This window comes from Psittacula echo (assembly GCF_963264785.1).
Source record: "Psittacula echo genome assembly, chromosome: 4".
NCBI lineage: Eukaryota > Metazoa > Chordata > Aves > Psittaciformes > Psittacidae > Psittacula > Psittacula echo.
The window spans coordinates 108,307,242-108,445,974 of NC_137738.1; the positions used below are offsets into that span (position 1 = coordinate 108,307,242).

At 52.8% G+C, this 138,733-nt stretch overlaps 7 protein-coding genes across 10 annotated transcripts; 5 read left to right on the top strand and 2 right to left on the bottom strand.

The window, feature by feature from the left end:
- The first annotated feature begins 6,413 nt into the window (after positions 1-6,413).
- On the top strand, positions 6,414-15,876 carry EPHX2 (epoxide hydrolase 2). 2 transcript variants are annotated; one of them, XM_080616000.1, is made up of 19 exons: positions 6,414-6,546; positions 7,756-7,840; positions 7,974-8,133; positions 8,881-9,071; positions 9,181-9,303; positions 9,654-9,728; positions 10,048-10,143; positions 10,286-10,364; positions 10,563-10,597; positions 10,680-10,706; positions 12,607-12,692; positions 12,872-12,983; positions 13,320-13,394; positions 14,285-14,330; positions 14,402-14,504; positions 14,733-14,802; positions 14,880-14,960; positions 15,244-15,302; positions 15,403-15,876. In XM_080616000.1, exons 1-19 carry the CDS (start codon positions 6,446-6,448, stop codon positions 15,485-15,487), a joined length of 1,689 nt encoding a protein of 562 aa, XP_080472126.1. In that variant the 5' UTR covers positions 6,414-6,445; the 3' UTR covers positions 15,488-15,876. The 2 variants fall into 2 exon arrangements, with proteins under 2 accessions (XP_080472126.1, XP_080472125.1); XM_080615999.1 differs by having other exon boundaries at positions 15,244-15,494.
- Positions 15,877-23,008: 7,132 nt separating this feature from the next.
- On the top strand, positions 23,009-37,420 carry LOC308220166 (L-gulonolactone oxidase-like; the record flags this gene model as incomplete). Its single annotated transcript, XM_080615960.1, has 12 exons — positions 23,009-23,095; positions 23,310-23,411; positions 24,020-24,145; positions 25,546-25,640; positions 26,979-27,069; positions 27,691-27,876; positions 34,535-34,642; positions 35,028-35,104; positions 35,693-35,842; positions 36,282-36,446; positions 36,898-36,988; positions 37,292-37,420. 12 exons carry the CDS (start codon positions 23,009-23,011, stop codon positions 37,418-37,420), a joined length of 1,407 nt encoding a protein of 468 aa, XP_080472086.1.
- Positions 37,421-47,299: 9,879 nt separating this feature from the next.
- Positions 47,300-81,576, top strand: SCARA5 (scavenger receptor class A member 5; the record flags this gene model as incomplete). 2 transcript variants are annotated; one of them, XM_080616238.1, is made up of 8 exons in its annotated part: positions 47,300-47,411; positions 52,658-52,786; positions 59,705-60,379; positions 65,761-65,841; positions 68,331-68,429; positions 74,486-74,533; positions 79,285-79,482; positions 81,440-81,576. In XM_080616238.1, 8 exons carry the CDS (start codon positions 47,300-47,302, stop codon positions 81,574-81,576), a joined length of 1,479 nt encoding a protein of 492 aa, XP_080472364.1. The 2 variants fall into 2 exon arrangements, with proteins under 2 accessions (XP_080472364.1, XP_080472365.1); XM_080616239.1 differs by having other exon boundaries at positions 79,288-79,482.
- Positions 81,577-83,148: 1,572 nt separating this feature from the next.
- PBK (PDZ binding kinase) lies at positions 83,149-93,242 on the top strand (the record flags this gene model as incomplete). Its single annotated transcript, XM_080615294.1, has 7 exons — positions 83,149-83,197; positions 83,488-83,578; positions 84,595-84,737; positions 87,610-87,779; positions 88,637-88,766; positions 90,444-90,620; positions 93,043-93,242. The coding sequence occupies 7 exons, from the start codon at positions 83,149-83,151 to the stop codon at positions 93,240-93,242; spliced, it is 960 nt and encodes a 319-aa protein (XP_080471420.1).
- A 912-nt stretch (positions 93,243-94,154) lies between these two features.
- On the bottom strand, positions 94,155-115,708 carry ESCO2 (establishment of sister chromatid cohesion N-acetyltransferase 2). Its single transcript, XM_080614773.1, has 11 exons — positions 115,683-115,708; positions 113,543-113,611; positions 110,877-111,882; positions 108,072-108,159; positions 104,236-104,296; positions 100,333-100,462; positions 98,028-98,159; positions 97,642-97,731; positions 96,872-97,015; positions 95,540-95,724; positions 94,155-94,361 (listed from the first exon to the last, which is right to left on the bottom strand). Exons 2-11 carry the CDS (start codon positions 113,593-113,595, stop codon positions 94,223-94,225), a joined length of 2,028 nt encoding a protein of 675 aa, XP_080470899.1. The 5' UTR covers positions 113,596-113,611; positions 115,683-115,708; the 3' UTR covers positions 94,155-94,222.
- An 819-nt stretch (positions 115,709-116,527) lies between these two features.
- CCDC25 (coiled-coil domain containing 25) lies at positions 116,528-127,869 on the top strand. 2 transcript variants are annotated; one of them, XM_080615356.1, is made up of 9 exons: positions 116,528-116,655; positions 118,971-119,018; positions 119,789-119,828; positions 122,175-122,226; positions 122,882-122,957; positions 123,483-123,586; positions 124,678-124,880; positions 125,836-125,881; positions 127,250-127,869. In XM_080615356.1, exons 1-9 carry the CDS (start codon positions 116,631-116,633, stop codon positions 127,277-127,279), a joined length of 624 nt encoding a protein of 207 aa, XP_080471482.1. In that variant the 5' UTR covers positions 116,528-116,630; the 3' UTR covers positions 127,280-127,869. The 2 variants fall into 2 exon arrangements, with proteins under 2 accessions (XP_080471482.1, XP_080471481.1); XM_080615355.1 differs by lacking the exon at positions 127,250-127,869 and adding an exon at positions 126,081-126,274.
- Positions 127,870-131,050: 3,181 nt separating this feature from the next.
- On the bottom strand, positions 131,051-134,847 carry SCARA3 (scavenger receptor class A member 3; the record flags this gene model as incomplete). The annotated part of the gene is made up of 5 exons (XM_080615961.1): positions 131,051-131,490; positions 132,437-133,480; positions 133,900-133,998; positions 134,460-134,579; positions 134,649-134,847. The coding sequence occupies 5 exons, from the start codon at positions 134,845-134,847 to the stop codon at positions 131,051-131,053; spliced, it is 1,902 nt and encodes a 633-aa protein (XP_080472087.1).
- Between the last annotated feature and the right edge of the window lie 3,886 nt (positions 134,848-138,733).

Here is a 138,733-nt window from a genome sequence, read left to right on the forward strand (position 1 = left end):
CAGCCCTGAGATGGGAGTTCGGTGCCAGCCAAACCTGCCCACGGGCAGGACAGCTGCAGGCAGTGGCAATATCCCCTGCTCTGGTGAAAACAGCCTGCGAGGACTTGAGGCTGGGGTGCCCCCATGCAGTTCCTGTCTCAGCCTATGCTTGGCCCCACATAACACTGCCAAGGAAACAGTTGCAAAACTGGGATAGCGAAGGCAGGGCAAAATCCAGGATCTGGGAATGGGGCAGGGATGGGGGCAGGGGTACTTTGGGCAGGGGAGCCAGCTCTCCTACTGCAAGAGGATGGGAAACCCAGAGCTCCCCACTGCTTCCTGACCTCCCAGGCGAAGACCCAGCCTTCTCCCCAGACCAGCCTCTCCTTCCTTCCTGCGAGGAAATTTAATGTGCAACATTCCTGCAAATGAAGCCCAGGAATGTAATTTCCAGCCCTGAGGGACCTGCCAACAATTTCCTTCCTTTCCCCTGGGAGATGAACGAAGAGACAGACCTGGGTATGGAGGGCACCTGAATCTGCTGTTCACCTGCTCTGCTGTAGGATCCCCATCAACCAGGCTGTCCTCACCATCCTTAGGATGCTGGATACCAGAAATCCGTGGGGAAGGGGACCACGGAGCAGGTACGCTGCCATCCCACCACCCCAGCAACAGCCAGTGCCAAAGCCAAGTGGATTTTGGGTTGTCCCCTTTCCAGATCTGTGGTCACAAACAGTGTGATGTGAAGCCCTGCCCTGTGCTGTGGTGCAGAGCCCTGAGCCCAGGCCCAAGGCTGACTGTGAGGCTGGAGGGAGGGTGTTCAGTGTTGGATGGATCCCCAAAGCTGGGGTGATGGGGAATGGGGGAAGATGGAGAGATGGATGCCGGAGGGATGGGTTGCAGCTGGGAATTGCAAGGACTGCCCCAGGAGATTGATCCAGGCCCGCCAGAGGAAGGGAATTAGGGAGAAGGATGAGATGGGTACAACTGTAGTAAATTAATCAGGAAAAAAAGATGATCCACATTGATTTTCCTGGGGAGGAAGAAACCAGAGCTGACTGTTGGGATAATGGGTTGAAGGCTGGGGGTAGGAAGCATTGTGGATGCTGCAGGGCCCATCTCCTTCACTGAGCTCCTGACTGGGGCTGTTTTGGAGGCCGAGAAGCAGTTAGCACCACAGACAAACTCACCCATCCTCCCTTCCCTCGGACAGCAGAGGACGGAGAGAAAACAGACGCAGAGATCACGCTGACGCCTGGCAGAGCGCAATGCATCTTTATTTCGCTGCCTGCAGCTCCTGCAGAAGTGCCGCTACCCAGGGGGGGTCTGCTTCTTGCCCATCCTTAGGGTGCACCATAGGGACAGCGGGGGGCCCTGAGCCCAATGCACCAGGGTGGCCCTGGCCATTGCTGCTGGAGGAACCTCTCTGCTTACAAACACAGGATTTGGAGGAAGGATTTTCCACCTCCAGCTGCTTTCCCGCTGCCCAAACCTCCGTGGGTTGGGAGCACTCGAGTTGCCAGCTTTGATTTATTGCCCGGTGCTTCATCTCCAGCCACTCTCACCCTGTCTGCAGCTCCACCATTACCACCCCAGGGGCAAAAAGGCTCTTCCAAGCCTGGACAAGATGCTCTCAAGGGTGAAGGATTAGCCAGGGTTCTGCCCACACCCGTGATACTGCTGGACCATTGGTGAGAGGCCACCAAGCCCCAGAAGAGCTGGGGTTAGTTTGTAAGACCCTCTGGGGAGCCCCAGGAGGTTCAGGCAAGGATCCGAGTGTGATGGTGTAGCTGTTGGTAGGTGTGGCTGCCTGGCTGTGACAAAAGGGACCCTGTGTGGGTAAAGCTCTTCTAGAGGGACAAAGGGGTCCAGAGGTCTGCTGGGGATGGGAAGGAGCTGCCACAGAGGGGTTTTCCCCTAGGCACAGGGCTGGACATATGCTGTGGCACCAGGCTCTGCTATGTGATGGCAGAGCTGCTGCAGGATAAATGCATCCAACATGGTAGATGCACCACAGCCCTGCGTCTAGCTCTTGGGACCAAACATAAGAAGGACATGGAGCAGTTGGAGTGAGTCCCAAGAAGTAACGAAGATGCTCCGAGGGCTGGAGCACCTCTGCTATGAAGACAGGCTGAGAGAGCTGGGCTTGTTCAGCCTGGAGAAGGGAAGGCTCCAGGGAGACCTTAGAGCAGCTTCCAGTGCCTAAAGGGGCTAACAAGAAATCTGGAGAGGGGCTTTTGACAAGGGCCTGTAGGGACAGGACAAGGGGGAATGGCTTTAACCTGACAGAGGGAAGATTGAGATGAGATCTGAGGCAGAAGTAGTTCCCTGTGAGGGTGGTGAGGCCCTGGCACAGGTTGCCCAGAGAAGCTGTGGCTGCCCCATCCCTGGCAGTGTTCGAGGCCAGGCTAAACGGGGCTCGGAGCAACTTGGTCTAGTGGAAGGTGTCCCTGCCCGTGGCAGGGGATTGGAACTGGATGAGCTTTGAAGTCCCTTCCAACCCAAACCATTGGTTCCATGATTCTATGAACACCTGGGAATTGGGTTACAGGCATCATCACGTATGCAGTGGCATTTTATGTGCAATACATCCCGCAGTGGGCAGCAGCATCCCATCCCATCCCAGCGCTGCTGTCTCCAGCACCCAGACCACTCTGCAAACAGTCTGGGCAATGTCTCAGCCCCTGGTGCTGCCAAGAGAGGAGCCAGGACACCCCAGAAGCCATGGGGATGAGCTGGGTTGGGGTCCTACCAGCAAGCAAGGCCATACGCAGGGTGACGGTGGAGCCCGGCCCCGCTGCTCTAGGGCTCAGTGGCGGTGGCAGCCGAGCTCTGCAGGCGCTGGCTGAGCTCAGCATCAAGGCGCTGTGAGGCAGCATCGAGGGTCTGGGCCAGGCGCCCGGTGAGACGCAGCATGTGTGCCACCACACGGACACCTTTCCGCAGCCTAGGGGGAGAAGGGTGCGCTCAGTGTCCCCCCTGTCCCCACCGGCCTCCCCACAGCAGGGTGTGGAAGGGGATGCTGCAGCACTGGGAGTCCGGGAGGGGGTCCCCAGCCTGGGAAAGGAGATTTCCCAACTCCTCCATCCTGGTCAATGCGTTTCTCCATCATCATGTTGTGGCTCAGCTGTGCTGGGTCACTCTTTTAGGGATGACAACCCCCCACTCCTGACATCCCACCCCTCACCCTGCCCTCGGAGGACCCCTTGCCAGCCACACTGCAATGGGCTTAGGGCAGAGACACTCACATGGATGTTAACAGCAGTGGCCTGCCAAGCATCCAAACCCCATGTGTAACCTAAAAGCCACCATGAAGTATATGGGACCCTTGGGGACACCCAGACCCCCCTCCCCCATGTGTCCGCAGCCTTGGACTGGCTCCCACCCATGGAGTTTGGGGTATCAGCTCCATGGAGCATCCCTATCCCCTTCCCGTGGCACTTACTTCTCCTTCTTCTCAGCTGTCTGTGGGTGATCAGCCTCAGCCACATGAGCCTCCAGCTCCCTCCGGACATTATCCAGGCTTTCCTGAAATTCCATGTTGGCCTCATGGATGGCGGGCAGCGCTTCGGTGATGATGTCCTGATAGCGGGTCTGGTTCTCCTCCAGTATGGCTGCCATCTCCACGTCCTTCAGGCTGGCCTTGGTGTCCTGCAAGAGGCTCTTGAGGTGGTCCAGCTCATTGCGAGAGACGAAGGCAGGGGGCCTGCGGGGCCTGCAGGGGCTGGGGGTGTGGAAGGTGATGCCACAGCGCTGGGGGTCCTGGAGGGGGTCCCCATCCTGGGAGATGCGGTACCCCAACTCCTCCAGCCCAACAGTGGGGATCACATCCTCTTCTGGTCCCCGCTGTGTGGTGGCAGGGACGAGGGTGCAGAGCCCCACCAGCAGGCACCAGCCAGGGGCTCCTGAGACCATGGTGTCCTGCAGGAGCAAAGAGAAACAGGGGGATCAAGGCTACAGCTGAGACATCCTCTGAGGCCCTTTTAGGACCTTCCGGGAACCCCCCAGTTTGCACCAGCAAACCCCCCAAGTACCCTTATTTTTCCATGCATGTGCATCTCTGGTTTCCGGGAGTTGGGATTTGGGGGTGCTGTACCCCACTCTCCCCACACCATGGAGGACCGCCCCGGATGGGGAGGGGTAAGAACGACACAGACCCTTCCTACACCCCTGCAACACAGCACATGGATCATAATGATGGGGAAACTGAGGCACGAAGGAATTAAGGTGAGGGCTGGGAGGGTTTGAGGAGAGGCTGATCCTGCTCGTCCCCCCCTAAAGCCCCCCTCCGGAGCCATGGAAAAGCAGGAGGCAGCGGGGGGGGGCCACAGACAATGCGGCTCTTTCAAACCCGGCTTGGCACCGGGGCCAGGGGAGCGGGAGCCAGAGGCTGCAGGCGCGACGAGTGCGGAAGGGGGGGTCCCCACCAGCACCCTTCACCCTCCCAGCCAGTCCTGAGCCCCTCTGCAGAGGGAAGGGGGCTCCCAGGGGCATCCCCAGCTCCCTGCCAGCATCCTAGGGTGCAATGAGCTCCTCAGGTCTCAGGCCAGCACCTGGCAGGGGTGGACTGGTTTCGATTTGGAGCGAAAGACCCCCCCCAAAAAGGGGGGAGCCCGCCGGCAGGACCACAGCAGCACGGCGGCCCAGCCCTGCCACGAGTTGGCTGGGTCTCAGAGGCGTCGCCGTGCTGGCATTTCGTTGGCACGAAGGCTGAGGTTGTTCCTCCCGGCTCTTCCCACCGGAATAGCGACAGACCAGCAACATTCTTCCTTTATCCTCTCGTTTCCCACCCTCCGAAACACGCTCCCACCTTTATGCCAGGGAGAAGCCGGAGCTGGGGGGCTGCGGAGCTCCTGGCGGCCCCGGAGGGTTGTGCCGGAGGTGCCCCCGCCGTGATGGGAGGAGGAAAACCCTTCGCCTGCCGCAGGTCTGAGCCATGCCAGAAATCAGTGAACGGGGCTTCATCCCTCCCCACCCGGCGCTGGACCACCCTACGAGGATGCTGGGGGGTCCTCTCTGGGGTCCCGGGGACAGCAGGAGGTGGGGGATGAGGGCTGGGGAACACCGAGCCCCAGCAGCGGGATGCTGGTGATAAACGCATGGCTTGTCTGGGCTTGACCCCCCTAAAACATCCCTGCCCACTCCTCAATAGTCACCCCAGCACGGAACAGCCCCCCAGCTCCGCTGCGCTCGCAGGGGTGCAGTTCTTCCCCCAACTCCCTCCGAGCCAGCAATCCCACCGCATGCTTTGCAGTGGGGAAACTGAGGCAGGGGCTGGGATTGCCGCTCGCCCCCCGGCCCCGCGGCCCCGCTCACCACCGCTCCTCAACGCAGCCGTCCCGCCACGGCACCGCCAACACCGCCCCGAGACGGGGCCGGGCCGTGCACACGCACACGCGTGGCCACGGCGTGTCTGGCACTGAGCACGCCAGGGCTGGCTTCGGGTGCATGGGGGGGTCTCATGTTCCCCCTTGGGCTGCCTTTACGGGGGGTTCAGGGGTGGTGGTCAGACAGCGATCATGTGTGTGCACGTATGTGCTTGGCACGCTGACATGTGCTGAGCGTGCACATACGTGCTGGGTGCCCACGCAGCTCCCTGGTGGTGCACACGCATGCTTAGCAGTGCATGCATGTGGTATGTGTGCACGCACGTGCCTGGCAGTGCTCACGCAGCCTCAGTGTGCTCGGAGACAGGCACGCATGCTTAACAGCACACACGCATCATGCCTGGTGGTGCGCGTGCATGCTCAGCATGCACATGTGTGTTTCACATAGGCACACGTGTGTGCATGCATGGGCAAGGGTGTGTATGCATGTCTGCATACATGACTGCATGTGTGTGTTTATGTGCATGCTTGTGCGCATGCATTTTTTGTGTGTGCATGTGTACATACATGTGTACATGCATGTGGGTGTGCACACGTGCATGTGTGCATATATGCGTTCCTGCATGTATGCAGGCATGCGTGTGTGCATCTGTGTGCACGTATGCCTGCGTGCACTCCCGCCCCTTCCCACTCTCAGCCCCATTAGGCTGCTCGGGATCTGGGTGCAGGCAGGTTGGGTCAGCGGGTGCTGCTGTACCCTGGGGTGCTGAGGGGGACCCCGGGGCCCCGTTAAGGGATTATGGACAAAACCCGCTTGAGCAGCGACAGAGAGAGGGCGCAGAGGGGAGCACCCACGGCAGCAGCGGGGTTGCCACCGCCAGGTCGGGGGTCCCACAGCCCCACGGGACCGGGAGGATGCTAGTGGGACGGAGAGGGACATCCCCGTGCAGGAGTGTCCTGCGACGGGTCCCGGGCGGCCAGGAGGATGCCCACAGTGGTGGCGGCGCTAGGACCCAGCGCGGCTCCGGCGCAGGGGGCGGGGCGAGGCCTCGGGGGCGGGACCTGCAGAGGGGCCTTCGCGGTGGAGGGGGCGGCGTGTCCCTGAGTTCGAGTCGGGTGCCGGCAGCAGGGAGGAGGCCATGGCGCGGCGAGCCGTGCTGTTCGACCTTGGCGGCGTGCTCTTCGGGCCCGGCCTGCAGCACTTCCTGGGCTCCTGCGAGCAGGACTGCGCCTTGCCCAGGTACGGCCTGGCCCGGCCTGACCCGGCCCGCTGGCACTCGGCCGCCCGCGCTGCGGTGGATCAGCGCTCGGCCGGAGACACGTAGAGACGAGACAATACTGTGTGTGCGGCCGCCGCCCGACTGGGGCCCCAACAGCAGGAGGACAGGGCTGGGTGGGGGGTGCAGGCTGGGGGGACCCCTGTCCTCGACGTCAGATGCAAGCTGGGGTCCCTGTGTATACATAGGGTGCAGGCTGAGGACCTCCTTTCTGGATCTGGGGTGCAGGCTGGGGTGAGGTCCTGTCCTGGATGTGGGGCACAGGTCAGCAGTTAAAACTATCCCCCAGAGAGATGGAATCACCTTAGGGGATGTTAGCAGAAACGATAAGAAGATCAACTAGTAATTAATTAAGCAGGATAACTAATTAATCCCATCCCTGCCTTGGTGCTGAGACCTGACACAACTCAGTGCACGAGCTGGAGCAGACAAACCCCAGCGCAACAGGTCCCAAACAGCCTCTCGAGTCCTAATGAACCCTTTGCTCCCATTAATATGGGCTGTCTGGGAGCTGGTAATCCCAAAAGCTCCCAATCAGTAGCTGATCAGGTTCTATTGCGTGCCCCAACTCGGCAGGGTTTCCTGGCAGCGTGTGGGTGTTCAGACAGAAAAATACAGTATTAAGTAACTAAATGCTGGAGCTGATGGAGCAATAAATTCCCGGATTATCGGCCATCAAACATCTTTTTGCTTCGCTTTATATAAAAAAATGAAAAAGAAAAGTGACAGCAATCCAGCCGGAACAGGTAAAGCTGCTTTATTTTTAACCAGCTGCATTGTGATCGACTCAGGGAGCTTTGTCCTAAAGGCAGTCGATGTAATCTTGTTTTATTGCTGCCAGAGAAGGCCTCTTGTCATCTTGTGATAGGGGCAAATTGTTTTCGTTGAGTTACGGCTTACAAAATACCTTGCTCTTTGCATTATTTGCTATATTTTGTCCCTGACGAAGCTCCCTGCTCGTCTATCTGCAGGGCCAAGTAATTGAGCTGCCAGCAGAAATAAATGGGCAGCAGTCTCCCGGTCCCATAATGAAGTGATGCTCCGGTCCTGGGGGATGATGGAGGATGGAGCTCTGTATCCCCGGCACAGAGCTTCCCTCTCCCCATAGCGCACCACAGCATCCCCCCAGCATTGGGGTTTCTCCCACTGATTTCTTCTCCTTTGCCTGGCAGGAATTTCTTGCGGAAGGTCATGTTTGCTGGTGGCTCTGACAGTCCTTCTGCCAAAATGATGAGGGGACAGATCACCCTGTCCCAGGTGAGCCCTCGGGTACCAGCTGTGCAGTATCACCAGTGGCTCCGATGGGGAAGGAGCCGAGGGGAGCAAGCTTCGGGATGGGCTGTGCTTTATATATTGGGATCTGTTGAATGACACTGGTTATTTTTTCCAGCTCTTTTCCGAGATGGAAGAGGGCTGCAGGCAGCACGCTGCCACCTCGGGCATCACCTTGCCAGACACCTTCTCTGTTGCCCGAGCCTTCGAGGAGATGGCAGCCAAGGGGACGGTCAATGCCCCCCTCCTGCAGGCAGCGAGGGTGCTGCAGAGGAATGGTGGGTGCTGGGGGGCTTTTGGTCTGGACTAAGGGTGCTGCTTCCCTCCCAAGCAACTGCCATGGGAGTCCTTGGTTGGTTCCACCACAGGGTCCTGGGCGGTCCCACCTGGTTGGTCCTTAATCATCATTCCCACACTCTCCTGATGTAGCCCTTCAGCATCCTTTAATTAAATACTAAGAGCCCTGCTACTAAATCCATCAGACGTGTTAGCACCCAGGCAGCAATTAGCAGGGTGCTGTAGCTCTTCACCACGCACTGTGGGGTCCATCAGGGAATCATATAATCACAGGATGGTTTGCGTTGGAAGGGACCTTAAAGCTCATCCAGTTCCAACCCCCTGCCACGAGCAGGGACACCTTCCACTAGACCAGGTTGCTCCAAGCCCCATCCAGCCTGGCCTTGAACACTTCCAGGGATAGGGCAGCCACAGCTTCTCTGGGCAACCTGTGCCAGGGCCTCAGCACCCTCACATCAGCTCTGTCCTTGGCATCTCAGTGTGCCCAAGTTCCAGCTCACATCCCACTTGCACTGGGAGGGTTGAGCTTTGCTTTCCTGGAAGTACAAACTGGGCGTAAGCTCCTGCTGAGCATCCTTTGGTCTCCTGCTGGTGTGTTCTGATCTGGCCAGAGCCTTGCAAACTGGACATCTGGGATGAGGAGGTGGCTGGGGAGGAGAGGTGACATCAAATACTCTCTGGAGAGCCACAGTGGGAAAACCAGCACTCCCCTCTGTGCACCTCCCTAGGATTTAAGACCTGTGTCCTCACCAACAACTGGGTGGACGACAGCGCCGGGCGGCTCTTCACAGCCACGCTGATGAACCTGCTGCACCGGCACTTCGACTTGGTGGTCGAGTCCTGCCGGCTCGGGATGCAGAAGCCAGATCCTGAGATCTACACGTACGCCCTGGATGCACTGCAGGCGAAGCCACAGGAGGTATGACCACCTCGAGAACAGGTCACGGAGGGTCCCTCCAAGCACCCACGGTCCTTGGCCAAGCCCTTCTGCAGGGCGCTGATCCCTGCTCTTGGTGGTGTATCTCCAGGTCATCCTTCTGGACGATATCGAGGAGAACTTGAAGCCAGCCCGGGAGATGGGCATGGCCACTGTCCTCGTCAGGGACACTGAGACCGTTCTGAAGGAGCTGGAGCAGCTCTCAGGTGTCCAGGCATGTAGGGGTGGTCTCTGTTCCCTGCTCTCCTGGGGATCCTCTGGGAGGGATGGGCTTAGGCTTCTTCCTTGTGAGGGTGATGAGGCCCTGGCACAGGTTGCCCAGAGAAGCTGTGGCTGCCCCATCCCTGGCAGTGTTCAAGGCCAGGTTGGACGGGGCTTGGAGCAACCTGGTCTAGTGGAAGGTGTCCCTGCCCATGGCAGGGGTTGGAGCTGGATGAGCTTTAAAGTCCCTTCCAACCCAAACCATTCTGTGTTTCTATGATGTCCCTGCACGCATGTTGTTGGGGATATCCCATGCGGCTCCAGGCCTGCTTAGGAGCTCACCCTGTGCTCCTCACCCCACAGCTTCTCAACCAGCAAGAGCCGCTACCAACAGCGTGTGATCCATCCAGTGTGACCCACGGATATGTGCCCATCCGGGTAGTGTGGAGGGGACTGCCTTGGTGATAACGGCTTGGGGGTGCCAGGCTTCCTGGGAAGGGTGTTGAGCCCCGTGCAAGGATGTGCCAGCCAATGGGTGGTGTGTTGGATTGTCCCTCCTGTGTGGGCTGCTCTCAGCCAGGGATGTTGAGCTGCCGCATCACTCAGGTCTTGTCTGTCCACCACAGAGGCTAAAGCATGGTTGTGTGGCTCTGGGAGGGGGTGACGGGCCCCCACACTTGGTGACCAGCACTGAGTGGAGGGTCGTGGGGTGAAGCCGTGCCACCTGCAGCTGGTGAGGGCTCTCCATCCCTTCCAGCATGGTGTCCAGCTGCACTTCGTGGAAATGGGGCAGGGCCCTGTCATCTGCCTCTGCCATGGCTTCCCTGAGTGCTGGCTCTCATGGCGCTTCCAGGTGATGGAGGAGACAGGGAGGAGGGTGGACCACAGGGGCTGGTGGTGGGATGGTGATGGGGTGCGTGGTCACCACCCCTAGGGTTCCCGAGTGGGAGAGTGGGGTCTCGGCATCCTTTGGAGGCTGCTGTTTTTCCTCCTAGATCCCAGCTTTGGTCGATGCCGGCTTCAGGGTGATTGCTCTGGAGATGAAGGGCTATGGGGAGTCCACAGCCCCACTGGGTGAGTTGGGAGTTGGGGTTATACGGGGCTGGAGCTGCTGACCCCAAGTCCAAGACCCAGGAGGAGAAGGATGGAGGAGCCTTCTCCTGGGAGGTGGAAGCTGGCTCCTCCTGCAGCCCCAGCAGCTCAGAGGGATGCCAAATACATCCCTAGAGATGTGTGGATGTTAAGATGATGGTGATTATGTCTTTTGTGCAGATATAAAAGAGTATTCCCAGGAGCAGATATGCAAGGTGAGATGCAAGCAGGAAGAACGTGGTGTGGAGGGTGGTGATCCCAGACAGGATCTGACTCTTTCCCTCCTTCTTTCCCCAGGACCTGGTGGTTTTCCTGGACAAACTGGTGAGGAGCCCCCCATGATGGGTCCCTCCTTGGCAAGGTTTGGGTGTGTGTTTCCCCAGCTGCCCTTCACTTCTTCCTTCCCATGCAGGGACAGCTGAGATCCCCAGTGACTTTGGTCCAGAGCTCTTGGGGTACCACCAAGACCTGTCTTTTGTGTTCCCTGTGGGTGGGATTTTAGGGATGGGGATGTTCATACAACCCATTGCCGGTGGAGAGAACCCGTCCTTGGAAGGGTCTCTAGCTCTGTGTCACCTTTTCCTGGACCTTGTGTCCTCGCTGATGACGGGAAGATGGGCTGGTGGCATCCGAGGCTTGGCAGAATGTTGGTTAGGCAGTGAGATACTCATGGAGAAGGATGCTGGGCTGCATCCCCTTCATCCTTGACTATAGCAGCTCCCTCATGGCTGGGGTGGCTGGGGGACCATCACTGCCCCTTGGCATGGCTCAACTATGGTGTCATCTCACTTGGGTTTGGGAGCTCCAGGTTTAATTCCCATCCCAGCAAGGGGATGTGGTTGATTTCTGTGCCTTTTAAAAGAGGTGAAGTGTAGAGGTAAAGGAGTAGCCCACAGATGTCAACACCTCCAGGGCTTTTTCCTTGCGGAATGGCTTCCAAGGGAATGAGTCCTTCAAAAACCACAGTGCTAAGAACAAGAAACAAGGAGGAAAAAAGGCCCCTTGAGGGCTCCTTGTTGGGGATAGTGGTGGTGGTTTTGTGCTGGAGCTGGGATGGAATGTGGGAGGGAACCAGGCATCGCAGGGACTGTAGCTGTGGTTTGGTGCTGAGCATGTGAGGATAAATCACATCCCTTTGCTAGAGGATTACCCTTATGTTGGATTAGAAATAAGGAAAATGGATTGGAAGGTGCCCATTATGTGCAGCCTGACAAGAGGATGGGTGCTTGCTTTTCTTCAGGGTGAGCTTGATAGATGGGAGGTGATGGCATCGTGAATGTATGCGACTTGGGGTTTCCCTGCTCCTCCGCTATCATCAGGGCCTATCCTGCTCCTCTACCCCCTGGGATGCTCCTTCCCCCTCCCCTGGTACAACCTAGGGGATAAATGACTTCATGAAGTTCTATGGTGATGCCTGAACCCGTATCTGGGATGCAGAAGGCGCAGAGCGTTCCAGGGGCCAGGACAGTGATGGTGGGATGAAAACCATCAGCATGGGGGGGACCTGCTCATCCCCATATCAGTGGTGGGAGATGCTGGGACCCCCCCAACCCCTCTTCCCCCCTTGTAGGGGGGGTTGCACACTGCATTTTGCGCTGTCAGACGGCAGCGAGCAGAGACGTGTCTGCTGGGAGGGAATTTTAATTACACGTCTAAATAACAGCTAATTATGAACCGGCTGCTCCATTGTCGGGAGCGCAGGTTTAATTGGATTCATTTGTCAGTGCCCAGAGGGGTCAGGAAAATAGAATGGAGGAGGGGGAACACTGAGCTCCAGGCAGGATCCGCACGGGCTAGAGGGATGCTGTGAGCTGCTTCCCAGAAGGGCACGGATTTATTTGTCTATGATTATAAAATGATGTTCCCCATGTGACAGCAGCAGGGGGACACCCATATAGGTGATCCCAAGGGATGAACAGCCTCCATCATGGATAATAATGAATCCCTTGCCTCTGGAGGGCACAGGTGCTTGAAATGTTTGATTAAGTCAGAGTAAATCGTGCCAGGGGATCAGGTAATGCTGCTTCCTTGGGGAAAAAAGAAAGGAAAATAAATGGGGGAAAAAAGAGAAAATATTGCTGTTTTCTGCTCGGTTTGCTGCTTCAGAGGCAGGCAGAACCCCTCTGTTACCTGCTGATGCCTGTTGGGCGCTGCTTTTGGGGAAGATTGGAAGTGCTCCCTGCGTGCTGCTCTGGGGGCACACTCATGGACCCCCTCCCCACAGGGCATCCCGCAGACCGTGCTGGTTGGCCATGACTGGGGTGGTGCCGTGGTCTGGAACATGGCTCTGTTCTACCCTGAGAGGGTGAGGTGGGTCCGTGCCGTGTGCGTGGCTCCTTGAGGTTTGGTCCTACACCTCCTGCCCAGTCCCTAACAGTGCCCTGGGTCCTGCCCTCTCTGTTCCATCCCCAGAGCAAAGCCCTGGCTCATGCTGGGCACCCAGAATCCGGGGGTGATCCTGACTCTGTGTCCTCCCTGTGATGTTCCAGAGCTGTGGCCTCACTGAACACCCCGTACCGACCTGCCAGCCCCCTTGTGGACATCATGGAGAAGATGAAAAGCATCCCCACCTTTGATTACCAGTTCTACTTCCAGGAGCCGGTGAGTGCAGGACCATAGTTTTTATCCTCCACCCTTCTCTTGGGGCTTAACCTCACCCCCAGGATGGAGTCGTGCCCATGTTGGGGTCCCCAGCTCATGGATGGGCATCGCCTGCCCCACAGCCAATGTGCCATGCTGTGGGGCTCTCACTGTCACCCCAGCTGCAAGTGGCTTGTGGTCCCCCTGTCAGACCTTGTTCCCGTGCTGGACCCTGCATAGAAACCATCCCCAGCCTCCACGTGAGCCCACATGGGCAGCAGGATCCAACCCTGGGGTGGTCTGGGTCCCTGGGAGGGGGTGGCATCACCCGCCAAGCTGCTTCCGCTCCATGTGCAGGGTGTTGCGGAAGCGGAGCTGGAGAGGGACATCGGCCGAACACTGAAGGTCCTGATCCGCTCCACACGCCGGGAGGTAGGGATGGGACTGAGGTTGGACCTAGGTTGGGAGCAGTGGGCTTCACAGCCCGATGTCCTCTCCAAGCCCTGCCAGCCTTGTTGGGGCTCTGCCTGTGGCACCCTCTCCCCTTCCACCTCGCCCATGCCAGGAGTCAAAAAGCTTCAGGGATGGCTTTGCAGTGTTCCACAGTGGCCCTCAGGCATGCTCCGCCCTGTGTCTGCCATCCTTTTCCTGCCTGTCCACAGCAAAGTCTGCATTCAGGCAGCCATCAGTAGGGACCAGAGTGAGCGCATCCTTGTAAGCAGCGGTGCAGGACCCATACCTCTGTAGGACTCACAGCTGACCCTGAGTAGGGCTTCAGAGGACCTGGGAGGGGACAGCCCAGCCTGGAGAGCAGCAAATTTGTGGGTGACTGTCCTTGGGCAGCCTGGCAGGGGCTCCTGCTCTCCCTCGAAGCACCACTCGCTTCCTTTACCACTGCAAAAGTCAATGTCTTGCTTCAGGGTGACAACCTCTGTGGTTTAAAATAACAGTGCCCTGGGAGCCTTGCCAGCGGCCTCATTCTGCCATCGCTGCTGGCTGCTCCCAGCTCCATGGCCCAGGGCTGAGTGACTGTTTCCTGCATCCCTTAAGATGCAGTGATGCTCAGTGCTAGCTCCCACAGACTAGGGCTGCACAGCTTATTCCTCCATCCCTTTGGATGCAGTGATGCTTGGTGCTGGCTCCCAGCTCTGCACCCCAGGGCTGTGTGTTTGGTTCCTGCATCCCTCGGGATGCATTGATGCTCAGCACTGGTTCCCAGCAAGGAGCCCCAAGTGTGAGAGCCATGGGGAGCCCCCCCAGGATGGTTTTTCCTCCCTGTGTGCAGTCTCTCCCTGCTTGCCCTCAGTCCCCTCTCTCCACAGGACCGTCTGCCCATCACATTTGACTTCCATCGGGTCCAAGAGCGAGGTAAGGGATGGGATGCTGCAGCAGGGGGATGCTGTAGGGTGAAGGATGCAGTGCTGTGCCTCTTCTTGCAGGGGGGCTGCTGGTGGGCTTCCCAGAAAACCCCCCTGCCAGCCAGATCCTGCATGGCCCTGAGCTGCAGTACTACATCGAGTGCTTCCAGAAGTCCGGCTTCAGGTAGGGGCAGGAGCCTGTGGGGCTGGGGTGATGCCCCTTCTGCAGAATGGGGACACCCAAACCCACCTTGGCCTTGCTTTATAACCCCCAAGAAGGTGCAAGGCTGCTGGGGGAAGGCTGCTTTACCCTTTCAGGCACTCCCTGTACCATGGGCAATGGGACGTTCCCTGTGGTGGTGATTGCAGGAGCTGAGTCTCAGCATCTCCATCCCATTCTCTTCTCTCGCAGTGGCCCCTTGAACTGGTACCGCAACATAGGACCCAACTGGCGCTGGGCCCTCTCTGCCAGGGACAGGAAGGTGGGGACTGATCCTGCCCCACGGGGGCATTTGCAGACCCAGCACCTTCCCCACCTTGGCACCTGTGTCCCCTGTAGATCACGATGCCAGCGCTGATGGTCACAGCTGGGAAGGACGTGGTGCTGCATCCCAGCATGAGCAAGGGCATGGAGGAGTGGGTAAGTCAGAATAGTCCCATCCCACCCCAGCCCTGCCTGTGCCTGTGATCAGCTTCCATAAGATCCCACTGCAGCAGAGCCCTGGGGCAGGTCCATCATGCTGGGATGGGCTGGATTTGGCCCAGGGACATCATTTGATCGAGGCTGATAGGGGAGGGTTAGGGGGGAATTTGCTCTTGCCAAAATAAAGAGCTGGGGATACAGCAACAGCCTTGGGGGGGCTCCTGGTACCCCAATCCTGGCACAAACCAACCCCTCTCCCCTCTCATCCGTCCCTCCCAAGATCCCGCAGCTGCGCCGGGAGCACATTGAGGAGTGCGGGCATTGGACGCAGATGGAAAGGTACCACAGCGGGCAAGCACAGCCCCACTCCATTGGAGCTGGGCCCCCCTGTGTCCCTGGGAATGCTGAATCCTACTGCATCTCTGTGCCATCCCCCTAGGCCGGCAGTGCTGAACAGGATCCTGGTGGAGTGGCTGGAGGGGCTCCCTCCGGATCCCCCGCTTCCCAGTATCTCCAGGCTGTGAGCCCTGCCCTGTGCCTTCTCTCCTCCCTGGGCTGATTTTGCCTTTAGGGTTGGATTTTTACCTTTATGATTGGATTTTTGCCTTTAGGTATTGTTGGGGGGTCAATGGGTGGAAGTGATGGGTGAGCCAGGGCTGGGAGGAGGGTGGCACAAAGCATTGCCCCTAAAAGGAACCCTGTGAGCTCTTATGGTGGTGTTGGGAGATGGTTTGGGGCTGGACCCATCCTTGTGCCATGGTAGGGGCTGTGTTGGGGCTGCCCCATCACCCCAGCCCTGGGGCTTCCCTTGCACAGGGGTTTGAATGGATCATCCCCTTTGTGTCTGGGGTTTTAATGTGGTGGGGAGGTTTTAATGCACTGATAATCATGAATTCTGCCTTAGAAATCACCTTCTGCCTTGTAACATTGACAAATAAAGCACAAAGTGACCAGAGCACCTCAGCTCTCCTCCATGGTCCTTGGGTGCAGGTTCATGCAGCATCTCCCTGCCTCTTCCGCTCCAACCTGGGGCCCATCTCTGTGGTGTCAGGGCCCAGCCACTGCCTGCAGCCACCTTCCCCTGTGCTTGCAGCCCTTCTCCTGGCCTCAACAGCCGTTATAAGCACACATCCAGGACGGCATAAGGATTTGGGCAAACATGCTTGGTATTTCCCTCCCAAAATTCTCCCCAGCCCTCAGCTATTTTCAGCTGGGGCTTTGCGGTTTGCCTGTCTGCATCCCTCCTCCCAGCCCGTCCCTGTTCTGCCAGCAAGCCCACGGGAATGTTTTACAGCTGGATCCATCCCTGAAAAAGGAGCTCTGTGGATTTTAGGGTGGGGGGAGAGGATTAAACCCAGCCCCTGGGTGGGCAGCAAGAGGTTTAAACCCGCTCCCTCCAGTCTGGAGTTATCCCAGACTCTGGCTGTTGTCCTCTCTGGTCTCCTGGCAGGGGAGGCAGTCTCAGAAGCTGGTTTTGGAGCTGCTTTGGGCTCTGCTAATGGTATATGAGATCCAAGAGCATCATCCCTGGGCAGCCGGGAGCTGTGGCCAGGCACCGCCCTGAGCCCTGCCTGGAAAACCAGGCGGGAGCTGCCAGAGCTGCTCTCCCATGGCACCAGCATCTGGGTTAGTGGCTTTAATAGGTGTCTGCAGGCTCCTGCCAGGCCCCTGTGCCCAGCCCCTGGCAGGACCCTCACCTACATGTTTCTACCCTGCTCCTGGGAATGATGTGGGGAGGAGGGCACCTGCAGGTCGCTCCCAAGCCCCTTTCCCTCCTTGCACACCACGCTATCGCTGTACACTGCTCCAGCAGCCCCCTCCCCACATTCCCATGCCAGCTCCATGCCCCTCATCCTGCAGCCTAGACTGACTTTTCCAGTCCCCATCCTGATCCTGGCTGGCTGTGTCCTCAGCCCCACTGCTGTCTGCATCCCCAGCGCCCCATGCATGTGCGGAGGTTCTATGCCCTCTGTCCCGATGGGAGCTTGTGGCCTCACTCCACACCTTCCATCCTGGAATCTACATGGCCTTGGGTGCACACAGCCTCAGCACGTTCAGCAAACTCTGATTGATGCCCATACAGACTGAAGGGATGGAGGTGGCCCAGGGTGACTGGTTGGGCCGCAGACATCCCATCACCTGCAGAGCTAGGACCCAGGAATCACCTGAGCCAAAGCAGACATGGGCTTTGATTCTGGGAAGACAAGGCCAGAGCAACACGAACACCATCGGAAGAGATGCAAAATCCCTCCCCAGTTTCCTCTGGGACCTCACTCCATCTCCTGTAGGGTTTATTCCCAGGAGAAATTCTCCAGCCATAAACTGAGCAGTGGCACCAGCTGCTCACAGCACCCGCGGGGCCAGCCCTGGCACAACGGATGGAGTCTGAGATGAAGAAATAAATCCGTCTCCAGAACAAGCTCCTCCAGGCTGTTTCTTTTCACAGCTTGAAGCTCCTCAGAGTGGTCTCAGGCGCAGCAGAGGGAGATCTCTCTGGGATCAGCATCCCTCGCGATGCTGGGGAGCTCGTACTGGCAAACCCCTGCCCGGGGTGGATGTGGTCTCCAGCTGCAGGATGCGCAGTGGTCCTATCCCAGTGCTTTCACAACTCTTTGATGTGAAAAGAAAGAAGAAAATGTCTGGAAAACCTCAGGGTGAGTTTCAAACCATGGATCCCAGCAGCAGACCCTGGGAAGAAAGGATCTCCCCAAGCCCTGGAGTTAGGGGCAGCTGCTGGAGCTCCCAGGGCTGCTCACAAAAGGCTGGGCTTATTTTTTAAGAGATGCTTGAAGAGAAACAGAAACCCAGCCTGGAGCCATCCTGGCCAGCAGCACCATGGAATGGTTTGGGTTGGAAGGGACCTTAAAGCTCATCCAGTTTCAATCCCCTGCCATGGGCAGGGCCACCTTGCGCTAGACCAGGTTGCTCCAAGCCCCATTCAACCTGGCCTTGAACACTGCCAGGGATGGGGCAGCCACAGCTTCTCTGGCCAACCTGTGCCAGGGCCTCACCACCCTCATAGGGAACAACTTCTGCCTAAGATCTCATCTCAATCTCCCCTCTGTCAGGTTAAAGCCATTCCCCCTTGTCCTGTCCCCACAGGCCCTTGTCAAAAGCCCCTCTCCAGATTTCTTGTTGTCCCCTTCAGGCACTGGAAGCTGCATTAAGGCTCCAGCCTCCAGGTCCATCATCTTCTCCAGCTGTGATGTTCTGGTCCTGACCACCTGGATGACAGCGCCAGCACTTGATGTGTCCAGGACCATCATGAGGCTGGGTGTGCAAAGCTGCTTGCGGGGTGCTCACAAGGTGATGCACAGCTCAACCCCCCAGATCTCCTATTCTGGCGCAGCTATTGCAATGAGCATCCTCCTTCCTCGCTCTGTGCTCAACAGTGTGGCAGCGATGGACATGACAGGGTTCCTTCTGCCCCTCTGCCCCACTGGGGCCTCTGCAATGGCTGCAACGAGTCTCCACTGGGAAATGGCTGCTGGATGGCATGCACAAGGTGAGGGTGCACTTATGGGGTGCAAGGTGCAGGTACAGGCATGCAGGGTGTACATCCAGATTGCAGGGTGAGAGCAGCAGAGTTCAAGGTGTAAAGTGAACAAAGGTGCAGGGCATACACACAGGGTTCATGATGCAGGTGTTGGGGTGCAGCGTTCACACACACAGGGTGCACACAGGGGGTGCAGGGCACAAGCAGAGGTGACCCTGCCCCGTGCTTGCAGTGGATGGGCTGGAAAACCCACACTGCTGGTCTCCCCTGCCCCACAGGGTTTGGGTGCAGGGGGGCAGGATTGCACCCAGCCGTGGGTTGCTGGCACCCACCAAGCTTGATGGCACCCGATTAAACTTCAACCCAGCCCATCCCTGGACTCTGGGACTGCTCCAGCTCTGCCTTGGGAATGCTGGGTTAATATTTCATCCCTGCTGGGACTGGAACCACCGTGTTTGCTGGGTGCTAAGGGCAAAGGTCCCTCTGGGGCCAACAGTCCTTTGCATGGTTCAAGCCAGAGCTCAAACTGCAGCGTCAACAACCACAGGCGACCCAAACCAACCCCAGCAGGAGGGTGGCACAATGTGACCAGCTCCGCTCAGCCCTTGGACCCAAAAACTCCTGGAAATGAGCTGTTTTCCTTCACCCTCAAAGACTGCAAGGCACACACAGGTGCTGGCAGCAGGGATGCCAAGCTGGAGGGAAGACACAGTGGGGTTCTGCGTGTGCTGAGTGGTCAGGATTAAGGGATACTATCTCCTTGCTCCAATACAGGCTCCATCTCCAGTCCTGTCCTCCCCTCCTCCAGAGGTTGTTTCAGAAAGGAAGCAATTTACTTGTAAAAGAGAAAAGAGGAAAAAAGGCCCTTGGAGATTGAGAAATAAAGAATAAAAGCTTCCCATAATTAAATTTCAACTGTTTTATTTTTAAACAGAGAAGAAAGGAGACCAAGAAAAGCCCCACCTGATTTCTGCCTGACCTGAGACAATGCTTGAATAGCTCTCGAGATCAGGCAGTCAAACAGCTTCACTGCTACCTCAGTTTCCCCATTGCTGTAGGGAAGCAGCTCTGGGAGCCCCCAGGTAGAGGTGGCTCTGGGGAGGAGCAACCCCAGAGGGTAGGAGAGAGTGGGGAAGCCAAATGTTTGAGCAAACCCCATCTCCACACTCCTGCGCTGTCTGGGAGGCAGAGCCTCGTGTGTCCACCCCTCCAGCACCCAGGCTGTGTGGTCTGCGGGTGCTCTGCCATTTGGGAATGCACGGCAACTGGTAATGCACTGCAGGCTGGGGGTACATTGGCCATTTCTGGTGCAGATGTGACAGTGCAGGGTAGCAGCAGGAAATCCCATCACGATCCAGCTGCTGGGCCAGCTCAGCCCCAGGAGCTGCAGAGGTGCCAGTGAGGGTACAGAGAGGGACCTCTCCCATCTTCCATCTGCGTTTGGGCTGTGTTGGTGAACCCCAACCAAGCCACAGTCACCTGTAACCCTGCATCACCTTGCCCATGTTGGGGACTTGAACCCTGCCAGCCATGTGCAAACCTCATGCCCTGGCCAAGCAAATCCAGTCAAAGCATTCACTGGCATCATGTTCCCCTGATTTATGACAAAATCACAGAATCACAGAATGGTTTGGGTTGGAAGGGACCTCAAAGCTCATCCAGCTCCAGCCCCCTGCCACAGGCAGGGACACCTTCCACTAGACCAGGCTGCTCCAAGCCCCGTCCAACCTGGCCTTGAACACTGCCAGGGATGGGGCAGCCACAGCTTCTCAGGGCAACCTGTGCCAGGGCCTCACTAGCCCCACAGGGAAGAACTTCTTCCTAAGATCTCATCTCAATCTCCCCTCTGTCAGGTTAAAGCCATTCCCCCTCATCTTGTCCCTACAGGCCCTTGTCAAAAGCCCCTCTCCAGCTTTCTTACGGCTCCTTTAGGCACTGGAAGCTGCTCTAAGGTCTCCCTGGAGCCTTCTCTTCTCCAGGCTGAACAAGCCCAGCTCGCTCAACCTGTCTCTCTAGCAGAGGTGCTCCAGCCCCGCATTTACACCACAGGATTTACACGAGGTGACCACTGGTCTCCTGATCCCCATGATGAACTTGGGGGACTGAATCCATCACCAGTCTGGATGCTACATTTGCTCCCTGGGTCCATCCAGGACAGATCACTCCATCCTTTATCCTACCAAAATTTCACTGATTCACAAATAAATTCACAAACAGCTCCAACACCTGGCAAAACGCCACTGTTTTGTTTTCTTTCATCCTTTGAATTATTCCCTGCTGTTCAGCTGTAATTAGCTGAGCTGTGACATCCCTCCTGGATGCAGCCGGGAGCTGGCGGAGGCCAAGGTTGTGGGAGTGAGTTGTGCTCTCCCCGCTTGCATCCCCTGCACCCCTCACTGTTAATCAATAACCCCTTGAGGGGTGTTTTTTGGAGGTTTTGGTGACCTTTGCACAGCGCTTAGACCAGGAGCTGTTAGCTGGGCAGCCACAGCACTGTCTGACCCCAGTCAGCTGGTCCCCTTGTCGTCTGTCGGGGCTTGAAGGTGTGCTGGGGGATTATTCATTAATGTGCTGCATTGCAGACCCAGAAGGGTTTCAGGATGGTCAGGAGGTCAAGGGGCTTTGAAGCTGGATGGGAACACCCATGGCAAAAGCTGCTGGAGATGCTGGGGAGTCCTTCACAGTCTACATAGCTCCTGCTCTGTAATTAAGAAGCAATTTCCTCTCCTTGCTTTGTGATTGTGCTGCTGAGGTTGGGTCTCCAAGAGCGTCCATGGCCATATGAAGGCAGCCGCCTGCAGCACTGCTTCCCTGCCCAGTACCACTGCCTGATCAGGACCTGTAGCAGTGCTCCCTGAGGTCACCTTGCCTGTGTAGCCAGCTCAGAAAAATCGTTATCATCCCTTCGCTAATGAGGGATGGGGAAGGGTTTGCTTATCACCAAAGCACAGCCACGGAGCGCTGCAGAGCTCCTGCAAAGCGCGGCTCCTTGCCCGTCCTTCAGCTGAGACCCACCACCCGGGTGGATCCTGTCCTCCACTCTGCTCCCAGTGGGACCGCAGAGCAAATCTGGGGTGCAAGGCAGGCGTGCAAGGTGTGGAGCATCCTGCTCCTTGCAAAGCAGGGAGCAAAGACGCCCAGTGCCTGTTTTGCACATGGTGATGCAGTGCAGTGAGACCATTGCATCCCTCACTGCCTGAAGCCCATCCCCTTCCACTTTTGGGTCCCCCCAAACCTTTTCCCTATTCCCCCCTTTGCCCTGCTTGCCCAATGAGAAGGCAGCAAGTTCAGGAGAGCTGCTCTAAGGCCAGGACCCCCAAAGGGGAAGCAGCTTCTCCCCAAACCCCTCAATTCGCAGGACACGAGACCCCAGGTTCAAATCCATGTCCGGATCCCGCTTTGCCAGCCAGCAGCGAAAGGCTCAGCCCCTCTCCTCCCCCAAGGAATCAGGCAAATTCCAAGGTTATTCATTATCCTTCCAGCCTGGAGGGAAGCTCCTTGTTGACCCCCAGGGCAGGACCAAGCTCTGCCAGCCTTGTACCGGCCAGGATCGCTCCTTGTCCCCGGTCCAGGAGCAGCTGGAGACCCACTTGTTCCAGTAGCATCTTGTGGAGAGGCTGACAGGATGGTAAGGAAAAGCCAAGAGGGGATTTTCTCAGGTTTTGGGGTAGGAAGGGTGGTCCAGGCAGTGTGGAGCTATGCATTGTGACCAGGGCGATGTGGATTTGTTACCATCTATGATATGCGTTTAATAACTAATATCTCCATGGCAAGAAATAGGAAAAGGGAGAGGGAAGGAAAGACAATGGATTCCCTGGATAAATCAGGCCCGGTTCCAGCTGGACATGTTTTATCATAGCATGGTTTGGGTTGGAAGGGACCTTAAAGCTCACACAGGTCCAACCACGCTGTGACAGGCAGGGACACCTTCCACTAGACCAGGTTGCTCAAACCCATGGGTTTTTGCCTCCTCAATTTTGTTGTTTCGGGTTTTTATTCCATTTTTCCTGTCTCCAGCTCTGTACTTTGGCCCAGAGACCAGCTCCGGGTTTTAACTTGCACTAGGAATCCTGTGAGCCAGCCCCAGCCCCACATCCCCCTCACTGCCGCTCCCTGCTGCTATCTGGGCTATCTGCAATAGCTTCCTGATGGCCCTGGCCCCGGGCAGTGTCACCTCCCTGGGCTGGGTGATGGGCCATCCACTGTCCCTGCCCTGCCCAGCCCCTAAAATCAGCCTCCGGCTGGGGTTGTGAGGGAAGGTGGTGGCAGGGGGGAAGGATGCTGCAGACACTCCTGAGAGAGCCCCTTCTACATTCCTGGAACAGTTTGGCCAGTTTTAGGTGGTTCTGCCCTTTGGATGGGAGCTGAATCCATCATAGAGATGAGGAGAAGGAAAATGAGCTGGGAGCAGAGGAGGGAGCCTGGGTAGGAAGGTGGGAGGTGGAGGGTTTGCTGATGGACAGGAGGCTGTAGGGAACTGGAAGAAGGATACCACAGGAGATAACAAGGGAATAAATCATCCCCTGCAGCCAAGGTGGGACACGGGGACATGGTGGGGCAGCACATTGGATCCAGGCCTGTCTGGGCAGGGGGATGCACCATCTTCTCTGGGGCTTGGTGGCCACCCCCACACGAGGTGAGCATTCGCCCTTACTGCAAAGGAATCCTGCTCTGACTTGCTCACATGGACACATCTCTGCTCTATAGACTCAAGGGGTTGAGACAAACCTCTGTGTCCACAAATAATCCTTTGGGAAACCTGGATCTTGTACAGTGGTCTTGGCAGACTAAGGATGGGCTGTGGGGGGAGGCACTTGCTTTCTTCTGCTTTAGCTCTTTTTATGGTCCAGGTTCACGGCCAAGGAGGAGTCAAGTTCCAGAACTGGGCCAAGACCTATGGTTCCTCTCCAGAGCTGTACTTCCAGCCCACCTCAGTGGAGGAGATCCGGGAGGTAAGAATCCAGGAGACAACCTATTAGAAATGAAGAGGAGGAAAGGCTGGGAAGGTCTGTGATGCTCCATCGTGTTCGGTCAGAGAGGTCACAGGTGGTGACAGCACGAGTCCTGCTCTTAGCCCCAGGAGATGGCCCACCCTAACAAACTGCACATGTTCAGATGTGTCAAAGACCTAAAAGATGCAGAAAACCAGCGTGCCTGGCCCCAGTTGAACTCTGATCCCTGGGCATCAGCATCTGGCACCCTACTGAGGTCCTCTGCCTGCCCTAGCAGCCATGCTGAGGAGTGGGACTCCTGTGTCACTTTTGTCACCTCTAAGATGCCTCTGTCACCCTGGGCTGGGCGTTGCCTCTTCTGGGATCATCATAGAATGGTTTGGGTTGGAAAGAACCTTTAAAGGTCATCTAGCCCAACCCCAAAAGGATGATCCTGAGGGCTGTCTTAAGAGAGGTCCAGGGGTGGTTTTAGCCGATGATGACAAATTATCCAAGTAAATGGATGTCAACCATGGGTGAGATTTTAGCCTGGGGCATCTCACAGTGCCTCTGGCACTGCCCTTAGCACATGGCAATGAGGGCAATGTTGGATGCTGTTGTCTCTGCAGATCCTGGATATGGCCAGGCAGCGGAACAAGAGGGTGAAGGTGGTGGGGGGCGGTCACTCTCCTTCAGACATCGCCTGCACTGATGACTTCATGATCCAGATGGGGAAGATGAACAGAGTCCTTAAGGTGAGATCGGCTTATTAGAAGTGGTATGGTGGCCCTTAAGTGTGGTGGCACCTCTGTTCCTGCAGCCACCAAGGGCTGGAAGGAATTTCACCGACACTGTCATTCCCAGCATGGGAAGTGAAAGGATGGAGAGGCTTTCCTCTCCTCACAGACAGGAGTTTTTCCAAACCAGACCCTGAAATGCTGGTGCAACACTGGGGAATGCACATTCTCTCAGTGTAAAAGTATTGGAAGCCTATGGAGCAGCTATAAAGAGGAAAAGAACTGATGTCCTCCCTGTATGGGTTCAATAAAAGCTTAATCTTGGCACGTTGTCCCCATCACAGCACAGCCTGATGGATGGGGAGGAGGCGCCTGGCAGGCTCAGCTCTTGGTGCAAGCTTGCGAAGAGGCTTTAGGCAGAGAGAGCAGCCTGGCAAGGACAGGCTGGATGTTCCTTTGTCAGGTGGGGGATTGCTCCTCTTGATGACACTGGGAAGGAAACAGCTCTTCCTGGTTGCTGTTGGATCACATCCTGAACAACTCTGGGAAAATGGGAGCTGCTAAGAGGGAGAGCTCTGCTCGCTTTGCATCCAGACCTCCAGCAAGTAGGGACAGCAATCGTGGAATCATAGAATCCCAGGTTGGAAGGGACCTCAAGAATATTGGGTCCAGCCTTTCTAGGCAAAGCATGACCCAGGCTGGATGGCCCAGCACCCTGTCCAATGCTGGGGAGTCACCACTTCCCTGGGGAAAACACTGGGCTCTTACTGGGGCTGCATGGCTGGCAGGTTATAAAGAGCGTGGGAGCTGACCCTGTACATGCATGTGTACCTGCATGTCGTGTGCATGCACAGGTGTGCGCGTGCATGCCTGTCATGTGTGCATGCATGCACTTGTGCATATACATGCATGTGTGTCTGTGTGCAGCTGAAGATGAAAAAAATCCTGACCCCTAGCAGTGTATTCTGAGAGCTGGATCATTAGCGGTAATTAACAGCAGTAAGTAATTAAGCAACAGCTCCCTCCCTGACAGCTCTGTCTGTCAGGAGTGGAATGGAAAAGCTTCTAGTGATAATAAGATCTTCCACCAGGAGCTGGCTGAAGCTGGCTGGAAAGGGCAGGAAGGCAGAGCAGAAAACAGAGCTTTGCTGGGGGTATCTTCTCCCTTGCAACACCCATAAGTTATGGGAGAGATTACACAGCCCCAGTGCTGGGAAGAGCAAAGGGGAGAGGGGTCTGGGCCAGGTTTGGGTTGAAAGGTCTGAGAGAGGTGGCAGATCAGGATAGGGCAAGTCTCTCGTACGTGGCTCTCCTGTCCAGACGTCATCAAATGCATTGAGAAGAGCAGGGGTGTTTTTCATGGGGTGTTTCTCCACTGAGATTTGTGACTTTCCGCTCTCCCATCCCATCCTTTGCAGGTAGACAAGGAGAAGCAGCAAGTGACAGTGGAAGGTGGGATCTTCCTTTCGGATCTGAATGTGGAGCTGAGCAAGCATGGGCTGGCACTGGCCAAGTGAGTCAGATACGTGCATGAGACCATCCCTGGGCATCCTCCCAGGTGTCCTGTCCCAGATCAACTGTGGGGACGTGGCAAAACAGGGATGTTTGAAGAGCTTTCACTGTATAATAGGGGTGTTAACCTCAGGATCTGGTCTTCCACTAGGGTCTGCAGATTGCAGGTCAAGTCCCTCCATGATGGAGTCACTGATCCTCCCTCAGAGCAGGAGGCTGTACGAGGGGAGTCTTTATCCCCACACCAACACTATTATTCCCACACCAACCCTCCAATAGGGTGTGGAGCTGTTGGAGCAAGGCCAGAGGAGGCCACAAAGATGCTCCAAGGGCTGGAGCACCTCTGCCATGGAGACAGGCTGAGAGAGCTGGGTTTGTTCAGCCTGGAGAAGAGAAGGCTCCAGGGAGACCCTAGAGCAGCTTCCAGTGCCTAAAGGGGCTGACAAGAAAGCTGGAGAGGGGCTTTTGACAAGGGCCTGTAGGGACAGGACAAGGGGGAATGGCTTTAACCTGACAGAGGGGAGACTGAGATGAGATCTTAGGAAGAAGTTCTTCCCTGTGAGGGTGATGAGAAGAAAAACTGTGCATTGTCTCTTAAAGATGAGAACAGCCTTCCTAGGTATGTCTTACATGGGGCAGAGGCTGAGCAGGCAGCTCTGGGCAGAGGAGGCTGATGGCAGACAAAATTAGGCTAGAAATGAGTTTTGATGGCAAAGTGGCAAAACTAGGCTAGAAATGAGTTTTTGATGGTAAAGGGCAACTAGCCACTGGAATATATTATTGGGAGGCATGGGAGATTTTTTGCTCTGCATTGCTTTGGGATGTCTGGTGTCCCCAGAAGAGGAAGTGGAAGTGATCTTCTATCCTTCTACAATCCCCATGTGCCCACTTGGCCGTGTTTGGAGGAATGGACCTTGGTGCGCAGAATTAGCCTCTGGATGCTGCCTCCAGCCCTGCTCCACAGTGATGTTTTGGGGGTAAACCCAGGTTCCTCCGTGCATCCTCTGAATGCATACGGGAGGGATGCCTCCACCCCAGTGAGTCACTCTAGGCTGATGGGGAGAGATGGGGACTTGTGAGATGGAGCACAGCTGAGCCAACCTTGATTACCTGCCTCTTCCTCCCCACGGACTACAGCAGCATTCCGATAGATATGTCCTATGGAGATGTGCGAGCATAGCCAACAAACCCACCCATTGCTGTGGGGTACTCTGAAAGGTGGAAGACCCTGCTTGTTGGGTAGGGTCTGCACATGGTGTAATGCCTGCCATGGTGTGCTGTGCCCCACACTGTGTCCCATGCACTGAGGTCCTCACCCAGCCCCTTCATCTGCTTCCAGCTTAGGAGCTGTTTCGGAGGTGGCAGCAGCTGGTGTTATTGGGACAGGGACACACAACACTGGGATCAAGCATGGCATCCTCCCCACACAGGTGAGACATGAGTCAGGAGCGTGTTGATGGACAGACATCAGCATCCCATCACACGATCTGGGTCTGGTGGGATCCTGTCCCCCATGGGATGGAGCTGTTATGAGGAACCCAAAGTCCTCCATGAACAGTAGAACCTCCTTATCTGTCATCCAAAACATAATCCAGCCCAAAACTCCCCTGTCCCTGTGCTTTATGGTCTTCTAATCTGATGAATAAGCTCTGTACCAAAGGGAAAGCAGTTCTTGTATTGGAGCCTCCCAAAATCAAATCCCTGCAGGGCCCAGGTCTGTTTTCAACTAGACATGTATAAAAATCTTCTACTCATAGCTCTCATATGTCAATTCCATTGCTGGTTATGGAGAAGTGAAGTAATTCAGGGGAGTTCCACTTCTGTATTTGATAGCTTCTCCAGTGTACCCCAGAGAGAGAAGGGTCCTTTAATGTCACTGCACCAATGGGCTGGGGGAGCCAAGCTCAGCAGAAAACACCTTGCAGTGATGGTCATGATATGGGTGTCTTCTTGCTTGGCCCCCAGCCCTAAGCTTTGGGGTGGATGCAGGGTCTCGGCATGGAGATGGGGCACACTGAGCCCTCTCTGAAGCTTCGCTCTCCCCTTGGCAGGTTGCAGCACTCACCCTGCTGACGGCCTCGGGGGAGATCCTGGAGTGTTCAGAGTCCATCAACGCAGACATCTTCCAGGCTGCCCGCCTGCACCTCGGCTGCCTGGGCGTTGTGCTCACGGTCACCTTCCAGTGCGTGCCCCAGTTCCACCTGCACGAGGTGACCTTCCCCTCCACCCTCACCGAGGTATGATGTGGGTGAGGCTTTTAAAGCCTCCTTGGGGATAAGCAAAGCTCTTGGGGAGGGGACATGGTTGGAGGAAGACTGCTCTGGTGCAGAATACAACGTGTATGTGCAGGGTGCACCCCCGGTGTGTGTAGTGACAGGACAATTGCTTTAACCTGACAGAGGGGAGATTGAGATGGGATCTTAGGAAGAAGTTCTTCCCTGTGAGGGTGGTGAGGCCCTGGCACAGGGTGCCCAGAGAAGCTGTGGCTGCCCCATCCCTGGCAGCTGAGCAATGCCAGCATTCCCACCGGAGCAGTGATGGAGGTTTGCCGTCAGCTTTATCTTCCCTGGGCTGCCTCCAAGAAGTGGCAGGGCTGAGCACAGAGGCTCCATCACAAGCGAGTTAGAGATGCTGAAGGGGCCTGCAGGCGTCAGCACTGCCGCCCTCGGCACTCGCTTCTGCCCATGGAGAACATCACCACGAGATGGATCAGCCAACGCCTCTGCTCTGTTTAACCTGGTGTTCACAGGCGCTGGCAGGTCAGCAGAGATCCGGTAACTCCAGGCACGTATGAGTAAGCCTAATGCAGATTTAATGTTCCAGATGGAGAAAATTGCCCTTGCTGGAAATCCTGGTCTGAGGAGCTGATGTGCTGCCTGGACTGAGCACAAACAGGGAGAAAGCTGTGCCTGCGCTGAGCCAGCGTCCCTGGAGGCAGGCAGGGTCCTGGAGGAGAGGAGCAGCGTCCCACAGGGCATGGCTGCTCCCACAGGCCATGTGCTCTCCGAGGAAGTGCCGTCTCCCATTTCATCACCTCCTGCTGCTCGGCTGAGGGACAGCCTTGCTTTTTAGAGCAACAGATGGGCCGCTTAAAATAGTCCATGAGCATCCGTGAGTCCATGAAGATGCCCCGAGGGCTGGAGCACCTCTGCTATGGAGACCGGCAGAGAGACCTGGGCTTGTTCAGCCTGGAGAAGAGAAGGATAAAGGGAGACCTTAGAGCAGCTTCCAGTGCCTAAAGGGGCTGACAAGAGAGAGGCTTTTGACAAGGGCCTGTAGGGACAGGACAAGGGGGAATGGCTTTAACCTGACAGAGGGGAGATTGAGATGAGACCTTAGGCAGAAGTCAGTTGTTGGAACTAAACGTGCTTTAAGGTCTCTTGCAGCCCAAACCATTCTATGATTCTATGGTCTTGTGCCCTTGATAATAACTTGGTCCTTTCTTGTGTGTGAGGTCTGTGTATTTTTTGGGATAGAGCTCTCCATCTCCCAGTGTGGAGCTTGGTTTCATGCTTTGGTTTTGAGTTGAACTTGGGACAAACTGTGCTGGGGATGAAGAGTGTGATGGAGGACATATTTCAAGGGCCAAACTGAACAAATCCTTTATCAGGATCCAACCGCGGAGCTGCATTTCGATCATGTGATGGAAAAACCCTTTTAAACCAATGGTCATTTTGCTGCTGGATTTGTCCGTCTCTGTCTTACCAGAGGTTCAGACCACCCAGACTAAGGTGTATAGCGCTAGTAATTGTAATAAATCTGGGACATCCCCGGAGGTGGCTTTCTGAGGAGGGTTTCTGGCCTGCTCACTGCTGATCATGATCTTGCATGGCTCTGAAGGTTTCACATGTTGTCTCCTTGGCAAGCTCTGCTGTCCCACCATCCGTCCTCTCCTTGTTGACCCCTCTTCATGGCCATGTCTCTCCTGAAGACAGTGTCTTCCATGAAGTCTATGAAAAGGCACTTCATTGACCATGGAAAGCATGAGAAGTGTAGGTCCTTGTTCAGTGTGTGGCTGAGGCACTGGGGACAGTGTCCTGGGATGCTGGTGCAGAGATGCTCAGTGCTGGAGGGTGGTTTTCCAGCTGAGCTTTCCATCCCCAGCAGAACCCATCTGACAGAGGCTGATTTTCCTCGAAGGAGGCACAAAATGCCCCTTTCTGTGGCGGTGTGCCTCCTGGGCTTTATGAGCTTGGGTCTCCACATGGCGCTGTGGCCAGTGGTGGGTGTGATCTGGTTCCCTCAGCAAGCCTTTTGAAGGCCCACTGGGCATTTCTAGACAGCAGTTGGAAGGAATTCTTTCTCCCAGGAGCACATCAAAACCCACTTTCCCTTTCTCTGCCATTATAAAAACTCCTTTCAACTGATGGATGAATTTCCTTGGAGCCCTCCCACTCCGATGGTGCTGGGAAGGCAGATGGAGCGAGCTGGGACAGGATGGGAACTACTGCCTTGAGCTGAGCAACCATCCAGCTTGTCCCCTGTCTCTGGCACTGGATCTTCACCAGAGGCTGCAGCGATGCACAGGGTAAAGCCTACAGAGAAGGGGCCACCCACAAGTTGAAAGATCTGGCAGACTATAAATGTTGTGGGGACTCAACCGCATTCACTGGAAGGAGTTAGATTTCTGAAGAGGGAAACTGAGGCATGAAGCCCTCCAGGAGCAGAAAAATAGTGGTGGTGGAAAGGAACCTCTCCAAGAGCTTGAATCTGCTTCAATCACTGATTGCCTTTGTCCTCCTGTGAGGTCTGACGTCCCCGCTGGTGCATCCTCAGCAGCATCCTCATCTGTTGTCTCATTTGGGTCTCACAGGTCCAGTTCCAGCCTTGGCTAACAACAGCACAAGCCTTTGTAATGTTGGGCTCATGAAAAATATATAGTCCTTGGACAAAACCAGCAAAATTTGTGGCAGGATTGATCAGGGCTGCAGCACCAGTAAAGCTCCGAGAAACACTGTCCTTAATTTTTTAAGGACTGAATTATTCAGTGTTCTGTTGAGGTGGCTTTAACACGACCAGGAATGTGGATCTAATGCACTTGTGAAGTATCTTTTCTATAAGCCCTGATCCAAATCAACCCAGCGATCCCTGTGCTGTGCCTTGGGACAGAGAGGTCCATGTGTGTTACTCAAAGCCATTAGCAGGTCTGCCTGCTTGCTGTCACCCCCCAGGAGCAGCTGCACCAGAGCACTTCAGGGTCTTATTTTACCCGAGGGTGGGAAGGGAAGACATAGGAATAAGGGAAGCACACCAAGATATTTCTCCCTCCCAGCCTGCAGTGAGTTCATTACCGGCGTTCCCAGTTGCAGAGGTGATGAGTTCGTGTTTAATGGGCTCAGGGGTATTTTTTGCCTGTGAATTGCCTGTTTGCTTCCTGAGTTGTGGCTTCCCTGGTGTCCTGCAGCAGGGAGTTCCCTGCTTTAACTGGATTTAAACGTGTTTAAACATGGTGGGAATCTGCTGGCTTCTTAGGAGCTCTTCACCCAACCTGACAGACTGCTCAGACCTTCACTGCACCCTCTAGCACCTTTCCCGAGCCAGATTGCTGTAGTAAATGCTGTTTTACACCTCCTAATCTGCCTTTTAGCTAGGACATTAATCTCACATGCAGGATAACTCCGCTATCCTGAGCAGGGCAGGTAGCGCAGGCTGAGCTTTACCTTGCTCAGCATCATCTGCCCGGGCTATGCTCCCTGCATATCTCTTCCCATCCCTCAGGGCTGTTAGGAGGGTGAAACAAGAATGCACTCTATAAATATTAATGCCATTATCAATTCTCGGTCATCCCTGCTCCTCGCCTGCTTCCAGATCTCCAGCTTTCATGTTGAGCAGCCCATCGAGGCAGAAGGGAATAATGGCAAGGGAGCAGGTTGTTTGAAATATTTAAGCTTGAGTTATCTAAGACATTGCAAATAATATATGTGTCAGAGGAGCCCGGCTCGGATTTGTGGTTATGTAAGATCTGCATGCTTTCTTTTCTGGCCTCGTGATTATCTTTATCACTGGGATGAACTCAGCTGCTCTAGCTGCTGACAATGACCAGGAACAAGGCACGGGACCGACAGGGTTCACTGCACAACTGAGGCCACCAGAGAGACCTGCAGAGCATCCCTGGATGGTGGCAGGGATGGAGTCTGACTCCCCTTGCCCCACATCTGCTGGGAGGCTGAAGAGGATGGGTCAGACTCAGATATGATACTTGTCCCCCTGATCTTTGCAGCTCTGGGGCTTCCTGAGCTGGAGGTGGTTTGTATTATATGTGATAAGGCAATGAGTTTCTCTTCCAGGGAAGCCTGTGATCTGCTTCTGAACCTGTGCACGAATTTAGTCCCCCACAGATGTGCACAGCTTAGTGACCTGGTGGGTTAAGAGGTGCTGCTTTTGATCTGAGCTTCCTAACCCTAACCGTTTGTGGGTGTTCCAGGCACCTGGGATGGATCCCTCAAGCCCAAGTTCCCCAAGACCACTCAGTGCCTAAACCCCCTCTCCACCACTGGGCCTGACCTCATCCCTCTTCTCTAGAATCATTGTTTTTGGCCTCAGTGTGTGGAAAAGACTCTTCCAGCCATGGCTCAGACAGTGTACCCTGACACGGTAGAACCCTGCCAGGCACAGGCAGCACACAGGCAGAGTGGGGAGGAGCTGAGCATCCATCTCCTCTTCCAGAAAGTGACTCCACATGCTCCCTTGCTCCCCTTCACTGCTCCGACAGACCCACAGCACATGTGCTAGTGGCTGCTTGTGCTTCATCCTCCCCAGCATCTTGGCTGCATCTGCCCCTTGTGCCATCCTTGTCCTTTCCCTGAGGACCCTCAGACCTGCATTGCAGCAGGCGCAGTGCCTGATCCTGGTCTCATTGCGCTCTCAAGGGTGTTTGCAAGCAAGCGGCTTTTTTGGCACGGCCTTTATGAAGCAAAGGGATTTGTTTTGAGCTTCTCAGAGGGAAATGAAGATGAGCAAAATCCCCTGGGTCTCTGCATGCCCCAGGGTCATCTCCGTTGCAAGCACGGGCCACATTACAGCAATTCCCACTGCCTGACCCTTGCCTCCAGCCCCGGTGCTCAGCCAGCAGACAGCCTCCCCAAGGACTCCCGAAGCCAGCGTGCCCGCTGTGCTGTAATTATCCTACAAAGTCATGGGCTTATTTCCCTCAGACCAATACCACAAGAATCAAAAGCGCACATTGGAAAAGTCACCCCTGTGAGCAGTTTGCTTCTCTGCTCAGTCGCCGTTGCTGGAAGGCAAACAGGCATCAGCAGGATCGCTTGGGAAAGCTGTATCCTTCTTTTCCCTACTTGTTTTACTACTTGATGCATGTGTTCCTAAACCAAGCCAACAAAAACGTGTGGGTGTAGCTTTTGCCCTGCTTCTACTTGTGCAGTTGCTCATCATTTCCAACAAAAGAACGACTCTGGACAGAAAATTGAGATGAGATCTTAGGCAGAAGCTCTTCCCTGTGAGGGTGCTGAGGCCCTGGCACAGGTTGCCCAGAGAAGCTGTGGCTGCCCCATCCCTGGCAGTGTTCAAGGCCAGGCTGGATGGGGCTTGGAGCAACCTGGTCTAGTGGAAGGTGTCCCTGCCCGTGGCAGGGGTTGGAACTGGGTGAGCTTCAAGGTCCCTTCCAGCCCAACCATTCTGTGATTCTATGAAAATAGACTGTTTTGGGAACATCTTAGAGAGATTGTGTGGCTCTTCGTGAGCTGCAGATGTGAAGATGAAGACACCAACATTAGCATTAATACTCACCAATTACATGAGTATGTTATTCATCTTCCTATCTTCCCTGCTTTAACAGGACCATGGCATTACAGCAGTGCAACCCCATGAAGACCCTCACCTTATGGCAGGGTCACAGCAAGATGCTCAGTGCTAAAGCAGCCCATCCTGGTGATTAATACCTCATTAAGACAAATAACTCCAACAGCCCAACTAGAAAGGAGCAGCTTCACAGCTAAGATTGCCATGACCGTCCTGGGGTTATGTCCATGGGTCATTGCACCTTCTCCTTTGCCAAGCAAACTCCTCGAAGCAAAGATGCTGGGGTTTTAAGCCTTTCTGCAAAGCTATGGGAGACCTCTGCAGGAGAGGAGGTGGCTGGAGAGGCTATTTGCAACAGGGATTGGTGCTGGCCTGGCTGAAATAGCACCATGCAGTGAGTGAGCACAAGGTCCCTCTGTTTCCACACACACAGGCAGGGAAAAAGGGCTAGGGCTGAAGGATCTTCTAATTTCTGTGACCTTCCTAAGACTCATTTTTGTGTCTTTATGAATAATTTGTCAATTTGACATTTGAAGACCTCTCTGGGACAGGGTCATGTAACACATTCCTGCTCCAGCCCCCACTGCATCTCAGCTCCATCCTCTGTGCGTCCTGGCTCCATTCCCTGTTGCCTATAGGCTCCAGTGCTACAGAGGACTGTGCTGCCAGACTGAATACTGGGGAGGGCATCCCTGACACTTGAGCAAGAGGTGGATTTTGGTGGCCCCCCGCATAGAGCCAGCTGTCCCATGGCTGATCTGTGCTGCTTCAGGGCTGGGAATGCCTGAAGGAGCAGTTTCAGAGCAGGAGATGTGTGATTGTGGGAGGATGCAGGGTCTGAGCTCTGATGCAGCACCAGCAGCATCTTCAGGACTGGGAGCTCTGTTACAGCAAGGTAGAGGAGACAATGAGCATGTCCTTTTCCCTTCCCCAGATGATGGGTCCATGGTCTCTATTAGCCCCTTAGTGCATGTCAGGGCTGTACTTACTCCCCTTCAGCCGAGAGAGACTCTGCAGACAGACACCTCAGACCTGCCCTTGCATCCTTGACAGTCCTCTGAGGTGCCTCCATCCGGGGATTCCTGCTCCTGGGGGCAGGACAGTCACCCACCAGCCCCATTTCTCTGGTTATTGCAGGTCCTTGATCACCTTGGGGACCACCTGAAGAGATCCCAATATTTCCGATTCCTGTGGTTCCCTCACAGTGAGAACGTCAGCGTCATCTACCAGGACCCCACCAACAAGGCAGGTCCCTTTGGGCTCCATGCATGAAGGGAGAAGGGCCTGTGCACAGAGCTGGGATGGGCTTGCTGGGGTGGCTGATGAGAGAAATGGTAATTTGGGGCCTGGATGGACTCTGCCTGTGCTCCACAATAAGGAGGGTCCCAGGACACAGATGCAGCTGGGGCTATCCAAGCTCTTAGCATCCTCATGGCAAAGCCTGGTCTCTTTCTGAGGCTGGATGTGTTCCTGATTCAACACAGGAGATTTGTGCAGTCCTCCTCCAAACCCCCACTCCCAGCTTGGTCCTGACCCAAGCGTGTGCTTCCACCTTCATGTCTGCTGGCAAGAAAGCTGCAAACCCTGCTGGTCCCTCACAGCCATCATCTTCCTCTGCTTGGTTTTGCAGCCCCCCATGTCCTCCGCCAGCTGGCTGTGGGATTATGCTGTTGGATATTATCTGCTGGAGTTCTTGCTCTGGATCAGGTAGGAGCGTGCTCTGGGCAGCGGCTGAGGTTGGGTAGGTTTGTCCAGGGCTGGCCTCATCCACATCTCTCCTCTGCATCTGTGCATTGAACCCTGTGCTGCTTTGCTGGGAGTCCCAGGGGAGATGGCAAGGGAGAACTGTGACCCACAGCACTCCATCCCTGGGGAAGGAGGAGATGCTTGCTCTCCTTCAGCAAGCTCCCATGAAGGAGGAGCGGGTCTGGGCTGGGATTAATGTCTGGGGCTGCACTGCCCTCTCGTGTGCACAGACAGCACGCAGGACTGATGGAGCCAGACTCTTCCCAGTGATACCCAGTGACAGGAAGAGGAGCAATGGCCATAAACTAAAACACAAGAAGTTTCACCTCAACATGAGGAAGAACTGCTTCACACTGAGGGTCCAGAGCACTGGACAGGCTGCCCAGGGAGGTTGTGGAGACTTCCTGTCTGGAATGAACCTGCTTTAAGTGGCCCTGCCTTGGCAGGGGGGTTGGACAAGGTGATCTCCAGAGGTCCCTTCCAGTCCCAACAATCTGTGATTCTGTGATCTCTGGGGTCAGGTCTCACCTCCATCTCTCTCCTTTGCAGCACCTTTGTGCCCAGCTTGGTGTGCTGGATCAACCGCTTCTTCTTCTGGCTCCTCTTCAGTTCCCGGGTGGAGAATATTGCCATCAGCTACAAGATCTTCAACTATGAGTGTCGCTTCAAGCAGCACGTTCAAGACTGGGCCATCCCCATGTAAATGGCTCTGCAAACCCTTCCTGTCCATCCCCAGCCAGATTCAGTAACCGAACCACATTCCATTCCCTGCCTGTGCTCTGCCCTAGCCCAGGCTGCCTGGAGCAGGAGCAAAGCCATGGAGAAAGGGACCAGGCTAGGAGACACCATTCCTACCTGCATGCTTAGCATGGGGACCCTTCTGCATCCCTGTCCTGGGCTCCCAGATCCATGCCACACCATGTTTGGGGGCTTTGAGCCCAAAACAAGGGGAGGGATGTACTGGGACATGCCATGGTTTGTCCAGGGCTGTCCTTATCCACATCTGTTCTCTGCATCTTTACATTCCCTGAATTAACATGGGGCCATGGATGGAGCTGTGGGATTGGGGGTTCAAACCCAAAGAGAGCTTGCTGTGCCCATGGTGCCATTAACTGGGGCTGGGTCTTCTCCTGGGCAGTGAGAAGACGAAGGAGGCTCTGCTGGAGCTGAAGGCTGCCTTGGAGAACAACCCCAAGATGGTGGCTCACTACCCCGTGGAGGTGCGCTTCGTCCGGGGGGACGACATCTGGCTGAGTCCCTGCTTCCAGCGAGACAGCTGCTACATGAACATCATCATGTACAGGTGAGCCACGTCCCCATTCCAACCCCCTCACCTTCCTCTTCCTCCCTGGGTCAATATGCTGGTACAGCAGTCACCGTGCCTGGAGTCCCAGCAGCAGCACTTTCACAGCTCAAACACACCGACACCAGCTCTTGGCTGGCACTGGAGAGCTGGACTGAATGAGCTTGTGCACTTTTGCCCACTCACCCCACTCAGTTTGCAGGCACCAAGCCACAGGGGATGGTGTAGCCCTGGAGAACCTTAGAGCCACCCACCCCTGTTTCTTGAGCATCTTGTCCTAGGTGAGGGTCCACCGGCCAAGCGCTGGTGGCATGCTGCTTCCCAGAGGGTTTTATAACCCAGTGCTGGTCAAAGAGCCCATGGTGGGTCCCTGGGTTTGTCCTTCTCCCCTGGGGTTGTGCAAATCCCCCTACAACCCTACTAATGCCTTCCCTACCTGATCCTGCTCCAGGCCCTATGGGAAGAATGTCCCCCGCCTCAACTACTGGCTGACCTATGAGGGCATCATGAAGAAGTATGGTGGGAGACCACACTGGGCAAAGGTACCAATGACCATGCTCCTCTGGGGAGACAGGGTCTACAGAGGGGTGTCCCTACCCCTTTTCCATCATGGCTCCTCATGGAGGGGGGTCTTGCAATTAAGTGAGGGTCAGAAAAGGTCCCCAGCATCAGACTGGTCCCAAGGGAGGTGGATGCCTCGAGGAAATGGCATTCCTGATGATGCTACCCACCCTGGGCTTGTGGATAAGGGGTCTCACCACTTCTGCAGGGGCTTAACACAGCATGTGGTGGGGTGGTCCAGAGCCAGTGACGGGCATCCCTCCCAGACACTGTTCCTCCTGCAGGCCCACAGCTGCACCCGGAAGGACTTTGAGAAGATGTACCCAGCCTTCTCCAAATTCTGCTCTGTTCGGGAGAAGCTGGATCCCACGGGGATCTTCCTGAATGCCTACCTGGAAAAGGTGTTTTATTGATGGAGGGCAATGTTGGGGATGGAGGAAAAACCAGCCATCACCCCCAGTTCCCGGGACATGCCATAGCTCATGGTCCTCCATGGTCCCAAAGTCCCCATCTCTGCCCTTATCTGCACGACAGCAGGCAGCAAGGGCTGGCCCCATGGGCAGGGTTGTGCTCCGATTGTGATGCTGACATGGCTCTGAGGTGCCTGGAAGTCTTCTGGAAACCAGCAGCTTGTGGGGGACCATGTCCCTGTCCCCCAAGACCTGTACAGCCCCAAGTGTCTCCTGCCCAAGAAACATCTCAATAAAGGCCTTTCTTTGAGCAGATCTTACCTGAGCCTGTGCTTTCAGCCTGGGCACATGTTCTATGGAGGTGCAAGGCTCTTGGGACAGGGGATGGGATTTGGTGTCCCTGTGCAGCCCCACTACAGGGGTCAGATCTAGATATAGAGACCAGAGCCCATTGCAGAGCCTGGGGCTGGAGCCATCCGTGTCCTTGAGCTCAGGCCATCTCTCCTCACAGAGGCACCCAGGCAGGTTTTGGGAGGAAGAGGCAGCCTGTCAGGCCCACCCTAGCCTGCCTGGTGCTGGCGTTTGAGAAGCCATGCACGGGCAATGGGCTGTGGCCTCTCCCAGCTGGGGCTGCAGCTGTACCACACTGCCAAAACCTGAAGGAGATGCTCCTGTCCTTCATCTCCTAAAAGATGTCCCTGCTAGGCTGATCCAATGCCTCGCTTGCATCACCAAGGGATAGGGATGGGGACATGGGTTTCTCAAGAGTGGGGCAGGATTCATAGAATCCTAGAGTCCCAGGTTAGAAGGGATCTCAAGGATCATCTGGTCCAACCTTTCCAGGCAAAGCATGACCTAGAGTAGATGGCCCAGCACCCTGTGCAGTTGAACCTGAACAGTGTCCAGTGCTGAGGAGTCATCACTTCCCTCGGTAGATTATTCCAGTGGCTGGTTGTTCTCATTGTGAAAAGCTGTCCTCTTCTGTCCAGTCAGAATCTCCCCAGCAGTAACTTGTGCCCATCACCTCTTTTCCATGTGTTTTCCATGGGACCCCTTGTAAAAAGGGAGTTTCCATCTTCTTTGTAGCCACCCTTTAAATACTGGAACATGGGGATAAGATCTCCCCTGAGCCTTCTTTTCCCCAGGCTGAACAAGCCCATTTCTCTCAGCCTCAACTCACACGGCTGCCCAGTGCTTGGATCACCTTTGTGGTCCTTTTTTGGACCCTCTCCAACCCATCCACATCTCTTTGGTGCAGCAAGGACGTGTAAAGCTGCCTGTCTCCTTACGCATCCTAAGTAATAAGCTCAAGAATTCATTACTGCTCTCTTTTCCCATCAGTAGGTGGCATACTCGGAAAACGAAAAGTTAAAAGCCTGGAATCCAGAAGCCGCTCGTGTTTGCTTTAGGAAGGCCCCTTCATGACTTGATTAGTTAATTCTGAACATGGACTGCTGGGCCAGTTAGCCGAGCCTAAGCAACAGAGAGTCCTGGAGATGGGTCACCTCCAACGCAGCACTGTAAAGCACTGCATTTCCCTTCCCAGACCACCCACTGGCCATCCTCTGCATGGGCATCTTGGGTCTGGGGCTCACTGTGACAGTCGCCACTTTACCAACAGATGCTGCCAGGCAAAGTGGAGTACAAGCCTGTAAGAGGACTCAACCCACCCTTAGTGAGGCTACGAACAGAGAGCTGGAGAGGGGAATGTCTGAAAAAGCTCACGAAAGCACGAGAAAGCACTTCCAGGGCCTAAAGGTTAACCTCCCATTCCTTGGGACCTCTTTACAGCCACAGACAACAACATCCCAAAAACTGAATGTGGTGTAGTAACATGTAATAACATGTAGTAACATGTAGTAACGTGTAGTAACATGAAGGCATCTCTTTGCAAGACGTTGGCATCAGGAGGCTCTCGCGTACACTGAGAGCAACGTCATCATACAAAGATGCTTGGAATGCTGCGGGGAGGGTCTCAGATGATTCAGTTTTATTATTCATGTTCATAGCTTGCTCTCTTCACTCTGTGGGTTCATAGGCAATCGCCTCTGGTGATTTTTCTCTCCCTATAAAGGCGTTTCTGAGGTATTTTGTATGCATTTTATGATACTGCATATGTAAGGGACCTGTGCAGATGAAGTTGCAAAGCCACGATCCATCATATTGGAGAAGTCATAGCAGCCCAGTGAAGTTCCCACTGACTGGAAAAGGGGAAATATAGCCCCCATTTTTTGAAAGGGGAAAAAAAGAGAAGACCTGGGGAATTACAGGCAAGTCAGTCTCACCTTGGTGCCTGGTGGGAGCATGGAGCAAATCCTTCTGGAAACTATGCTAAGGCACATGGACAATAACGGGATGATTGGAGACAGCCATCATGGCTTTGCTAAGGGCAAATCGTGCCTGATAGTGTGGCCTTCTATGATGGAGTGACAGCATTGGTGGGTAAGGGAAGAGAGATTGCGATCATCTACCTGGACTTATGCAAAGCATTTCACATCCTTGGCTTTAAACTAGAGAGGCATGGATTTGGGGATGGACCATCTCCTGGCTGGTTCACATCAAGGGACAAGCCTTCTAACAGCTTTTCGTCCCCAAATCTTGCATATATTTACCATTCCCTAGACTTTTACAGAGTATAAATCATGTCCCCTGCCCTCGGGCATATGTTATTATAGGGTATGAATCATGACCCATCACCCTGGGAAAGCTGCACTGCAGGTTTTCGCAGTTAATGAAGCTGTCCCATGCCAGGACCAGCGGCTGAAGGGGTGAGCAGTGAGCACATTAATCCAGTGCCTGAGTGGTTATGCAAGTGACATCAGTGGGAAAATGCCTTAATTATCTTCTTTTCCCCCCTCAATCAGTTCTTGAAATAAGAGAGGTCTTTGAGATCTTATCATCGCTCCTCTGAGCACAGCCTGGTTGTGGAAAACCAGGGGCAACCTGGGGCTGATGAGGACTTTGGGACAGGGGAATTAAAACTGGGGAATTAAAACTGCAGAGACTCAAGGTGAGAGGCCATCATGAGCTTTGCTTCTGGAAGCATAGGAGGGGACCTTCCCCAGGCTTCTGCTGCCTTCCTCCCTGTCCCCCTCCCCAGCTAATGCCAAGTTATTCTGCCTTCACTCGCAGATTTCTGGAGCATAAAGCTTTCCAGTTTTAGCTATATGCCGGGGCCTGGGAAGTCATAGCATCTTTAAACTGCATTTCCTAACAGAGGAATTGGCTTTTTAGAGTTTCTCCATTTTGCCTGCAGACAAAACATGCAATCACCACAGAAGGAGTGAGGATGGGATGCCTGCATGGAGGTTTATTCACCCAAATATACCACTGATTTTAGGGAGCTGCCCTTGTGGTAGCATGTCCACCACGCTAGCCCTGCTCTGCTCTTCCCTTAAATGTCCAACAAAAACCACAGCAAGGAGGAATTTGCCTGGCTAAGAGGACTTTGGGGCTGATCCAAGGTTTGCTATAGTCTTCCCCCCTTGGGCAAAGGCTGCCCTCAGGGATTTTGGGCATCTGAAGTCAGGTCTGATTAGACAAAGCTGGCTAGGAAAAGACTTTCAAAGTGAAGGGATTCAACATCCATTCATTTTGGGTGTGAAGAGATGTGCTGGCCAACCCCAGCTCCTGGGATGCCCCTTGCAGCTCCAGTGAGAATGGGCAGCAGTTCAGGCAACTGCCCGCCCTGAAGAAGGCATCTACCTCCAGGAAACATGAAGGTAATGAGCTCAGATGTCCGAACCTGGGTGATTTGACTTTCATCCGTATACACATTTAATTCAGGCTTTGGAGATCGATTTCCTCCAACATCGGTGATGAGAGTTTAGGTTATTTACTATGAGGCTTTGTCACCCTATTCACACCTGGTGAGGCTGTGATAATGAGCATGTCCTTTCCTTGTGAAAAAGTGCAGAAGGTGAAAATACAGCAGAAATGCACCAAAAGCGACTGAAAATACTGAGCTGGAACAAGAGGCTCTTAAAAACTGTGCATAAAAGAAGCCTTGAGCGCAGGTAAGCTCCAGGGCAGACCAGTAAGATGACTAAAACATAGCAAGATTTGGATGGGGATCACAGCCCTGCCTGTAGCAGAGAGAAGAGAGGCAAGAAGGCTGCAGCAGCATGCAGCCGTGGCTATTTCTACAGAGAATCCTATACCCATATCCTGATGGAGTACTCTTGGTGCTGAGGGTACCTGAGCATCCCATCCTGGTCCCCCACCTGCAGCAACTCACAGTGATTGCTCCCTGAGAAAAGAGTCCTTTAGCCCTGGGTATCTTCCCCACCTGCATTGAGTAGAAATAACGGGAATCTTTCAAATAATAGAAATCTAACTCAAAGGGCTTGTTTGAGGCTTGTTTCTAGAGAGAAAAATAAAACTGGGAATTACCTACTTGGATCACTCCAGAGGGATGTATAAAGCAGATTTGGCTCTCTGACAGCTTCCAGTGGTAAGGAAAATTAGCTTTCCTTCTTGGCATCCCAGAGAAATATCAGAGGAGGGATTATAACTTGCAGCAAAGTAGAGGGAAGTCCAACAGGGTCTACTGGGAGAAAGGCCAGGAGTGACTGGAGAGCTCTGTGCTGTCTCCTGCAGAGTTCCCTGGGAGCTTCTCCCACTTTGGAATGGTCTGGCCAGGGTTTGAAGCCGGGAAAAGAGGGTAGGGCAAGGATGTTAGAAAGCAGAGCCCATGGTACAGAAATAGCTCTTTTGGGAGGTGTCGGTGATGGAATTACTAAATCTAGCAAGGAGAAACTCCCCCAGTATTTGTATCTGATACAGTGGTCTGCACTCAGTCTGGATGTAAGGAAGGAACCATTTACACTGAGGATGGTGAGGCCATGGCACAGGGTGTCCAGAGAAGCTGTGGCTGCCCCATCCCTGGCAGTGTTCAAGGCCAGGTTGGACGGGGCTTGGAGCAACCTGGTCTAGTGGAAGGTGTCCTTGCCCATGCACCTCTCCTCCAAGTGTGCCTCTACTTCATCTGCATCAGGCTCTTTGGCACCTTTGTGCATTGAGCCCCACAGAGCTCTGGTGGGCAATGCTGAACTTTGGTCTGCTTCATTGGGAACAACCCAATGGAAGAATAGAGAAAGCAACAGCTTTCTCCTTTCTGCTCCAGACAGACACTCTTGCAGGATCAGCCCCTGTGGCAGAATGGGCAGGACAAGCACATGAAAGTCGATTCTCCAGGCTGAACAAGCCCAGCTCTCTCAGCCTGTCTCCATAGCAGAGGTGATGCAGCCCTTGGAGCATCTTCATGGCGTCCTCTGGCCTTGCTCTAACAGCTCCACATCCTTCTTATGCTGGGGCCCCAGAGCTGGACACAGGACTGCATAGCAGAGGAGGAGCTGCTGGTGATGCAGCCCAGGATGCAATTGATTCACATCTAAAGTAGGTGATCAGAGACCTGCCCAGGCTGCTCCATGGTTATGTGCTGGCAGGACTAGCCAGGTCTTGGGAAGGTCATGCCATGGTCCAGAGCCTGATGTCCTCCCACCCAGTAGCAAATCCTTCAGGACTTGCTCTTCAGCAGGACTCCAGGGAAGAGAGCAGGAGTATTGCAATTCAGGACAAGGTCAGAGAGCAGTGGGCCCTTCCTCAGGGAAACGGTGCTGAGCTGTAGGCAAATATGAAAATGGAGACAACCCTGCCTTTCCTCTGTAATCTCTGCTGTGCCTGGGTTTTGTCTGGGATGGATGCTTGGCTTTCTTGCTAAGGCATTGAGGGCCTTGGGCAAGATGTGGGAGACTCATCAGATGAGCTGAGCTGGGGTGGTTTGGGTTTCTCCTACAGACAGTGTAGGGAGAGGCTCTACAGGAGGTGGTTTTAGCCCCACCTCATTAAGGACAGGAGACGTCACCCTGCAGAGATCTTTATTCTATGCTCAGACAGGCTGCTAGTGGCCAAAGGAGGCTGCAAGGAGAGCAAAGCAGAGGGTTTCTATCTGTCCATTTCATACACTGAGACAAGCAAGAATGATCTGGGAATCCAGGAACAGTGGGATGTATGAAAGCACAGAAGAATATAGGGATTTGGTTTGCTTTGTTTTGTTTTCCTGGGCAATTACATAAAAATTGCCACCGGGAATTCTGAAATTCTTTGAGCCTTCACTCATTTTTTAGTAGAAGCGAAGCAACAAGAGCTGGTTCTCTTGCTGAATCCAAATAAACACAAAGAAGCAAAATCTCATAAGCCATGCTTTTGGCTTGGCAGGACAAGATGATCCAACTCTCATCCTCAATAAAACAACTCTAAAGAACTCTCTGTATCCCGGTACATCTTGTCTTTATTCTCTCAGTGATACACGTGTCTGGTGAGATGTTTGCTGATGTCTAACTAACCTTGACTGGTTCCTTCTCAAATATCCCGACAAAACTAATGTTGGAAACTGAGCTGCAGGCAACTGTCTGGGAAGCACTCAGGTCTTTCTTCTTTCCCCCCCAAAACAAAGGCTTTTTCCAGTCACTAAACAAACTAAAGCCATCTCACCATTACTCATTTACTAAGGCAAAGCTTCTGACTGACTTGTCTCAGCAACTTGCTCATCCCTCCCCCAGTTACTTCTGATATTCTTACAGCCAACAGTCCTCAGCCTTCATTTACCTGGACAGCCAGGACGGATGTAGTGCATTAAAAGAGCAATATATAAATCACAGTGGCATTTGCAACTCCATCGTTTTCTGCTCTGTGCTTTACATGGGTTCAGGCAGAGTAAGAATGAAATTTACTATCTTCCTGTCTCATTTTCCCTAAAGAAAAATGAATTCTTCTTGTGTCTTCTGATAAAAGAAACTTGTCTTGATTGGCAGACAATAAAACAGCAATGATAAATGGTCAAAGGATCAGCAAAGAAGATGCTCCAAGGGCTGGAGCACCTCTGCTACGGAAACTGGCTGAGAGAGCTGGGCTTGTTCAGCCTGGAGAAGAGAAGGGTCCAGGGAGACCTTAGAGCAGCTTCCAGTGCCTAAAGGGGCCAACAGGAAACCTGGAGAGGGCTTTGGACAAGGGCCTGTAGGGACAGGACAAGGGGGAATGGCTTTAACCTGACAGAGGGGAGATTGAGATGAGATCTTAGGAAGAAAGAGCTGAGAAAGTTGGGGCTGTTCAGCCTGGAGAAGAGAAGGCTGCGTGGAGACCTCATAGCAGCCTTCCAGTATCTGAAGGGGGGCTATAGGGATGCTGGGGAGGGACTGTTCATCAGGGACTGTAGTGACAGGACAAGGGGTAACGGGTTCAAACTTAAACAGGGGAAGTTTAGATTGGATCTAAGGAAGAAATTCTTTACTGAGAGGGTGGTGAGGCACTGGAATGGGTTGCCCAGGGAAGTTGTGAGTGCTCCATCCTTGGCGGTGTTCAAGGCCAGGTCGGACGAGGTCTTGGGTGACATGGTTTAGTGTGAGGTGTCCCTGCCCATGGCAGGGGGATTGGAACTGGATGATCTTAAGGTCCTTTCCAACCCTAACTATTCTATGATTCTACAAGAAGTTCTTCCCTGCGGGGAGAGCCATTGTGGTTGGCTCTCCCCAGCCCAAGGAAAAAGAGCAAGTCTGCTTCACTAAATTCTGTATCTTGCTGTGTACCTTCCCTTAGATGGGAGATGAGGGATGATGGGTGGAAGGTCTCAGCCCTGGCAAGCTGATGTCTGGTGTCCAGTAGCATGAAGTGGGATTTTCTATGGGAAAACCAAGCCCTCCACCATTAAGGATGACCATGAATATCCACTAGATTATAGCACATACTGGAAGGTCCTGGAGCTTAATGTCTCTGTCACCTGATGTCTGACACTTTCACTCTCTGCAATAGCAAAGATGCTGGAGAAGGACTTTTCCAACATTCTCAGCCTCACCTTCTGTCTGTGGGACCAACCAGATGGGATGCTGCCAGGTATGGTCCGGCTTCTCCTCTCTGGGACAAATGTGGTGTGTGGGAGAGGGCCTGGGGACATATATATGGGGTGCTGTGTGTCTTTTCCCACCATATATTCCTACATAAACAGTTGGGGTCCATGATGGCTGAGCATACGTCAGTGTTCATTCATTTATACTGATTATGTTATCATTTTCTTTCCCAAACGACAAATCCCAAAACAACTAAATCTGCTTCAGTTTCCTCTTCTCCTTGCAGTTTTCCAGATGGAAATCCAGAGATCCAGGCTTTGCTGAAATACCTGTGACAGCTGCAGCTGTGGAGTGCACACTGCAGGAGCCAGCAGTGACCCCACTGTCCCAGTCTGCCCAATGCTTGCTCCAGTGAGGGTTACCCTGATGCGCACTCACCCAAAGGGACAGCAGTGACCCTCCTGATGGTGCCACTGGGACAAGCCATGCCTCAGTTTCGCCCCCACCGTGGATGCAATGGGAGACAAACACCACTCCCCAAGCTTGCCGTGGGCTGAGCTGCTGGGCAATGGGGCAGTGGAGAGAGAGCAAAAGACTGGAGACTCACTGGAGCTGGGACGTGAACCACCCCACGCACCCACCTCCTGCCCCACGGGCAGGACTTACAGGGGGAATCTTTCCCCCACGCCAAGCTGAGCACACCCGGGGGAGGCTCCAGCCCCGAGTTCCCCCTGGGATGCTCCGGCTCCGGTTCCCCGCGGGATGCTCCGGTTCCCTGTGGGATCCTTCAACCCTGGCTCCCTGTGGGATGCTCCGCTCCCAGTTTCCCCGAAGGATGCTCCAGCCCCGGCTCCCAGTGCCCCTGCCCGGGTCCCTGCGGCCGGGGCGGCCCGCGGCCGGCAAATGGGCGGCCCCGGAGGCTGGGGAGGGCTGGTGGGGGGGCGTGGGGAGCCCGTCCCCGCTCCCGTTCCCCGCCTACAAAACCCTCCCGTCCGAGCGGTCCTCGCTCACAGCCTCCCGGCTCCGCAGCCACCCCACCGGGTCCGCGCATCACCCACCCCCGGGGACCCCCCCCACCCATGGGTGGCTGGCGGGGAACGGCGGCCCCTCCGCGCCCGTGGGGAGCTGGCGGTGAGGTCGGGGGCTCCCCTTGCTGTCCTCGCCACCCTGCTCCAGCCACCATGGCGCAGCCCGGGGACTGAGCGAGGAGGAGAGGGAAGAGGCCACAGGAAACTCGCTTCCGAGTGGGTCCGCCCGGCAGGTGAGCGATGCCGCGGTGGGGAGAAAGGGGATAAAGAAAGATCTGGATCCATTCCCCGGGTTACACGGGTGATGTGTCCCCCGTGGGAGTGGTACCAGGAGTCGGGGATGCTGCTGCCCAGCCTGCTCCCACCATGGGTTTAGCTGGGAGGGAGGGATGGTGGTGGCAAGAGCACAGCATCCATGGGCTGACAGCAAAGGGCAGGTGGAGCTGGGGGTGTTTCAGGGGATGAGTTTGGGAGCACTCAGCAGGTCCCACTTTGTGGGTGATTTTAACTCCTTCCACACCAGAGCACCGCTGGGGGCTGGGGGCTGATTTCCCCCCAACTGAGTGCTGTGATAAGACATCGGTGGCAGCAGGGGCACAATCTCCCCAGGTCCCTGGGACCAGCCCAACTCAAGCAGCGAGGCAGCGCCAGCCAGACTGGGTCTATGGCGAGAGCAGGCTCAGAACACAGGCAGGGTGCTGGGGTATCTAGAGGAGTGTGGGTGTAGGGGTATCCAAACTCTAGGGGTGAAAGAGGTCCTGAGAGGCCTGTAGGCAGGCACTGAGCCTTCATCTTCCCATTCCTAGGGAGAGACAGACATCCAGCACATGCCTGGAGGAGACACTGAGACTGGGCATCCATGAGGGGTGTGTTTGAGCATGGGTGAGTGGTAGGAGCTCCTCCTTGGAGCCATGCAGGATTATCCAGGATCAGGCCCCTGCCATGTCAGGATAACATCAAGCCACCAAGCACCATCTCATACGCCTGCTCTTTTCCACCACAGCAGGAAGATGGAGAATAAGGCCATGTACCTTCACACCTTCAGTGAGAGGGAGAACGGCTCCATTTTTGAGGAGCCCTTCGAGGGAAGGAACCTCTCCAAGCTGAACCTCTGTGAGGACGGTGAGTAGGGTTCACACACAGCTTGGTCTGGGATGGGGGCTTTGAACCTGGTGGCAGAAACCTGGAGAGATTCAGGTGGGGACATGGGAGCTTGGATTGCTCAGGAAGAAGCTCAGCAGTTTGGCTCCATGCTGAGTTAGGTGTCCGGCCTGAGTTAGGTGCTTGGTGTAAGTCCCAGCAAACTGAAGCAGAGGAATGTGTGGGTCCCAAATAGAGCAGGAAATGTCTCCCCAGGGCACCATGGGCCTCTCAAGGTGCCCAGGATGTCATTTGGTTCTGCCCCTGACCAGGGTTGTGCTCCATGGAGCTTGCTGAAGGTTGATTTTTGTGGGGTTTTTGGTATTTTTTGTGCCTCCAAAGCCTCTGGCTCTCTGGTGTGAGGTCTTGTCCAGAGACACCCTGCACTGGGGCCAGTAGCATCAAGGACCTGCTTGTATCTCCTTGCACATCTCAGCTGGCCTGTATCTCCCCTGAGGACCTGCTGAGCCCTTCCTTCACTCTTGCCCCGTGAAACACTGCTCGTTTTTCACTGGATCCAGTAAAAAAAGTCTTGAGTGGTCCCCAGGCAAAGAGCCCTGATGAAGTTTTCCCCATCTCTGATGGGTTTCACCAGGGAGGTTTCCTGGCCAGGGCAGCAGAGTTGGGTGCACAGCAAAGACATGAGGTCCTCTTTGCTGACAGCTTTGCTTGGAGAGGCTCACCAAGGTGAGGAGCTCTGGTGCTGTCACGATGGGCGGTGGAGAGCTCCAGTGCGGTGCACCAGGGGTTTCCATATTGTATCTCCACCTGGATGAAAAGGATCTTTGTGCAGGAGTTAGCAGGGCTCATTGGAAGAGCTTTAAACATGAAGGTGGAAGGGATAAAACCTTGTTTTGGAAGGACGATGTGCTAGAGAGCCTTTGGTCTGCTGTTTCAGTGCAGGTAGGAGATGGAGATCTATGAAGCAGCAAAGACACAAGGGGTATGGGTGTGCTGGAAAGCACAGAAGAGCCTGAGAACAATCACGCAGGAATTAGCACTTCTGCCCTAGAAAAGGTGGTGGGATTTGGTTGACAGCCAGCTACATTTGAGCCAGCTTGTGCCCAGGTGGCCAAGAAGGCCAACAGCACCTTGGCTTCTATTAACAATAGTGTGGGCAGCAGGGCCAGGGCAGCAATCGTCCCCCTGTACTGGCACCAGTGAGGCCGCACCTCAAATCCTGTGTTCAGTTCTGGGCCCCTCACTACAGGAGAGACATTGAGGTGATGGAGCAGGTCCAGAGAAGGGCAATGGAGCTGGTGAAGGGTCTGGAGCACAAGTGTGATGGGGAACGGCTGAGGGACCTGGGAGTGTTTAGTCCGGAGAAGAGAAAGCTCAGGGGGACCCTATCGCTCTCTACAGCTGCCTGACAGGAGGCTGTAGTGAGGTGGAGTTGGTCTCTTCTCCCAAGTCACAAGTGATAAGACAAGAGGTAACAGCTTCAAGTTGCACCAGGGGAGGTTTACATGGGATATGAGGAAAAATTTCTTCCCCAAAAGGGCTGTCAGGCACTGGAACAGGCTGCCCAGGGCTGTGGTGGAGTCACCATCCCTGGAGGGGTTTAAAAGATGTCTAGATGTGGTGCCTGGGGACATGGTTTAAGGGTGGGACTGGCAGTGCTGGGTTAACAGCAGGACTTGATGATCTTAAAGGTCTTTTCCAAGCTAAATGATCCTAGGAGACCTGTGGGGCTGCTGGACAAATTGGTCTGGTTCTGAGCAGGCTTCCCAGCACTGCTGTCCCCAGCACAAGCACAGGACTCAGGGTGATGGGGACTCCTCCTCCCAGTTCTAGACAAGTGGGACAAACCCATCTCGGACAAAGTTCTTCTGGATGCTTGCATGGTGCAGGTGGCTTGTGGTAGTTACTGCAAGAGGAGATGTGGCATTGCTCTGTGCTCACCTGCCCTCCAGCCCTTGCAATGGGCACAGCTTTAGAATCATAGAATATTTAGGGTTGGAAAGGACCTTAAGATCATCAAGTTCCAACCCCCCTGCCATGAGCAGGGACACCTCACACTAAACCATGTCACCCAAGGCCTCATCCAACCTGGCCTTGAACACCACCAAGGATGGAGCACTCACAACTTCCCTGGGCAACCCATTCCAGTGCCTCACCACCCTCATAGTAAAGAATTTCTTCCTTATATCCAATCTAAACTTCCCCTGTTTAAGTTTGAACCCATTACCCCTTGTCCTGTCACTACAGTCCCTGATGAAGAGTCCATCCTCAGCATCCTTGTAGGCCCCCCTCAGATACTGGAAGGCTGCTATGAGGTCTCCATGCAGCCTTCTCTTCTCCAGGCTAAACAGCCCCAACTTTCTCAGCCTGTCTCCATACGGGAGGTGCTCCAGTCCCCTGATCATCCTCGTGGCCCTCCTCTGGACTTGTTCCAACAGTTCCATGTCCTTTTCATGTTGAGTCCAGAGGGTGGATTTCCCACCAGGTGGAAACCTGAGACTTGATGCCATTCCTCAAACTTGATGTCACCCTGCAAGGGCCCCCCTGCCCTCAGCTCCTGCGTCTGCTCGCGTTCCTGCAGCAGAAAGAGGCACAAATTCCACCCAGGGGCTCTGTCCCCATGCTCTGCCACACACAAACATAGCAGAGGAGTGGTGGAGCCTGGAGGGACAGATGCTGGAAGAAATAGGAAGGAGAAGCTGGTGTTCTCCACAGCTGAGGCCACCATTCCCAGCAGGGACCTTGCCCTGGCATGGGGCAACGGCAGGGAGGGTTCAAGGTATCTCCCTGGCTTTGGTGCTTTTGTGGCAGTTCTGCTCCTCCATAACTCACCCCAATGCAGAGCTGGGTCTCCAAGGAGCCCAGGGGAGAGGTTGCTGGAGTGAAGCTGTGTCTGGTCTGCAGCTGCACAAGGCAGGGACAAGGTCAACCCTGAGAGCATCACCATGAGATGGGATGAGAGTCCCTCCTGGACTCATGGAAAATGCTCGTTATGGGGCTGCAGACCTGTGCAGCAGTGTGCTGCTTGCTGCAGAATCACAGAATAGTAAGGGTTGGAAAGGACCTTAAGATCATCAAGTTCCAGCCCCCTGCCATGGGCAGGGATTCTGTGACCCTCAGGACAGCATCCCTGGACCGCCCCAGGGCTTGCAGGATGACAAGTCCTGGCTGGTTCCAGCCTTCCACCTCCTGCACCCGCAGTGACTGGGCGGGCCACAGCTCCAGCTCCCCGGGGCATGGGCAGGGGGAAGAAATATTTGCTTTTCCCCTTGGTTACTGGCCGGAGCCCGCCCGTGGGCTCCTCGGAGCTGGGCTGTTGTGAAAACCCTGCTTACGCAGCTGCGGTCCCTCCTGCTCTTCCGAGAGCAGCAAAGAGGAGTGGGTGGTTCGGGGCGCGGGGCCAGCTCCTCCCGGAGTCTCCCAGGACCTGATATAAGTGTTAATGTCAGAAAAATATTGCAGCTTTCCTCATGCTGAAACCCTCGGCTCCATCTGTTTGGCAAATGGGAACCGCGTGCGGGTAATGCATCGCAGATGGAGGGGTCTCAGAGGAGAGGCACCGCCTTTCGCACCTGAGCTGGGGCTCCCCGTGCACCCCACATCCCCACGGGATCCCTGCTGGGTGTCAGCAGCCTGACCTCAGCACTACATCATTTTGGAGCCCCAAAACGGGGCTGAGGGAAGTGATACACCCTGTGTAACCCTTTGCTGGCTGGAGGCTTCTGCAAAGCATCCTCCTACAGCAGGATGGACACATGGACCATCCACTGGGGAAGGGTGCAGTAGGGAAAGGACCCAGCCAGGCTAGGGACACCCCCAACCTGTTGTACCTCCTCTGGCACCCTAAAAGCCAACTTGGTCCTGCAGGAAGCTGAGCTCCTGCCCCATGGATGGGGGTGGGATGAGGTGAGGTCCCAAAGCCCAGCAGGGACAGTCTCAGCCAGAGGTAGGCATCGTTCATGGCCAGGAGTGAGTATGGTCTCCTCCCCAGGAGGCTTGGCTTTAGGGCTGTGGTGCTTCAGCTGTTACGCTGGATGCATGCAGGCTCTGGATCAGCGCCACATTGTGCCTTGGTGCTTAAAGGGCGGGAAGCAATGGGATGTAGGCACCCAAATGTCAAGGGGTGGGAGTTTTGGACTCTTCCTGCACCTTTTGTTGGTGTCTCCCTTTGGCAAGCGGAGATAACCAGGCGGTGCTATGTGACCTGGCATAAAGTTGCTGGTTCTCAGCTGCTCCCAGAAACTTTGTGTTTCTTCAAGGGTCCAACACAGAAATGCAGGTACCCAATGCCCTGCACCTCATCCCAGCCGGGCAGGGACCCCCAGAGAGCCAAGGTGTCAGGATGAAGCATTACTGTAGACCTGAGGCTGGGGACAGTGAGATGCAGGGTCTGTATCCAGATCAGCCTCCAGCTATCATCTGAGACCACAACCTGGCCCAGATTTCAAAACAAGCTCAAGCTCTAAATATGTGCAAAGCACACAATCAGATGATATTTCTCAGCCGCTGGGTTGACAGCACAGGAGCCTTTTCTTGTCTTTTCTTGTATTTTCCTCACAGCTATTTTACTCATAAACCCCCACCTCCTTCACACACAGCTCTTGCTGCTCAGGCCATGTGGCAAAGTTGAAGAGGAGTTAGGCTGCAGCTAGCACAGGTTTGGGCAAGCTGGGTCTTGCAGGGGCGTCAGGGTCTGGGCATCTTGTAACCACAGAATGGTTTGGGTTTAAGGGACCTTCAAAGCTCATCCACTTCCAGCCTCCCATGGGCAGGGACTTCTTCCATTAGATCAGGCTGCTCAAAGCCCCGTCCACCCTTGTGCTCCAGACCCTTCCCCAGCTCCGTTGCCCTTCTCTGGGCACACTCCAGGAACAAAATATCTCTCTTGTAGCTGTCGACCAACACCCCCAGGTCCTTTTCCCCCAGGCAGCTTTCCAGCCACACTTCCCCAAGCCTGTAGCATTGCATGGGGTTGTTATGGCCCAAATGCAGGACACAGCATACACCCTTGCTGAACCCCACACAATTAGCCTTAGCCCATTGACCCAGCCTGGTGTCGCAGCTGCACTTCAGCCTTCACCTGGGAGCTTGGGCTTGTGCCAGCATCAGTGGTCCGGACTCAGGGAAATCCATGCGAACCAACACTGGGGTGTGCAGAGCTGTGCCAGCACCCACAAGCCATTCCCAAAACTATGTGTGCAGTATTTTCTCCCCATGGGAGATGGCTCCCAGCAGAACGGGTGCATGATGCTCTCCCTGTCCCCCAGGGCCCGGTCGGAGGATGAAGGCAGCAGGACGCTGTGGCCGGCTGGGCTCCTTGGCGGCACTGAAGTACGCTGTGGTGGGACTCTACCTCCTCGTCTTCCTCATCCTCGTTGGAGTCTTCATCCTTGCAGGTAAGGGCTTAGCCTGCATCCTATATGGTGCAGCAGTACCCTAGGGTGGTGCTTCTGGGTGCAGGAGCTCAGAGAACCGTGTCTGGTCATGGGCATGGGACCACACTTCTGCTGCCCCTGCAGAGGTGTTGGGGAGGGTTTTCCATGCCATCCAGGGGAGGAAAATATGGGATCCAGCAGACGCAGGGTAAGGAGGCAATGCCTGCTTTGGTTTACAGCCCCTGCTAAAAGCAGGCATGGCCTCCACAACCTGCTTTCAGCTCCTTGGAGACGGCAACATGAGCCCGTACTGGCTCCATGCTGCATATCTGGAGTGGTTTTGGTACAAGCTTTGAAGCTGGAGGGTCTAGGCACCATGAGCTGGGGATGGTGCTGCTCAGGAGAGGCTCAGGAGCCCCATGTTTTGGGGTTCTCTCGCATCACTAGATGCTAAGTTTGCCCAAAACCCCCATTTTGCTTGGAGTAAGGATAAGCCCCATCTCTATTGGTGATAGAGACAGAGGCAGGGCGTTATCTTTGCACAGCACATCACACATGTGCCGGCAAGACTCCTGCCCCCCCTGCCCAGCTTTTGGATGAGCACAGGGATGGGAGAGCTCCTCACAAATGCCTGTAATTGCTCCCAGCCCCAGCACATCCCTGCACACACCCCCCCCCATGTGGTCCTCATAGCCACAGGCTTGTTTTCCCCTTTGTCCTGCTGGAAGCAGTTAGGGAAGATGCCTGATTTAACCCCTGATCCCAGTACCCTCCTTGCACCCGTACCACCCTCATGTGGGCTGGATGGGGGGGTTTGGATGAGAGCTACAGCGGGTTTGGGTGGGAGATGCCAGCTCCTCCCTTCCCACCCACCTCCTTCCCCGCTTTAAGCCCAGCATCCACAGTGGGGGGGATATGGGGATCCCCCTTTCCAGCCCCAAATCACCACTAGCTGCTCTCTAGGGCTGGGCAGGGCTGAGAACTGCCTCCACACTGTTCCTTAGGGATCATTTCTGTGCCTTGCCTGCAGCAGGCAGCTGGGGGATGATGAATCTCATGTTGACCTCCAGCCACTGTAATGCCAGCACTGTGAAGGCAGCCCGTGTCTTGTGCAAAGGGTGGATTTATTTCTTTCCTGGGCTAGGGAAGGGACAGGGAAGGTTTTGCTGGAATTTTGAAGCCTTTCCCACTTATTTCTTGCGTTACATTGTTTTAATGTTGTTGTTGGCCTGTGGAACCCGGAGTGAGGGATGCCATGAATTGTGCAAAGAGCTCGGGATAGGCGCTCTTGTCCTGGGCTGAGCTACAGCTGCTCACCCGAGAGCAGCTCCAGCAATAACAATAACATTATGGCATCAGCTTGCAGCCGGGACAGCTGGAGGGTCATGGGCATCTCCAAAGCTTCCTGGAGCCCTGCGACTGGCAGGATTTCAGCTTTCTTACTGAAAGACCCAGTAAAGCCACCTTACCCCCCGGGCTGTTGGGGTCTTGGAAAAGAAAAGAAAAATGAAGAGAAAAATAGCCTCTTTCATTATGCTTTCTGCATGTCTGGAGCTCAAAGCCAAGGCTCTGGTTTTGGATGGAGCTGACTCACAAGGGCTGGAGCCAGCCATGTTGCCCAGGGCAGTCTTATCACATCAAGGCAAACCAGAGGCACAGACTGGTCTTGTGACAGGGTGAGACCACATCCAGCTCGGAGCCACATGTAGACAACACTGATGGTCCTCAGCTTCAGGTGTCTATGGCTGGAACCTCGACGCTGGAGCTGATGGTCCTCAGAGGAGTGGGACTGGGTGTTCATGGTCAGCCTTAATGGTAGAGAGCTTGTTTTTCCTATGGAAAATCACACTTTGTGTCACTGGAGGCCAGACACCAGCTTGCCAGAGCTGAGACCTTCTGCCCAGCCACCCTCATCTCCCAAAGCAGACTCGCTCTCACCTGCTCCTTAGGCTGGGGTGAGCCAACCACGATGCTGTTAGAGGAACATCATTGTTTTGTAGAATCCCAGACTGGTTTGGGTGGGAAGGGACCTTAAACCTCATCCACTTCCAATCCCCTGACATGGGCAGGAGCACCTTCCACTAGACCAGGTCGATCCAAGCCCTGTCCAACCTGGTCCTGAACAGTCAGGGTTGGGGCTGTCTGGGCAATGGTGATGGGGAAACTGCCCCTGGCCCATGCCCTCCACTGCCAGCATCCCTGCACCCCAGGGCCAGAAACATAGAGCAAGGATGCTCCACCTGCCTTGCTCCACTGCTTCCCATCCTGCCCACACTTGCACACCCCACAGTGCTTCCCAGCATGGCTGGGGCATTGCAAGGGAACATTGCAGAGACAACCTCCCAGCCCACGATGGCAATCCCAGCATGTGAAGCCAGTGGTTTTGGTAATGCAGATGCCCCAGGCATCACATTGAAGCTGGCTTGGGCAGGTGTCCTGCAATGTGCTCTGTGGAAAAGGCCTAGAAAATGAGTAAAGTGCCAGAAATACCGTGAACCACCTTGGAGCTGTGGAAACAGGATGTTTTCAGCAACAGAACCTGGGGTGGTTTCAACACAGGCTGCTTTTAATAGCCTTTCTCGCAAGCCTGGCAGCAGTTTTGTGGCTCTGGGAACACACTCCCTTTCTCTCTGTCCCAGACTCCCTCATCATCCACTAAAAAGGCACCTATCCCAAAGCAAGACTGTATTCTCAGCTTTTTTTGGAAGGTCTGTGTTAAATCCAAGCCACCTGCATGCACAGACCTGCACTTTGGTGTTTAAACCTGGATCCTTGGGAGGCCAAGGCTCATTAGGACACAGATAATGAGCCAAGAGCCTTCATGCAGGTATCAGAACCAGACACACCAATGGGCATCTGACTTGCACCCTACCTCCATGCTTATATTTGCATTGAGAGCCGGCTACACTTCCACACACAGAACCCCTGGCGCCTGGCAGAAGCATCCAAGGAAATAAGCACCCTCCATTTCAAGAGCTGTAGCCCCATAATTCATGCTCTGAGGATGCCAGTGGAGATGGAAGCAACAGAGCCAGCCCCATGGCCAACCATTGCATGAGCTCCTCAGTCAGCTCCATCACAAAGTCCTCCTGCTCCCCACAAGCTGGCTCCAAAGCAGCTCTGTGCCTGCAGCCGGCATCTCCCGAGGGATACAGAACAAACCTGAGCAGCCAAAAAGCTGCTGGCACTGGAAGCCCCGTGGACCTGTGCCTGGGCTAAGAAGAGACTCACGCTGGAGCTGCGCGCTGGCTGCTCCCCACCATCCCCCCTCCCCATCCTGCCCATCCATACCCAAATCTTTCTGCAGCCTCTTTTTGCAGCCCAGGGCTTGGTTTCCACCCCTTCTGAAACACTGGAGGAGATGGTCTTGTGCGGGGCTGGGACCATAGGATGTTGGTCTCATGGTTAGGATGCCCAGACCTGCTCCTGTCATGCATCCAGTCACATGTTGAACCTCATGCTCAACATCTGCCCAACTTCACAGTGCAACCAAACCCCCGTGCCGCATAAGGCTGCAGAAGTCAGATTGCCAAGGGTGGTGAAAACACTCATATTCACTGTGCACACAGCCAGTTTGCAGTATCACCTTGGCTATACGTGAGCCTGAAAGGGGGAAAGAAAGACTTTGGGTACATGCGAGGGTGCGAGTGCCTGTACATGCTCATGATGCAGGGCTGCACTGTGTGCATACAGTGTGCTTGTGTGTGCTCGTACACTCTGCAAGGCTCCTCCAGGACATGAGAAGTATGAGGAGGGGTGTGAGGGCACAGGTCACGTTTGTCATTAACCCCCAGCAAGGCGGCGGTCGTGCAAAGACACGTGTATGAGTGTGAATGTGTGTGTGCACAGCACAGGGTGCATGTGCATGGGTTGCAGTGCAAAGAGGGAAGGTGCACACCAGCACATTTACATCTTTCTGTGTTCATGTAAATATGCCTATATATAAATATATGTGCATTTGGTAACCTCAAGGCATTTCTCTCCTGGTGCTTTTCCAACCTCCCTGCAGCAAGCTGATCCACAGCTTATCTGTATGACCCGCCCCCTCCCCCCCCCCCCCGTCACTCTAGGGCTGTCCTTTGTCACTTTAGTTTGATGCATTTTAGCACCTTTCACACCCGTGTGCATGACTACAGGCACACGTGCTCTGTTCAGCAGCAGCAGAAGGGCCTGGAAAGGATTTTGGAGTAGTGAGGCTCTTGCAACCCTTTCCTTCTTGAAACACTGATGGGGGACAGCAGCCGTAAGATGGCATGTCCCCAAAACAGAGCCATGCACGTGTGTGCATGGGTGCCGTGTGCATTCACATGTGTGCACGCTTGTCTGTGCATGTGCTCTGTGTGTGTGTATGCACGCATGTGCGTTTGCATATGTGTGTTCATGTGTCTGTGCTGTGCACAGGCATGCATGTGCTCATGTGTGGAAGTACCTGTGCTGTGCCCATGCCTGCACATGTGTGTGTGAGTGCACAAGCTGTGGGCATGCATTTATGCGTGTACTCTAGGCTCCTAGCAACTGTAGCACCCCCCAGCTCCTGCTTTCATGCAAAGAAAGAAACCAAGGAGGGCTTTATGGGCTCACAACACCTGCCTTCTATCCTCTGGCTCAGGATTAGTCCTTCCTACCAACCCAGCAAGTGGAAAGAGGGAGGCAGAACACTTCGGAGGCAGGATAGCTGCTGCCACGCACGCACGTGTATGCACAAGCAGCCCAAGGCTGGAGGTTCTAAAAAGCTTCCCAGTGTGGTTTTGGCTGCAGGATGCTTCGTAGAAGCCTTGGTTGCTCTCAGGTTGGTGGCTGCAGTGTCAGGGCTGGGCAAAGGAGATCTGTAGGGATTCCGGCTGGTCACTGGAAGTGATTTACGGGAATGTGAGGAGCTCCTCAGGCTTTGCAAGTAATTGCAGGTGCAAAGGAGAGGAGCTGGCCCATGATTCCCAGCCTTTGGCCATCCCAGGACCTGGGCTTGGGTTATTTCTCCTTGTGCTGCCCACACTGGGCTGCTTTTCCCCTTGGCAAGGAAGCCATGATTGTCTCTGCACCCTGACTTTGGAAAGACTTTATGGAGCAGCTTTGTCACCCATCTCTTCACCAGCCCCATAATGACATTTCCCAAGGTCTTTCCTTGCCAATTGTCCCCTCTCAGGATGGTCTCGAGCACATCGCTTTGTGGCTTTCCCCACTGTGAACCCCCATGGGCAAAGACGATGCCTGGTGTGTGCCTGAGGACAGGCGATAGGCGATGCTGAGATGTTCCCCCTGCAGCGATGCAGGTGACAAGCAGGGACATGCAGAAAGGACCAAAACAATGTCATCATCCCTAAGGAGGAGAGCACACTGCAGCTGAAGGTGGGACAGTCCAGCAGTGAGATTAATTAACAGGGGGCAACGAATAGAGGGAAGATGCCTTCAGTGCCTGGAAGATGCTCAGCTCCATTATGGTCTCTCTGAGCACAGTAGGTCCCTGCTCCCTAGAGCATCCACCCAGCGCCACCACTAGCACTAGGTGGCTGTGAGCCTGGGGTTCTGGAGCCCTTCGCGTGTGCACGTCTGCTTTCACCCTCTCCTTGCTCCAGCAGCTTTAATTCAAACCAAATGAGTCCACTCAGCTTCTCCTCTGTGGAAATGAGGGCTGAGCTGCCAGGCCGGTCCTGCGCCAGCCCGCAGCATCGCTCCAGCTGAAGCCCCACCACAGCTAAGAGAACAATGGGAATTATCTGTTTTCCTTTAGAAAAAAAGGAAAATCTCATTATTTGTGTTGGTTTGGGTTTCAGCCCCCTCTCTGGGCTGAATTGGAGACCCAGCATTAAGGCGAGGCCAAGGGAAGAGAAGATATTCCCCTGCCTGGATCATTTTCCTGGGGTGCACCAAAGTGTATAGCGGGGTGGTGCTGTCTGGGATGGGGCTTTACTGATTCTATTGGGCTTGCTGTGCAGGGATTGCTGGAGCAGTGCTAGGAGCAAACTTCCCCCCAGATTTCCGGGTTCCCTCTCTGAATCCCGTTTTGGGGCTCTGGAATCTGGTGCAAGGCCAGGAGGGGTTTGGGATGGGTGACCAGAAGCTCTCTGCTACCAGGGATGCAGGGGGTGAAGGATGCTCATGAGCCATGGTGGGTTTCCTTCCTTGGGAAGAGCCCTGGCAGCCCTTGGATGCAGGCTGAGGATGCTCCTGAGCCAGAGTGGGTTTCCTCCATTGGGAAGAGCCTTGGCGGCCCTTGGAAGTGGATTCTCCTGAGCCAGGGTGTGTTTCCTCCCTCTGGAAGAGTCCTGGCAGCCCTGGGATGTAGATGCTCCTGAGTGGGGTGGGTTTCCTCCCTTGGGAAGATCCCTGGCAGCAGCGCGATGCGGGACGTGCCGGTTGGAGGCTGACAGCAAACCGCACCCAGCCATGGAGACCTGCCGAGCCAGCCTCATGGTCCTCATTAGAGAGCAAGGGGCTGAGCTCAGGTCCAAGATCAGCGGCCAGGAGGGAAAAACCTTATTGTTAAAATTAAACCTCAGTGGGGGGAGAAGTGGTTTTTAAGGCCTGTTTTTAGCAAAGGGAAGTGGATGCTGTTAGCAGCCAGTCCTCTGACCAAAGGCAAACACAAGCTGGACGAAGCCACGAGGCAGAGCTTCATAGCATCATGACCCATCTGGCAAAGCTCAGAGCCACCCCGAAGCCCTAAGCTGCTGGAGGCTTTTGCTGTCCTTCCTGAGCAAGGTGTCTCCTTCATCCTTTCAGCAACAAACCTCCTTCTCCAAACACGGAGAAAACCATGGGGCCAAAGAGGGGCTGATGGGATGAACCTGTTGGGATTTGAGGTAGGGCTTTCACCTCCAAGCACCAAGGAACAGGGGGACATCCAAGCGCTTCTTGCGAGGGGATGGGGTTGCAGCTCTCAGGAAGGTCCCACCTCCATAGGGTGGTTTCTGATGCCCTGCTCCTCTCCATCCCTTGCAGTATCCAGACCGCAGACTTCCCCTGAGGATCTGAAGGCACTGATGGGGAACGTCAACCGCCTCAACGAGAGCTTTCGGGACATGCAGCTGAAGCTGCTGCAGCTACCTCTGAAGGGGGACATGCTGGATCACATCTGGAGGCTCCAGGACCTCTTGCAGAACCACTCAGACTCCTTGTTCCTCATGACGGGGTCACTGCAGAAACTGGAAGGGCTTCTCTGGAGCCTGCAGACCCAGGCCAGCCAAACCGACAAGGCAGTGTCCAACCTCTGGGACAGCTTGACCCAGCAGAGCGACGCGGCCCAGCAGGAGATGTACAAGCTCTCCGTGGAAGGCAACAGCAGCCGGCTGCTGCTGCAGCACCACGACCACCTCCTGAGCCACCTGGGCAGCAGGGTGGAGAGCCTGAGCGACCAGGTAACGACCATGAGCGGCACCGTGGACACCATGAATAGGACCTTCTCCTACGACGTGAACATCCACCATACCCGCATCAAGGACCTGCAGGTGCTGATCAGCAACGCCACTGAAGACGCGCGGCAGATGCGCCTCATCCACATAGCCATGGAGGAGCAGCTGAAGCATGAGCTGGCCATTCTGAACAACGTGACAGAGGACCTGCGTCTCAAGGACTGGGAGCACTCCATTGCGCTGAACAACATCTCCGTGATACGGGGTAAGCCGAGCACCTCTTGTAAGCAGGTCACTTGCTGGTATGTGAAGGTGTTGTGAGGAAAGGGGTGTCCTCTGTGCTCTGGGTGGTGGTGGAAATGGTCCCTGTGTCATGGGGGTGACCTATGGGGACGTCTCAGGTACTCTTCAGTGTATCAAATGTACCAGTCACCACTGTTCAGGTGTCTGCAGTGTTAAAGTGTTCATCAAGGTGTTCATCACCTTGGACTCTCCAAATGCTTCTCCATCTATGTTAGGAAGAAAGGTTCCAAGGTTCTTCAAAAAATGCCGGGAAAAACTGCTAGGTTCCTCCTTACCACACAGGTGAATAAGACCACGCACAACTGATACAGTGGGTTTTCTGCCTTGCTTCATGCTGCAGTGATCAAGCAGAATGCTGCCCACTGGTACCTTCAGTCATCATCAATCACATAATTTGCTTTACCATACATCTCCTTTACGCCATTTTCCCCTTCCCATCTTCTCCTCCTTTAACATCTCATCTCCACACAAATCATGGAATCATGGAATCATAGAATCACAGAAGTGTTTGGGTTGGCAGGGACCTTAAAGCTCACCCAGTTCCAGCCCCTTGCCACAGGCAGGGACACCTTCCACTAGACCAGGTTGCTCCAAGCCCCGTCCAACCTGGCCTTGAACACTGCCGGGGATGGGGCAGCCACAGCTTCTCTGGGCACCCTGTGCCAGCGCCTCAGCACCCTCACAGGGAGATATTTTTCCCTAATATTTAATCTCCCCTCTTTCAGAAGGGGATCACACACTCCCCACCATCCCACAGCACTATATCTCCTAGGACAGCCCAGCTCCAAGGGGCCCAGCTCAGATAGAGATGCCTGCATTGGAGAAATCCATGTCTGCTGTTGTGGACCCCCTCTGATGTCCTGATGTGACTGGGGAGCAGAAAGAGGAAGGTCCCTCTGTGCTGCAGCAAGGGAGAGGGGGCTTTTGCTTCTAAGATCTTAGAGGCTGGAATAGGAGCAGAAGCAAAAGGAGGTGCAACCCTTGGCAGCAGCTTGGCTTCATGGGATGACAGGAAAGGGAAAGGGAGCAGGACAAACTCACACAGGACACATCCGTGGCTGTTCAATGCCATGACCTGATCAGAGCCCCAGAGAGTGAACTGGCCATGAGACAAATTAAAAACCATGAAGAAAGCCCAGTGCAAGCTCTTGGGGGCAGAGCAAGAGGATGGGTGCAGTTGCTGTCCCACTTTTAGGCTGCTGGTTTGCACCTGCAGAGATGCAATGGGCTGGTGCTTCCAGCTGAAACAGCGGATGGGGAAGGATGGGGCTGACACTAAGGCACTTGCTCCCTCTGGCCGTCTGCTGAGCTGAGAGGGGACAGATGTGGGTTGAATCGCAGCAGCTACACCTCCCTGTCCAGGCCAACCACCACCCTTGGGTACCAGCAGCCCACTGGGGTCACTTTCCTGGTCCTTGGGAGATGTTGGCTCCCTATGCCTGGTTCATGGCTGCTGGGACCACGTTGCACCCACTGCTATGAGGTCTCCACAGCTGCCCAGTCACCCCCATGCCCTCTCTTTCCCCTATAGCCATGGGGAGGATGTCACCCTCTCTTGGATGAAGCCACCAAGGAAGGGGACAGTCACAGAGCCCAACACGCTTGTGCCATGTTAATCCAATTAACATAAGCAGAAAGTGAAACAAATCCCCTCCCAGCTGGCCGGCACCTGATTTATCAGCCACTGCCCTGACACATTCCTGGCATCCCCAGCTTCCCTCTCTCCCCATCCCTCCTTCTTCCTTGCTTTCTGTTGGCAGCGATTGGTCATGGATAATTTTAGGAGCCTTGTACCCAGCTGGCTTTACCCTGGCTCCAAATGCTCTTGGATAAATTCACCATGGTCCCAGCTGGATTTGCACCAGCAGAGCCAGTCCCTGGCAATGCAGGGATGCCTGCTTGGGGTGCATTTTCCTTTCCCCAAGACCTTGGCTACCCCAGGCTCTGGCTTTTGATGCTGTTTGCTGGTGATGACAGCTTGGGGAGGTCCCCAGGCTCATCTCCAGCAGCTGACCATGCCAAGCAGCTTGTGTGTCTCAGAGAGGGCTTGGCCTTGCACTGCAGAGGGGCTCTGGGTCTTAAATAATGTTGTCAGCAGGAGGGAGGATGCCCAGGATCCATCACCCGCTTGTACAGCTCCCTGGGTGGGACGTGCTGGCTCGCAGCAGGTCTGGCAGGACGATTCCAGTGGTCCTGTGTGTCCATCAGGTCTGTGCACATCATTAAAGTCCTCATCCTGATGGGTTTGGAGGGTTTTCCTCCTGGGCTGATGCAGCCCAGCCCTGTGCAGGCAGGAGGGTGAAGCAGGGGTGCATCTGGGCTGCTGTTTTCTTTCCTGAGGGCAAAGCTCCATCAGTGTGGGGTGGGGACCAGCCTGGCACAGTGTCTGCAGTGCTGCTCAGCCTCTCCCAGCCATCCCTCCCAGTGCTCCTTCACCCCAGCTGTTCCCTGTGTCCCATCCCACCAGCTCTCCCTGGGGATGGGACCATCTCTGCTCATGGAGCTGCATGGATGTAGCAAAGAGGTGGTGTTCTGGTGGCTGATGGACCACAGGGCTCACTACTATGAGCCCTGAAGGATAAACGCCAACACTTAGAAGGCAGCAAACAGAATCAAATTGATCTGCCCATCCCAAGCCCCATTTCTAACCCAGGCATTAGGGAAAAGGAACATGGGACGTCTCTTCCCTGCCTGCATTCTTCCAGCCTCCAGCTCTCACAGAGCAGCTGAGGTTGTCAGTTTTCCATGGTCATCCTCCATGAAACTTAGTTCGTTTCTTAGCCTGTCCATCCCTTTGACCTCTCCAGTGTCCCATGGGATGGTTTTCTGAGATGTAGAAGAGGTGAGGATGAGCTGAGCTGAACTAAGCTGAGCAGATGAAGAGAGGAGAGGAGAGGAGAGGAGAGGAGAGGAGAGGAGAGGAGAGGAGAGGAGAGGAGAGGAGAGGAGAAGAAAGAAGAGACGAGACGAGACGAGACGAGACGAGACGAGACGAGACGAGACGAGAAGAGAAGAGAAGAGAAGAGAAGAGAAGAGAAGAGAAGAGATGATGGTGGCAGAGGACTGGGGAGGTTGCACTGTAGCAGCTGATTTTAACAAGAAAGGGCAGCTCCATCCCCAATCCCGCTGAGAGTTGCCCTGAGCAGGCAGCTCCCATGTCCCTCCCAGGGTTAACAGACCCGAGGTGGGGCCCTGGTGTGGGTTATTTCCCAGCGTGCTATAAAACCAGAGCAGATGGAAACCGTCAGAGCTGCCCCTGTACAGGGGACCTCAGCCGAGCCGTGCTGGAGCTGGAGTGGGAGAAGCAAGGCATTCTGTGTGAGCAGTAGCTTTGCTCCAGTGCCATTGGTGTGGAAGCCCTTCCCTTTGGGGAGGATGCTTGGGGCAAAGTCAGGGTGACGAAAAGGGAGCCCTTTCCTCGGTGGCTGCCACTGCAGATGTTTCCAGGGTTGCTTTTAGTTTTGCTCATGGGGGAAAAGCATCTGTTTTGTTTAAGCAAGTGGTTTTCAGCAGCTCAGCCTTTGCTGTGCTGGGGTGCGGGATGCAAGGGAAGAATTTGACCTGAACCCAGGATTCCATCTGGGTCATGCAGAGTTTTCACTGCTCATCCTGGGACACCTGGGGATATGGTGATAGAAAAACCCCTTTGCCTTGACACTCCCTCTGCTATCTATCAAAATCACCATTACCTCTATGAAGCCATGGATCTGTGATGGGCTCTGCTTCTTGTAATGCCCTGTGGGCTGGAATTATTGGTTTTTGCATATATGAATTCTTTCCTTCTCCATGCTCCATTATTTCTTTATTTCAGAAGCGGTTGGGTGATACAGGGCAGCCTAAATATAGCCACATTATCATTCCCCATCCCTACCAGTGTTCAAGGCCAGGTTGGACAGGGCTTGGAGCAACCTGGTCTGGCAGAAGGTGTCCCTGCCTGTGGCAGGGGGTTGGAACTGGATGAACTTTAATGTCTCTTCCAACCCAAAACATCCTGTGATTCTGTGATTTAATGGCTCTTGTGTAATACCCTTCTTTTGATGGTATGGAAATGAAAACTATTTCACCAGCCATCACAGAACCTTCATACAGTACACCCCTCACCTGGTTCCTGTCCCGTGTCCTCTGTGGAGTAGCTCTTGAATGATGCTGGACCTTCGCCATCACGGAGCATCATGTCTCCCCCATCCAGGGTCAGACAGTGTCCCTGGTGCACGTAGTTCCTCTTGTTCTCACCCAAAAATGTCTCCTCATTGTACTCAGCTCTCTGGGGTGTCCATTGTTCTTTGCATCCTTTTGTTTTGCCAACTAAGAAGAGGAGACGTGCCCCCAGGGTTGAGGGTCCATCCCCTTGTTGTAGGGAATCACATAGGGAAGAGAAAACGCAGGGCAAGCTAATGCAGCGTTTTCCCATAGTCCTTTCCCAGCCCCTGACCCTTTCCACTCGGGATGTTTCCTGAGCTTGCTGTGCTTCATCTGCTCAGGAACCCACTAATTCCTGCATAATATTTGCAGATACTGAATACTCATCCATAAGGACTCCTGAACATCCTCCCTCTTCCTCTCCTGATCCTTTTGCGTTGCCACATCGCCTGTAGCCCTGGCTGGTTGCTGGCTTTCTGCGAGGGTGGGAGATTATGGCTTTTGGGGTTTCTTAGGAAAACAGTCTTAACAGTTTTCAATTATCAGCTTGGCTTGGTGGAACAAAGGCCGAATGACCCCTCCCGGCCTCGCTCTGCCCTATTTTCTGTCATCCCAGGAGTCTTCTTTCATTTTATTTTATTCTGTTCAAATTCCTTCTTCCAATTGATTTAGCTCATAATTGTTTTCAGCTTTGTGGACTTGGCCCCTTGCAGGCTGAGGCACGTAACTCTGTTACTGGGTTGGACTTTCGGCTCACTGATGAGAGTTTACACTGCAAAGCAATCACTGATGACTGGTTCCTGATGAGATCAGTGATGCAAATCCTCTCCTAAAGGTTCATCTCAGCATTTCCAAACTGCATTTCTTCTTCTTTCCTATGTTTTTTGACATTATTTCATTGGAGATGTCACAGCTTTTGGTCAAAAGGAAATTCCAGGAGACTGAGTCATGCTCAAGGTGGAACCATAGGAGCAGCAAGGTGAATGGAGTAATGCTTGGCCTTTAAATCCATAGGTCATGGAAGAAAGGCAAGCCCCCTCACTGTCACTCTGCTCATGTTTAGAGAGATCTGTGTTTATTCAAGGTCCCTGGGCCTGACAGACGATAGTGATTGGTGAAGGGTGGGTGGTGCACACACTCGTGCATCTGCTGCATGGTGGTGTCCAATGGCTGCACTCCTATACCTGCGTATTTGTGTTTCAGGGCCACCAGGACCCAAAGGAGACCAAGGCAATGAAGGGATGGAGGGTGAACCTGGTCTTCCTGGCCTGCCTGGGCTGCGAGGTAAGGAACAACGCATCCATAACCCTGCAAACCTTCACTCGGAGTCCATGGAGTCATAGAATCATAGAACCACAGAGTGATTTGGGTTGGAAAGGACCTTAAAGCTCATCCAGTTCTAACCCCCTGCCACGGGCAGGGACACCTTCCACTAGACCAGGTTGCTCCAAGCCCTGTCCAACCTGGCCTTGAACACTGCCAGGGATGAGGCAGCCACAGCTTCTCTGGTCAACCTGTTTCAACAAGAGGACACCTCCTGGTGACTCCCCAGTCTGTCCCCTGGGACTTTGCTGGCTACGCACAAGTCTTGAAGAGCAACAGGATTAACCTGTTGTTGTGCTGCCCCATCTCCTGCCAGTCTTCAGGGGCAAAAGTCTCATCCCTCATCTGGCCCTGGGATAGAGCTGCAAGGGTCCATCACGTGCAGTCTGATGCCCCCTGGATCCTTTGGCACAGGCACTCAGTCCAGGTTTGTGCAGGACCTGGCCGTCACCCCATGCTCTCTCAAACCAAGCACTTACAGGGTACCAGGGCTGGCCTCACTGCCTGCACCCCCCGGCAGCACATGGGGACCCAGTATTGGGATCCCTGGCAGAGAGGACTCAGGCGCTGGCTGCAGCTCTGACGCTTTTCACAGGACACATTTTTCAATGTCAAAAACGCCCTTTCCTGCCCCCCTTCTTAATTCCAACCATTGTTTTTGAGAGAATTCAATTAAAACAAAACCAGCAGAAGACAGCCCCCAACCTGAGAAACAGGCTTGAGCCTGTTTCTAATTTTAAGCCAAACCTAGAAATACTTTGCATTCAAGAGCCAGGGATGGCACAGAGGTGATGGGGGATCGCTTTTGGTCAGAGCTTCCTGTCCCCAAGAGGCTCTTTTCTATTGAGGTGACAGGATCCATCCTGCCTGGAGCATGGACCTCCTTCTCCATCCAAGAGGGCTTCCAGCCCTAGCTTCACCTTGACTGAAGACATGACCCTTGTAGGACTATTGGTGTCAGAGTCAGGCTCAGCACCCCAGCCCTGTGCATCCAAGCTGCTGGTCCTGGGCTGTGCTTAAAACCTCTTATTTTGGCACCCAGTGGGCGGCAGGACCAGCCAAGTTAGGCAGAGCCAGCCTGGAAACCAGACCGCTCTCTGCAAGCCCTCCTCAGCGCTGGCTGCAGTGCTCATTTCACCAACAGCTATATTCTTTTTGTGTTGACAGATTCATGGCTGTTTTTCTTGGGTGTAACAAGCATCAGAAATTCATCGTCTGGCTCCTTTCCTTTTCTTGGTTGGTTATTTTGTTTAAGCAGAAAAACAAAACAACCTCTGGAGGGTTCACCTTTGGGAAGAGTTGCTCAAAGTGCCACTATTTTTAGGACTTTCTCTGTCTCCCTTCTTCTGCTGTCATCACAGCATCAGCCCTTTGAATATGGGAAGGTCAGGTTCAGATGCAGCCACGCGTTGTAAAGCATCCCTGGTGCATCGCCTTTTGCACAGCGAATCTATCACCCTGCCTCAGCACCAGTGACTCTACCTAAGCACAAAGGCAGGTCCTGACTTGCTGCAGCATTCCCCCTGGAAAGGAGGAGGGATGTTGGCTGGATGCAGCTAGGAGAGAATTAAGCCTCAGACCATGTCCACTGGAGCTGGTGCCCAATTTCTGCCTGGCAGCTTTTTCTCCTCTTAAACCAGAGGAAAATATTGACTTAAGTTTGGAAAAGCCCAGCTCAGGAGGGGCAGGAGGAGCAGTGCCAAAGGGATCAAGGGCTCCCTCCACACGGGAAGGGGAGACCAGCAGCACTGTGCCTGGCAGGGGGCTGAGCTTGGTTGGTGGAGGAGCTTCTCCCCAAAGAGCTTTGCATCTGACACAAACTCATGCTCGGGCTGAGTCCCTGCTGGGCTGACCTGGTGGGACCACCCCCAAGTTCCACCAAGAGCCCATCACCAGCACAGGAATCCCTCCGTCCACTTCCCCTTGCTGGCCTGCATGGCTGGGGCTTGGATGTGTCCCCTACAATGGGAGCCCAAGCTCCCAGATTGAAGCCCCCATTTCCCATCTCCTGGGTGCTCAGATAAGGGGTTCCAATCCAAACCCTTCTCTGATAAATAACAAACCCACCTGGTGAGTGTGTATGGATGTGAGGGACTTGCAGCTCATGCTGGGTACATCATGTCTCCCTGGGGTCTCTGCTCCATCCTAGCTCCTTGCTCTCCCTCATTGGTCTCCAGCTTTGGAGCTCAGTTAACTTAATCTGAGCCTTAAGATGCTCAGAGCTGAATTAGCACCAGCCTGTGTCTGGGTTAAACCTGTTCTGTATCCAGGGGAAGGTGCAGAAGGAAACACTCTCAGGTGTCTCCTGATGGCCCCAGAATCCTGGAAAAGAACCAGAGACTGACTGCCATGTCTGCTGGCAGGCAGGACATGTTTGTGTATGTGCACATCTGGTTTGTGCAGGTCTCTACTGCAACAAGGTCATTTTGCATCTTTGTCCCCCTCTCCAGGGCTGCCAGGGGAGAGAGGACCACCAGGACCACGTGGCTTGAAAGGGGACCAAGGAGACCTTGGCCCTCCAGGTCCAGTGGGGATGCGAGGATTCAAAGGTAAGGACCAGCCTCTGTGCAGGCTCGTGGCTGGCTCGTGGGGTCTGGCTGGGTTTATTGGGGTGTAGACTGGCTCTGGAGACTGTTGGCTTGGAGGGATAGGGTCAAAACAGTTGGGTTTGTCATTCTCCTGCCACATAGTGGGGCTTGGCATAGCAATGCTGCTTGCACTGAGCCCTCACCAGAGCCCCGTGAGGACCTGCTGGGCTGCTCTCCCACGCTTGGCTCCAGAATAGCTTTAGGAATAGTCTTGTGTTTGTTTTCTGGTGACCTTTTCTGGCTCACTGTGGTTTTGCAGCACCTCACCACACCCCATCTGAGAGCTGTGGGTGTAGGAAGTGGCCACGCACCTTTTTAGCAGGACAGATCTGCCCCACGAGACCTTCCCAAAGACATTCCATGCTGCAGCCTAGGACAGGATGGATAAACCCAAAACATGCTCTTTCTGCTTTTAAATGCCTTGTGGGCAGGGGGAGGCAGGAAACCCAGCCCAAGGAAAGGACATCACCCTGGGCAGAGCTGCCCTGCCTGCAGCCTGCCCTGCTCTCCAGTAGCCAAAGTGGTGTATTCCCCTCACCCCATGCTTGTGGGTCATGTTGATCCACACTAGCCACCACGACCTGGGGCCATGGCCATCCAGGACTGGGAAATGCCCAGGCCCTGCAGGCAGCACTCCAGGCAAGGAGCGGGTGTTGCTGAAGGTCCTGTGCAAGCACTTGGTTCCACGCAGTGAGTTCCTTGGGTGAATTGCACATGCAAAAGGTGAAGGAAAATGTCCTGCAAGAGCTGGTGTCCAGTTTTCCTGCATGTCCTCACCCTGGTCATTGCCAGGGTCAGGGGTTAGGGAGGGATCCCTGTGTCTTGTCTGGTGGCACATCCTTCACAAGCTTCACAGTGGTGGCCATCTCCTTCCTATACCTTGCATGCCACCAGAAAGCCCCCTGCGGTCTAGGGGCAGGAGCATATCTTCCATCCCTTCTCCGCTTCGTGGTGTCTTTAGGAGAAAGACTTTTCCTAGGACATGATATCCACCTCCCACGGCCAGTGCCTTCCAGTGCAGCCCTGGTCCAGGTAGAAAGGAGATGCAGGAGATAAGATGCTCCCAGTGGCCTCCTTCTGTAGCAAGGAAGCAAAGTGAAGCTGTCAGAACTGCAGTCTCCTGCAGGACTGGCACCCATCTGGTTCTTTTTCCCTTGAGCTGTCACTACTGTGATCACCTGCCCTACTGACAGGATGGCTCTGTTCATCCCACTGCCCTCCCAGGCACGCCAGTCTGGGCACAAGCTGACCTTCTGGAGCCTGTTAGCTGCTGGAGATGGCTCTGCAGGCCCTGTGGCTGGTTAGGTGATGCTTACGCAGTGCTGGGTAGTCTTTAAGAATGCCATTGGGTGCTATTTCTGTTGCCCCATCCCATCTAACTGGAAGTGCAGGGTTTCTGGGCTGATGTGGCTGGGATAAGTCTCCATCCTCCCACCAAGGCAGAGACTGCCAGTGGGAACAGAGCAAAAATAAAGAAACCAGGATTTAGTGCTTGTTTTCCAGCACTATCTCTTGAGTTTTTGGAGGTAACTCTGGCCTGCAGGATTGCAATACAGTGTTGTGGGGGTGCAGGACTTTATCCAAAGTGAAAACGCCTGCTCTGATGCTTCAGGAGCTCAAACTAACCCCTGGATACATCCAGGCACAAGCCTTGCAAAGGCGTGAGTGCTGCAGGGACCAGTGCTAACGCAAGGGAGACATCGGCGCTGAGATGTTCCTGGCAGCACATCAAAGGCTGAGGTTTGCCAACCAAAACCACAACGTGCTTTGGGACCGCAGTTTCCTTCCTTTCCCTGGAGCAGAGGAAAGTGGGCTTTTCTCACCAGCAGTGCCAAGCACTCATTAGACAGGCAAAGTATCCCAAGGAGCCTGGGCCCGTTTATCTGGGCTTCAGCGGAGGACCAAGCCCTGATGCCAGATTTGTTCTGTAAATTGCATCCTTGGGGGATGTGTTCCTTCTGGAGGGAGGAGCTTATTGACCTCCTGCATCCTGTTTCCCTCCCATGAGAGATGTTAATAGCTGATGTGCTGGGTCAGTGCTGAGATATGTTAGCAGACCCCATGGTGGCATCACAGCTCCAGCAAGGAGCTCTCTGGAGACACAGCAATGAGGATGAAGCCTTTCTCCAATGCTTACCAGGTCACGGGGTGGTGGAGACCACCCCAGCACAGCATCTGCCTTCAGGGGACAGCTGTGGCTATGGTGCAGCAGTAAAAGCATCAACCCCTACAAGCTTGGTGACCTTCTGGTGTCTTCAACATAACAAGGACAAGGAGCTGTTGGAACAAGTCCAGAGGAGGGCCACGAGGATGATCAGGGGACTGGAGCACCTCCCGTATGGAGACAGGCTGAGAAAGTTGGGGCTGTTCAGCCTGGAGAAGAGAAGGCTGCGTGGAGACCTCATAGCAGCCTTCCAGTATCTGAAGGCCAGGCTGGATGGGGCTTTGAGCAACCTGATCTAGTATGAGGTGTGCCTGCCTGTGGCAACGGGTTGGAACTACAAGATCCTAAGGTCATTTTCAACCCAAACCATTCTATGATTCTATGATCTCAATCCCCTCTTGCCCAAGGAGATGAAGCACTTCTGCTCTTGGTCTTGGGAGTTGATGGGTCTTTGCCATGTGGTGCTTTGCTTCTGGCTATCATCCTTTCGCTGGTGCAGAGTAATGCTTGCATCTGAGAAGGACTCTTGGCTTGAAGAAGGTTAAGTTGCCTCAAGGCCTTCATGCACCCACTTCATTGCGCATTTCTTGAAAGCCTTGGTTTGGGTATGCCTGCAATGTGGCAAAACCATCAGGCGTTCCTCCTGGGAGTGTGGACCAACTCCAGTTCCCACCAGAGCCCAGCACCAGCAGAGGGTCCCTCCATCCACCTCCCCTTGCTGCAAGGCTGGATGTGACCTCCAGGTCTTGGATGTGACCCCTGTGAAGGGACTCCCTCATCCCACCTCCCAGAGGTCAGGGGTGTTCAGATAAGGGGGTTTCATCCAACCCCTTCTCCAATAAATATCAAACTGCGCTGGCAGCAAGTGCTGAATTTCTATGGTTTATGGGATTCTCTAAAATTTATAGGAAACAGACACAGCCAGGCAATGGTCCAAACCCAGGATTTAAGCAAAGGCCTGTTTTTCTGCAGCACTAGTCTTACACTTCTATAATGACTTTCTTCTGAGCACAGGAGAACTATTGCTTCCCCAGGAAATGCAGCCTATTGTGAGGCATGGGACATTTGGGGCGGATGAGCCTCCTCAGCAAAAGCCCTGGATCAAGGGACAGCTTTTCCTCTCCACAGAGTCCCAGGATTTTCCCTTGTTGTTGGTATTTTCCTGTCCTTGACACATTTTCCCTCAAAATTACCCCAGTGGAGTATTATTTTCCTCATTTCCAAGTGGGGAAAATTATTCTGGAAAGTGAATAGACATCAGTCTTCACTCTTCCATGGAGAACACGTTAGGGAGGAAACAACAGTAAATGAGCCAAGGTAGGCAAGGTAGGGATTGCTAATTTACAGATACAGTCAGGGCAATACGAGAAATCCCCTTCCTAAACACCATGTGCAGGCAAGGAGGAGGAATTGGCCATGTTGCAGAACATGTTCCTACCTGTGAAGACGGGGCTTTGGCAGCTTCTCCCGGTGCTTGCACTGTGTCAGGACATAAATGATCTTAGCATTGCATATGGGGCTGCTCCCACTGTCCCCTCCAGCAGCTCCCATTGCACTGACTCCTTCTCCATTCATAACCCAGCTCTGCTCCTCAAGAGCCCCTGGAGCCATTTTTCACAGCTAACCCTAACCCTAAGCAGAGCCCATCTACTGCTTTTTGGAGACCCGCATGCACTTTGTTGACCCTGCATCAGGGCTTGCTGGTGGGCAGCACCTGGCCTTGAAGATGTGCTGCTGGGCATCTCGCTCTGCCTATGCCAGGAGCCCCTGGTTTTCTCCATGGCATTCCTGGCTGCTGGAGTGGTCTCAGCACTGGTCCTGTTGCCTTCTGCCCGCTGTGCCTCTTCATTGAATCATAGAGTGATTTGGGTTCGGAGGGACCTTAAAGACTATCTAATCCAATCCTCTGCCACGAGCAGAGACACCTTCCCCTAGACCAGGTTGCTCAAAGTCCTGTCCAACCCAACCTTTAATGTTTTCAGGGATGAAGCATCCCTCACCTCTATGGGCAGCCTGTTTCTCTTGCTGCAGTGAAGTAGGTTACATTTGTGCCAATATTTTTTGGCCTTGGTCTTTTTCTTATAGGTCTCTAACCACTTCTGATGGTTGAGGTCTCCCATCCTATCTCTCAGAGTATTTCCTTCCCCTGCAGCATGTCTAACTTGTTGCTGTCACGTCCCTGAGATAAGCAACAATACAGCAGTTGAGTTATTCACTCCAGGAATCTCAGCCCACAGTGTTTCTACCCAGTGCCTGTCCCTCAAGCTCCACCTTTCCACCTTCACCTCTCTCCATCATTCCTATAGGATGCAGCCTGGACCCTGCAGGGAAAGCACTCCTACTCTGGAAAAGCCAGATTTTTGGGAACAAACACATAATAACTGTTGCTTTCCAGCCCCTTTTTTCTCGAGGCTGGGGAAGGAAGGTGCTGAAGAGCATGGGCTGCTCCCATCACGTGCTGGCGAGCAGCATCTTTGGCCTCTCTCCCGCTGCTCGGGGGGGCTGCTGTCATCTGGTTCCCATCAGCGGGACAGGCTGCAGGCAGCTTTCCTCCATCCGACACAGCTGCAGCTGCCCAGGGGAGCAATCTCGCTTTCCCAGAGCCTCCAAGCTAAAGGGCAAGAATTTCCTGCACGCCTTTTTTTTTCCTTCTTAATATTTTATTTTATAAGACATCTCTGAGCGTGTATGTGCGCTATTTGTTGTTCTTACAGAGACAAAAGGAAAGGCTATGTTGAAGTGGGGCCGTGTTTCAGGGCTGGGTCTCACCCAGAGCATCACTGCCTGGAGCAGCCTAGAGCATTCCCTGCTTCCTCTGCAGCCTCAGGGTAAAGCCAGGACCAGCAAAGCCAAACGCACAGCCCCACTCAGGACAGTGTTTTCAGTGGGGCACACCACGGGATAACACAGATGCTGCCTGACAGGAGCAAAGCTGGAGCATGGGGAGGGTTTAAGGGAGGTGGTGGGATGCAGGCAGAAGAAAGCCAAGCCATGACACAGATAATTACTGAGCTCATTATTTTCATATGGAAAGAGGCATGTTGTTGAAGGCAGCCTGTTTACCCAGCTGGTCTGAACCCTCCAGCGTCACTGCTTCTCGATGGATACAGGGTTTGGGTTCAGCAAATCTCCTTGTGAGGAGGTACCAGCTGGGTGCAGGAAGGGTCAATGCTCCATTGAGGCTGTGGGAATCCACGTCCTTGTTAATGAGCCCTGCAAAATGAAGCTTTTTTAGCCCCAGATAGGGATTTTCAGACCCCAAATTCAGTGGTTTTGCTTTCCTTTAGTCCTGCTCTGCTGTCACTCTGCAGCCAGGGCTTGGCTGTTTGGGTGAAGGGGTAGCAGAGTGGGTGGGATGGGAACACCAGCCCTCTGTTCTCCTGCAGGACATGCACCCCAAGAGGATTTGGGGGGGGGCCATCCTCCCATTCTTACCCTATGCACAAAGCAGGGGGTGGGTGTACTGCACAGCCTCATAACCAAACAGGAGGTACCCAGGGCAGGGGTCCCTCACAGATGCAGAGGGAAAGAGCCATATTGGGCACGAAATACAAAGACACCGAGCCCACGGCGGATGAACCCTGTATGAGGCCATATTTTCCCATGGCTGGGTAGGTTTTTCCTTTAAGAAGAAAGATCCCAGAAGAAGCTGGGGCTGTGGAAGATGGGCCCCATTGCCATGCAGCACATCCGAGGGTCAGGAGAGGGGCTGACAAGTCATTTTGCTGCTTTGTGACTCAATTTCCCCAAACTGATAAAGCCCCCCGAGAGCTACAGCATTACCTACGAGCAGGGCATCCGCTTAAAATCTGATTCTAGCAAGATTTATGCCTCATGCTCTTTGTTTTCCCAGGTGACCGAGGCCCAAAGGGAGAAAAGGGGGACCGAGGCAGCAGCATGGGTAAGCTCTTGCTCATGGCCATCTCCCTGGTGCTCCAGGCATGGTTTTGGGGGTGTTTGTGGGGTTAGGAGTCTATCGGGGAGATACCTGCTGCAAAGCAGGCAGGAAGGCAGCAGAAAAGCAGCCAGGATGAGGCTGCTGAGCCCTGTGCTTGGGTTTTCCTGCCTGGGCAAAGAGGAGTCAGAGCCAGCGGGAGGTGGGAGGGATGTCGGCAGTGAGGATGCTCAAGGAAGGCAAGGAGGAAGCACCTTGGTTGCAATGGGCATGCTGAGATCCCAGCCAGGCTGATGGAGTTGGACTGACGATGCCCAAAGCTGGCTGGGAGTTTTCACTCGCAGGCACAAACAGGGTCAAGGTCAGGGCTAAGCTCACTCACCCATACAGACAAAGAGCATCCTCACTATCCTAGGGAGAGCCTAGAGCTGGCAGCGAGAGGAGCAGAGATCCATAAGGACATATCTCTTCCACCACTGCCCCATAGCACTGCCCCCAGAGAGTGTTTTTCCAGAGCTTCAAGATGGAAACACCCATTTGGATGAAGGCACCTGGGCCACACTGTGATGCCGTGTGGCATGAACCACAGCTGGGCTATTGCTTTTGGATTTCCCCTGGGGCCAAGACCTGCACTTGCACACCAATCCCCAGCATTGGTCTTCTGGGTTGGCAAGCCAAGAAATGCCTGGGAATGAGCCAGGGGCTGGATCCTGCCCATCCTCTGCTGCTCTGTGCCTATGCCCTGCAGGAAGCTCATCCCTGAGACCCCTGGGGTTGCTGATGGTTTCCTCCAAGCTTTGGACATCCCTTCTGCCACCCAAAAGCATCCTTCCCACATCAGGCACCCATGCAGGGGCTCTAGGTCCCTGCCACCAGCCACAGCATCACCCAAATGGTGCCAAGCAGAGTAAGGATGCAGCAGGGTTAGAAGAGGAGCAGCAGAAGAGTCAGCTGGGGAGCAGGAAGCACCAAGGTGGGATGCATGATCCTACCAGCAAGGTCCCCAGCAAGGACCAAGGACCCCGGCCCCTTCCAGCCACTGCTTGGTGGGCAAGTGCAGCTGGTTCTCATCAGCAAAGTACAGATGATGGGGTATATTGCTGTTTGATTTCCTGTCGTACCCCACATCTACCCCTTGGAAACTTGATGTTTGCATCCATATTGCCAAACCAAAGGGAGAGGAGCAGGGCAGGGGCAGTGGGAGAGGGTGGTGGAGAGCCCAGGGAATCAGGGGCAGATGGTCTCCATTACCAGGGAGGAGATGATATCTCAGCCCAGCTGCAGAGAATCAGGCCCTTGTTTTCTTGGCCACTGGGACTTATTTCTCCTCTTTAGCTCTTCCTTTCTTGTTTTGCTGGTTTTGGAGGCTGGGCAGGGAGGAGGTCGAGGGGGTTGGAAGTAATTGCTGCAGCAAAACAAATGAACATGCACAAGATGATGCTGTTGGGGATTGTTGGAGAGGGAAGGGGCCAGGGAGCTGCTTTGGGGTGGACAGGGCCAGGCCACTTCACAGGCAGGGGACTGCTGTAGGATGGGATGCTTACATCCTGCCCTGGAGCTGCAGCCTGGGAGGGCCTGATCCTGGACAACCTTCAGCAGCACAACGAGGTGGACAACCCACTCTGGTCCCCGGGCATCTCCCAAGGGTTCTTCCAGCCTGCTGGGGCCAGGAACCAAGCACAGCCGCAAGCAGCAGCTTTTGCAGGGTCCCCCAAGCTCATAAGCATCCAAACAGCCCTGGGCTGGGGATGTCACAGGCAACTGGCACTAGTTTGGGAGGAGACTTCTGGGGCTTATTAGTTTTTATTAGTTAAGTGATGCTTGTTGTGGGCTAAGTGGAAGGGTTGTGGCCAGGACTCGTGGCTGAGCTCTGCGGCTTTATTAGCAGCCCTCACCCTGTTGATTAATGGGAACATCCCAGTCCTGCCTGGATCTGTGCCCTGATTGCACATCTCCTCCCCTCCTCGAGGAAGCAGAAGTCATCTTCCAGCACGCACAGGCTTTGATGAGTATCCAGCAAAGAGCTGGGGTGAGGACAGGCTTGCAGGGGGAGGAATGAAGACTTGGGGATAACCAACTGGCTTGGGCTGGAGATACAGAGCTGGACAGGATGAACAACCAGCTGATGTCGGATATAGGGAGCTGGTCGAGGATCAGCAGTCACCTGCCTGTTCTCCAGGGAACGTGGGCAGAGCAGAGCTGGATGGTTTTACAGAGGGGATTATGTCTGCAGAGGGGCTCCATGCCTTATATAGCTATTGCTTTCCATAGCCATCACAGGCACCCAGTGAAGGATCCCCTGCTCTGGGATGCTCCAAGGTTCAAAGAGAGACAATGGTTCCAAAGCCAAATCATTTCCTGGGGCAGGGAGAGCAGGAAGGCACAGAGACCTCCCATATGCCACAATGCTGGTGGCTGGGGTCACTGAACACATGGAGCCAGGAAGGTGACACTGCCATGGCTCACCACATTGAACCAAGTGGTGGAGGAAAAGTGCTGGGCCCTGGGTCTCCCTGGCCAGGACCTTGGGTTTCCCTGGCTGCATCCTGCCCTTCACTAGCTCACCCGGAGCGGGGAGGTTGGGATGGCTCCCTAGCAGGAGGCACTGGTGTTGGACCCAGCTCAAGCTTGGTTTGGCAGGAGCAGCTCCCCTGGCAGCGTCCAGAGCTGTGGTGCACGTGTTCAACTCAGAAGAGTCACTTCATCCAACCCTCAGATGACACCATCCCTGGGGTCAGCCAAGGCAGCTGCCTCGGTGGCTGGGAGGAGACATCCCATCCCAAATAGCAGGGGCTGGTGGAAGAACACAGTCAGCAGCATCCCAAAAGCCCCTCTGCTGAGATGTGATGTCTATGGCAGGGCTGTGGACCGTATCAGTGAGATGGTTCAGGAACAGCATGAGATGTTTCCTGGCTCCTCGGTGAACCCGATGTTCTGCCCGTATCCAGCAAAACATGCTCAGAGTTTCCAGATCCGTTCTTGAACCTGACCCTGAACGGGTCCTGGAAGTGGGAGATCAGCCAGTGCCGAAGCCACGCAAGGACTGTGCTTTCTGGAGGTCATTGGAAGAGGTGGCCCTGATCCCACTGGGAGCAAGCCAGGGAAAACCCAGAGCCTGAAACATGCAGGTCCCAGCCAACTGGCAATGCCAAAACCCATTGGATCTCTGTGCAGCAGGTCCCAAACCCTGCTCTGGTCTCTAAATGTCCCCTTAACCCTGCACCTCCCATCCCTGAGAGCCTGGGACCCTGTTTCACCTACCTTGGCCAGCCCCCCAGTCACCAGTTTGGTTGGCCAAGGTGCCTGAACAGACCTGAGCCAAGCGTGACTGCCTGCAGCATCTCACCACTGTGGAGTTAAAGCAGAGGCTGGATCAATGTCAGATTTTACCCAGCTCTTTGCAGCTCCCCCTGCAATGGTCACCTCTTGGTGAGGTGGAGACCTTTTGGGTTCATCGCTTGAGAACCTGCCATAGTCCATGTCCTGGCAAAATCACAGATGAGGTTTTGGTGCCTCTTACATTGCTGGGACTTTGGTGGTGGCTGTGGTTGAGGTGGGTTTGTGGCGTTGAAGCCCCTGACACCCTCTCCACAGGGATGAGCAGGGGATGTAGAGGATGGTCATGAAGGAGGAGGCCTCAGTCTGCCTGGAAATGCCTCCAAACCCCATTTACCTTCGCATTTGAGAAGCAATGTCATCGAGCATTGCCAGTGGGAATGTGTGATTTGGTCGGGGAAAAGAAAACAGAGTCCAAGCCCAGGCTTTGGGAAAATGTCTTTAAATATAAATCCCTGAGCATCTGCAGAACAACCTTGCTTGGGGGAGCCCAGCTCCACCCTCAGCTGCTGCCCCAGCCCTTGGTGAGTCACAGAGCAAGCCCAGCTGCCTGACAGCGATTTTCTCCATTAGACCCCTTTCTCATCCCAAATAACAGGGTCTGTCGCATGTTCTTTGCTGGGTTTCTTTGGCTGGGGGTGGAGGAAGAGCCACAGTGGTTTGGTTTTGGTGCTGAGCTCCTCAGCCATTCTCCTGTCAGATGAACCATCTTCCCATCCTTCTCCCTGGCTGAAAGAGGAAGGGATGCTGGTCTCACCTAGCAGGAGGGTGGTGATGAGGGGAGGAAGGCTCAGCAGCCACATGAAGGCAAGTGGGAGCAGAGGGAGCAATGCCATGGTGGGGAGCAGGACAAGCCATGTCCCCCCACTCCAGTGCAGCATTTCATACTGATGTGAACATCCCCTCACCATTCCCTCAAGCATGAAGTCAGGGTCCACCTGGGCAGCGTGGATTTGGGCTGGGGTTCTGTCTCCAGGCTGCAAGAGCTTCCTCATTACTTGCCATTCCCTTTCACAGTCCCTTTGGAAACTCTGTGCCTTGGGTTTGCTGGCATCTCACTCCTCCCATTGGTTACTTAGATGTCTCTTTGCAAGCCTGAGCTGTCTTCAGGTGGTCTCACCTTGATGGCTTCGGGATTGATCCTTGCTCAGTGCCCGCCCTCCCTGCAGCACTTTAAGGCTGCCAACAGGTTTCCCACCTTGGCGTGACCGTTGCAAGGCTCATCCCACTCCAGCAAAACCCCGGGTTTGGTGGGAAACCTTCAGCACCATGCCCAACAGGGGTGCTGTGTCCCCAGGTCTCCTGGAGGTGCATCACCCCAAGCTTTCTGCATCTGCATGCACCATGGAGAGGGCACAGAGATGATTCCAAGGTGGGTGAGATGCCACCATGCTCCCTCTGACCTCCCTCTCTGGTTCTAGCAGCAGCCGCTGAGGAGGGGATGATCCGGCTGGTGAACGGCTCTGGCTCCCACGAGGGGCGGGTGGAAGTCTTCTACGACCGGCGCTGGGGCACGGTGTGCGACGATGGCTGGGACAAGAAGGATGGAGACGTGGTGTGCCGGATGCTGGGCTTCCGAGGCGCCGAGGAGGTGTACCGCATGGCCCGGTTCGGCCAAGGTAAGACCCACCTCTCCCCCCACCTCACCCACCATAGATACCCAGGGCCAGCCCATACATAAACCAGAGACCCTCCCAGAATGACCCTTGAGGCATCCAGCAGGTCCTCTACAAGCAGGACACGGGCTGTGGTGATCCAAATAGCTTCAGCCACGTTTATTCAGTATTGGGTGTCTGCAAATATTATGGCCTTGGCTTGTGGGACTGCGTGTGAGGTCATTGCCCAGAGAAATGGTAAATGCTCCATCCCTGGCAGTGTTCAAGGACGGGGCTTGGAGCAACCTGGTCCAGTGGAAGGTGTCCCTGCCTGTGGCAGGGGGTTGGAACCAGAGGAGCTTTAAGGTCCCTTCTAACCCAAACCATTCTGGGGTTCTGTGATTGCTGGTGCTGGCGCAGGCAGCTCCTGCTAACACTCTGGCTCCTCTGCACACGCTGCCCCATGCTGACTCAGCACTGCAGAACCATCCCTGGGCTGTTGTTTTTGAAAGAAGCTTCAGGCTTTTCAGCCGGATGTGACTGTTATGAGCAGCTTTCTCTTTAGAATAACAACAAAAGAAAAGCTTTTAAAAGCAGAGGGGAAATGCCAGGAATGCTCTGGTGGGTGGAGGGGTGGTCTTTGGCCCCAAACTGTTGGGTTGGGGTGTTTCGCCCAAGTCAGATCCCCTTCCACATATGCCCTTTAATCTCGTGAGTTGCCTTCTTTCCAGCTGCTCGGGGCTGCCAAGGAGATGATGGATCCCAAAAGCAGGTAGCCACCACGGCCATCAACTAGCCAGGACCATGCTGGTTGATCAGATCTGCTCTGAAAGGGCAGCTGGACCCATCCAAGAGTCGGTGTCTTTCACACCAGCCTTGGCAGACCCCAGAGCTTGTTTCACCATGGCCTGCACATGTGCCTCATCACCCTCACAGGGAAGAACTTCCTAACAGCTCATCTCAATCTCCCCTCTGTCAGGTTAAAGCCATTCCCCCTTGTCCTGTCCCTACAGGCCCTTGTCAAAAGCCCCTCTCCATGTTTCTTGTTGGCCCCTTCAGGCACTGGAAGCTGCTCAAAGGTCTCTCCAGAGCCTTCTCTTCTCCAGGCTGAACCAGCCCAGCTCTCTCAGCCTGTCTCCATAGGATTTCTTCTCTGTGAGGGGCGTGAGTGCCCCATCCCAGAGGCAGCGACCCCAGCACAGAGCAGTGGTGATGGTGAATCAGGATGTGTCAGGACATTTCATGCTGACCAAGGAGGAAAACTGGGATGCAAAGAGTAAAATTATAAATCAATATTTATTTCTGCATATGGGGTATCCCAGCTGAATCTGAGCACCCAAAGGTAAATGTAAATGTAAATGGGGTTGTTCTCCCTTTTCAGTGGTCAGGTACAGCATGGCTGGGATAATGGCCTATACACATGTCTCTGATTAGTAATCACAGGAAAACCTTGCAAAGCAGCTCTATTTTTGCAGCATTTTTGATGCTTGTCCATTTATCCACACATCCCCAGAGCTGATCTTGCCTGAGTTCCTGACCTCCAGCACCAGACTACTCTGGGAGGGTCTCCATGCAGCGCTGAGTGAGCTACAGGATGCTGCCATCATCTTGGCTGTCCAGGGATATCTTTTCTTCTCCATGGGCAGCTTGAAGCTTCCAAGTAGCCAGATCCTTATTTCCAGACCTTTTCATTCAAGCATGAAAAATCAAAAATCTCCAGTAAAACTCCACTACTTCTGATGCCACCACATGTAATGATGCCACCATATGTTTGATACACGTTAATATAAAGAAGGATCGGTATCATAGGTGAAGGAGGGAATTTTCCTAAAGGATGAACCCTTTTGTTTAAGAATGGCTTGAATTATGTTTGCTTTAGCCTAATTGTTTAGGTGATGAGGTGACGCACATGGAGGGGGTCCACCACATGCTGATGCCGGTGCTGGTGCCAATGTCACTGACCGGGTCCCTGTCTTTGCAGGCACGGGGAGGATCTGGATGGACGACGTCTCCTGCAAGGGGACTGAGGACAGCCTTCTGCGCTGCAGCTTCTCCAGCTGGGGCAAGACCAACTGCGGCCACGCCGAGGATGCTGGCGTGAAATGCCTGACGCCGTGATGGGGGGGACGGTGACACCCCCAGCCTGGCTGCGGGGGTCCGGAGAGGCTCAGCCCTCCCCACAGCCCCCCCTGTGCTTCCTGAAATGGGTTTATTATTAGAGAAATAAATGCCTTTTATTATTCTCTACCGTGCCGCCGCAGCCGTGCCTGGGGAGGGGGTCACAGGGCGATGGGGGTCCGGGGAGGGATGCATGGGGGAACCATAAATACAGACCCTGAGACTGGCTCAGGAACGGTTCAAGAAGCCCCTGCAGCTGAGTGGGGGTACAGAGCCCTCTCCAACAGAGACACCCTCCCCTCAGGGCTTGCGGGCCCCCAGGAACACCCCTCAAGGACTTGGGGACCTGTAGAGACCCCCCCAAAGAGGGGGACCCCCATAGACAGCCCTCAGCCCCGCCACAGCCTGGGGCTCCAACAGAGACCGTCCCCGTCAAGTTTTGGCAATGCCATAGAGACCCCCTCAATGGCGCGCGGATCCCATTGAGACCCTCCCCTATGGGCTGAGGACCTCACAGAGACCCCACCTAAGGGCTTGGGGACCCCAGAAACCCCCACCCCCCAAGGGCTTGGAACCCCACAGAATCCCCCCCAAGCACCCCGGTGCCCTCTCCGATCACCCCGAAGCCTTGCGGACCCCCAGGAGCCCACCCAAAACACTCGCGGATCTTCGCGCTCCCCCCCGGCCCCTCCTCAAGCACCGGGGCCCCTCTAAGCCCCGCCCCCTCCGCGTTCCTGCGCGCTTTGTCCACCCGCGGCCGCCGTAGCGGGGAGGTGGCCGTTTCGCGCGCGCAGGATTCAAACGGCTGCGGCAGCAGGTAACGGCGGTGGTGTGGGGCTGGTTTGTGGGTTTCGGTGTTACCTCGGGGGGTGCGAGGCTGCCCCGGCCTCTCCTCACCGCGGCGGGCTCCGGCAGACCCGGGCTTGTGCCTCTCCTCTCCCCTGAGGTGGGGACCAGGAGTCGTGTCCCCCCCACCTCCGATCTGGGACCCCCTCACCCCAGTAATGGCACCCATCAGTGTTCTCTTGCCCCCCTCCAACTTGGAGCCCTGCTCACCGTGGAGGTGAGGCCCCCAGTCCCATCCTGTTGGGAGCAGCATGGGAATGCTTCATACGCCCCCAGCTTCCCTCCCTTGGTGCCACATCCCCTGCCGGTTCCCTTAGGACACCCATCCCAGGCTCTTGCCTCGCTTCTGAGCCACCCCAGCCCTGTTACAGGTTTCAGCCCACCTCTGCAGGCCAGCCCCGGGGTGATGAGCCCCGCGGGGAAGCAGCGGTGACAAGGGAGGGAGCCCATGGAGCTGGGCGTGCAGGGAGGCACATCCCTGCCTCAGCTCTCAACCTGCTTGCTGAGAGGAGCCGGGAGGAGCCAAACGAGCTTCCCAAGAGGTGTTATTTGTGTAACTTACGTCCTTTAACGTACCATTGCGGTACCTGTAGTGCCCCTGCCTGGGTTACGGCTAGAGTCCCGACAGCTTGTGCTCCCAGGCCCTTCCATGGGGTTCCTCCTGCGTTCTGGGGGTGGAGATGTGACAAAAGTCTCTCCTGTGCTGTAGGGATCAGGCTTGCAGTGATGGAAGCCTTCAGGTCTCAAAACAACCTGCTCCAGAGGCAGAAACCCGGTGAGTTCTGTTGAGGCATGTGCCTTTTTTCTAGAGGGGCTGGTGTAGAAACAGAGGGTATGGGGGCTCACCAGGGCTGCTGACACTTGCTCTCTTCTTCTCAGTAGGATGGGGGGAGAATCGGGAGGGTAACGATGAGAAAACTGATGAGTTGAGATAAAATAGGTATAATTGGTGAAGAAAAATGAGTAAAGGCAGCTCAGGAAGCCGCTCGCTGCCTCCATCCCAGGAAAGCTGCTCTGATCCGCTGCATGGGGTCATTCATGGGGCTGGGTTTCTTTTCTTCTTAGATGTCGGGCCAGTTTCTGTCACTATTCCAGCCTCCCCTTTCATGCAGAAGCTTGGATACGGCACTGGAGTCAACGTCTACCTCATGAAAAGGTACTTGTGAGAGCACAGCATGAGGTGGTGCTTGGAAATGGGGCTTGGCATCTTTTTCCCTTAGATAAATAGAACCAGAGAACCACAGAATGGTTTGGGTTGGAAGGAACCTTAAAGCTCATTCAGTCCCAACCCCCTGCCATGGGCAGGAACACCTTCCACTAGACCAGGCTGCTCCAAGCCCCGTCCAACCTGGCCTTGAACACTGCCAGGGATGGGGCAGCCACAGCTTCTCTGGGCAACCTGTGCCAGGGCCTCACCACCCTCACAGGGAAGAACTTCTGCCTAAGATCTCATCTCAATCTCCCCTCTCTCAGGTTAAATCCATTCCCCCTTGTCCTGTCCCTACAGGCCCTTGTCAAAAGCCCCTCTCCAGCTTTCTTGTCAGCCCCTTTAGGCGCTGGAAGCTGCTCTAAGGTCTTCCTGAAGCTTTCTCTTCTCCAGGCTGAACAAGCTCAGCTCTCTCATCCTGTCTCCATAGCAGAGGTGCTCCAGCCCTCAGAGCATTGACCTTCCCATACTGCCTGCACCCCTTTAACTGGGCATGTTGTCGAGGAAGGCGGGTGGGATTTACAACTGTCCCATGTGTGCTGGAGGTGTTGGTGCTAGGAAGGAGTCCACTGGGAAGGAGTCCACTGTTTTGGGGTAATCCCTTCAGCCTTTCGCTGGAGTTCATGTGCTGGGTCCATTCCTGGCTCTGCCGTGGCCTGCTGGGCAGCTGCCTGCCTCCCTGAGCCTCTGCTCCTCCACCAGAAAATGAGAGAATCAACACAAATCTCTTTTTTAAGACACCTGGAAGCTCACTGGAGGAGCACTGTGGTTGGGGCAGGCGTTGCACACACCTCTGCAGTGTGCACATTGGCACGCTTTCATTTATTTCAGCATTGTTCTTTATTCATTCCACAAAATAAATGCAGATGCTCTCCAAAAGAGTTCCTCAGTGACCTGTGTGAGCTTCAACCATGGTGCTGCTTACCAGTGTGGTGGTTCTGAGCCGTGCGGGTTTTCCTATGCAGATCTCCCAGAGGTTTATCTCGCTCTCCATGGGCCGTGAAGAAAATCAATTCCAAATGCAACAGCAGCCAGCAAAGCATCTATCAGCAGAGACTGAACGATGAAGCCAAGATCTTGAAGAACCTCCAACACCCCAACATTGTGGGTGAGTTTCCAGCACAGCTTGTGTTGCTTAAATTGCAATTTGAGACATTGGAGCTGATTCAGGAGCTGGTGATGTGACACAAGGTGGCTGCAGGGTTTCTCTGGGCTCCTTTGACACCAAGGGCTGTGGGTTCTGGACCTCCCTGGGCCAGGCCTACCCTGGACCTTCTTAAATTAACTTAGCCTTGCCCTGCATGACAAGAATTGGCAGGGCAGTGTGAACGGTGGCAGAATCATGAATAAGGTAGGTTGGAAAAGACCCTTAAGATCATAGAGTCCAACTGTTAACCCAGCAGTGCCAAGCCCACCACTAACCCATGTCCCTCAGTGCCACATCTACACATGCTTTAAATCCCTTCAGGGATGGTGGCCCCACTGCTGCCCTAGGCAGCCTGTTCCAGTGCTTGACAGCCCTTTAGGGAAGAAATTTTTCCTAATATCCAATCTAAACCTCCCCTGGTGCAACTTGAGGCTGTTTTCTCTTGTCCTATCACTTGTTACCTGGGAGACTGACCCTACTTCTCTACAACCTCCTATCAGGTAGTTGTAGAGTGCAAGGAGGTCTCGTCTGAGCCTCCTTTTCTCCAGACTAGACACCCCCTGGTCCCTCAGCTGCTCTTAGAATCATAGAATCAGAGAATAGTTAGGGTTGGAAAGGACCTTAAGATCATCTAGTTCCAGCCCCCCTGTCATGGTCAGGGACACCATCACACTTCATCACACTTGTGCTCCAGACCCTTCACCAGCTCCAGTGCCCTTATCTGGACCCACTCCAGCACCTCAATGTCTCTTTTCGATGAGAAACTGAACATGACCCAGCAGTGTGCGCTTGCAGCCCGGAAAAGAGCCGTGTCCTGGGCTGCATCACCAGCAGCGTGACCAGCAGGTCCAGAGAAGGGATTCTCCCCCTTGCTCCACTCTGGTGAGACCCCTCTTGGAGCCCTGTGTGCAGTTCTGGTGTCCTCAGCATAACAAGGACATGGAGCTGCTGCAGCAAGTCCAGAGGAGGACACAAGGATGATCAGAGGGATGAAGCACCTCCCGTGTGAAGATAGGCTGAGAAAGTTGGGGCTGTTCAGCCTGGAGAAGAGAAGGCTGCGTGGAGACCTCATAGCAGCCTTCCAGTATCTGAAGGGGGCCTACAGGTGTGCTGGGAAGGGACTCTTCATTAGGGACTGTAGTGATAGGACAAGGGGTAACGGGTTCAAACTTAAACAGGGGAAGTTTAGATTGGATCTAAGGAAGAAATTCTTTACTGTAAGGGTGGTGAGGCACTGGAATGGGTTGCCCAGGGAGGTTGTGAGTGCTCCATCCCTGGCAGTGTTCAAGGCCAGGTTGGAAAGAGCCTTGGGTGACATGGTTTAGTGCGAGGTATCCCTGCCCCATGGCAGGGGGTTGGAATTAGATGATATGAAGGTCCTTCCCAACCCTAACTATTCTATGATTTTTGTAGTGAGGGGCCTAAGACTGAACACAGGATTCAAGATGTGGCTTCACCAGTGGCCAATACAAGGGAACAGTCACTGCCCTCATCCTGCTGGCCACACTTGCCGACAGAAGCCAGAGTGCTCTTGGCATGCACAGGGACCCGAGGCTCCCTCTCTGAGCTAGTGCAGGAGAAAGGCAATGGGGTTTGCCCTAAAATATGACTTGTGGCACACTGTGGTGTTTTGCTGCCTGTTGAGGTTTGCATTGGTCACCGAGAGGTTGGTATCTCACAAGCTGCTGCTGTGTGGAGGCTGCCCCGGAGCTGAGAGGTGTTTTGCTGCCAGCTTTGTGCTGTGGGGCTGCTCCAGCACGGGGAGAGTCCACTTGTAACATGGCAAAGGATGGGCAACCCCTTTATGGTGTCTGGGATGGCTTCTGTGCGTGGAATGAGGCTCTGGGACCCCCCCCAGTGATACTTTTGTGAGGTGGCAGTTGAGGCTCTGTCATGCTCTCAGCTCTTAGTGATAGGAATATTTTGAGGAGCTGCTTTAGTCTGTGTTTAATTTCTGCTCGTATCTAAAATCTCTCGTGCCAGTCAGAAGAGCTTCCTCTGACTTCATCCTTTTATTTGTTCTTTAAACTATCTTGGTACAGTCAGTTGTGCTAGCAATGCTGCGTGCAAGGAACTCTGTATCCCTAAACCAGCACGTCTTGTTTCTGCCAGGAATTCAAGAGCAGAGATAGGCTCAGCCTCTCACACTGCAAACATTTCATTGCTGCTTTTGAAAAAGGTGCCAAATCAGTTATGGAATAACACTTCAGCTTATGCCATTATGCAAGATGTTGCCATTTATAACTCCATGCAGAGTATTGGTTACGGACAGGAGTAAAACACGGAGGAAGAACCTTTACATGACTGTCCATATGCGCAAGCCTTGACCTTGTGAAATGACCCCTGCAAGAGGAGGGCTTGGCTTTCCCAAAGGTCCTCTCCAGCCTTTGTCTTGCTCCTGCAGCTCCTTATCTTTGAAATGGGCATGTTGGTCCGGCTGGTCTGCTGCTGCTCTCCTTTCTCCTGGTTCTCCACCCTGCAAAGTTGAGGGCAAACCTCCCTGCCCTGGGCACAGGGTGCAAAGCTGACCAGGGAAGCAAGAAGAGAGGTGCCTGTGGGCCCTCCTGGGGGAGGGAGCTCCTTTCCCTCAATGAAGTTTGCGGCTCGGGGCTGTGCAGGTCACTATGGATGTTCTTGTGGCTTTGCCTCGCCACATAAAGCTGCGAGCAGCTCCCCTGGGGAGTGAGTTGGCTTGGGATGGGGTGCAGCGTCTGGGAATGCACCAGGAAAGCAGCTGGACAGTAGCCCCAAATGCTTTGGCTCCATCGGGCTGGCAAGCATGCGGAAATACCAGTGCCTGCGTTGGCTCTTAACAGATGATCTTTGTTGGCAGGTTACCGTGCGTTCACCGAGGCCAACGATGGAAGCATGTGCCTGGCCATGGAATACGGAGGAGAAAAGTCACTCTGTGATTTGATTGAAGAAAGAAGTGCAAAACGGTTGGGCCCTTTTCCTGCTGCCACTATCTTCAAAGTCGCTTTGAGCATGGCGAGAGGGCTGAAGGTATGTTTAATGTTAAACTGTAGCTGTTCTGTGTGGAATCGTACACACTGGGGATACTGGAAAAATAACGGGATTTGGTGTGCTGTGCCAGCAGATGGAGAGCAGGTGCTTGGTAGTGTTTCTTTCACCAGGGTGCTGTACAGGGTGAAAACCGAGTTCTGAGGCTTGAGACTGAAGTAATACAACATGAGATGCAACAAGAGGTTTTGTCATGAACGTTCTGCTGCCATCCCTTGGGGCTACCCCCTGTCCCGGCTTGCTAGCCAGGCGAGGAGGTTGGCTGCTGGCTCTTGCATCCTTATTGCCACCCCAGGCAGCTGCAGGGAGCTGGTCTTGGCACAGAAATTGGTTAACTGATGCCCATGGCTGACAGCTGATGCCACTGAGGTTGTGTGTAGGAGGAAAAGGTGGGGAAATGGAGACTAAACCACAGCATGGCTTCTGAGCCTCTCCTGGGCTGTGCCAGTGCTCAGGGTAAAGCACAGGTGGCTGTAACAGTGAGTCCTGTGCTATTCCTGCCGAGGACATGTAGCTCTAAGCTCTCAGGATAACAGACCTGCACTTGGCCATCAGCTTATGCCTGCGCTTTGCACCTGCTCTCAAGGGCTTGTTGCTTGAGGTGCTTCTCACAGCCTTTCACTAAAAGTCAGCAGTAAGCCTCCAAAAGTATGCTGGGTGGAAAAAACTTCCTTGTGCTTTGTAAGTGTTAAGGAAGGTGTTGACCCATCTTTGAGCTTAGTTTAAAGCTAAATACATTAAATATTGAAGAAGCTGGTGCTTTGTTGTCCAAATCCAATGGCGCTTCCTGCCTCTCCACAGATGTAAGCGGATGTTAACAGGTTCTCTCTGCTTCTTAGTATCTGCACAATGATAAGAAGCTGCTCCATGGAGATATCAAGTCTTCCAATGTGGTCATTAAAGGTGACTTTGAAGCCATCAAGATCTGTGATGTGGGAGTGTCCCTGCCCCTGGATGAGAATATGACTGGTAGGTTGTGCCGCCAGGATGGGGATCTGGATGCTTAGTGGCTGCTTGAGGTTGACTCCAGGAGCAGAGGGAATGCACTTGCCCTCTTGTGTCCATGGAGAGAAGGACTGGCAAGGTGTTCGCACCCTGCATTGGGTGAAGGGGATATCTGGAATGTCTAGCTTTAATTCTCCAGACCTGTGACATCCATCTTGTGCCCTCCTGTGCTTGTACATGGACACAGGATGCTGGATCAGGCCCTGCTAGACCCAGCTGAGGAGATGCTCTTGCCAAAGAGCCAAGTAAATGAATATTTCTCGTAGGGCTAGAAGGAAGCACAAGCCAAGTGTGAGTGTTATAAAGACTTCATGTAAATGAGAAGCAGATGTCTAATGGCGTCGTGGCTTGGCTGTGAGCAGCGGGAATGTGTTTGGGTTAATTACAAGAATGCTTTTCTCTGCCGCTTTACACAGCGCTTGGGCCTGCGACAGCCTCGTAATTTATAAAGCTGCTCCATTACATTTTTATTAGTGGCTCGTCCCTTTTATAAGGAGCAAGAGAGCTGGAGGCAGCGCCCAGTGTAATCTGGAGAGGAGAGTGGCTCAAGTATCAGTTTCTGGGCTGGTTGAACAGGAAGAAGTCCTCTCCACCCAGCCCTGATTTTGGCTTTGCCTCCTCATGGTCTTGAGGAGATAACGGGCACCAAACAACAGTGAAAGGGCCAGTCCCTGCCAAGGATTAAAGTGCAATGGCCCATTAAGTGTTGAAGGATTTTGGCATTTGCTTGTTGTTACAGGCAGGGCTTTGACAATTCACCCCATGAGACAAAAGTTTCTTAAACAGCTTGAGTTTGCCAATAGCTTGGGAGAGTGGGGAGAAATGTGGGACCTCCTCTTGGGAGTGGGGTGAAAAGGATTGGGTCAGAGATAGTGCTGCCTCTGTCAGGCTGAGAGCTGATTACTTCAGCTCTCCAGAGGCAAATTAAAATCAAGGAGGCATTAAATTGAACAGTGATGAGAACTGGAGAAAACTGCGCCCAGCTCTGGGGCCCCCAATGTAAAAAAGATGTAGAGCTGTTGGAAGGAGCACAGAGGAGGCCATGAGGAAGCTCTGCGGGCTGGAGCATCTCTGCTATGGAGACAGGCTGAGAGGCTATACAAGGGCCTGTAGGGACAGGACAAGGGGGAATGGCTTTAAACTGACAGAGGGGAGACTGAGATGAGATCTTAGGCAGAAGCTCTTCCCTGTGAGGGTGGTGAGGGGCTTGGAGCAACCTGGTCTCGTGGAATGTGTCTGTGCCCATGGTAGGGGGTTGGAATTGGATGAGCTTTGAGGTCGTTTCCAAGCCAAACCATTCTGTGATCCTATGATAAGATGATGGTTCAGTTCTCTGCATGGCCTCAGACCACATGGAGGTTTCTCTGCAGTTCCCAGCCTGCGTTGCTGGGCCTGCAGTAGAGAGACATGAGCCCCACTGGGTCTGGCACTTCTGCAGAGCAAGATGCAGGTCATGGGGGATTTGAGACTATGCAGGTGTGAAAGAAAAATGGGTTCAGGCTCCCAGAAGATCCTGCCCTGTGGCTTTAGCACACTTGAGCTAACTGACAAGCTAACTCCCTGCTGTGTGTTGAGCTGTGACTGCATCTCACAGTGTTTGTGAGTCCTAGCAGAGACTTGAGCCGTGTCTTTTCCTTTCAGTGAGTGACCCTGACATGTACTACATTGGCACTGAGCCGTGGAAGCCCAAGGAAGCTTTGCAGGACGATGGCATCATCACCGACAAGGCTGACATCTTCCCTTTTGGGCTGACTCTCTGGGAAATGATGACCCTCTCCGTGCCCCACCTCAACCTGGGCGATGAGCCTGATGATGAAGGTTTGTTTCCTTATCTTGCTGGTGAGCAAATTCTGCTTCTAAGAATGCCTTCCTCTCTGAGCAGGACTGATTTTTACAGTGTGTATTAGTATCCCCACAGTGCTAGGTCTCCCTCAGGTGCCATCCGAAGGGCTTTGCAGTCATCTATCTGCGCCGGCTGCATCTCCCAGGCACGCTGGGTAGCTCACTGAGGAGTTTGCTGCAGCACAGAGGTGCTCAGCACTACCCCAAGGCCACTTTCAACTTTGCTTAGGTTTTTAAATCCAAAAGAGAAGTTGATAGATGATGGTAACTAATCATTGCAGACCAGCTGCTAGTCTAACAGCTCACCTTGACCTTCAGCTGCTTGTCAGCACAGAGAGGTAGGCTTCAAAGATGTCCCTGAACTGGAGGGCTGCTCCCCTGAGAGCTGTGTAGTGCTTTCAGCCATGCTCCAGCTCCATCCCACATCCATGCAGCACAGGAGCAATCATCCAGGCTGTAGCTGTGTGGTGGGTGCTGTTGAGATGCCACTAAAATGATATCGCCAAAAAATATCTAAAGTGACATCATGCTTGAAATGGTACACAAGTATATTTGAGCCTTTTGGAAAAGAGAAACTAAACCAAATGTGCTGTGCCATGGCCAGTGTTAGGGTTGCAAATACCCTCTCGGCACTGACAAAGCATCGGGCAAGCAGGAGGAGTTACTTTGGGCACCTCCTGTGTGCCCATGGGGATTGGCCATAGAATTACAGTATCAATCAGATTGGAAAAGACCTTTAAGATCACAGAGTTCAACCATTAACCCAGCAATGCCAGGTCCACCACTAAACCATGTTCTCAAGTTTTACACATCTTTTAAATACTCCCAAGGACAGTGACTCCACCACTGCCCTGGGCAGCCTGTTCCAGCGCTTGAGAACCCTTTTGGGAAGAAATCTTTTGTCATATCCAGTCTAAACCTCCTGTGGTGCAGCTTGAGACAATTTCCTCTTGTTCTATCACTTGTTACTTGGGAGAAGAGACCAGCCTCCATCTTGCTACAACCTTTCAGATAGCTGGAGAGAGTGAGAAAGTGCCCTCTAAACCCCCAATTCCTGAGACCCCCAGTTGCCTCAGCTGCTCCTCATCACACTTGTGCTCCAGACCCTTCACCAGCTTCACTGCTCTTCCCTGGCCCTGCTCCAGCACCTCAATGTGTAGTGAGGTGCCCAGAACTGAACACAGGATTCAAGGTGCAGCCTTATCAGTGCCAGTACAGGGGGATGGTCACTGCCCTGGCCCTCCTTGGCCACACTATTGCTGATACAGGTCAGGATGCTGTTGGCCTTCTTGGTGATCCCCTTGTTCAGAGTTACACGGAGCAGATTGGATGGGCTAATGCTATTGAATGGTACTATTGCTGCTTGCAGGCAGAGTTGCACACTGGAGCACCGCAAAACTAAAGATCGTACAGGCTGTGCTGGGAAAACTCCTCTTGCCAGAGCCTTCACGCTGGCACAGCCCCACAGGCTGCCTTGTGTTTAATAACTGCATCTCCAGGCTGAAGAGCTTTTTCCCAGCCAGTTCTGCACGGGTGACTCAGTTATTCTGTTGGGAGAAAGGGGGTAGATGCAGCTTTAAAATATGTAATTTGAACCAAACAGAAAGTAATGATGTATCCCAGGCAGTAATTATTGCTAACAGAAATAGGAAAGCTGACATGGAGGTCACATCCCACTGCACACCTGCAAGGGCAAGACTTGGGGATACTGGTAGATGGAAAGCTAGACATGACCCAGCAGTGTGCACTTGCAGCCCAGAAACCAACCGTGTCCTGGGCTGCATCATCATCAGCGTGACCAGCAGGTTGAGGGAGGGGATTTTCCCTCTCTGCGATTTTCCTTCTCTAGTGAGATCCCCGCCTGCAGTCCTGTGTCCAGCTCTGGAATCCCCAACATGTTAAAGAAGGACGTGGAGCTGTGCAGCAAATCCAGAGGAGGCAACAAAGATGCTCCAAGGGCTGGAGCACCTCTGCTATGGAGACAGGCTGAGAGAGCTGGGCTTGTTCAGCCTGGAGAAGAGAAGGCTCCAGGCAGACCTTAGAGCAGCTTCCAAGAAAGCTGGAGAGGGGCTTTGGACAAGGGCCTGTAGGGACAGGACAAGGGGGAGTGGCTTTAAATTGACAGAGGAGAGATTGAGATGGGATCTTAGGCAGTTCTTCCCTGTGAGGGTGGTGAGGCCCTGGCACAGGTTGCCCAGAGAAGCTGTGGCTGCCCCATCCCTGGCAGTGTTCAAGGCCAGGTTGGACGGGGCTTGCAGCAACCTGGTCTAGTGGAAGGTGTCCCTGCCTGTGGCAGGGGGTTGGAAGTAGATGAGCTTTAAGGTCCCTTGTAACCCTAACCCTTGTGTGATAGATAAGGGGGAGTAAAGCCCCATGACTTTGCCACCTTCTTGTCCAGATGAATCTTTCAATGAAGACTCCTTTGATGAGGAAGCATACTACAACGCCCTGGGAACACGTCCAGCCCTCAACATAGATGAACTGGATTCATCCTACCAGCACATGATCGATCTCTTCTCTGTCTGCACCAGTGAGGACCCCAAGAAGCGTCCCTCAGCCGCATGCATCGTGGAAGTCCTGGAGGCAAGTCTGGCCTAGGGGTAAAAGCATCTGAGCTCCTGGTGCTCAGGGATTAAGTTAGAAGAAAGAGTAAGTCTACTCCTGCGGTGTTTATCCTTCTAGTATGTGAAAACTGTTCTATGTACTTAAACACAGAGCCTAAACTCTTTAAATGCTAACCCCTGTTTTAAGGATCTTAGGCAACTGGGGCTCACCCTGCTCTTAGGGCAGTCCCCTCCCACATGCAGTCAGGTCCTAAGTAAGCTATATGCTCTGTGCAATAGTTTTCCTTTAATTGTTGTATTACAGGTGTTTTCAAACAGTTCCCCCTCATCTGTGTTGAATTAACCACAGTTGTGTGACTAAGATGTTAATAATAAATGTATTCTAGTTTATCTCAGGGTGAAAGGGGTGTTTTCTCTCTCTTAAGGAGCATGTGTGTGACTCTACCAGGTATGTGCAAGCTTTAGAGGGCTCTTGTGTAATGTATTTGTGCTCCCGCAATGGTTGGGGGCAGCAGCCCACAGATAGCAACGTATTTCCAAGGGAGAGCAGCTGCCTGCTCAAGGAAAAGGTTTTCTGACACAACAGGCTGGAAAAAGAGGGTGTAAGATCAAGACAAAAATACATTTCCTACTCCTCTGTACATAAATTTACTAGCTGCTTGTACTGAGGCTCCTACCCCAGACAAAGCCCTTTACCACACAACATTCAGAATTACATACCCAGAAGGAAAGAGCAATCTTTATATTAATTAAACCTTTCAACAAAATTAAGTTATTTGTAATAGAATTCAGTTTTAAAAGAAACAAACCCACCTGAAATACAAGCAAGGTTGCACTAAAATCTAACACAACTCTGTACACAAAGTGACCCTCTCCCCTTCACAGGGGACAAAGAACCAGCGCTCAGCAGGAAAACAGCATTTGGCCAGGTAACAACATTCAAGTGTTACTTTAAGCCACACAAATTATCTTGAGTGATTTCAACAAACCCCAACTTGAAATCACCAAGTTGAATCAGTTGTTATAAATGAAGTTGTAAACGAGGAAGTTGGGGGTCCGGCAGTATTTTGTGGCGAACAGCTTGCCATCCGGTGTTGGGTCGGAGAAGGCGATTTCCTCAGTGCTCAGGTAGCAACCATACATGAATGTGCTCCTGAAAGAGAGCAGAGCTATCAGCACATGGCAAACACCTGCTGGCTGCTTCATCCAATACCTGAAATACCCACTGGTGTTTTCCCCCCCTTCCCTCTGCTGCAGAGAGCTGTTAGTGCTTCACTTTATTTTCAAACCAGCGATCAGTGCAAGATGCCAGTTTGTTCATGGATTCTGGTGTAATCAGGAGCCAGTTTAAAATAAGGAAAAAGAATAATTTAAGATCACATACAAGCAGAAAACCCACACGTGCGGTTTTATATGAGAACCCAGAGGTTTTGGTTCAGTATCTTGGGGCTGTTCCCAAGTGAAGTTCAGCATGGGAGCACCATGACTCTTGGGGGCACTTGCAGTTAGAATTATTGAATCACAGAATGGCTTGGGTTGGAAGGGACCTTAAAGCTCATCCAGTTCCAACCCCTGCCACAGGCAGAGATGCCTTCCACTAGACCAGGTTGCTCAAAGCCCTGTCCAACCTGGCAGGTCCCATGGGGGTGGGAGGTATCATGTCACAGAGGTTGTATACTAACGACAAGAGAAAGCAAGGGCTGAACATGGGCTGATGAATTTTCAGAATATTGAGCTCTAGATACACTCATATATGATGATATATTAATATATATGTACTCAGAGACTTCATACAGCTGTGTTTTATACACAGATAGGGAGCAGATACAACAGAGAAGATATGTGCTGCTACAGGCTCTTGGACTCCCATGCTCAGCCCCAAGGCAGCCCATAAAAACTTCCCCTCATTAGTAAGTCTTCCTCCCAATTTGGTCCAAGCTTGAAAAGCTCAGAATTTCCTGCCTGAAAAAATGTCAAGTGTTTTGGCCCACAGATTATCCAGTAAAAAAAAGAAATGTATTCCAACCCCCCCCAAAAAAAGCAGTGTCTCTTGGAAAGCCAGTCTGTGTAGCTCTGCATTCCGCTTGTACCCAGCAGTTAATGGCTTAGCCCATGTTTGTGTCAGATATTAAATCACTTAAATATCAGATATATATAGAAATCTGTCCACATGATATCCTTCCACTGCAAAGTGGGCATTCCAGACTTGCTCAGCAATACACATTTCTTCCTTTCCTAAAGTTCTGTCTCAACACTTCTTGCTGGGGTCATTGCTTTTTCCTTCACAGGAATAAAACCCAGCCAGGCCCCTGGCTCCCCACTGCTCCGTACCTGACCACGTCCACCATGCGCCGGGCGATGCCCTTCCCGCGCCTGGGGCCGAACACCCAGATCCTGCTCACGCCGCAGATGGCAGGTTCTGGCTCTGTGGAGCAGCGCCAAGCCCGCTGACTTTGCAGCGCGTCCTGTCCCGGCGATCCCGGCACGGATCCTGGCTCACACAGCACCCGGAAAGCCTGCAGGGATGAGCAGAGGCATCATTCCCAAAGGATGCATGGACCTTCCTGTGCTCCCAGCCTTTCCTCCAGCTCTCCTGTGAGGCAGAACACCACACACAACCTCAACCAAACCAGGGGCAGACACTCACTGCAGCATCAGCCACACAAACCCAGCTAACTGCTGCCAACACCCCCCTGACAGGGTTTTCCTTCAGTTCCTTTTTCTTTTGTTGTTGTTGTTGTTTTATGGGTGACTCTTTTTTTGTATATTTCCTTAGATTTATTTTCCCACCTCCTGTGCTAAGCTGGGATTTCCAATACACAGCCTTATGCCAACAGCCCCTGTTAACAGGCTGCAACTTCATAGAATCACAGAATGGTTTGGGTTGGAAGGGACCTTAAAGCTCATTCAGTGCCAACCCCCTACCACAGGCAGGAACACCTTCCACTAGAGCAGGTTGGTCCAAGCCCTGTCCAACCTGGCCTTGAACACTGCCAGGGATGGGGCAGACACAGCTTCTCCGGGCACCCTGTGCCAAGGCCTCACCACCCTCACAGGGAAGAACTTCTGCCTAAGATCTCATCTCAGTCTCCCCTCTGTCAGGTTAAAGCCATTCCCCCTTGTCCTGTCCCTACAGGCCCTTGTCTAAAGCTCCTCTCCAGCTTTTTTTACTGGTGCCTTTAGGCACTGGAAGCTGCTCTAAGAGCCTTCTCTTCCTTAGGCTGAACAAGCCCAGCTCTCTCAGCCTGTCTCTATAGCAGAGCTGCTCCAGCCCTTGGAGCATCTTTGTGGCCTCCTCTGGACTGACTCCAACAGCTCCACATCTTTCTTATGTTGGGGCACCAGAGCTGGATGCAAGACTGCATGGGGAGGTCTCACTAGGGCAGAGAAGAATCCTCTCCCTCAACCTGCTGGTCACGCTGCTGCTGCTACAGCCCTGGACATGGTAGGTTTCTGGGCTCAAGCAGACACTCCTGGGTCATGTCAAGCTACCCACTGACCAACACCCCAAGTCCTTCTCCTCAGGGCTGCCCTCAATCCAGTCTCCCCTAGCCTGTGTTTGTGCTAGTGATTGTCCCGACCCAAGTGCAGGACCTTGCACTTGGCCTTGTTTACCCTATTATTAGCCTGCAATATCACCCCCATACAATTAATATCATGTACCTGCTTGATGGATTCAGCAACTAAGCACCCAACAACCATCTTCTCATTGGCCACATACAAATATATTTTAGTCTTGGATGGGCAGCTCAAAGAAACCTGTTTAAATCCCAATTCGTTATCAACAATCTCTCGCACATCTTCCGCCTAAGGCAACAAAATCAGAGAGGAACACATTAAGTACTAACAAACACATTCTTTGACTGTGTGTGAAACCTGTCAGAAAAAGGGTCTCATTCCCCCAAATAATCCTGTTTTTTCACAAGGTCAGGCTTCACAATGAAGCTGTGAAATGCTCTGCAGCTCCCCACCATACTGAGGGCTCTCACTGCACATGCAGCTAGTGTGGCATAGATATATAGGCCACACTATGTAAATACACATTTTTCCCCCCCTAAAATAAATAGAAGCACTTTAGAGCAGTTTTTAAACAAAGTGCTTCCCCACTCCACAAGAGTCTTCTAACTGTAGATAATATTCAAGAATGGTCTCTGTGCCATAATCCCTCTACGCCTTCACTCCAAGTTGGAGGGGAAAGCATTGGGTTATGTTGGTCATGTAAGAACAAGAGCTTCAGTGCAGGGAGCAGGGTGAGGGAGGGGTCAGGGTGGGTGTTCCCAGCAACCCAGACTGCTGCCACAACCCCACTTGCCTCTCCTGTTTACCCCGTGCACTGGCAAATGATGCATGATCAAGCACTGAGGCTGTTCCGGGAGCTGAGCCAGCAGAAAGCTGATCTACAACATAAACCCCCAAAATAAACAAACAAGTACCTTCTTGACAGCATATTTTGGGTCATCTGGAAGAATCAATACAACTTTCCCATCCCAGAACTCTGCCACAACCCGTTCTTTCTTCCAACCCTGCCACACAGGGGAAAAAAAAAGCCGAACAACAAGTTAGTGGTCTAGCAAGAGAGAGGAAGTGATTCAGCGAAGGCTCTGGCAGATGAAGCTGTAATCTGACCTGCTGGGGCTTTCAGGAATAAAGTCAAGACACATTCATCAAACTGATGAAGGCAGACAGTCACTGGATCTGCCTAACTTGCACTTTAACCTCCCCTCTGGATGACAAACCCTTTGCCTGTGGCTGTTCCTAGCTATGGCACATCTCCTCCCTATCTTCTTCAGCCAAGCTGCGAGTGCAGCCATTGCCTTACCACATATCGGAGGCCCTCGAGGAATCTCTCGTGGTGCTGGATGTGCTGGGCTTCATCCTCCGGGCTAGCAGCGGTGTAGATCATGCCACACGACTTGCAAACTATGGCCCCAAAATGTTTCTGACCAGCATCCTAGTGACAAAGGGAGCCAGCTAAAATGCCTTGAAGCTGTTCAAAACCATGTTCAGTTTAAAGAATGAGGTCGAGAATTGGTTCTAGTAACAATCATCAAAGATTCAAGTATTTGTTTCATAAATCATAGAATAACAGAATGGTTTGGGTTTGAAGGGACCTTAAAGTCATTATCTAGTTCCTATCTCCCTGCCACTGGCACGGACACCTTCCACTAGAGCAAGTTTCTTGTTTTCACTTGTATTTGTGAAGAGGACAAAAAGCTCTTGCTTATTTGCAGAAAATTTGAACTACCCAGCATGAATTACCCAGGGAACACAGTGAACATGTTATTCCAAACAAGCCTTGAAATAGATCAGCAATATCCTCACTGAGGAAACAATGTAGAAGAGCCCAACAAGAAAACCATAAACTAAAGGAAAACTCCAGATAGTCTTTCCATCAGTTATCTAGAAATAACATCAGTTTTATCTCTTAGCACACAGGGAGGGGAAGAAAAGGAACTGAATGTCAGTTGTGCAAGCAGAGAGCAGAATGCTCTTTGGATGTCTAGTCACATGCGACCAGCAGTTTGAGGATGGAGCTGCTCCAGTCCTGCATCCAGCTCTGGGGCCTCAACTTAAGAAGAACATGGAGCTGTTGGAGTGAGTCCAGAGGAGGCTACAAGGATGCTCCAAGGGGTGGAGCACCTCTGCTATGGAGACAGGGAGAGAGCTGGGCTTGTTCAGTCTGAAGAAGAGAAGGCTCCACAGAGACCTTAGAGCAGTTTCCAGTGCCTAAAAGCACTAACAAAAAATTGCTGGAGAGGGGCTTTTGACAAGGACCTGTAGGGACAGGACAAGGGGGAATGGCTTTAACCTGAGAGAGGGGAGATTGAGATGAGATCTTAGGAAAAAGTTGTTCCCTGTGATGGTGATGAGGCCCTGGCACAGGGTGCCCAGGGAAGCTGTGGCTGCCCCATCCCTGGCAGTGTTCAAGGCCAGGTTGGATGGGGCTTGGAGCAACCTGCTCTAGTGGAAGGTGTCTGTGCCCTTGGCAGGGGTTGGAACTGGATGAGCTTTAAGGTAGTTTCCAACCCAAACCACCTTGTGATCCTGTAATTAGTAAGGTGAATTGAAGGCTGGTTCATTAAGGACTCCCTTCCTGCACTGGCTGCTGCTGCAGCAGCTGCCTTCCCTTCCACACATCCCACATATTGGACATTTGAGGTTCCCTACATGGCACAGCACCCACAGCTTGTCCTCCATCGTCGCAGCCAGGCAGGGCTACAGCTCGTGGCTGGCCATGTGCGGGGTAGCAAGGGATGCTGAGCATACACTGCTGCTTTCCTCTCAGCACAGGCACTCCTCTGGATTTCTTCCTTCCACAGGGACCAGTTTCCAAAACACTGAAAAATTTGTATCTGTGAGGTCTCAAATTTGACAGAAATCATGCAAACAGCTCAAAAGGTGCTAGAAAGGGCAGCTCAGCTGAAAAGAATGATCACATAAGCCCCATTCCCTCAGGAAACAGGCTTGAAAACATCTGCATGTCACCAAGTGAGAACAAATGGTTTACTAAAAAAAATTACTCATCGCTGAGGGCATATGTTCTGGAAACCCACAGATGTGATGGCTGCACAACACAGGAGCCTCAGTAACACTGCTTCCTCCTGCTCCATGAGCAGTGGACCACGCTGCAGGGCAACATCAGGAAGGCAGCCATGGAGTTGCCAAAGAGGGCCGCTCATTGCTGCTCCTGTGCTGCCCTGGCTGATGCTCGCTGCTGTGGTTGCAGTGCTGTGCTGACTCTGCTCAAACGGTGGGCTGGGAAGCCGTGGGAAAGGGAAGTTATCCAGCCAAATTCATTCCTATAGCATCCATACAGGCTTGGCTGAGGTTTCGTTTAGCTTTTTTTTTTTTTTTCCTCTTTAATATCATGTTCCATAAATCTCTTTTGAACTCCAAAATGTAATAAAGCGTTAGTCCCAGTGAAACCATAACAATGTATTTCCTAGCTACTACCCTGTCCTAGTCTAGTGCTAACTATGTTAATCACTGCCCTGTTACGGTCATTGCGGTGTGGTTGATTTGAGGTTTACACATAAGAAAATCTACTTCTCAGTGAGCCTTGAGGCCTATTTCTTATGTCCTCAGCACGGAGAGGACCCAGCGTGCCCCAAGGGGAACCTTACAATGATCATCTGGTCGCTGGAGCGCTTGCAGAGTTCTTTTGCTTTCTTGTTTTTCTGCGAGGTGTGAGATGTTTTTGCAGGTGGGCTGGATCCAAATGGAGGAGTCGCTTCATCCAGTGCAGCCTGTGTCCTGAAAATCGTTTCAGAGAGATGAAAATTAGGTACTGGTTAACATAACACGTTGGATAGTGACTTTTACCACAGAACAACTCAACGTAGGAAAGATACAGCAAAGCTTCTCAACAGCCGTGGTGCCAGCTCTTCTGGAGCAAGGAGAGTAGGAGGGGGCTCTAGGAAGAGGTATAATTACATCAAAAGTTAAATAATTAAGCACCTCTCACACTTCCACAGCCACCCCATCTCCCAGATATTGAAAATTAAGCAGCTCTTTGTACAGCCAAGGAGATATACAACTAACTGAGAAGCAGAGGGCAAGGTCCACAAAGCGTGGAAATTGCAGGTGAAGAAATAGGTGCCCAAGTCACAGAATCACAGGATGGTTTGGGTTAGAAGGGACCTTAAACCTCATCCACTTCCAACCCCCTGCCATGGGCAGGGACACCTTCCACTACACCAGGCTGCTCCAAGCCTCATCCAACCTGGCCCTGAACACTGCCAGGCATGGGGCAGCCACAGCTTCTCTGGGCACCCTGTGCCAGGGCCTCACCACCCTCACAGGGAAGAACTTCTGCCTAAGATCTCATCTCAATCTCCCCTCAGTCACTTTAAAGCCATTCCCTCTTGTCCTGTCCCTACAGGCTCTGTCAAAAGCCCCTCTCCAGCTTTCTTGTTGGCCCCTTTAGGCACTGGACACTGTTCTAAGGTCTCCTTGAAGCTTTCTCTTCTCCAGGCTGAACAAGCCCAGCTCTCTCAGCCTGTCTCCATTGCAGAGGTGCTCCAGCCCTTGGAGCGTCTTCATGGCCTCCTCTGTACTCATTCCAACAGCTCCACATCCTTCTAATGTTGGGGGCCCCAGAAACTTGACACAGGACTGCACCACCATAAGTCCCAGCCCCTCACGCCAACACCCCTTTAGAGCAGGGAATAATCAGAGCATCTTGGGAAAGCCCTTGGTGCTGGGGCTAAGCTCTGCTCTGCCTCCTCACAGCACCAGCCTCCCACAGAGAGGAGCAGATCGAGCCATGGCCAGGAGGAATTGCTCCTATTTAGATGTAGACATGGAGGATTTACATGTATTTTTACAGCATAGGCTTCAGCTACAGAGAAGCATGTTATTAGGGATGATAATAATTGCACAGGTTTTTAACCTACCTTCAGGCTTCTATGCTGAAGGTGGCATTTCTTAAGCCATCTTAAAGCAGGAAATTGTAACTGGTGAGCAGCAAATCTTAACATGGAATTAATTTAGAGCTACACCAAACAATTTTATAGATTTGGATACTAAGGAGAATTTCCAAAGCAGAGACTTCATGGAGAAAAAGCTTGTGCTCATCCGCTTCCCAGGAGACAACTGCAAATCCAAGACTGAGCTTCAGTTAATCACAAACACCAGGATTTCCACACATTCCAGGGCTCCACTTGCACCACGGAAGGTATTTGAAAAGCCACATGAGGAAGCAAAGCAAATATTGCAATCAGATCTCTCTTTCAACACTTCTGTGGCAGAGGACTACAGTAGCACGACAAGTTTTGCAAAGTTTATTTTGGCTCTTTCCAGAGCGACTTTAAGTGGGGATTTTTATGTTCAAAATAAACTCAGAATGCGTTTATTGTTAACAAAGTATATCAAGAAGTTGATTCAATATGGGAGAGGGACGTGCAGCCCTGGTTCTTGCATGGGAAAACAAGTCTTTTTTCCATTAGAGGTCTAGGAGTATGACAGCAAATTAACCGAAGTAATAAGCTGATCAGAAACTCAGACACTAGGTTGTACGGTTACACCTGATGAGTAAAGAGTTCCAGTGCTTGCAAGTAATTTAGCACTACCATGCTTTTTATAGAATCAAAAAACAAACTTCACAGGCTTGCATTTCATTTACATCACACTAAATAGCAAACACCATCTTGCAGGCTTCGAAAACACCATCTCAGGTGAGCATGGGACACTGGAAGAGAAACAGCTGCTTCCATAAATCCTTTTCACCCATTTTTATAGAAACTTCTGTCTTGTCTTTGGTCTGCATCAACACTGCTGAACATGCTGCTACCTAGTGCTGCCATACTCAAGTATCTCAGGTTAAAAAAGTCAGTGCAGAACAGACCATACCTGACCAGAAAGAATCATAGAATCATAGAATAGAATCATAGAATAGTTAGGGTTGGAAAGGACCTTAAAATCATCTAGTTCCAACCCCCCTGCCATGGGCAGGGACACCCCACACTAAACCATGTCACCCAAGGCCTCATCCAACCTGGCCTTGAACACCACCAAGGATGGAGCATTCACAACCTCCCTGGGCAACCCATTCCAGTGCCTCACCACCCTCTCAGTAAAGAATTTCTTCCTTAGATCCAATTTAAACTTCCTCTGTTTAAGTTTGAACCCATTACCCCTTGTCCTGTCACTACAGTCCCTGATGAAGAGTCCATCCCCAGCATCCTTGTAGGCCCCCTTCAGATACTGGAAGGCTGCTATGAGGTCTCCACGCAGCCTTCTCTTCTCCAGGCTGAACAGCCCCAACTTTCTCAGCCTGTCTCCATACGGGAGGTGCTCCAGTCCCCTTATCATCCTTGTGGCCCTCCTCTGGACTTGTTCCAACAGTTCCATGTCCTTTTCATGTTGAGGACACCAGAACTGCACACAAGACTCCAAGTGAGGTCTCACGAGAGCAGAGTAGAGGGGCAGGATCACCTCCTTTGACCTGCTGGTCATGCTCCTCTTGATGCAGCCCAGGATATGGTTGGCTTCCCGGGCTGCAAGCGCACACTGAAGCCGGCTCATGTTCATTTTCTCATCGACCAACACCCCCAAGTCCTTCTCTGCAGGGCTGCTCTGAATCTCTTCTCTGCCCAACCTGTAGCTGTGCCTCGGATTGCTCCGACCCAGGTGTAGGACCTTGCACTTGGCATGATTAAACTTCATAAGGTTGACATCAGCCCACCTCACAAGCGTGTCGAGGTCCCTCTGGATGGCATCCCTTCCCTCCGGCGTATCAACAGAACCACATAGCTTGGTGTCATCGGCAAACTTGCTGAGGGCGCACTCAATCCCACTGTCATGAATACCCATGTTCTTTAAATTCATTGCCAAACCAATTTCTCTATGCCACAAGGTTCATTGCTTTTTATAGAATCACCAACTCCTAGAAAGGCTTGGGTTGGAAAAGACCTTAAATCTCATCTCCTTCCAACCCCTGCCACGGGCAGGGACACCTTTCACTAGACCAGGTCGCTCCTAAGCCCCTGAGGTCCAACCAGGCCTTGAACACTGCCAGGGGTGCGGCAGCCACAGCTTCTCTGGGCAACCTGTGCCAGGGCCTCACCAACCTCACAGGGAAGAACTTCTGCCTAAGATCTCATCTAAACGTCCCCTTTTTCACTTTAAGACCGTTTCCCCTGGTCCTATCACGACAGGCCCTTGTGAGAAGTCCCTCTCCAGCTTTCTTGTCAGCCCCTTTAGGCACTGGAATATGTACAAATTCACAAGCAAAAAGTACTACAGACAGTAAGCAAGCATGTATTTCCTTATTCACAGGCTAGAATTTCCCTAAACCAACACAAAATTAATCTTGCATCTTCTCTTAAAAACAAGCAAACGAAAAAACAAACCAACACACCCCCTCTCCTCAACCAAGGCAAGTCACCCTCAAACTTCCAAACCTTACAAAGACTGGGAGAAAGCTAAATCATCATATTAAGAATTAGTATACTTAAAAAAATAATGATTCTGCAGATATGACGTATCTGATCATTCTTGGAGAGACTTCGCAAAGAGTAGCCTACCTTTTCTTGCTGGTGGGGGATGAGCTGAATATGGGGTAGACAACAGCCTTTGAAGGAGATGCTGGAAAAGACAAGCAAAGTTACAGTGGTTTAGAATTCTTTTTAGTGGCAGAACACATTGATACATGGAAACAAACATTCAAACACCAGTAAGACTGCAAAATCATAGAATAGTTAGGGTTGGTAAGGACCTTAAGATCATCAAGTTCCAACCCCCCTGCCGTGGGCAGGGACACCTCACACTAAACCATGTCACCCAAGGCTTTGTCCAACCTGGCCTTGAACACCGCCAGGGATGGAGCATTCACATCTTCGCTGGGCAACCCATTCCAGTGCCTCACCAACCTTACAGTAAAGAACTTCTTCCTTATATCCAATCTAAACTTCCCCTGTTTAAATTTCAACCCTTCAACTCTTGTCCTATCACTACAGTCCCAAATGATACACAACAGTGGAACTGAACTCCATAGACAAGAGATTCAGAGAGTACTGGGAAGCTGTTGATGCTGCAGGATAGAAAGATGCCCATGAGTGGAATCCAGCCATAATGGAATCACCTTAAATGCATTGGAAGTGATGTTGATCAAGGTGTTCAGTGCTTTCCCCTCTCACATCAGAATCATGAATCAGAAATTTCTGCTGCAGTAGTTTAGTGCTTCCTTGCCTCCTAATTAAGTGTGTTAATCAAGCAGAAGTTTTCCCATTTCCCGTTATTTTGGCTAAGGCACCCTGAGCCTACAGCTTCTTCAGCCTCAAGAAGTTGGGAAGCAGCAGGTTAACCACTAGGTTACAGCACATGAGCTGCAAGTTTTAGGATAACTTTGCAAAGACTTTAGTAAGTAAAGCAAAAAAAAAATTAACCAACCAAACAAAAACCATTAGCTTGGATTTTTTTTTCTTCTCAAGGATAAAAAGTTTAGGTACTAGACTGCTTTACACCACTGTATTTTGACCACATTCACCCATAGCAACCTTCTAGTCCTTAAAAGGGCTGAAAACGATCTGGAAAGGGACTTACAACAAGGGCCTGCAGGGACAGGACAAGGGGGAATGGCTTTAACCTGACAGAGGAGAGACTGAGATGAGATCTTAGGAAGAAGTTCTTCCCTGTGAGGGTGGTGAGGCCCTGGCACAGGCTGCCCAGAGAAGCTGTGACTGCCCCATCCCTGGCAGTGTTCAAGGCCAGGTTGGATGGAGCTTGGAGCAACCAGATCTAGTGGAAGGTGTTCCTGCCTGTGGCAGGGGGCTGGAACTGGATGAGCTTCAATGTCCCTTCCAACCCAAATCATTCTGTGATTCTATGATTCTTAGGAATTACCGAAACTTAGTAACATCTGCAAGCAGAAGAGTGGCTGTAACAGCCTCCAAAAAACATGCCATGAAAATTAACCGATTTCTAGGAAACTGTACATAATAGAAAGCACCTTGTTCATATCAGCAGTGGAAAAGATCATAAGGAGTCAGGAAGACACTAATAAACAATAAAAAGCCTATAGATTCCTAGAAACGCAGGAGCTTAAAGGGCCAAGACGCTTCTTTGGAAAGGTCCCAGCAGGCAAATGCAGGTGATGTCTGGAAACACGATGGCAACAGCTTTAGAAACAGGTGGAAATCACAGCTAGAGGAGCCTTTTACCCAGAGCTAGAGATAGCAGGAAAAGCAGCAGCTGCAGGAGGGAGCACGCCACTCCTTGGGATGAGGAGGAGGCACAGGAAAGTGTTGACCTTCAGTAACAGGCTTCACTACCTTCCAAAAAGCTGATAAATAAGTTCCCATGTGAAGCAAGAGAAAGGGGGGGGTGTGTATGGTGTGTAAAAAAACCAAAAAGCTCAGGAGTGCTGGTAATTTCTTCAAGAAACAGATTAAGACCAGATGTGCCAGAATGAAGTGGAATGAGACACAAACACAGCTAAATTGCAACTTCTTCTCTCACTGGAAATTCAAGGAATCACAAAGGGAACAGAAACCAGGGGAGAGCAGAGCAGCAACACAACAGGCTGAAAGCAGAAATGCCATACTGCAAAACGAGCTGTACCTGGGGAGGCAGTGGCACCCTGCAACAGAAGAAAACCCACGTTTTGCTACAAAAGAGGAGGAAACACTAAAACCAGATAACAATGACAAGAACATGTAGTGCCTTTTCATTTTAGTCATCAATAAAAGAACGAGTTGTGATGTGAGTGTCAGGACAATTAAGACCAAAAGGAGATAAACTCTCACAGCTGGGGAAAGATGTCAAGGGCACACACAGATAAATTAGACCTTTACAGGCTCATAAGGATTGACTCAACCCAGGGCTGCTGGGACTGGAATAGAGAGTGTTGCCTATTTTTAAAAGGGAAAAAAGGAGAAATCAGGAAATTAAGATAAAATAACATGACCTCAGCTTCTGCAAATATACTGGCACATGTTAGTGCATACTTGGAAGATGAGACAGCAGGTAGAGGCCAACACACTATTTTGCTTTAATAAAAAATATTTAAGCAACATATCTTCTTTTTTTATCACTTGTTATTCCCAAGAGGAAAAATAATAATTATTGTTCCTAATTTACTGCTGAAACAAGAAATATAGGGTGGACTTGATTTGGTGACTATCAGGAGTAAAGGATAACATGTGCTTCTATCTTTACAGGTAATACCTAGCACATAGGGGCATTTATGAGTTTAACTTTAAAAGTGTTCTTGCACTGAAAAGGGTCAGAAAAAACAGGCTGAAATAAGGATAAGGGGACTCACTACACTTAGCCACAAGCCAGGGGCAAATAAGGGATATGGATCAACTCCCCAGGCAGCAGCTGCATGTAACACCCATGGGTTACTGTCTGCCTTCAATCAAAGGCAGCTCAGAAGGTTTCCTGTAGAAAAGTAGGTGTTAGTTGTGTGAGAAGTAGATTAGTTACTCCTTTGCTGGTAATTAGTGCTCATAAGGCTTAGAGGGAGGTCTCTTTGGGAGCACCCTGTCAGGAAACATGTGATTTGGTCCGGATAAAACAAGTGACAGTGTCAGATGCCTAAAACTCAAGATTGAAAAAGGAAAGTGGAATGAATCAGGGGAGCAGCCCAGGGATAAAACGGGCATGGAGGGGGAGGGAAAAGAAAAGAGAAGGCTCCAGGGAGACCTCAGAGCAGCTTCCAGTGCCTAAAGGGGCCGACAAGAAAGCTGCAGAGGGACACTGTACAATAGGGGCCTGTAGGGACAGGACAAGGGGGAATGGCTTTAAACTGACAGAGGGGAGATTGAGATGAGATCTTAGGAAGAAGTTTTTCCCTGTGATGGTGGTGAGGCCCTGGCACAGGATGCCCAGAGAAGCTGTGGCTGCCCCATCCCTGGCAGTGTTCAAGGCCAGGTTGGATGGGGCTTGAAGCAACCTGGTCTAGTGGAAGGTGTCCCTGCCCATGGCAGGGGTTGGAAGTGGATGAGCTTTAAGGTCCCTTCCAACCCAAACCATTCTGTGGTTCTATGAAATGTGATCATTGGTTTCAAATACAGGAATTTCCATGAAAAATGTGATCATTGGTTTCAAATACAGGAATTTCCAGAATCTTACTGGGAATGAGCTCTGTCACAAAACCAAGGGGAAAGGCAGGTTAGATCTCAAAAGAAAAACCAGTTCACATACTGCTTAACACTCAGGTTCATCAGGGAGATGGCAGAATCTCCATTGTTACTACCCAGCTTATTTAAACACTGTATTAAAGGACAACATGGGAATTCAGTAGAACTGATCCTGCTGGAGAGAAGTGGGTAACCTAGGGGATTTTTTAGGGTCTGTTCTGCCTCATTTTCCTACAGCACCAAGAGTCACAGACCAAGAGAGGTATAATCTAGCTCACCTTGCTTATTCAACTTCTGCAGAGACTGGCTTGAGGGAATAACGCCATCATCTGACTCGCAGGCTGTAGAACTGATTTCATCAGCATCCTATAAAGGGAGACAAGTTTTTAAAGAAAAAAGAAAACTCTCAGTTGATTAAGTTCTCAGACAGCAGCTACAGAGTCACATATAATTCAAGGGACCTTCACAGTGAGCATTAATTGACATGATGAAGCTTTATAGTTCTATTTTCCAATCACAAAACGTGGTTTTAGCACATTATTAAAGTTACACCTGAATGCTGAATGTTGCATTGAAAATGTTGCACCCTGTACTGAGGAAAAACTTGTTTCATGAAAGTTACTCTCAGCCTTCTGAAGCACCGACATTTCCCATCTACCTGCCTTCAGGTACTGTTGAGACCAAATGCAGCTTGAGATAATGACCACGGATTTTAATTCTTAACACCTATGTGTGCCCTGCTTCTGTTTTATTACAGGATGTAGGGGTTTTATTTGCTTTTTCAACTAAATCTTAAGTGTAGAGGTTTTGTATCATTTCTTCGCTTTACCATTTCTGTGACTCTGCTTCACTCTCTGCCTACACATTTGCACCTTCACAGCTCCTGGAAGCCTCTCACAGATGCTCTATAAAAATCAAAGTTTGCCAAACTGATTTTTGCCTTGAACTCTGCTCTTTTTGTACATGACAGTGTATTATTTCCCACCAGGAACACCAGGCAAAGGACCTGGCAGTAGCAGAATCCAAGACCAGATCAAGGCCATGCTTGATCTGTGCTCAGTTTGCAGTAAGAAAGTTGCCGAGTTCCCTTTTCAAACACTCCATGTTTCTGGTTAACCTCAGAGAACAAGTTTGCCAACACAAAAACTGCCACAACAGCAGAATTAAATGCTATCAGATCATTTCTCTTTTTTTACCATACATGCAAAACTGGACTGTGCAAGCCAACATTTGTGTTTTATTAAAGCTGCATTGTAAAATCATATGACAATCAAGTCAGGAATGCAAAAGAGATACTAAACCAGTGCAGGTGAACAAAGGAGGCCATAAACTGTCTTTTATGGAATGTAGAATGCATCAGCCCTATAAAAACAGCTTCCCATCTTGTTCACTGCTTCCTTTCAATGCCCAGTATAAAATACCATGTAGTATTCCAGCAGCTTTCCCACTTTTCTACATTTTAAGATGCTGGAATGGAACAGCAAAATACAACATTAAGTGTAATGAAATAGTTTGCAAACCTGCTCTGAATCAGTGTTTTACTGCTGTGCTCCTTCCACTATCACCCTCACCCTTCCCACCTCAGCACTTTAGGCAGCAAAAACCATGTCCCATATTTTAAACGATTCTCTGGCAAATCCTGAAATTAAAAGCAAGAGCTGGCACATTACCTGGTCAGCAGCGAGACTCATTACAACATTTAACTATTTCAGCACTGCTAAACATATTTGTACAAGAATTGCATCATCAAATCACAGAACGGTTTGGGTTGGAAGGGACCTTAAAGCTCATCCCCTTCCAACTCCCCCTGCCATGGGCAGGGACACCTTCCACTAGACCAGGCTGCTCCAAGCCCCATCCAACCTGGCCTTGAGCACTGCCAGGGATGGGGCAGCCACAGCTTCTCTGGACAACCTGTGCCAGGGCCTCATCACTCTCACAGGGAAGAACTTCTTCCTAAAATCTCACCTCAATTTCCCCTTTGTCAACTTAAAGCCATTCCCCCTTGTCCTGTCCCTACAGGCCTGGTCAAAAACCCCTCTGTAGCTTTCTTGTCAGCCCTTTTAGGTACTGAAAGCTGCTCTAAGGTTTCCCTGGAGCCTTCTCTTCTCCAGGCTGAACAAGCCCAGCTCTCTCAGCCTGTCTCCATAGCAGAGGTGCTCCAGCCCTCCGAGCATCTCTGTGGCCTTCTCTGGACTCGCTCCAACAATCAAATGTATGTTTTAAAAGACACCCCAAAACAACACTTATCTATCACCAGGAATATTCCCTGTGAAGGGAGCAACAGATAAAAATTGCAATAGGTCTCTTTGGCAATAGAACTCTTGGAGTCCTTCAAAAACAGACCAGCTTGAAAAACTCCTTGGTTTGTTGAAGCATGAGAACCCGTGGCTCAGCCTCGCTTCCTGGGAGGAGGGAGCTGCAGAACCAGCACAGGTAGCTCCTGCTGGGGAAATAATCACGAAAAAGATCACCCAGAGCAGAGCAAAGCCTGCTGTATCAGCAACAATGTCTTGTGACTGAGGAGAAATTGCTAAAAACACACTAGAAACAATAGTGCTTTCTGTGTCTGATCACTGGCTGAGGTGAAAACAACATTGGTTTTGAGGCCATAGAAGCAGAAGTCCTGTGAAGAGCTGCTGTCCTTGAGGACAGCGGGTCATGACCTCCCACAGTACTCAGTGAGGTCAGACTTGGTATTTGTTACATTCATTAAAATGACAAAAAAGAAAAAAGCTTAAAAACTTCTTTTTCAGCTTTGCCCTTTATCACATGGAAAAGAAACAACAAACCCCCAAAAGATACGGATTATCTGTTGAAAAACAGCACACAGAAAGCTTTCCTTTCAGCCATCGTAAAGGGAATATTGCTCTGCAGCCAAGCGCTAGCGACCAACAGGGATGCCAACAGGAACATCCTGAAAGTTCACCACAGCTTTAAGCCTCCATGAGGCAGAAATAAATCTGTGAGCTTTCCTAGGCAAAATCCACTCATATGTCTAAATAAACACCTGACATTGGAATGAGCAGAGCACATGTTCACCTCAGGCTTGTGCAGCAGGCTCTGAGGACACATTTACTTACCACATTCTCTGCATTGCTCTCTCCTCCAGCTGCATATCTGGAAGCACAAGACGGACCAAAAGTGCTTCTGCTTTTCAATGGAGATGCTTTTCCATCACATGCTGCATCTCTCCCTTGATTTACACAGCTTTTAGAGTCCTTCCTGTTTTCATTTTCCTTTTTCTGAGGCAAGGAAATACTTCTCAATACACCAACTGTCTCAACAACTTTGTCTCCATCAGTCGAATTGGACTTTGTAGCTGGTGGTGGTCTGGGCTGGTTGTTTTCTTGCAGAGATTTGAGGAGACCTGGGAGAGACTTGGCATCCAAAACTGGCTTTTTAGAGTGCGATTTCTTCCCAGTATTGAAGAATGCTGCTCCTAGCTGGAGTTTCAGGGCTGGTTTAACTGTCATGCTCAGGACTCTGAAGGGTGACTCCATCTTCTTTTTAACTAGAGAATTCACGTTCTCTTTCTCCACACTGGATTTTTCTGCTGATGTCTCTCGCTTCGCCTTCTTAGGAGCTTTGGGGACAGTTTTGCCATGCTTGGATTTTGTAGTGTGCTTGGTTGGCTTCAAGCTTTTATTCCTGCTCAAGCTCACGTTCATCTTCTCAGTTCGGCTGGCAGCTGGGAGATGTTCATCCCTGTTCCTCTCATCCAAAGTGCGGTGCTCATTCAGCTCTTTTCTCTCATAAGGACTTCGGTAGCACTTTTCCTTGCTATAAAAAGACACCACAGGCACGAAGAACTTGTACGAGGAAGCGGTCTTTGGGGATAATTTCCTTGAGGACTCACTCTGCAGGGCTGTGGGAACACTGGCTGCCTGAAGGGGTGAAATATCCAGCCTCCTTGAGAGCACTGGCCTCACTGGGACAGCCTGGTTTTCTTTCATCTCATCGCTGGAGCTAGAGGACCATTGTATTTGAGAAGCAAACAGATTATTTCTTGGTTTCTTGAGTGGAGACAGACCTTCAGAAAATTCTATCATCTTTTTTTTCACAGGAGTCTCAAAAACTAAGGATGAACTGTAAAAATAATGACAGAGCAAAACATAACATGCACTCTTAAAAGGTTTTCAATTACTGTTTTACTTAAAACACTTAACTGAGACTTAAAACACAGATGAGTTGTCTGTGTTGGTACATGCCATGTAACAAATAGAAATATCAAGTGCAATATCCAAATATCATAGAATGGTTGGGGTTGGAAGGAACCTTAAAGCTCATCCAGTCCCAACCCCCCCTGCCATGGGCAGGGACACCTTCCACTAGACCAGATTGCTCCAAGCCCCGTCCAACCTGGCCTTGAACACTGCCAGGGATGGGGCAGCCACAGCTTCTCTGGGCAACCTGTGCCAGGGTCTCACCACCCTCATAGGGAAGAACTTCTGCCTCAGATCTCATCTCAATCTCCTCTCTGTCAGGTTAAAGCCATTCCCCCTTGTCCTGTCCCTACAGGCCCTTGTCAAAAGCCCCTCTCCAGCTTTCTTGTCACCTCCTTTAGGCACTGGAAGCTGCTCTAAGGTCTCCCTGTAGCCTTCCCTTCTCCAGGCTGAACAAGCCCAGCTCTCTCAGCCTGTCTCCATAGCAGAGGTGCTCCAGCCCTCAGAGCATCTTCATGACTTTTCTCTGGACTCACTCCAACTGCTCTACGTCCTCCTTATGCTGGGGGCAACCATATGTTACAACCTGGAATAGCTTGGACCAGGGGGGTGGAACTAGTGAGCTTTCAGGTCCCTTCCAACCAAAATGGTTCTCTGATTCTATGCTATTTAACAAACAACATAGTTAGGCATTTCCTCAGCAAGTATTTACACCCTACCTCAGGAATTTGTCCCTCCAATTCTGAAATCAAACTCCACTCTTGTTCTACCCGGAAATATTTTGATGAGAAGTACATGACAAGCATGAGAAAAAACTTTTCTGATGGAAGAGTTATGAAAGAATGAAAAACAAGCCACTGCTCTGGATTTAAATCAGCTTTTTCTCCTGGCCAGTGGCTTCTCCTCCACTAGACGTACGGGAAAAAATATAAATCTATAATATTTTTAGGTATACATTAAAAGGCACTGTTTTTCTATTAACACCAGAAGACTATTCAGATACTTTGTGCTATATTTCCATAGCGTCTCTCCAAGTCTTTCCAAATGGGAAAGGCTGAGGCTTCACCCCAAAGAAATGCAAATGTCAGGGGCTTATTTCTTCCGTTTCTGAACAATCAGGTTTTAGATTTCTCCTGCTTATGGGACTTACTTAGGCTAGGTTTGGGTGCAAGTGTCACAAACAAGGGTATGTACCTGACAGAGGTGACTGTCAGAACAAAATACCTTAATTTAATAAAAAAGAAATAAAAAAGAGTTAATGCCCTAATGCATGTACTGACATGGGCCTGCCAAGTACCAGCTCAGTGTAACAGCTTTTTCTCCTTACTAATTTTGTGCTTGAAGATAATTTTTAGCTTTGGTTTCCCTACATATTTGATGAAACTTCTCAAGATGCTCGGTAAAACAAACATGTTCTTAGTCACTGATAAACAAACAGGAGCTGATGCTAAGTGTGTCTCAGAACCATCTTTTTTTCCACTTCACATGAAAAGCATCAAGGATTTTAACAATCTGGTTTATTCTATGTACAGCCATTAAGTGGGTTTTATTAGAAAAACAAGATATGTGAGAAGTTAACATACCTATCGGTGCCAATAGAACTATGGCTCCTCTTCTGTGGGGTACCAGCTGCCATGGCTCCCCTAGAGCACCTATAAGAACATGGTTTTGATAGCTTGAAATAGATTTCCAGTAAAAGCAAATAAACAAAGTTAGTAAAGAAGGAAGAGAAGATGGGACAAAAAAGTGATGGAAGCAGTTTGTGACTGATGGAAACAAGAACACCACGGGGCTGTTTCAGTTGAGCATAAGTTGTAAAACAAATGCACACGGAAGGGATCTTCCAGGTCAAGAATGATTCTGTCACCATGGACCAACGGATCCTAAAGTCCCTTCTCTAAAACAGAGCCAGATATTTCAGAAATGTGTTTTACTTTCCTCTTGCAAGGCTCACTCCAGACCTCACTGATGCAGTTCCTAGAAACCTGCTTGCTCCTGCCTATATCCATGGTCAGTTTATTCCTACAGGGATTTCACATTGGCATTCACCTTCCAGCAGAGACACCTCTTTACCCGACAGACTTTTAAAAATCTCTCTCTTACCTTCCATCTGGCCACATAGCATAAACCACTCATTTTTAGACTTAATTAATCCAGTAGCCATTTAACCCAGTTTAACACTCAACTCTGTTTGCTCCATCTCTTCCAGTTTGAGATAGTATCATACAATATTAACTTTCCCATTACGTGGCGTTTTATAACCAAAAACCCAGAATAAACAAATACTTCGTATCCAGCTGGACTAAATAAACATTCATAAGCTGCTACAACAGCACAAGGAATCATGTATTCAATAATTTACCAGCAGGGGGAAGCGTTCACACATTGCTGATACGTGGGAAGCAATGACAGATGACAGCCCAGGCGAGGCAAGCTGTTATCAGGCCCAGGAACACCAAGAACAACAGTGATGGGAGAGGATGAAGTCAAGAGCTGCAGCACGAGTTGTACAACCTCATCACAGAGCACCGATGGCAGAAGGGACTTGCAAGAGAGGGCAGGCAATGCCCTAGAAGAAGAGGGCAGCAGTAACAAGCCTGCAGGTACCCGGGTAGTAAGATATCAGGTGCAGATCGAAGAGAAAAAGTAAGACAAGGACATGCGGTTGGTGGGAGAGTCAAGAGGTATGTGTCAGGGGTGCAGTCATACAACGGTTTAGGTTGAAGGGGCCTTAAACCTCATCCAGTTTCAACCCCCTGTCACAGGCAGGGACACCTTCCACTAGACCAGGTTGCTCCAAGCCCCGTCCAACCTGGCCTTGAACACTGCCAGGGATGGGGCAGCCACAGCTTCTCTGGACACCCTGTGCCAGGGCCTCACCACCCTCACAGGGAATAACTTCTTCCTAAGAGCTCATCTCAATCTCCCCTCTGTCAGGTTAAAGCCATTCCCCCTTGTCCTGTCCCTACATTCCCTTGTCAAAAGCCCCTCTCCAGCTTTCTTGTCGGCCCCTTCAGGCACTGGAAGCTGCTCTAAGGTCTCCCCAGAGCCTTCTCTTCTCCAGGCTGAACAAGCCCAGCTCTCTCAGCCTGTCTCCATAGCAGAGGTGCTCCAGTCCTCGGAGCATCTTCGTGGCCACCTTTGGCCTCATTCCAACTCCTCCACACCCTTCTTATATTGGGGATAGCCTTGTAACTTGCACATCCCACAAACGAGCAGCTGCCCATGGCTGGCCCTAAAGACATCCGCCCCCTCCCAAAACATTCCCAATCCAGGTCCCAGCCAGCCCCTCAGCCCACTTTTGCATCAGACCACAGATCTTACAGGCACCCTGCACTGCACTGCACTAGGGCACCAGCACCTCATCCCTGCATCCCTCCCCCCCCCCAACTCTCCTACTCACCAAGACCTCACTAAACCGCCTTACAACCCCTGAAAAACCCCTCCCCGCACCAGACCTCCCCACCGGCGCCTGGCCCACGCTGCTACCCCATCATCCCCCAATCCACCAGCACCGGTACGTGGGGCCTGGCGCACCTGAGCCGGCAGCCTGGGGCCTCACAGCCCTCACACCCCCTACCTCCCTCAACGTACACAGGCACCTCAGACCGCACCAGGCCATACCTCCTGCACCCCTAACGCAAACTCCCCACACCTCAACACGGCACCAAATCCGTCAAACACACCCACAATCCCTTCAAGGCCCCAGCCGCGCTCCCTCACCTCAGCGCCACCTCCGTTATTACCACTCCCGCGCCTTCGAACGCGCGCAGTCTCCCGCCTGCCCGCCCTCCTCTTTCCATTTGCCTAACGGCACGTCATTCAAAATGAACTTCAGCACCATTGGCCCAAATGAGGCGCGCCGCTTTGCACCCGCCCCCCACGCTTTCCAGCCAATCAGATAGCAAAAGTGCGCACAGCCACCTCCCCAGAAAGACTCCAGCTCCCAGCATGCCCCGCGAGAAAACGCTGACTCGCTATGGGGCGCGCGCGGGAACTGATGGGAGTTGTAGTCCGTGCATTGCGCAGCGGGAGGCGCATGGTCGAGATTCTGTCATAACAAATCCGGAGGCACTTGCAAACGTTAAGGGGACAGTTACGGGGGTGCCCAGCTGTGCTTTTGCTTTTAAATGGGCCATCAGGGCCCTGTTGTGAAGAGCTTCATTCACAAAGCCAAGGGAGGGTTCTTCTTCCACTGGGTGGCACCCCCTTTCTCTCTCTTCGCCGAGCGGCACCACTTCCCCAGGCACGCTTCGAGAGCCATTTACACGCATCCAGAAAAAAAAATAATATAACGTATAATTATATCAACCAAATGAAACAGCGCCTAAAGCCACACACCCCCCACCACAATCCGCAACACACTGAGGGAGGAGCTCTGCGCATGCGCACATGGCGGAGTCCCCGCACTGGATAGCGTGCCACCACTCTCACTGCAGCCACCTCTCGGGAGTTTTGCGCAGGCGCAATTCTTCTTCTGGCTTCACTGCCATTAGGATCTCGTGCATGCGCATAGGGCGGTAAACAGACTTCTCTCCCTATTGCGCATGCGGGGTCACTCTGTGCGCATGCGCCGTTCCCACTGCCGGTCCCTGAGGGCTGCTGGAGCGGGACAGTGAGTGTCTTGTGAGCACCGCTCCGGGCCGGCCGGGCGGAGGAGCTACTATCGCCATGGTGTTCTACTTCACCTCCAGCGGTGAGTCCGTGAGGGGACAGCGCTTTCAGCGCCCGTGTGGGGAGGAGAGAGCGGCTTCTTGGGGTAGCGGGTGCCGCTGTGAGGGCAGCGCCGGGCCGCGCCGCTCCTCTGGTCGGTTCCTTAGCTCCTGCTGAGCTCTCCTGTTAGGCCTAAGGGAGCCCTTCTGCGAGCCCACGGGCTGGGCTGAGGGAAAGGGACCACGTTTGGGTCGAAATTGGCTACAGCTTAAAGTGGTTTTAGGAGCTGGGAGGCTCCTCGCGCTGAGGGACGGCCCGGTGGTGCTTGTTAACAGCCCTGAGCGAATGGAAGTGCAGTGAGTGACTGCTGGAAAGCATGCTCAGGTGTGCTGCTGGCAGCAGTGTGAGGGAAGATGTAATGTGTAAGTTATCTCATTACTTTTCCTTTGACACAGACAGATCTGTTTGGGGTTTTTTTTCCCATACATAAAGTTTTGCTGATTCTGAAGCATCACAAATCTCTGGTTCGATGCAGCAGGGGCTGATGATACAGGGGATTGTGCAGGAATATTTCTTTTTGCTTTGCCCCCCCGTCATTTCATAGAGTCACAGAATGGTTTGGGTTGGAAGGGACCTTAATGCTCATCCAGTTCCAACCCCCCCTGCCACAGGCAGGGACACCTTCCACTAGACCAGATTGTTCCAAGCTCCGTGCAACCTGGCCTTGAACGCTGCCAGGGATGGGGCAGCCACAGCTTCTCTGGGCAACCTGTGCCAGGGCCTCACCACCCTCAAAGAGAAGAATGTCTTCCTCATATATAAGCTGAACTTCTGTTTAAGTCTGAACCCATAACCTCTTGTGCTGTCACTATAGTCCCTAATGAAGAGTCCCTCTCCAGCTTCCTTGTAGGCCCCCTTCAGATGCTGGACGGCTGCTATGAGGTCTCCATGCAGCCTCCTCTTCTCCAGGCTGAACAGTCCCAACTTTCTCAGCCTGTCTTCATACAGGAGGTGCTCCAGCCCCCTGACCATCATCGTGGCCTCCTCTGGACTTGCTCCAACAGTTCCATGTCCTTGTTATGTTGAGGACACCAGAACTGCACACAATGCTCCAAGTGAGGTCTCATGAGAGCAGAGTAGAGGGGCAGGATCACCTCCCTCAACCTGCTGGTCACGCTCCTTTTGATGCAGCCCAGGATACGGTTGGCTTTCTGGGCTGCGACCGCACACTGAAGCTGGCTCATGTTAAGTTTCTCATCACCAACACCCCCAAGTCCTTCTCCACAAGGCTGCTCTGAATCAATTCTCTGCCCAACCTATAGGTACAGAAAGGACCGGGTCGGTGAGCAGTTTGAGATCCAGGTCATTTTACTGCCAGAGTTGTAGAACGGAACTGAAGCATGTCCTCTATTTTAGTGACTTTGAAAATAGGAGGCGAGACACCGTGTTTTCCTGAGATCCTTTCTGAAGGCACATTTGATCACCTGCAGTTCATTTGTTTGCTCTGGGGAGACCTTAGAGCAGTTTCCAGTGCCTGACGGAGCTGACAAGAAAGCTGGACAGGGGCTTTTGCCTTCTCTTCCCCAGGCCAAACGAGCCCAGCTCTCTCAGCCTGTTTCCATAGCAGAGGTGCTCCAGCCCTCGAAGCATCTCTGTGACCTCTGGAGTCACTCCAACAACTCCATGTCCTTTTTATACTTGGGGCCCCAGAGCTGGATGTAGGACTGCAGGGTGGGTCTCACCGGAGTGGAGCAGAGGGAGAGAATCCCCTCCCTCAACCTGCTGGTCATGCTCCTGTGTCCCATAATGGCACAAATGAAACAAAAGAATTTATGGAACTTCAGTATTTCTGTTGTCTTGTGAATTTTAATCTTCTCAGGCTACTTGGGGGAGGTGCCCATTGGGGAGCTTTGTACAAAGTACTTTGGGAAAACGAGGGCCAGCCAGGTGAGCTGGCTCCCGCAAGGCTTCATAGGTTGTTGATCGCAACCGTAAATATGCTCTCAGCCTTTCTGGCTCACAGACATGTGCTTAATTGAACAGATCATACAGTTACACAGCTGTGATTGGAACTGCCTGGATGCTGAGGGTGTTTTGCCCAGAAAGCTGCTCCTTGCTGGATAATCTTCTATGGAAATTGGTTTTTTGGAAAATGGGAAACACCCATTTCCAACATGCTTGAAGCATGCGGGTTAAAATATGAAGGAAATGCAAAACAATCTTCCTTTGGCTCCCAGAAGGGAAGGGGTGTGGATGGATGAAGCAGTTTCTAGTCTAGTGACCAAGACCAGTATTTATCCTTCTTTGCACAGTTTATCCAACCGCCTTTTGATTTGTTTTCCTCTTTCTGTCCCACAGTGGTTCCTTCTGTTTACACCATTTACATGGGAAAAGACAAGTATGAAAGTAAGTGCATTAGCGTAATGATGCCAAATGGCGTTGATTTATATTTGTGGGGATTTAAGGTCATTTTGAAAGGATGTCTTTGAATGTGTTAATTTGATATATTGCTTGAGTACTTGCAAGTGACTTACCCTACTGAAACCTACTGTGTTATTTTAGTTAGGATAAATAAATGTTGTAAGTCCTGTAGGCAGAGTAACTTTTTTCAAATACAAGTGAAAACTAAATTAGCTGGAACAAAAATACCCATCTAGAGAAAAATACTGTCTCCTCAGGTTGTGTTTGATAACTTTTTGCAAACCAGCCTTCCATTTCCCTGCTCAGTCTGTATTTTTCACCCCTCCAGTGAACATTTGTACTCCATAGGTTTCCCATGCCCTTCTTTCTCTCACGGGGCAGGTTACAGTTCTGCTATGCTGCCTGGTTCCACATCGATAGTTGATGTGAAGCTGGGCGTCTCGCTCCAAGGGGGAAGTGTTAGTGTGGCTGTTTTGACAACTTGCCCTGAAATTCTCTCCTTTCCATGGGTGGATGTTTGAGAAAACATCTTTTACCTTTAAGAACTCCCAGATGATGAGGATGATGGAGGTGTTCCTGACATACCTGTTCTGGCCACACCTCTAGCAGGCAGGTGCAGGTTAAAGCCCTGTTCTCCCTCTGTTCAGTCGTTGTACAGTGGCTGACTGACAGCAGAGGATTCCTCCTCTGCAGGTAGTTGGGTTTGTTGTTGGTTACGTACTGCACTTTGCTCACTGATACTTTTATTCCTGCAGATGAAGACCTAATAAAGTATGGCTGGCCTGAAGATATCTGGTAGGTACTAAAACTCGCTGAAAATAATTGCCTTTCGTTAACCAACCAAGTGGAATAACCACCTTCTGGCTTTCTCAGGCAGCATGGAGTCTCTTTTTTCCAAGGCCATTCAGCAGTTTAAATGCAATCACAGGGAGGAGGTGGATTGCAGCAGACCTGCGTGCAGCTGTTGGGACCCTGTGGATTCTGAATTCATTCCGCTGCATCTCCCCCTTGCCCCCCACTTTGTTCATCAGAAGAGCTGATCCCTTTGTGAGGCTTTTTGGGGTTTATCTGTGCATGGAACTGCTGAAGAAGCAGTAGCCTGAGTAACTCCATACACAGATATTTGTGTTTCAGAATATAAGTTCTAGATGCTGTCACTCTTACTGTGTTTGGGAAATGGGCAGAGCTAAATGAGAAGGTGTTTGTAAGAAAACCTCCTGAGTCACACAAGAGTGGCAGCTCCTGAGTATCTCTGCACAGACAAGTGAAAAAAGCAAAAACAAAAGGCCAGGGAGAGTGGAGGCAGAAATCAGGGAGCCCTCAGATGGGGCCTGGGACCGGGGCTGGAAGGTTTTTGAGCAACAGTAAATGCTGTGCCTAGAGAAAACTGTGCATTGCCTCCCGATGCCTTTATCTCTGTTGTAGTTTGTGTCTCCCCTGTGTGCACTGCAGATAAGTGCTGTCCTGGGCTGTAAAACAGCCCCTCTTGGGAGCTGGAATTGTGAGCAGGAGCAGAGGAGTTTGATATTTTGATTCCTGATGGTTGAAAACTGTGTTTGCTCCTAAGCAGAGCCATGGCCAGGCAGGCACAGGGAAGTGCTCTGACATGTGAGTTGGTTTTGTCTCCTAAGATGTCATCAGAGGAGAAATCCAAGAGAAGGGGAAATCTGATTCTGTTAACAGTAGTTGGTGGTATTTTTGCTGGCTGGATTAGTCCGTAAAGTTACCAGAATGATAATGTTTGTGAAGGAGTTGGCTTGCTTTCAGGCACTCTTGCACAGAACAGATGTATCGTGGTGGCTACCCTCTCCTTTGCTAACAATATCTAACAAGAGTCACTCTGTGGATTGTTCTCCTCTCGCTTTTCAGGGTGCCCTTGCAGGGATGAGCTGAGGTGTCCTGCTAGAACTGAAGCTTGAATAGTTAGGATCTGACACACTCTGTGGAGGATGTTTGTCAGCAGCCAGCTAACTGGCAAGGGAATCTTTTCTAGCAGAAGTGATTCTGCTGAGTAACACTTTGTTGTAGCAGTATCACACTCATTTCTGTCTCATGTTTGTCCTATCACTACATAAGGTTTGTCTATACTGTAAGTTAGGAGTAGCCTTGAGATTCTTATTCCAATTCCCTGAGCCATGAGAGTCATCTTTCCCCGTCTCTGCCGTATCTTGTTGCTCACACCAATATCCACATTAGTGTCCCCAGAGTCTTCTCTTCTCCAGGCTGAAGAAGCTCAGCTTGCCCTTCATAGCAGAGGTGCTCCAGCCCTCGGACCATCTTTGTGACCTCCTCAGGTCTCGCTCCAGCAAGTCCACTTGTTTCTTAAAGGATAGGTTCTGACTCCCTTGTCTGTTTTTAAACATTTATGTCATGAACATTTGTAGAGTTCTGGTATCTGTGGAGTGGTTGTTTTATCACTTACTGGGAAGTAAATCTTTCATGAACATGAGCCGGCAGTGTGCGCTAGCAGCCCAGAAAGCCAACTGTATCCTGGGCTGCATCAAAAGGAGCATGACCAGCAGGTCGAAGGAGGTGATCCTGCCTCTCTACTCTGTTCTCATGAGACCTCACTTGGAGTACTGTGTGCAGTTCTGGTGTCCTCAACATAACAAGGACATGGAACTGTTGGAACAAGTCCAGAGGAGGGCCACCAGGATGATCAGGGGACTGGAGCACCTCCCGTATGAAGATAGGCTGAGAAAGTTGGGTCTGTTCAGCCTGGAGAAGAGAAGGCTGCGTGGAGACCTCATAGCAGTCTTCCAGTATCTGAAGGGGGCCTACAAGGATGCTGGGGAGGGACTCTTCATCAGGGACTGTAGTGGCAGGACAAGGGGTAATGGATTCAAACTTAAACAGGGGAAGTTTAGATTGGATATAAGGAGGAAGTTCTTTACTGAGAGGGTGGTGAGGCACTGGAATGGGTTGCCCAGGGAGGTTGTGAATGCTCCATCCTTGGCGGTGTTCAAGGCCAGGTTGGATGAGGCCTTGGGTGACATGGTTTAGTGTGGGGTGTCCCTGTCCATGGCAGGGGGGTTGGAACTAGAGGATCTTAAGGTCCTTTCCAACCCTAACTATTCTATGATTCTATAACAGATCATCTCTTACCATCTGTTAAATACGCTTTTTGTTTTTATTCTGTAGGTTTCATGTGGATAAACTCTCCTCTGCACATGTGTACCTTCGGTTACACAAGGTAATCCTGTGGCACATATATTTAAAACCATTAATAGTCACTTGCCTAAAAACTGCACGTGCCCATTTTGCAGTGATTCCTTGCACAGGACCATCTTTGCTCACGTGAACCATTGAAATCTGCAGGGTTCCCTGAGGGTGCAGGTAACAACGCATGTGGGGAGACTGAATTTGTAGCTTCCATTACCAAATAATGTAGAGAGGAGCAGGAAGTTTCACATGGCCCAGCAACAGTTGATTTTTGCCTTGACACCAAGCATGTGTTTAGGTGTGTCACCCCATTAAAACTGTGACAACACCTTTGTGAGAAGAGAGAAGCAGGACACAAATCATTTGAGGTGCTTCAAGCCTCTCCTTTCAAATCATAGAAGCACCAAATCACAGAATGGTTTGGGTTGGAAGGGACCTTAAAACTCATCTAGTTCCATTCCCCCTTGTCCTGTCCTTACTTGTCCCTAGCAAAATCTCCTCTCCAGCTTTCTTGCTGGCCCTTTTAGGTACTGGAATGTCACATAGGCCCCAGTCTTGTAAAACATGGAGTATAGGGGTTCTGGTTTTGTTTGCAGAGCATCATGCCCTACTTCAGGCTTTCATGTGCTCATCAGTCCCTACAGCCCCTTGCTGCATGCTGCTCATGTTGCCTTGCTCTGTCACAGGGGCAGACGGTGGATGACATTCCTAAAGAAGTTTTGATAGACTGTGCCCATCTTGTGAAGGCAAATAGCATTCAAGGTAACACTGATTCCTGCTGTGAGGTGTTTGTGGTGAGTGTTTCAGGTTCACACGAGCTTCTCGTTTTTTGGACCTGTCTGCTGCGGTGCTCCCTGTTAAACCTGGGAAGCAGATGTCACTGGCAGCTGCTGGAGCTGCCCATGAGCCCTTTGTAAGGAGGAATTTAAAGTATCTGAAATTCCTGTTTGTGCCTCCATATTGCTGCCTCAGCCAAGGCGGCCTCGCAGGCTCCTTTCTAACACCACCTTGGGGCCCCCTTCCGTAGTAATCACTCTTCTGGCAAAGGCAGTCTCCATCTGGAGTTCGTTAACACTGCCGCAGTGCTCATGTTACTGCAGAAAATGATGTTGTGGTGTTCTTCTGTTTCACTGTAATGCTGGAAGGACTTCTCCATTTTCTTCTTTCTTGCCTAGCTAGTAATGTTTGTGACAAGAATAACTGTCAGGGTCTCCATGCACGTGGAAGACTTTTAGGACTCTCAGCAGAGAGAGAATTGAAATGTTTCCCTTCTCCCCTGCTTCTTAGGTTGCAAGATGAACAACGTCAATGTTGTGTACACACCATGGACTAATCTGAAGAAGACAGCAGACATGGATGTGGGGCAGATTGGCTTCCACAGGCAGAAAGATGTAAGTGTATGCTGTACGGCATTGACAGGGACCTGGTGGCACTGTTAGGAGCTGGGTGCGTTGTCTTAAACATTTGCCCTAAAAGCAGGGAATCGTCCACTTTTAAAGCATAAGAGAGATCTTTGGAACATGTTTGGATTTGCCTGAACATACCTGAAGATTCAGGGTTGAGTGTTAGCCTGTAGCAGAGTGTGGTCTGTACAGCGTGTGTTTCCAAGCTGCAGTGTAGCTGAGGAGTCTTTGCTTGATGCCAAATGGTATCACGTGTTTGAGTTTACCCCCACTGAAATCATCTCTTCCTGCAGATGAGGAATCTGTGTATGAGCAGTCAGTTTGTATCAGCTCATTGGCAGTAGTATAATGACATGTCTGGAAGGGGCCAGGACTTATGCTCACTGTGCAGAAGAGGGCTCTGCCGGGTCCCCTTTGTAGGGAGGTATCTGTTGCTGTGTTTGCTCTATGGTCTCTGCTCCAGGAGGTGTTTCACCCTGGTGCTGCCTCTGAATTTGTTCAGCCTATAAAAAGGCAGAGCTGCTTGCTGCAGGGTCAAGCCAATGTACTGAGCTATTCCCAAGCCTGACCTGTGGTCCACAGATAATGTTATCCTTAAACTGTAGTTCTGTAGGTTGGCTGCTGGGAGAGGAGGCTCTATAGAAGTGCAATTGTTTAACTAAAACAAGTCTGTACTAGGGCAAGGCATGCTGAAAACCCTGCAGTCAACAAGCAGAATGTGAGCTTCTCTTCCCAAAACAGTCTGCAACGACCTCCTGCCACCTCTTGAGGAACTTGCAGATACTGGTTCTCATCTCTAGGCCTCTGTTGAGGCATGTGCCAAGAAACGGAATTAGTAATGCTTATGTACTTAGCAATGGTTCTGCTTATTAGCTATGTGCTTTTGAGTGTTGGGAGTGAGCCTCTTTGCTGTTACACAACCTGTTGAATAGTTCTCAGTGGCAGGGATTTTCCTCAGTATCTGTTTTTGTGGAATTCAGCCATGTGTAAAGTGGAAATAGGGTGTTTTCTTTCCGTTGAGAAAGTGCCAGAATAAAAGTATTTTTTTTATAAGGATCATAGTTCTTTGCACTCCAAAGGTGAAAATGCTGACAGTGGAGAAAAAGGTGAATGAGATCCTGAACCGGCTAGAGAAGACAAAAGTGGAACGCTTCCCAGACCTGGCTGCTGAGAAGGAAGCCCGCGACAGAGAGGAGAGAAATGAGAAAAAAGCCCAGATCCAAGAGATGAAGCGGAAGGAAAAGGAAGAGATGAAGAAGAAGAAAGAGCTGGAAGAACTTAGGTTAGTAACCAATTTTAGTGCCAGCTTCTAAACTCCCTCAGTTTTCATTGCTGCTGGGAGAGAGTCACGGGTCAGCGGTTTCTGTTTAACACTGGCCCAGCATTACTCAGTGTTCAGCTGAGCTGCTCTGGCAGAGATGTCTGCACAGCCCAGTGATTTCCTTTGTCTTTGGAATAAATGCGTTTTCATAGAATCCTAGAATAGTTTGGGTTGGAAGGGACCTTAAAGCTCATCCAATTCCAACCGCCTGCCACAGGGGGCAGGGACACCTTCCACTAGACCAGGTTGCTCCAAGCCCCATCCAACCTGGCCTTGAACACTGCCAGTCTTCTCCATTTCTCCTTTTAAAATAAACCAGGATTTTAAAGCATTGTTAAAGGAAAGAGCTGTGTCTCTTGAAACCTGTCCCTAACTTGGGTGAAATTGGGCGAGCGCTTGGCACTCTGTCACTGGGATGGGAGCAATTGCTTCCAGCTTTGTGTGAGCCTTGGAAAGCACTGAGCTTTCACTACAGTTCTTCAGCTTTCTCTTGCATCACTTATGTTAACTAAAACATGCTTGAGTCCTCAGTCACACGCTCCTTTAAACACAGAATGAGGGATGGTGGTTTGAAATGTCATATTTACCTTTCTGTAATGGAATCATAGAATCACAGGATGGTTTGGGTTGGAAGGGACCTTAAAGCTCATCCAGTTCCAGCCCCCTGCCACGGGTAGGGGCACCTTCCACTAGACCAGGTTGCTCAAAGCCCTGTCCAGCCTGGCCTTGAACACTGCCAGGGATGGGGCATTCACAATTAGCCAAAAAGTATGAGATAAGTGAATACTTGTCTAGCCTAAGTTCAGAAGGGACAGCAAATTTGTTTTTCTTCTACTTCGTCCTGTTTTAGCAAAATGCCTCTTTGTTGGTGGGGTTTGAAAACATGTGATGCAAGATAATGTAATTTCCCTTCCAGAAGCTACTCATCATTAATGAAGGCTGAGAACATGTCCTCTAATCAGGTAAGAGCCGGCTGATGCCTGCAGAAACCTTTTGGGGACAGCTGAAATTCAATGCGTGAGCGGGACAATACAGCTTCCGCATTGCAGTCTGGTGTTGGTGACTCCTGCATGATGGAGCATATCTCCATCTTTCCTTCTCGGTGAAGGACATTGCTAATTTTATCCTCTTTCTGAGACGATCTTACTGCTTTTATGCCAGCCAGGAGGAGCAAGTGCTGCTGGAAATGTGTATAAAGTCCTCCCGATCCCCTTCCCACCCAACTGAAATAACATGGAGAGCTTTAAGTGTAGCACCAGGCTTCAGTCCACTTTTGAGCTGGTTGGGCATAACAGGGCTTGTGGGCTGAGGAGATCTTCCTAATGGCAACCATTACCTGCATATGCCACCTTGTTACTTCAAGAGAATGGGGAAAAATGCACTTTTTTTAACAAGAAATAAGCTGGAGTTGTAAAGAGAACAGTTTGGGGAGGAATGAAATAGGTGCTGAGGGGTGGAAGAGGGATGTCCTTGCAGAGGGCAAACACCCAGCACTGGAGGAGGATAACATGGCTGCCCTGCAGTGGTGGAAAAGGAGCGGAAGAGGAAAGAAGCACAGGCCAGTGGAAGGAAAAAGAGGAGGTGGAGCGAAGGAAAGACAGGGGCTGAAGTTCAGAAGAGGTCTTGGTGTGCAGTGGGTGTGCCTGTGCTTTGCCCAAGGTCTGGCACATCTGCAGCATCCTCGTTGGTGTGACCTTGGGCAACCAGATCTTGGAGGTCCTCTGAGTGACCCTCAGTTTAAAATCCACCTTTTGCAACCTAGTCCTTGACTGACTGCTTAGAGGGGTGTGTGGCTTTCAAGAACTCTTGATTTTCCTGCTGGTTGGCATGGAGATCCCCTTTGAAACTTGAACCGGGTTGAAGTGTGAGCATTTCCTAACATGCCCAAGCTGGCTGTGCCCAGTTGGTGATGCTTGCCAGGGAGAAGCATGGTGGAAATGCTGTACAGGGAGGTCTCCTTCTCCCAGCAGCCAACCCCCGTGTGATGCCAGACTGTTTTCCTTCTCCCAAGTTGGGAAGAATCTCAGGCTGGGATATGGGGATGGCCCATGAAGCTGCTGGTGAGAGGTTCTTTGTAGATCACAGCAGACAAGACGATACACTCCAGGAACAGCAAACAGCAACCGCTGTTTCACAATCAGAGCCTCACTTAGTGCTGTTCCCACTCCAGAGTGGCTGTTGTACAACTGTCTGCTCTGATTTCACGGTGTTTGTACTGAAATGGCAGGAAACCAGAATAAATGGCAATTCTGAAATCCTGCTGAATATACTATTTCACCATTTTCCACTGTAATGTGCACAGTGATCCTGATTTGTCTTTCTTCCCACAGGATGGCAACGATTCAGATGACTTTATGTAAATAAAGTCTCTCCTTTCTCAATCTTGAGGTGGTTTGGGATGTCTTAATATGTCACCATCGCTAGGAATGCCAAAAAAAAACCCCAAAGTGAACTCTGACTCCATTTCTTCAGAACCTGGTTGGTTCTCCTGGCAGCCTAACCAGCTCTGTGCCACGGACACCTTCGGAAAAGAGATCGATATGTCTGCATGTACGTCTCTCTTTCAGGGACATGAGTGCAAGGAAGTGGAAGTGACTTTCAGTTCTACAAAGACAATGGTATTTATTCTAGAGAAGGGGTTGTGTAGCTTTTAATCCAGTGAGATTTAAAGAAAAGGAAACTAATCCATGTTGTCTCACCACTGTCCTGGCAGCCGGCTGATTCGGAAACTGTTGCCATTTGTTCAATGTCACTGGTATGTACATGAATGTGGTGCTACCGATTAACTCTTCACACTGGTGGTGATCATCAAAGCGGGATCCCTCTGCACTTGGGGGTGTAAATTTGGACGAGGTGATGCAAACCCTCCCAGCCCCGGGAGGGGGCTTCTTGTTAAATACAGAGCTCCAAATGATGCTGAGCTTGGGTGGTGTTGCAGCCGACGCGCATGACCACGGGCTATGATGTGCATGGTTAGCACAGAATGAGCATAGCCCCACAGTGTGTTTTCTTTTAAATTACACTTGATTGTGGGGCTGTTCTTTGGAAGCCTTCTCTGGAGAATGAAATTAGTGGAGAAGAGTTGAGTTTTGTGCAGTGTCTATGCCTGTGCAGACCAGAGCTCTTTGCTGAGTGCTCTGGAAGGTTTCATGGCCCAGTTTGTATGAAACGGTCGCAATAATCCTTGCAGCACCTGTATATATGTCATGATTAAATTCATACCATGCTGATAAAACATGCTGCTAGGTGGGAGTCACCCAGTGTGCTCAGGCCTCTGAGAAGGAGCGGTGAGGCTCTGTGGAGTGTCTCCTCGGGCAGCAGAAGGCTGTGCAAAGCATGGCTGTGCTGAGGGGGAACAGCACAAAGCTGCCAAAGTCTGGTTTTGGGGGGTGTTTCTGAATGCTGCGGTCTCGGTGGAGCAGGAGTTACAGGAAAAGAATGGTTCCTGGCCGGAAGGTGGATTTATGGAGGGGGAAATAAGCAAAAGGGAAGTGTGCCTTAACAAACTCAAACCTTATCCATCTCATCAGAGATTTACTGAATTAGTGGAGGAGATAAAACCTGCCCTACTGCAGAGGGCAAGTCCCAGTAGCAGTACACTTAAAGTTGTCTTCCCAGCATCAACCACCTTCCTTCTGCATCCTGAGGGTGTGAATTTGGGGCTGGAGAGAGCGAGGGGTCGAGGTCCTCATCAGGCCCCACCTCCTGGGAGGAAGAGGATGGTGAACTCTGTGTGCATCCTCTTGCTGCTTGTGTCCTGGCTTGGGCTGACCTGAACCTGGGGTGGCTCCAGCTAATGCCACCCCAAACTCCACAGTGTCCCACCTCCTTAGGGACCTGCCATGCAAACTGGCCCGGGGCCTGGGGGAGATGGAAACCATTCTGGGGCTGATGGGGAAACTGAGGCACGGTGCAGCAGCTGGTTTTCTTTTCCCTCCCAAATGCCCCTGGCAGAGGTAGGAGAGAAACTAGGGGTCCTATGGGGGCAGGGTGGGGGGTGAGTTGCTGGAGGTGAGAACTCTATCTCACCCTGCAGACTCCCCACCATGAGGCCTCCCTACTTGCCATCAATGGGCCCTTTCACAGCAGGAGGGTGTTGGCTGGTGCCGAGGACCTGACCACTGTGCCTGAGCTATGCTGCCATCAGCAACGCCCAAGGCCACAGCCCTGCAGCTGTGAAGTGTTGTGCTTGGCTCTGGTGCCCGACAGCGGGAGTCGATGGGAGATGTCCTCTGTGCATGGCTGCTGTGAGCTGTGTGTCCCCGGGCACCATGTGCAGTGATGTCCATGAGGCTGCGTGTCCCCAAGCACCCTGTGCATGGATGTCTGTGGGGTTTGTGTCCACAGGCACCTCGTGTATGGCTCCCTGTGGGCTGTGTGTCCTTGGACACCCTGTGAACTGATGTCTGTAGTGTTGTGTGTCCCCAGGCACTCTGTGCATCAATGCCCATGTGCTGTGTGTCCCCAGGCACCTCGTACATGGTTGCCCTGTGCATCCATGCCCATGGGCTGTGTGTCCCTGAACATCCTGTGCAGCTCTGGCTACCCTGCTCCCCTCCATGCTCACTCCATGGGCTGGCAGCCACCAAGCATCACCCCTGGAAGGCGAGTGGCCCCAGCTGCCGTCAGCACTTCCCGCCCATCCCTTCCCGGACACCGCTCCTCGTCCTCATTTATTTATTAATCCTCCTGCTCCCAGCTCTGAAACCCTATCGCCCACCCTCGCCCATGCCTTCAGAGGAAAATCCTGCCCTTGCACATTTTTCACCCCTCCACAAACACTGGCACTGCCCAGTGTTAACGCTGAGGCTGCTGTCCAGCCAGGGCTGTGCTGGCTTTCCTTTCCGCAGACGCAGGAGGTTGGGAACCGGTGAGGATGTTAGGGTGGGGGTTACAGCATGGGCCAGTCCTGCTGGCTTGGGGAAAGCTGAGGCATGGAGCAGAGGTGGGCATGGACAAGGCTCTGACTCCTCACATCCTGTATTTGGTTTTCTGCTGTCCCTCGGAGCAGGATGATCACAGCCACTGCTCAGAGGCCTATCAGCATGTGGCCCATCAGTGTGATGAGTTGTCAGGTCTCTGCTCCCACCACCTGCTATTCAGAGCCCCCCCACTCCTCCTTGTGCTGCCTTTCCAGCCACAGCACCTACAAGCCAGGGCTGGGCCTGTGTTGGCCTGTGTTAATAACCAGCCCCAGGCTGTTCCCGTAATGAAAACAGGAAGCTGCTTTGCCAACAGCAATAAACCACCCGGCCGGCCAGATCCTGTGCCCCAGGCAGGGCTGGGCATGGGGCTCCCCGCGCTGGGGAACCCAAGAGTACAGGGGATGGGAACACAGGGTTGTTATCTCCAGGGCCATGATGCTGTAGGCACTGAGGCCACAGCTCGGGTACCTGGGGCCTCCTCCCTGCCCCTGTTGGGGGGCGAGGTGGGGAGTGGGGACCCCATCAGAGACCGCATTGCACATGGCACATGTGCATGCTTCCACATGCCTGCGTGCACGTGTGCACACTCCAACAGGCACCATCTGTGTGCGTACGTGTATGTGTGTGCTGTGCCCACATGTGCACGTGCAGCCTCACTTGTGCCATTTCTCACTCATGCACAGGCATGAGCATGCATGCAGGCATGCACACATGAGCACACTCATGCACATGCACGCTCACTCAGCCTCACTCCCTCTTGCACACACGAGTACAACACACTTCACCTCACTTGCACCCCACTGCCAGCACCAGTTTGGCTGTGGTTACTCCCCCTGTGCACCCCTTTGTCCCCCCAGCACAGGAGCCACCTGTCCCCATACAGCTTTATTGTGCTGTGAGTACACTGGGGACACAGCGCAGGGTCTGTGGGGGACAGAGGTGGCTGAGGGGGGGGAAGGAAGGGCACAAACCAGCTGTACCCCGTCCTGCAGGGAGCCCCCAAACCAGAGTGGGGAACAGCCAAGCCCAGAGCTGGAGCATCCCTGAGAGCTGGAGACCAGCACCAGACCCTCATCCGGGGGGGCACCCCTCTGCCCTCCATCCTGCGAGGCTCTGCCTCACACCCCTGCACCGAGGGCTGCTTGAGGGTCAGCAGTGGGGATCCCCCACCCCACCATCCCAGTGCCCTGGCTGGCAGCAAGCTGGTTACTGTCCTGGGGGGCCAGGGGGGCCTGGCAGCCCTGGGGGACCCCGCAAACCAGGCTCTCCTTTAGGCCCCACTGGGCCGGCCTGACCCACAGCCCCGGGGGTCCCGGGGAGCCCTGGTCTGCCCTGTGGGCCAGGGGGTCCCACTTGCCCCGGCACCCCATCTGGTCCGGGGGGACCGGGGTCTCCCTTGGGTCCACCCTGTCCCTGGGAGCCGGATTGCCCAAAGCTGCCCTTGGCACCCTTGAGGCCAGGGAAGCCCTTCAAGCCCAGGGGGCCCCTCTCGCCCTGGGGGCCGGGGAGTCCTGCAGGGCCGGGGGGTCCCTGTGGTCCCGGTGAGCCCAGGCTGCCCACGTCGCCCTTCTCTCCTTCGCTTCCTGGGGGGCCCTTGATGCCCACGTCACCCTTGAGGCCACGGGGGCCTGGGAGGCCCGGCACACCTGGGGGGAAGAGGAGGGGGTGAACAGGAAGCATGGGGAGAGAAGCACCCAGAAATGGGGAGAGCAGGAGATACCCCAACCCTGCAGAGCTTGCTGTGGGCTCCAGAGACAACTGGCACTGCATGGGGGGCACGGTGCCATGGGACCACCACAGGGTTCCCCCTAAAACCAGGACCAGGAAACAGCTAGGCTCACTAATTAGGGCAGCCCTGTAAGGATGCAGATGTGGTTGCCTTATGGGTTCAGGCTGGGTGGTCCACAGTGGAAAGGGAAGATGCTGGTGTGCCTATGGGCTCCCTGGAGTAGGGGCAGGCACACTACTCCCCTGGGTGGATGGAGGTGTCCCCAGACCACTGCAGGAAGCTTTGAGGACCCTTGTCAAACAGCAGCTGTACCCTCTTCACCAGGACCAGCAAGAAGTGTCACTGGCATCACTGTGCAGGCCAGCTGTGCTAGATGGACATGGGTCACCCTCTCACTGTCCCTGTCCCCCATGCAGGGACAGCTCTGCAAGCCAAGTCCACACAGCTCCATCCCAGGACACTTCTGCATCTATGAGCAAGTGTCTGGGTGCCTTCTTGCACATCCCAGCACTGCCTTGGCCTCAGCAATGGTGGTTTGGGTCCTCCACCACCTGCCTTGGGTGCAGGATGCTCGCAAAAAGCCAAGAGCCCACCATGCTCAGACAGAGAAGAAACAGCCCCCAAGATTGCCTGCCCAACATGCCTGGCTCCAACCCATCCCTGGGCAGGGCTTAGGCTGTGCCCACCAGGATTATAGAATTATACAACGGGTTGGTTTGGAAGGGACCTTAAGATCATCTAGTTCTAACCCCATGCCACAGCCAGGGACAACTTCCACTAGACCAGGTTGCTCCAAGCCCCGTCCAGCCTGGCCTTGAACACTGCCAGGGATGGGAAGGATGCACTTCCAGGATGCACCTCACCTCGTAAGATGGTGATGTTTTTCAGCATCTCCCCATGCCGGACGTCCACCACCTTCATCTCCTCCATGACCATGGACAGGTTGCGGATGTCAAAGTCCAGCCGGGCGCTGAGCAGGCTGTACCGCTCCCGCAGCAGGTCCGTGGTACCCTGGACCAGGCTGAGGGACTTGTTCAGGTAGTAGAGCTCCTCGGTGTGGGTGTGGAAGCCTAATGTGCAGGAGAGCCTCACGTCATCCAGGTAGCGCAGCATGCTGTGGACGTGGCTGTCAGTGGCGTTGATGTTGGTGAAGATGGTGCTGATCTCAATCTCGTGGGACGCCATGCGACCTTCCAGGGTCTCGAAGCGCTCGGCCGTGCGGTTCTGCGTGTACCTGTTGTGGTAGCGCAGGTCGTTCATGTTCTCCTCGTGGTCATCCAGGAAAGAGGAGATGTTGTCCAGCTGCAGCTGCAGCCCCATCACCTGCAGCACCAGGTCGTGCATGCTCTCCGAGTTCTGCCCGATCTGCCGAGCTGCCGCGCTGATGCTGCCTTGGATGCTCTTCACCAGCTCGCTGGTCCTGGAGGAGGTGGCCCGCAGCCCACCGAAGAGGCGGGTGTAGTTCTGCCACTCACTCACGATCTTCTGCAGCGTCAGTGTCTCCTCGTCTGTCTTCCTCTGGATGACCTGGATCCAGTCGGAGGTTTGCCCCAAGGTGAAGTTCATCTGCTGCATGGCTGCCCGGACATCATAATGCTCCTGGGCCAAGCCCTTGGCAGAGTTGTCTAGCTGGGAGGTGACGGCACGCCAGCCCCCGACCTCAGCCAGGAACTGTCCTAAGCTTTTGTTGACCTGCCGGATGGAGAAGGAGCAGTTGTCCACCTCGCTGGTGATCTTGCTGCTGGTGGACGAGAGCTGGTCGTGAGCCTGCGAGGTTCGGTCAAGCAGGATCTCTTGAACCAGAAGCATCTTCTGGATCTCCTCCAGCTCACCCTGCAGCTTGGTGATCTCCTGGCCCAGCTGTCCCGTCTCGTGGCAGAGGGAGCAGTTCCCAGAGGTCTTCTCATCTAAAAGAAGGGCAGAGGGTTCTGTTATCCCACCCCATCCCTTGCTGGACCTAGAGATCATCCCGCTGAGGGTGGAGGAAGGAGCCTCACCACAGCCTTTCCTTGCAGACCTGGAGATGAGCACCACAGAACCACTACTGGGACAACCCCAATGCCATCAGCCTGCACCAGCTCCCACCCTCATCCTGCTGCTGCCACCCCTGTGCAGCAAGTTTTCCAAACAGCCCCATCCAGCCCTGCTCTCAGGGTCCTACAGTTGTCCCTCCCCAAAGCCCTGGGAGATAAGTGAAGTTTTGGCTCTGGGGGAGCCTCAGGACCTGAAAACTGGAGATGCTTCAACCCTGAGGTCCACACAGCTGGAGGGACACATGGTGCCGAAGCCTGGAGAAGACCTCCAGGTCCAGGTACAAGCCACTCACCCAAGCCCTGGAGATCCTCCTGGATGGAGACAATCTTCTTCTCATAATAGGTCTGGGCTGAGCTGATGTCGTTGGAGATGGAGTCAACTTTCCTGAACACTGCGGAGGAAAGGTGGCTGGTCAGGGAACTGGGATACAATCGTCCTCCCGGCTCATTCCCTGGCAAGGAGGGTGGCCAGGGCCTGAAGAGCCAGGCTTGGGGGTGCTGGCTCCACAGGGTGGATGTATGTTCCCAGGGGCTTTCAGGTTCAGGGCTGGGCTAAGGTCTGAGTCCAGCCCCGGGGAATGTGCTGTCTCTCTGATGAGCCTCAGAGGCTGTTTTGTGCCCATGGAGGTGATGCGGTGGCAACCTTTGGGCTCTGAAGTGGTTCCTGAGGTCCCTGTGAGGGTGAACCCCTGGCAAGGTGGCATCACACATAGGGTTCCACAAGTACCGCAGGAGAAGGTCAGGGAGAGCCGGATACTCCTGTCCATGCCTGGGTGCTGCAGGTACTGTGAGAGAGCCCCAGGATCCCTGTGGAGCTGCCCCAGGGAGGGCAGTGGGGAAGGCAGGAGCTCACCCAAGGCAGCCAGAATGGTCACAGCCACAATGAGGAGGATGGAGAAGACGTAGAGGACTTTGACAGCCGTCTGGAGGGAAAGGTTCTTCTGGCACTGGCTGCAGCTGCTCTGTGCCCTGCCTGAGCACAGAGAGGGAAGGATCAGGCCCTGCTGTACACCCTGCCCACCCCTTAAAGGGGTGTCCTTACCGCTCAGTCGGTAGCTGAAGGTCGGCATCTCCTCTTCCTCTCCTCCCGCCGGCTCCTCTTCTGAAAGCCAACACAGGAGGGACTGGAGCTGCGGGCGCTGCTGGGGCTGTGCCTGCTGCTTGCACCCTCCTCCCTTCCCTGGGAATGCCCAGAGTCCTGGGGGATGCTGCCGAACCTCCAGCCTTGTGTCACCCGGCATCCCCGGGGAAAAGCAGGGAAGCCACACAGCAGCCATCACTGCCCACCCTTAGCCTGGTGGCACCAGCCCATGGACACATCCCTCCTCCACTGCCTGCTTCTGTGGAACTCCATCCTCCAAGACCATAAACTTGGGGAAATTTGACTGAATTTGGCCAAATGTGGGTGATGGAGAAGTTAATGGCTACTGGCTCCCAGCCCTGAGGGGCTTTGTGTGGCTTCACAGCCCCCTCTTGCAAAACCCATGGGCATGAGGAAGACCTGCAAACCAGCACCCATCCCAGACCCCATCTCAATGTGAAGCAAGCTGGGATGCTCCCGCTGGGTGGGAAACGCCATGGGCTGCATCCCACCCCCAGCTCCAGCACAGGGGATGCTCTCAGCACCCATACACAGCATGACCTCCCTCCCTGGCTCCCCAAGGCTCCTCGGGAGCCATGCCGTGCCCCCCACAGCTCCCCACCAGCCCCACCACCCCCTGCCCAGGGCCTCCCCGACCTCCTTGCTGACAGAAGGGGGATTTCCAGCCAGGGGTGCCGCAGGGGGGTGCTGGCACAGGGGAGTGACCGTGGCACCGACATCCCCTGCTTTATACAGCAAGAGCGGGGGGTGCTTGCTGGGCTGGAGGCGGCAGCAGTTCCCTCCGTCCTCCCTTTGCTTTGGAGCCGTCCCAGATGTTCCTTTTCTGCCCCATGGAGTCAACAAGTGATGGGCTCTGAGCAGGCAAGAGGACTCCTTGGATATCCCCCCCCCCCTCAGCCCCTCTTGTTCCCCGCATTGGTGTGGGGGTCCCTGGCTGTGGGCAAAGCCAGCTCTGCCCCCATCCATGGGGAGCTGCTCATGGGGAGCAGGGATGCGGTGGTGCACTCACCCAGTGCCGGCTGCCCCCAGCTCCAGCACACCCGTCCCCCCTCATTCCCCATGCCAGCAGTCCCGTTACTCTCCCCACAGCTCCAACCCCCCGCGGTTCCCCCCACTCACCTCTCATAGCCCCCGAGCTGGGGGTCGGTGGGTGCAATCCTGCACCGACCCAGGCCTCACTGTCCCTGCTCCCACATCCGTCTCTTCCTGGCGCGTCTCAGCGAGTGGCCAGCATGGCCGGGGCTGTTTCCCCCCGCTGGCCCCCCGCTCCCAAAACTTCCTGGGGAGCCTTCAACAGCAACCGCGATGCCGGAGCATCCCCAGGGCTGCCCATGCGCCCATGGCCTCTGCCCACGTGGGATGGGGACGGGTGACGGGCGATGGCAGAGCACGGCCAGGCTGGATGCCAGCCACCAAAAGGCGAGGCGCTGGGATATGTGCTGGAGAAGAAAGACTGGTTCTGCGCCCGCCCTCCTTCCCTCCAGCCCTAATGACTAACAAATGTCCAACTGATGCTGTGCCGTGCCGCGCCGGCCTCACTCAGCCCTGTTTTGGGGGGGGTCTGGGCCCTGGGGAAGGGGTCCTGGTTTGGGGAGCAGAGCTCGGGAGACTGGCAAAGGGACATGGGAGGGATAGGGTCAGCACTGGGGGTTTGGTGCATGCATCTGGGTCAGGGATATAGGTCTGGGGTCCAGGACCCTGCTTTGGGGCAGGCATATGAGGAGATGAGGTTGGGGTCCGGTCCCTGCGTCTGGGGTAGGAACATGGGATGCTGTGGGTTGGGGTTGGGGCCCTGCGGCTGGGCTCTGTTTTGAAGCGCTGGTCCCAGTTCAGCGACATGGGACAGGAGAGCTGTGGGGGTCGGGGATGTTTGGGGCTCTCACTGAGACCCCCTCCCCACTGAGGCTTTGATTCTGTGTCGGGCTGCTGCTGCCCTCTGCCGAGACGCGGCCGGGCCTTCAGGCAGCCTTCCTCCCTGCACGGCCTCCCTCCTCCTGCCCCGGACACCTCTGGGATGCCGAGGTGGCGTCTCCGATCCTCCGCTGCTCCTGCAGCAGCCCATGCTCACTCCAGCCCCTCTCACCTCACTTGGTTTTCTATGTTATTCCCTATACCAGCACCTGGTTGTGCCCTCCTCACTCAGATGTGGCTCCAGGACATTGTGACCTTGTGGGTTTGGGTCCCGGAGCCCCTTCGGCCATTTCTGGAGGCGTTTTTGGGGTTTCTCTGCTGTTTCCCCGATCTTTCCCCACCACATTGTACCATAGAAGACACCAAAGCCTATCACAGTCATTTATAATCTCCAGAGCCCCACAAGTGATGCTCTTGAGGCGGTTGTGTCCTTCAGCGCCACAGCCCATGGCATCTTTCTGGGCTGCCAGCAGATGCTCGCTGTCATCTGAGGTCTTCTTCCCACCATCCTCATCCTCAGTGGCTGCAGTTTGCTGCTCTTCCTCAGCCTGTCCATGATAACTCACGGCCAATGGAGCCGATCCAGAGATGTCTAAATCAGCCAGTCCCGGCTTCCTTTGGCTGCAGCTGTTTTAACCACTGCCTTGCTACAGGATTTGCCGTCCGGCTAAATACTGGTGCTAAATCAGCAGTAGGGTTGCTCTCTTGCGTCCATGCTGACTCAGCGGTCCTGATTTGCCACAGAAGTGCTAAATATACTCCTGCTGGGGTAGCAGATACGTCCCTGCCATGAGTCCCTTGGCTACCTGCCCCTCATTTACCTGCTGTGCCCAGGATCCTGCCATCGAATGCAGCTTGCTGTTTGGGGGTCCCCAAGTGAGCCCACTGCACATCGGGGTGACTGCCCCACACCAGCTCCTGGTAAATGCCCAGGAGCATCCCACCTCACTGCTCTTCTGGCTCCAATCAGTCTATGGACTAGGAAGTGGGGTTTGTTCCCAGGGTCTGTGCACACACAGGGCTTCTGGTTGCCCTCCATCGCCCTCATCATTGGCTTTAAGCTGCAAAAAGGGGAGATTGAGATGAGATCTTAGGCAGAAGTTCTTCCCTGTGAGGGTGGTGAGGCCCTGGCACAGGGTGCCCAGGGAAGCTGTGGCTGCCCCATCCCTGGCAGTGTTCAAGGCCAGGTTGGACGGGGCTTGGAGCAACCTGGTCTAGTGGAAAGTGTCCCTGCTCATTGCAGAGGGTTGGAACTGAATGAGCTTGAAGGTCTCTTCCAAACCAAGCCATTTTAGGATTTGATGATTTTCCAACCTAAACAATTCTATAATTTCTATGACCTTAAGCTGCAGAAGGCCTTGGGGAGTTTGGAGAACCATCAGGAGAGATGAAGGATATGGACCCACAACCCTTTGAAAACCATGACGAGATCCCTTAGTTGATCACTAACCAGGGTTGAGGTTTGGGTGTTGGACACTGATGGCTCCTCTCTCCATCTCCACTGCTCCCAAAGCCTGCTGAGTCTCGAGATGTGATTCCCCAGCATTAGGGGTGAACCCTCGTGGCCAGTGGAGCGTGAGAGGCAGAAGAGACCTTGATGCCATGTAAGCACTGTGATAACTGAAACATTCCTCGGTTATCAGCACTGTTCTCAGCCCTAATCCAGACCTCCTATGCATAATTTAACTCTATCCCAGCCAAATCCAGTACAGAAGAGGAAAACCAAGAAAGCTTGTGGGTTGAGGTAAAAACTGTTTAATAAATGAGTAAATGGAAGAAGAACAGAAAGAAAATACAGAAAAAAAAAGCAAGGAATGCCAGGGACATTGCTCGCCATCTTCCACAGTGCCCAGCAAAAGTTGTCCCAGCTCCCCACAAGCCCTGCAGCACCATCCCAGCCAGAGAGCCCAGCATCGTGCTGGATGCTGGGAAGGAAACCAACTCCAGCCCTGTCAAAACCAGTACACCCAGCAAGCCTTCCCTCCCTGTGCTTGCACACTGCAGCAAGAAGAGGTTGTGTTGCTTAGTCCTGCCTAACAGCTCCTCAAGGCCTGCCTAAAAGCCCTGCAGCCCTGCCTAGAACCCCCCCCATCAAGCCCAGTACACCCCTTTTC

Bases quoted from the DNA above. Each gene is read 5' to 3' on its own strand.
- EPHX2 (XM_080615999.1), top strand. From the start codon at position 6,446: ATGGCGCGGCGAGCCGTGCTGTTCGACCTTGGCGGCGTGCTCTTCGGG. The intron at 9,729-10,047 runs GTAGTGTGGAGG...CATCCCTTCCAG, and splicing joins ACGGATATGTGCCCATCCGG to CATGGTGTCCAGCTGCACTT. The intron at 12,984-13,319 runs GTGAGTGCAGGA...CTCCATGTGCAG, and splicing joins AGTTCTACTTCCAGGAGCCG to GGTGTTGCGGAAGCGGAGCT.
- ESCO2 (XM_080614773.1), bottom strand. From the start codon at position 113,595: ATGGCAGCTGGTACCCCACAGAAGAGGAGCCATAGTTCTATTGGCACC. The intron at 108,160-110,876 runs GTAAGTAAATGT...CTCCCTTTATAG, and splicing joins AGAGCAATGCAGAGAATGTG to GATGCTGATGAAATCAGTTC. The intron at 97,732-98,027 runs GTAAGGCAATGG...CCTGTGTGGCAG, and splicing joins TCGAGGGCCTCCGATATGTG to GGTTGGAAGAAAGAACGGGT.
- CCDC25 (XM_080615355.1), top strand. From the start codon at position 116,631: ATGGTGTTCTACTTCACCTCCAGCG. The intron at 119,019-119,788 runs GTAAGTGCATTA...TTATTCCTGCAG, and splicing joins GGGAAAAGACAAGTATGAAA to ATGAAGACCTAATAAAGTAT. The intron at 122,958-123,482 runs GTAACACTGATT...CCTGCTTCTTAG, and splicing joins GAAGGCAAATAGCATTCAAG to GTTGCAAGATGAACAACGTC.